At 38.9% G+C, this 140887-nt stretch overlaps 1 protein-coding gene across 3 annotated transcripts; it reads right to left on the bottom strand.

Annotated features, from left to right (window-relative positions):
- Nucleotides 1-41504: 41504 nt before the first annotated feature.
- PDR2 (phosphate deficiency response 2) lies at nt 41505-126213 on the bottom strand. Of its 3 annotated transcripts, none has more exons than XM_088978554.1 (23): nt 125929-126210; nt 125541-125800; nt 120464-120556; nt 119567-119772; nt 116205-116277; nt 115911-116083; nt 115656-115827; nt 105999-106103; nt 105764-105874; nt 105590-105676; nt 99718-99900; nt 97818-97868; nt 97608-97733; nt 77381-77460; nt 76462-76570; nt 75211-75339; nt 63893-63958; nt 63484-63504; nt 63100-63171; nt 57430-57581; nt 57076-57187; nt 56873-56989; nt 41505-42916 (listed from the first exon to the last, which is right to left on the bottom strand). In XM_088978554.1, exons 2-23 carry the CDS (start codon nt 125787-125789, stop codon nt 41816-41818), a joined length of 3588 nt encoding a protein of 1195 aa, XP_088834680.1. In that variant the 5' UTR covers nt 125790-125800; nt 125929-126210; the 3' UTR covers nt 41505-41815. The 3 variants fall into 3 exon arrangements, with proteins under 3 accessions (XP_088834680.1, XP_088834681.1, XP_088834682.1); XM_088978555.1 differs by having other exon boundaries at nt 125541-125807; nt 125929-126208; XM_088978556.1 differs by lacking the exon at nt 63484-63504 and having other exon boundaries at nt 125929-126213.
- Between the last annotated feature and the right edge of the window lie 14674 nt (nt 126214-140887).

Here is a 140887-nt window from a genome sequence, read left to right as displayed (position 1 = left end):
TTAGATTGGTAACGCTGTTCATTGTTTTTTGAAACTGACTTTCTGTGTTTTCAGTTCTTAAATATTCTCCATGTTAGATTATGAAAATGCAAGATTAGATATGGATTCAAAAGTTATCAGAACCCATAGAACTTGTTAGATTGGTAAGATCCACATTTTGATTCCAAGATTTTTTTTTTTTTTTTTGTGTTATTGTCTAATATTTCCCAAGGCCCAATTTGGAAGGAGTACAAATACAAATATGTAGAGTCCAATGTCTTGTATTTTGTATTATTTTATATGTATTTGCACTGTACATATTTCCTTTTGTACTCCTCCCAAACTGAGCATAAGGTGATTTTGTATATTTTGGAGTTGAGTACTTTGAGTTTTCTAGTTTCATTATTGATTTAAATTGATCTGTTAAGGTGCTTTTTATGTGTTGGTAGGGGTGGATTCGAGTTGAGCTGAGCCGAATACTTGGCTATTCAAGTTCGACTCACTAACTATATTAGAGCTCAAGCTCGAGCTCGGTTCGATTCAAAGCTTGCAAGTTCGTGCTCAACTCGGCTCGGTTCACAGCTTGCAAGTTCATGCTTGGCTCGGCTCGAGCCAAGTTTTTTCTAAAAAATAAAAATTATACATATAAAAATATTTAGTATTTTCCATACAAAAAATAAGATTTATAAAAAATATTTATTATTTATACATATAACAAATATACATACAAAAAATGTTTTATTTTACATACAGAAAATAAGAATTATAAAAATTATTTATTATTATACATAAAAATAAAAATATTATCATATATATAATAAAAATTATTTACTACATATATTTTTTTATGTATGTATATGTATATGTATGTGTGTGTATGTATTTATATAATAAAAAAATTATTATATACTAGGTTCACAGGCCTCCACGAGCCGAGCTTCATTAGGCTCAAGCTTGGCTCGAAGCTCAGTTTAAACCGAGTGAAGTCAAGAATAGCTTGTGAAAAGCTCGACTCGTGGCCACTCCTATGTGTGGGTAAAAGGTTAAGGATATGAAAGGGGAATTTTCTATAGAAAAAAAAAAAGTGCAATAGAATTATCCATTCCCATAAAAGAGAAGATAGCCGATGAAAACAACAAAGTGGGTGTGATTTTTCTCTATTATTATGCCTTTGATGTTTTGGAGATAGATGGGCAAAACTATAAAGTAACACATAACCCCCATACTTGATTATGGTACTACACTAGGTGTTGGACTAAGCTATCCTTGATATACCAATAAGTGAGATCCATCAAGAGTTAAATACCTAGGTATGTTCGGGTAGTAGATAACAAAAAAAATGTATGTTTGAATAGTTTAAGAATTCACATGAGTGGTTGATCATAGTGATAGGATCGACCAATTTGCTGGACAAAGTGAATATAAGGTTTACGCTATTTTTGATGGAAACCTAAATTGTTGGCAATAAATTTCAAATGTATTTGAAATACAGTTTTGCAAAATGTATTTATACACTATATACTACTATTTTATAAAAAATGTTTACAAAATATTTTAATCTCGGGATTTATTTGAGTAGAGAGTGTGGCAGTGCACCTTGCAGCTAGGGGAGAGGTCATTCCCTATCGTGTAGTATTTTGATAATTATGGGTCAAGAATTAGGCCTAACCTCTTTTAAAAGTGGGCTCAAACCCTTGTGCACTTGTGTGAGACCTTTGTGGGTTCCCACACCATACAATATCAGGCCCAAAGTGGCCATGGAACACATGGGGGCGTGAGCCTTTAAGAAAAATGAGCCTAAGGCCCATTACTAACAAGATTAGTTAAGCTATCACATTTGGATCAAAACTGGGCATAGTTCTAAGTATGGAGCATCTATACTCTTAAGAGGATAATGCTTATCTCTTAAAAGAGTCCAAACCCAAATCAGATTTGGATAGTCTCCTAATTAGATTAGGAGAATGCTTCATGTAAGGGGGGTTGAGAGGAAGAGGGCAAATAGAATTTGTTCTCCTTAGTCTAGTGCTCTCTCATTTTCTCCCTTCTCTCCTTGAAACCCCACTCATCACAACTTGGCCTTTTCAAGAATTGATTTTTGCCAGTTTTTCCTTTGAGTTTTTGTAAGAAAAACATTAGGGAAATTAAGTTCACACATCTCATTAGTTCTAAGCAAGTTGAATAGCAGTCTTGCTGAAAACAATGTTGTTGATCCGGCTTCTCCTATACACTACGCCATCTTCAATTGGAGGCTAGTTTTGGGACTGATTTTGGGTGTGAAATACCACTCTAGGAGCTACGATTTGTGGGCTTTGTATTAGTTATAATCTCCCTTCTCTTTGGTTTCAAATCTAGTATGGTTTAATGCAAGAATGATCCTGAAATAATTTACTTGGAAATTGGTTCCTAGAAAGTTCAGAAATTTTTTTTGAAATTTTGACCAACCATCTGGATTGGTTCGGCCATCCATTTGATGGATTCTAACTTTACTCTAACACCACAGAAACCATCCTTTTCGGCTAAAGACATCGCTGCACCTACACCTCTCACAATTGAAGCACTTGAGGGAGAAATCGAGTGGAGACACCTCCCACTCTCTTCATCAAAGTCATTGAGTGAATAGGAATGACAACCCTGATAGAAACAACATATTCCCTCACATGCCCTGCTGTGTTCGTCCTCTATTTCTTCGTAGAAGGAGGCTGACTGCTCTCCCCCACTTCCTCAAGGGGCCACTTACCCTTGTCATTGGCAACCAAGGGCCGCCCTTCGTTAGCATGAGCATCAGGCGCCATCACTGTTGCAACTCGCCAACTATGGGTGTTGCGGGGACTTTCCTTAGGTTGTTCTGCCGCATGACCAGGTGCCTTGACATGCCTTGGATGGGGCTCAATCACCAAGAATAACAAAAATCCGTTGAACAAAGAACAAAGATACCCACAACGGAGAGTTCTGCACACCTCTACGCATTTGTATCTGGCCAATGGGAAACGTGTGACGCTTGTGAAGGCGAGACCATTGTGATGTTGCCTCGTCTTCGATGTCGGAGTGCAAAAATTGGGACCCTAGTCTGTCATAACCAAACTAATGGAGAAGGTGATCGGGACAGTACACACACGATTGAGCTTCCCCCATCTTGTTCAAATATCTAATAACACCAGGCCACAGGACAAGGCATGCAACACCCACCATTGTGTTATCAATGCCAATAACACACTATTGTTCACCTTCCTCAAGGGCATTCATGTCAATACGAAAAGGCATGGAATGGGCAACATTCTCTGCATATGGATGGGGAAAGAAACCATCTATACAAATGAACTAGGCCTTTATTTCATAAATGTCAATACTCTTACCATTCCTGGAATTTAGCCAATGCTTTCCTGTACATACATCTAATGTGACGTCCTATGAGTCCAAACCATCCAAAGTAGACATATGAACACCCAATGGAGAAAGTTCCCATGGAATTACATCTAAGTCGAACCGTTCGCAGATGAACATTAAGAGGAACGAAGTGAAAATGTAAGAGGACTGCTGCTTGCAACTAGGATCCATCACTTGGTGAATTGTATCATCCATTTGCTCGTACAATTAGATCAAGAACATCAAAGATAATGGAAGTTAATGCCCACTTTCTATAAGAACGGCAAGCGGTGCCAATATTATCTAGAGGCTGTAATCATGGCTGTCAAGGAGTAGGAATCGCGATGCGATATAGAGAATGGATGTGACTAAGTGACATTGGTTGTTCACCTTCCTAACCATGACATCCATCACATTTTTATGCTCAAACCAATGTTTAATCCATCCATCTAGAGGCATCTTCCCATAGGTTGATGTGGCATACACCTTGGCCTTGAATCGATCCACTTCGTTCACCAACATTGTATAGATACTTGAAAACACACTAGGGATAGACTTGACATACTATAGGTGATGAATCGAGACAATCCCAACCAAAGGGAGATAGTAGGGCAAAAGCATCTTCCACTATAACCTTAAACTCACCAAAAGCACCAAGGGAGGTGTGGGTATGACAACACCAATGCGCCAAAACCAGTTCCATAAAGTCCACATTGTCTCCACTAGGGAAGTGCATGAAACGATCGATTAACCTCAGAAGCCCAACATTGTGCAAAATCCTACAATACATGGGGTTCTCCAAAACATAGAGTGCCTAAGACATAAAACTGGTGAAACCTTTCGAACCATTAGTCTTTGGCTCAAAACACCTATATACCACACTCCGCTTTTGCTAACCATACAAACATAAAAGCTCGTTACCTTCTACAGCATTGTAGGTGTCATCTTTTCTCTTTGACACATGCATAGGGGCCCAAAAACCCTTGACAAGGATCATACGCTTTGGCCATTTCATAATCGGAAAGAAGCTTTGCTATATCAACTTAATGCATAAAATTCATAAATGGGCATACGTCCCACATCTTCTTTTGCTTCTAAGGAACCATTTGAACCAGATCAGTAAAGAACCCTATAAATGCTCTAGTGAAAGATACCTGCAATTGAGAGCAAGAATCGCAAACAACAATGAGTAATGAAGGGAGATCTTTGATGGTCAAAGGAAATCTAGAGTAAAGGAAGCTTAGAGAGGAAGAAGGACTTCCCCCCTCGCATGTCCTTTTAAATAGGATCTCGCATGTGCCAGGGATTGTGGCCATATTGCACGATTGCTGACATGACAAATCGATCACTCTCCACCAATTGAGTGGGAGTCTAAACATCACATAATTATGATAATACCCTTAAAAAGGGTAGGACACTTTTAAAGACAAGCTAAATAAAGCCGTCATGCCCCAAAAATCATTGGAGTGATTAACCACTATCCTACGCATGACCCAATGTGCCAGTCTCATGACGACTTGAACTATCACTGGCATGTTCAAATCATAGGGGGGCTGCACGTTTCGTCTACCAAGCCTCACTTGTCCCTAATAGAACTCCTCCTACCAAAACACAGGGGGCTGCAATAGATTGTGGGCCATAAACCCCATAGAGAATGTTTCTTGATCGAAGACATTCTATCAAGACACAAAAGGGCTGAAAATTAAATGACCCATGTTTCTTGACAGGAGGGCCATAAACCACACGCACCACACATGTTTCTTGACACAATGTTGCCTTCTACTAAGAAATAGGGGGCTACAATAGAGGAAATATCGAACTGTATCCCCCTCGTCTGATGCACCATTAAACAAAGGCGTTGTTGACAAAACCTCTTCCTCATAGCTATTGCCCACAATCCTTTATTACCCAAGCTCCATTAGACAGATCAACCCTCACCACCATCATCAAAACCCAAAAATCCAACGTAACAAAAATTTTGTGCTTTCACAATAGACAACAAAACAGGGACACCGGGAAATAAGAACTAAGACGCAACATTGAGGATAAATGTTGCAAGATGACATTGGTTGTCCCCCTTTTGAACCATGATGTCATCCAAACCCTTGCTCTCGTACTAGTATGCGTTCCATGCCTCCAGTGACATCTTCCCACAAGCATATGTGCCAAAAGTCATTTGCTTCCTTTCAAGACATATGGTGAAACCCTAGGGAACACCCCTAGGGAACCCTGTCCTTGAGATATCTCATAAGACACACGACAAAACCCTAGGGGTGTTCCCTATAACTAACACCGAATCCAAGATTCCCTTCCCTAGTGGGAATCAAACACTTTTATCTCCTTCCTTTCAAGACCTCGGGATCTCTCTCTATAAATAGGAGTCCAACTCATAAAGAGGATATCATTCTATCACTCTATTCACCCTAGCCTTTAGCCTACCCTTTGTCTTCAGCTTTCGTCTTTCAAGGAGATCCCCGCACATAGCCTTACCTCCGTACTCACACATTGTTAATTATTTCAAATGATTTATTTGATGCTTCATATTTCTTGAATTATTCCATGGATTTTTCTAAATATTTGTTATTCAATTTGGATATGTTTTAGCTACTATTGTTAAATGTGCTATTGAGACCCATGTGTGTGGATTATTGTATCTGCCTACATTTTGAAATTGACTACTCTCTAGACCATGATATTGGGGATGAATACGATGGCATCATAGACTAGTCTATTTTGGGCACCATAGGGCATATATGTGGCTCTGGACCTTGCCACTAGGGTTATACGTTCCATGTTATGTGTTTCTCACAATTTTTCCCAATATGTAAGTTCTATTTTGAAACTATTTGAGTTGTTATTTCTTTTAATAAAAATGTATACTAATTTATGTGAGTTTTTTGATAAAAGATTTTCTACTAGATATTAATTATTGTATAGTGTTTTTTAATACATGCTTAATCTGATTGGTGGGATGGATTGTCAATTAGTGAATTGTGCACTCATACAATTTTTCCATATTTTCAAATACTGAGGAATAGGTTTTGCAGTTTGCTTGGGTGGGGGGAAGAGTAGAGAGTTTATTTAGTTAGCACGTTAGACTTGGAATCAGGATTTAGATCTCACCAGTTATCTACTTAGTTACTTTCTCTTTTTTTTTCCTTCACATTTTAAAGGAATTTTCTTTGAAGTTAATCATCAGTTCAATAAGATTTTTTATACCACTTTTTAACATGAGGTTTACTTGGTATATTTGATGTGAGAATTATTTAGTAAGTTCAAATATCTTTATTTTTTAGGTATTTAACATTATTCTTAATCTCCCATTTTGATTTTAAACAGGATAGCCTTGCATGTTCTTTGAACATGTGGCATTGTCATGCCTTGACTTAGGTTTGGGGTGTGACAAATACAATTGCCAAATTTTTGTTGTTAACTCGATAATTTTTCCTGGTTTCTCATTTCCATTTCGAGCTGTTATTTGACATTTAGTCAGGAACTATTGTTCCCCTTCGTACCAACAAAATTGAAAATTCTGCACACGCGTGTGTGGGAGGACACATGATGGGCTTTCAGTTTGTGGGACATTTTTAGGGTGCTAGGCCATGCGACACAAATTCAAACTCCAAAACACAGAGAGAAAGAGAGAGAGAGAGAGAGAGAGAGAGAGAGAGAGAGAGAGAGAGAGAGAGAGAGTTTCCTGACTAACACCATATGCATAGTTGTAGTAAGAATATCTCCTTATTGGCTCTACCGTACAAGAGGACTCTAGCTTAAATCTTTGCTTAGTCAAGGAGAACATGAAGTATGATGATTCCAAGTTTAGATTGGTTTTGGTCGAGAACAGGATCCATTGACTGCGCTTGCTATGGCAAATGAACAAAGAAGCTTCCAACATCCTATAGTGGAGAGCAGAAAATATGGTGATTTAGAGAAGGTTGTTGATACAAAACCTACACCTAGTAGTCAAATTGATTGTGAGATAATCGAAAATCGTCAACTAGATATAGTGGCAAAGCTAAAAAAGTGTAGTGAGCGCTGCAAGCTTCCAATGCCAAGTGAGAAGGACAATGCATCAAACAATAATACAAGGAGTTAAGTGTCACCTTTGATCCAGAGTGAGACTATAGCAGATGTAGAGATCAAACAAGAGTAGTCAACTCAAAAATGAAAGTGGAATATGGCAACCAAGGGAAATGAGATTTTCATGAGCTATTTTGGCTCTTGTGTCTCTTATTAATGTCAACATTGAACTGCGTGATTCTTCGACAAAGAATTCCAGGGATCCAATTTTCCCTTGTAAGAGAACTTGTTACACCATTATTCTTGGACTTGGACTCTTTGAATTGGATTTGGATTGCATCTTTTTGTCTGTAACTCCCCTTGTTATCCTTCTCATTCTTATCCCTTGGTGTAAGTGTAAATATTTTAGACTCTCTCATTATAAATACATTGAGTTCGGATGGTCCCAACCACCGAACAAACTTGTTACCCAATTCCTTGCCTCTATGCTATTTTCTTATCTGCCCTCATTTTTAGATGCTTTCTAGGCATTTGGCAATTATAATGGCGACATTTCAACGCTGTGCTTCAGCTAGCTGTGAAGCTGAATGATGGTTTACTAAGTGTAATATTAAATGGATAATAAGACAGTGACCATAGAAAAATATATTTTAAAAAAGGTGTAGATGGTGCATATGATGGGGTTGTGTTTTATTTTTCAATCGCTGGATTATTTTTAATCTAATGATGGGTGTGGTGGTTCCTCTTTAGGTTAAAGAGGGTTTTACATTAAAAGAAAGAACAGATGTACAAGGGTTCTCTTGGTTTTGTTCAAGGGTCAAGTTTTTTAGAGTGAAAGGTAAAGAGAAAGAGAGTGCTCTTGGTGTAAGAGTGGAGTATTTTCTCTTGGTTTTGTTCTTTAGGTTGAGAGAGGAAAGAGAGAACGGGTGTATAAGGGTTAAGTGTTGGTTTGGATTGCAAGCCACAAGGTATTTGTATTGTTTCTCATTTTCTTTCACTATGAAGAACAATTTTCATCTCTCTCGTGGAAGTAGGCAGTAACAAGGTTCAAAGTATCAACCCATATTGGGCCCGTATTGGCCGATACGTATCATTTTGGCTCCCCATCGATACGCCCCTACAGTGGGTGTATCGGTGGTCTGACCGGTTCAGGGTGTAGCAAAGACCTAAACCGGCTCCCTTGAACCAGTTGGCGAAAAATAAAAAAATACCACCAAAAGGAGTATCAATTTTCCTGATACGCTCATACTAGTGTGTCAGGCGTATCGATATTTTGAACCTTGGGCAATAAGGCCATACCACATAAATCCTTTGTGTTCTTAGTGGTGCTTGTTTTTATTTGTCTTTGCTTGGACTTGGTTATTTTGTTGATATTGGATTAATATTAGTTGTTATTTTTCAAATAATTTGTGGTTTTATTCTATGGGTGATTATTGTGAGGCCCCAACAATATGGTATTAGAGCTCCAAGGTTGGTGATCACAAGGTGTTCGTGAAATTGCTTGAGAAATAATGGTAAAAAATGTACAAACTCTCTGTTATAAATTGAGAGGTTTGATGGCAAAGGCGGCTTTACCTTATGGAAAAGGAGGGTAAGGACATCTTGGTTCAATAAGGATTGGTTGGAACAATGAAAAAAAAGGATAAGAAACTAGAAGATATGAAGGATGTAGGTTGGGAGGACTTTGAGTCAAGGTGTGTTAGTACGATTTGATTGCTCTTAGATGATAATATTATGTTTAATGTAATGGAGGAAGATTTTACACCAAAATTGTGGGACAAGCTGGAGAAACTTTATTTGGAGAAAAGCTTAACCACAAAGTTATATCTAGAGGGGTAGTTGTACGGGTTGAAGATGGCAGAAGGTGAGAATCTCTTGGAATACCTAAATGTGTTCAACAATATCTTGCATCAACCAGGGAAAATTGATGTCAAAGTGGAGGAAGAAGACATGGCCCTTTTTCTTCTTACATTGCCTCCTGATTCGTATGAAAATTCGATGACAACATTGTTGTGTAGGAAAGATAGTAAAATTAGAAGAAGCTCCCATTGTTAGACATATTTGTATTCCCTTAGCTTCAATAAGTTTTGATGTACTTTTGATATTTAATATAAATAAATAAAGTACACGTTTGATTCATGTTGTGTGGTATACTTCTGTGTAAGACCCTAAAACTGGACACTTAATGAGACTTGTGTTGGTTTTAAATGTTCACAGCCATTAGATAAATCTGGGGAGATTTATCCTACCAAGGCTAACACTGGTGTGCTGCCAATTGTTGGGGTGGCTTGTCTCAGCCGCCAGGGTGAGACCCAAGGCACACGCAGTGTAGGATTACTTGAACCCTTGAACCGGACCAGATTTACAGTATTGCCCTGGACCTTAGAGATTGATGGGCAAAACTAGAAAGTTACACCTGACCCCTAGACCCGATTATGATACTGCACTAGATGTCGGATCGGGCTGTCTTTGATATGCCAATCAGTGAGATCCTTAGCGAGGGTCAAAACCTATGTATGTTGGGACAGTCTGAGAATTCATATGAGTGGGTGATCATAGCGACGAGATCAGCCCCTTTGTCGGACAAAGGTAATGATCGGGGATGCACTCTCTCTAATGGAAACCAAACTGCCGGCAGTTGATTTCAATCGTTGGACTTTTGTTTTACAAAATTTATATATATGATATATACTTACATATGGTTTCAAAATGTTTGCAAATGGTTTTAATTCTCGGGATCCATGTGAGTAGAGAGTGCAACCCTGTTCCTTGCAGCCAAGGGAGAGGTCCTCTCTTGTCGAGCAATGCTTGATCATTACGGGCTGAGAGGTTAAGTGTAAGGCCATTTAGGATAATACCTGATGGGCTAATTTTGCATCTGCTCACAGTCTCTGGGTTTTTATAAGATGGCCTGGCCCAGGGACCACTTAATGTAAGTGTTGGGCCCATGGGGTCCATGTGATGGGCTCAGGGTTCACTGGGCTTTCTAGTGAATTCGGCTAGGCCTTGTAATAGAGGCTAGGCCGAACCCATGTGGCTAATGTGTAGATCAATGCTTGAGTCCCATGCTATACAAAGAAACCCAACTGGGAAATAGTTTGGAAGACTATTGAGCACTTAATACATATTGGGCCTAAAGCCCATTTCGATCTTGGCTGATTTGATCAGTCACTTAAGGGGGCGGATCTAAGATTAGGTTAAGCTCAAAAGTTGATCTAATCTACAGATAAGATTAAGAGGAGTCCTAATCCAAATACAGATTTGGATAAGGGCAACTCCTAATATGATTAGGAAGTTTCTTAATCACTAAGAAAGAGGAGGAAAATCATAATTTTGAATTACTTGAATTCGAACCGTAGGTGTTTTCTGAGACAACTTTGCATTCTTGAGATAGAATCTCAGATAACCATAGAGAAGAAAATAGCAGTTCGCCATCTTCTTCTCCAGCATTCTCCTCCAGCAGCCGCCACCCTTCTTGCCAGTTCGAGTTCTCAGTTAGAGAAAATCAAGAAAGGTTATTGATTGTTTGTGTGGTGCTCACAGTTTTCCATCGAGTTCTTCAGAAGAGCCCGGTTCATGGGACGAACACTGCTGGTTCGGCTCCATCATCACTGTGTCATCTTTAGTGGGAGATGATCTTAGGATCTTCTTTGGGTGTGAACACCAACTTTGGAAGATACTACTTCTCTAGATCATGTATAATCCCTCCATTCTCTTTTGGTTCAAATCTGATGTGGTTTAGTTCAAGCAGGATCCTTGAATTTTTATTCTAAAATCAGGGAATACGATTCCCAGTTGGAAGGAAGGTAGGAAATTTTTGAAATTCGCCCACCCATTCCGCAACAGTTTTGGCGTCCATACGATGGATCCCATCATTCCTTTCACCCACATCTCTTCTATCTAATGAGGTTAAGAGGAAACCCAAGTATAAGAATGGGCAGGATTTTGCATTGGCTACACAAGGAATGAATTGGAAAGGAAGGTCATTTAATAGGGGATCTAAGAGCAGCATGTCTAGATCCAAGGCCAGAGAAAAGTGCAAAGTATAGTGTTATAGATGCAAGGAATTTAGTTACATGAAGAGAAATTGTCCTATACGAAAAAGGAGTGGGGATGAATATGGAAGCATGGCAATTGAATTAGATGATGATGGAAACGCTCTCACAGTTTTCGAAGGTATGTGCAATTTTCTCCAAATGAGTGGATTTTAAATTTTGGATGTCTATGCATGTTTATTGCAGGAAGGAATATTGTGATACGTTCCACGAGAAAAAGACATGTGTTGTCTCCTTGGTTGATGGATCTATGTGTGGCATCGCAGGTATTGGAACAATGAAAATCAAAATGTTTGATGGAGCGGATCGCACTTTGGGTGGTGTGTCATGTGTCCCAAAAATGTGTAGTGTAGTATCATCGAACCGGTTGGAATCAAAGGGTTGTGAGGTGTTTGTTGTAAGTGGAGTCATGAAAATTACACGTGACAATATAGTCCTAATGAAGGGAGAAAAATGCAAGGGTTTGTATCATCTGGTTGGAAGTACAGTAGTTCCCATAACCTCAACGGAATGTTGGAAATAAAGTGTGCAAGGTAGTGTGGTTACATGGAGAGCCTCTTTCATAGGTAGGGCGAAGACAAGTGTTGCAAGTTTCTACGGTACAGATAATGGTGAGAGGAATATTTCCTATTAGGAGAGAGGAAGGATTGAGGTCCCTTTTTGGAGTTAACTAGGATTGTTAGCTCGAGTACATTTGCCATTTTGTTTGAATTTGGTGGAGTCTGGATCAAGTGGTTCAAGTTATGTGTAACTGGTCGTATTTTACAAGGACAAGGCCAATAGAGGTTTGCTGTATTTGCGAACAGATGGAGGCATAAATGGTAGATCTCCAAGTTGGTTGGAAAATAGGCCAAGGTGGAGATTATTATGATTGTGTCTTATTTTTTAATTGTTGGATTATTTTTAATCTAACGATGGGTGTGGTCCCTGTTTAGGTTGAAGAGGGTTTTACATATAAAAGACTTTCTTTTGTATGTAGGTTCAGGTTTTTGAAAGAGTGAGAGTGGGGTTTTTTTCATGTTTGTTCTTTGATTTGAGAGAAGAAAGGGAGAATAGGTGTATAAGGGTTAAGGGTTGGTTTGGGTTGTAAGCTACAAGATAGTTGTACTGTTTCTTATTTTGTTTAATAGTGAAGAAAAGTTTTCATCTCTTCTATAGACATAGGCGATAAGGCCAAACCATGAAAATCCTTTGTATTCTTGGTGGTGCTTATTGTCTTTGCTTGGATTTCATTATTTTGTTGCTATTGAATTATTCCTGATTGCTAATTTTCAAAAACTTTGTGGTTTTATTCTATGAGTGATTGTTGTGAGGCACCAAAAACATATATGGATCTCCAACAACATGTTCTATGGATATGAAACTCAAGCCTTTCTCATCTTTTTTTTTTTCATAGTTTTGCTGTTTAAAGCGAGAACATTGGTTAGAAAATGAGAGTTGATTGTCCTAAACTCTTTTAAAACTCTTTTAGGATGGAATTTTTTATTTCCAAGGCCAACTGCTACTTTCAATATGTTATTTCATTTGCTAGATAAAGTATATTTGGATTTTTTTAATAAAAAAAAAAAAGAAAATTGAGAGATTGAAATTTATTGCATATTCGCAGCTGCTGTGTAAAGTGCCTTATCTCCAAATCCCCTATCTAAAGCTGATAACCACTCAATAAGACAATAAGCGTTTAGAGCTTGAAATCCATTGCAGATTCACAATTGTTGTGTGAAATGCTTTATTTCCGGATCTTCTACCAACATCCCATCTCTAGGTAGATAAAATATATTTTTCAAAACAAGCCGAACTTCATTGTAGTTGGGCTATCCTACCATGATCTGAATTCTGAATTGGTTGCAATGACGGGGGAATTATTGTTGGGTTTTATATTTTAAAAATTCAGAAAATAATGAAAATAGACTAAAAAGGAATAGTTTTAAAATTAGGAAAAATTAAATTCTGAATTGGTTGCAATGACGGGGGAATTATTGTTGGGTTTTATATTTTGAAAATTCAAAAATTAATGAAAATATGCTAAAAAAGAATAGTTTTAAAATTAGGAAAAATTATATAAGTCATATGACATCACAATGAACAGGTTATAACGATAAAGTTGGGGAGGATTTGTCAATTGTCAAAAAAAAAAAAAATTAAAGGTATAAGGTTAGTTTTAATCCATTTGCTTAAAGATAGTGATAATTTAAGTATTTTACCCAAATTATTGTTAACAAATCTTGTTTTAGGGGAAGATGAAGGTGAAGGAGTGAGAGAGAGCTAGCATTTGTTGTGTGGTTGAGAAAAAGGGAAAGTTGTGTAGTACTGTAGTGCAACTGGACCCATATGCATTTGTGCACCCAGTACCGAGACCAAATCAGCCCCCCACAAGATTGTTCTCCACAATGTTCCACAGCACATTCCTGCCGTGTATTAATGATGACATAATTATTTTTGATATTATTATCGGGAGATGTTCCTAATAAACAGCTGAGATGTGCCGTGAAAAGTTGTAGGGGGCAATCTTGTAGGGGGCTGATTTGGCTTCCCCAGCACCACCTCTCGATCTGGTGGTTCATTTGTTAAACCATTTGACTGGTTTAGACTGAAAAAGATAGTGCTTGTTTTTATGTCATCCTTCCATGTGGCAAGTTTCAGCCAAATAATTCTTTGGAAACCGATAAATTAAGGGTTCGTTTTGTTTACATGAATAGGGATCTCGTATTTCAACCATTTGGTTGAGCGGATTTGGAATCCAATTATCATGACTGGTGAAAAATGGCATTTCCTCATTTGAGATAATGAGAGTCCCACTCCAACCCAATTCCTATTATTGTTTAAATCAAACAAGTTAGAGGAATAAACCATTCTGATTCCAATTCTAATGGATTTCAATTCTCCAACATACCCTAAATATTTCATTTAAAAAATTAGGAGCATAATTAAAGAATATATTAATTGAAAATTAAGTATGAGGTTATAAAAATTTAAGGTTTTGTTTGGATAAGGTTTTAGTTTGTAGCTTTGCGTTGTGAAAAAATAAATTTGAGGCAATAAAGTGCTTCAAGCGTTCTTAAAATTTGATTTTAAAAGATTATAATCTGAAGTGAAAATATTATGAAACCTACCTAAAATTGGGGATTTGCGGTTTTAGGATTTTGAATAACAAATTCAATCTTATCCAAATGCAATATAAATAGATGCTTGGCTTTAATTTGGTCAAATACGTGATTTGGATCTATCCTGCCAATTCTCATGATGGCAGAAAGAAAGAAAGCAACATACCTTACAAGCTAAAATTTGAAAAATGCATTTTCTTTAAGTCGATTTTCAGCTGTTTGTTCTGGTTGATGGTTTAGCAGGGTTGTTTTACTTGGCCAATCCTAATGATGAACTTTTCCCGTTCCCGATAACAATTTGGAGTCCGGCTTGGATCAGTGGAAAGCCCCCTATTGCCACTTTAGTCCTCAAACTTTAAAATGCGATAATTCATTTTTCGAACTTTCAAGATGTTTCAATCTAATACCTATCATTAATCAAATGTTAACTATCACTAAGCGACATTTGAAAAAGACACAAATGCCCTTCAAATGTCATTTAATTTTTTTTATCAACCATCTAAACATTGACAAAATATTAATAGTCCCAAATCCTTACCTCTTCCATTCAAGAAAGTTGAGACCACGCTTAAGTGGGTTTTTGGTGACCCCAACTTTCTTAAATAGAAGAGGCAATGATTTGACACTGTTAATTTTTTGTCAATGTTTGGATGGTTGATAAAGAAAATTAGATGATATTCAAAGGGCATTTGTGTTTTTCAAATGCCACTTAACGGCTGGTTAACAGCTAGTTAACGATAAGTATTGGATTGCCATGTTTTAAAAGTTCGGGTATTGAATTGTCACATTTTAAAGTTCAGGGACCAAAATTTTATAAGGAGATATTCTTAATGCAAGGTTGCAAGAATTTGTTCGAATGGTGTGAGCATGGACACCAAGCTAAACCTTTCCTTATTTTATTTTCCTCATCATTTTTTCTTAAACTCTAATTGAACAAAAATCCTTCCATTTCTCTAAATGAAACCAACTAAAATAACAATAATCATTTCACTAGCATGGAAAAAAAAGTTTTTCTATATTCTTGATTCAAGCCCTGTTTGGTTTGTAGGAATAGGGATTTGGAATCAGAATCGGAATGGGCTATTCCAATTCCAACTGTTTGGTTGGGCAGAATCGGAATCCCATTCCCATTCCTATTAGAATGGCATTCCCCCATTTGAAGGAATGGCCATTCCCTACCCCTCCCTTAGGAATGAAATCTCATTCTTGTTGATTTTAATTCTCATTCCCATTCCTGTTTAAATCAAACAGATTATGTGAGTGAACCGTTTTGATTCCGACTACGAACCAAGCAGACCCTCATTTCATTAACATGAAGTCTTGTTCCATCTTAGTCCACTCATTTCTCTAATAAATCAATAATAAAAACAAACAAAGCCATAGATTTATCTCTATTAGAAAGAAACCTCTATAATTTCATTTGAATATTGAATCCTGCAAAAAATCTTGGAGGATCTATTGGAGCAATTGAGAGGACTTCATTGTTATAATTAAAAAAAGGGTTAATTAAATCATAAATCACTCAAATAAATAAAAAAATGATAGTTTAGGGGTTTAAAAAATTTTAAATAACTAAATGAGAATATTTTTAGAATTTAATTGGCAGAATTCTAAAGAAAGGGGTATTTATTGTAAAGAGAAAGGATCTTTATCACTAACAAAAGTTCAGGGTATTTGTCACTGACCCATATTAGGGGTCTTTGTAATTTATCCAACATAATGTATGTGTTTGGTATAGCTTTCGTTTATTAAATAAATATTTTTATTTGATTTATCTTAAAAAATGAAAAAAGTACTTGATAAACCATTTATTGACAATTAGACACTACATCAACGGTTGAATGAATATATGTTCAATGTTGGTGTGCATATAAATCAAAATCCATTTTTTTAAAAAAGTACTGATTTGACAATGATATAATAGTATTTTGATAAATGTGTATCATAAAACACCCACAGAACAAAATACATGATTGGACAAATCATATGTTCTATTGCGACAATGACCATGAAAAATGGTACACTCAAATGATCTTAACCATGAGACATGGTACAAACTTCAACAAATGGAGATTAACAAGGTGTAGACCATAATTTGTACTTCATTTAACTCTCATCCAAATCCAAAGCAATTAAAATATTTGGGCCTTAAACATCAGATTGACACTCCTTGATATTTGCCTTGAGTTGAACAAGCTGTTCGTTACAATATCATTTGTATCGCGAGGCTGACAGATTGGCTTTCTCATTAAGCTCAACCTATCGGTCAAGGTTTTGTATTTCTTAACCTTTGTAATCTTCTCGGTCTTTAGCTTTATCTATTTTTGTAATTAATAATGAGAGCTTCCTCTTTTGGATTTATCAAAAAAAACAAAATAAAATAATTGGACTCATTAAAAATAAGTTAATCATTACCGATGCACATATGAAAGTAAATACATTCAAGACGTTAATTAATTTGTGGGGCCATTTGTGGAGACCCACTCAACAAGAATCCGCCTACCAGCTACAAAATCATTAAGTTGGGTCACATGGTGCAACAACTAATACAAAGGTGGTCCAACTCCAAAGCACTTACCTTTGCTGTGATATTATTAAATTGGAGACAATTTGATGGCAATCTGTCTATCTCTTTTCATTTTCACCTGCAGTTCATGATCCATGACCATTTCATGACCCATGATCATGGAGCCTTTTTTATTAACATGATTTAAAGTATCATTTTGGACCATGGCTTTTAAAACCGACCCGGTGATTGAACTTGTGCAAAACCATTCGAATGGTTAATCGTTCGGTTCAACGGTTCATTGATCAAAATCAATGGTTTTAGAGGAAAATCTGTTTTTTAAGGAAAACGGAATTGGTCACTTGACCGGTTCCCGGTTTTTCCGGTTCGACCGTCCGAAAGGACATAGTGGATTGGATTAATCCGATCTAAAATATTTATTAGATTGGACTGGACCTGACCTGGTTTATTTGTAATAAATCTATATTGAATTTGGTTGGATTAAGCCAATATCCGATTCATTGATTTAAGATAAGAATATAGGTGTCAGTGGACCGAATTTGGGTTGAAACCAATCTAAATTAAAATGAATTTGAACAAATAAGACGGTCCAAATATTGAATTGAATCGACCTAAACTAGTCCAAATTATTCATTGAATTGAATTGGACCTGGTCCATTTGTAACGGACTCACATTGGATTAGATTGGATTGAACCGAATCCAGTCCAGTCGACACCCCTAAGTATCCATATGCCCGATACATATGAACAGGCGTATCGGGTGTTTCAATGCTTTATAATTTTTTTTTTCAAAAATATTTTAAAGGGTTGGTTTTAGGCTTATCTACCCCTTCAAAATCCCAAAATTCTGAGACACCTCTTATTTGAGGTTTTGGAAAGCTAACGAAATGATACGATATCGAAATTTCAAACCTTAATTACTTATTAATACCATTATTTTAAAATTTGGACCGGACCCATGGACCGGTATGTTGGTCGGTGGATTGTTCATGATCCATGATAATGATTCATGCCCCATTTCTTATTAACACCATTATTTTAAAACTTGGACCGGACCAACGGACAGGTATGTCGGCCAGTCGATCCATGATTTCCGATTCAAAGTCTGAATGCATAAAAGTAAAGATTAGAGAGTTAGGCCGAACCACTTAACCGGGCATTTCGAGTTGGTGGTAATGTTTTGAAAATGAAACCAGGCCGGTTGATTGAATCCACTTCAACCGGAAACAGAAACCATTGGTTTTGGTCAGAACCCAATTGAACCGCTGTCGAATTAAGGATTGAAATATCATTGAACCAGTTTAATGATGGTTGAATCGAGAATCTTTGCATTTTTTTGTTTTGTTTTGTATGTGTTTCAAGCCCAAAGGTTAAATTCAATGCAAACTCAGAATTCATCGGTACAGAGGATTAAGGTATGCCATGAGTCTTGTGTATCAGTACGATATACTTCCGTATTGGGCCATATCGCACCGTATTAGTGGATACGGTTCGAAACACATCGATATGGAGGCGTATCCGTGTCTAGTTTGACAAAATTGTACATTGAGTACTTTGGATTCTTTTTCATCTTTAATACAAGCTAAAAAATAGTACTATGAAAACTGAAATAAATAATTTAAGATTTATTTATTTTTTAAATTAATAAAAACTAAAAATTATAAAAATAATATATATTTGTTTTCCATTAATTATGAAAATAATAAAAACTAAAAATTTAATAACCTTAGATGATTTATATATTTTATTTTACACATAATTATATGTTAAAAATGAAAATATAGTTACTATATAAAAATACTAAATACTAAATAAATAGTTATTATTTGAGAAAATAGTTACTATATAAAAATACTAAATAGATAAATTTTCCCAACAAAATTAATGGAAAACAGAAAACTATAATTATAAAAGCTGAAACGAATAATTTAAGATTTAGTTTTCCCAAAAAAATTAATAAAAACTGAAAATTAAATATAATTTATTTTATCTACCTTAAATGATTTATTTGTTTTATTTTACAATTATGTGTAAAATAAAAACTTTATATGTTAAAAATGAAAACATATTTACTATTTAAAAAATAGTTGTTATTTAAATAAAATGATAAATTAATAAGTATTCCAAAAAATTAATAAAAATAAAAAATTACAATTATAAAATTGAAGGAATGATAATTATTATACAATGTTTGAATATTCTAGAGTCCCGGTATTGTTTATTGTAATATTTCTCTTCATATAACCTATTGAAGTATGCATTTCTCATGTCTTTATATCTTATTCATAGATAGTATTATTAATGTATTTATGTGATTTGTATGCATTTCACTAGCGTATCCAAGTGTTTTTATACCTTTCGTTCATATCCATGCATTTTTAAAGCGTATCTGTATCCGTATCCATATTTAACTTATCCGATATGATACCCGATACTGATACTTTGATCTTGTAAAGATAATAAAAGGCGAGGAATAGTCAACATGGTTTACTGCAATTAAACCAATTGGACCATGAAACATAAGAGCTGCTAATGGATCAGGTCTGGTTTGGTACAGGGTGGACTAATTCTAAATTAGTTGTTAGTTGGTCCTACAAGATAGACTCAAAGTGAATAAATTAATTAGGATAATTAATTATTAGGGTGGATTAATTCATTGTTGTAGCATGATCCCACCCTAAATCCTTGCAGAGAACAACTTGAACAACAGGGTGCTGAGGTTGGCAAATCGGATCTATGGAATAGCAAATGATTAGAGTACTTGGGAGTTTAGATCCGGGCTGAGCATTCCGACACTTAAGTTAGCTGAATTGTGTGGGGTAGCTAAGAGAGCACAGAGCACAAAAAGAGAGTGAGAGCAAGAGAGCTAGTTTTGCACTTAATTGTGCTTAATTTGTGAAGGCGTGGAGGTGTCCTTTTATAGGCCTCAGGGTCCAAGAGCCGTGTCCAAGGTATTCAGGAGTGATAGGCCTTATCGGCTTGTGATCCTTGGGGCACATTCTATGGCATTGGTGATGATCCACATCTGGTCCCTTTGAAGCGTGCGGGGACCAGGGTCATCCCTTCCAAGTAGGCGATGTGCCGCCATCCGATTCAAAACCGATAGGTGTGCTAAGCGGATGAGGACAGCCTGCTACGTAGGTTGGTACCCCTGAGGTTGGCTGGCTACTCAAGTCGTTGGCTGCCCAGGTTGGGGATGTCAAGTCGGCATTTGAAGTCATTGGCTTGTTCTCCCAAAATCATATGCTCCGCTCTATCATGGAGCAACCCGTTGGTCTTCCTTCGTTCAAGGTGTAGGTTGGTCTAGTCGGTTTAGGCCATTCTGTCTAAGTGTGACCTGTCCTCACTTGGCCCCAAGGTGTCATTAGACGGTTCATATTCGCCACATGTCTCTTCAGGATTAGCTAGCCAGATTACCTCCTCACCAATTGCCCCCACTCCCGAGCCCAAGGTGCCAATCTCGACAAAGGGAGTAGCTCAATCTAGGGTGATCACATCCTAACACCTAGCATCAGTTCTTCATTGAGTTGCGGTTCAAGATTGAATTGGTTCTTTATCGACAACCCAAAACTCGCATGGAGTTCAGCCCAATTGAATTAACTATTGAGGATATACTTCACCTAGCTGCTCATTATAGGATCCCCAACTAGTTCAGTCTTAACCTTCCCGTCCACAAGCAAATGCTCTAGGACCATGAGAAAGATGAGCACTGTGTCTTCAAAGAGGCTTTGAAGGCTGGGCTCAGGTTCCCTCTTCACCCCTTCATCTTCGAGGTCATGAACTATTACAACATCAATTTGGCTCAGCTTCACCCTAATTCCATCAGAACCCTGGTTGGCATCATCTCATTCTGCCACCGTTTTGAGTTCCCTTTGACCATTCAGAACATTGCTGGCTTGTGCCAATTAAAACAGAACCCTAGTGAGGATTTCATCTTTTACTTGTCCTATCAACCTCACTATAAACAACTAGGGTGGCTTCCCCTCCAAGGTTTCAACCTAGAAGACGAGGTATTTCTTCCTTCCCATGGGAGACGTGTGGCCCTTCACCTTAGAGTGGAAGGTGGCCATCAAGGACATTGAGGATGACTCATCCTTGAGTGAGCACTTGCAGGAAAGGGTGTAGGTCCTAGTTGTTAGAAAGTTGCTAGTCAATGTCAAGGAGACATTGGTCCGAGCCGAGCTAAGTCCTCCAGGTAGGTTTCTCCTTTTTGTACTTGGTGGTTTTGCAATGTTTGGTTTACCACTTCAGCAGCTCGGTTTCTTTACTTCTTTTTATCTATGCAAGAAGCATGTTGGGATCAAAGATTCAATGCCACCAAGATGTTTGATTGCATGAAGAGCAACACCAAGAAGAGGAAGATGAGCCCTAGGGGGGGATAATGTAGAGTCTGAGGACGTTTGGGCAATCGAGGTGCGTTGTCCCAAACCTAGCATGGAGGAGGTCGGTACCTCAAAGGCCGACACTTAGGGGGAAGCGCACCGTTCTTGACCCAAAGACTACCCTACAACTGAGAAAGTCCACCATATTCCCCGAGGAGGTGGAGGAGCACAACCACCAAAGTCATGCTGCCCTTGACGATAAACTACTCTAGTACCTCATCGTGATGAGTATTTGTCGTCTTATGCCCATTCGTTTTATCTTTTTGTGGCTAAGTACTATCTAGGAGCTTCTTTTCTTTCAGAGTCTAACATTGATGCATGCCTTGATGGGCCAAAAGTAGGCTGAGAAGGAAAGTCTGGCCAAGAAGGTTGACCACCTCACCAGTGAATTGCAGAATAAGAGGCTAAGCTTGCTCAGTGGAGGTCGAAGTTTATCGAGGAGTTGCATCAGGCCAAGGCTTGTGGTATCAAGAATTACCTTACCTCGACAAAGTGCCAAAAAGCCAAGGAGGACTATGCCACCATTGCCTTCCACCAAGGCTTCAAGCTATGTCACCCCCTTGTCTCTTTGGTTTTCCTAGAGCTTAACATGACGAAGTCCAAGAGCTCGGATGTTACAAAGGAGATGACCGAGCAGGCTAAGAGGGAGTTTGACTTTAAAGGGAAAGTTGAGGGCGACGACATCGAGGGAGGACAAGCTGTCGGCCGGCTAGGACTAATGATTTTGCCTCTTTTCTCGGACCTCCCATACATATGATGTATTTCAAACCTCCATGCTCGTTTTTTTTGCTTTTGTTGTTTTACCTTCTTTTTCTTCTTTTTTTTTTCTGTAGTAGTGATGTACTTTTTCCTTTTTTGCTAGGTAACGAAATTTTGTTTTTTCTACTCAATGTGCTGAAGTGCCTTTCCTTTCTTGCACCTTTGATTTTTCTATGTTTGAAAAACGTTTCACAAATTTGGCTAAGTAAAAACAATGCTGAGGTGCTTGCACATTGACATGAATATGAGAGGCCAACTTTAGGATTTGTAGGTCAATGTGCTTAGAGTGGATTGGCATTCGCTTTTAATGAACTGAAGTGCATAAAGTGGGCCGGTTGAACCAAATCACGTGAGCAGGTAGTCGCATAGGTTAGAGCTCAAGATCGCCGAGCTGTTGCTTACAACACTCAATGAAAAATCCCAAGTTTTAAGTTGGGAGATCGAAACTTCAAATATAATACCTTCTTAGGTTGTTGACATTCCATGTATGGGGGACCTGCCTCCCCTCGAGAGTTTCAAGCTCATAAGTCCTTGGTCCTAGTACCTTAGTCACCTTGTAGGGACCTTCCTAGTTAGGGTTGAGCTTTCCCGAGTTCGGATCAAGTACCATGACCTTGCTCAACATGAGGTTTCCAGGTCAGGAGCAACACCTTTTGACTTTGGCATTGTGGTATCGATTTACCCTCTATTGGTAGGTAGTCGTTTGGATCTGAGACAGGTTGTGTACTTGTTCAATTAAGTTGAGGTTAGTCCTCAGCTCGTCGTCATTCTCCTTCTTGTTGTACGCCTCTAATTGTAAGGTCGGCACCTTGATTTTGGTAGGGATAACAACCTTAGTTCCAAATGTCAAGTTGAACATTGTTTCACACATTGCCATTCTGTTCATTGTTTGATACACCCATAAGACACTAGAGAGCTTGTTGACTCACAAACCCTTGGCTTGGGCTAATCAAGCTTTTAGGGCTTGCAAGATGGCCCTATTCGTGACCTCGGCTAGTCGGCTTGCCCGCTCACCTAGGGGTGAGCGACCGACGTGAAGTGTTGTTTGATACCCAGTTTGACACGCTAGTCTTGGAAATTGATATCTTCGAATTGATTTCTATTGTTTGAAATCAATACGTGAGGCATCCCATATCAACAAACTATACATTTTCAAAAGAAGTTCTGTGCGTTTCGGGATGTGATGGTCGCTAGTGGTTCGACCTCAACCCACTTAGTAAAATAATCCCTATCCATGACCAAAACCCTCCTCTATGTGGTCGCTAGTGGGACGAGGATATATATCCCCCATTGGGCAAAAGACCATGGGTTGGTGAGGTGTTGTAGGTCAGCGGCCGACTGTTAGGGTATGTTGGCATGGCGCAAGCACTGATTACAGTGTTGCATGAACTGGACTGTGTTGGCCTTCATTGTCGACCAGTATTATCCAAGTCAGAGGGCAACCCCCCCCCACCCCCCCAAGTGTTCACCATAGAGTCCTTCATGGATCTCGTGGGGACATACTCAGCCTCACAAGGTTGGAGACATCACAAGTAAGGAAGGGTGAACGACTTCTTGTACAACTATTAGCCAATTATGACATAGTGAGCTAACTTGTGTTCAATCCTCTAAGCTGCATTTTGATCTGAGGGCAACACCCCGTAGCATAGGTACTTGAAAAGCAAATCCATCCAGCTTGGTTCTATGACCTACATGAGAGCAAGATCCTCTTCTGCCGCCTTCTCTATGCTAGGGCACGCCAGGTCTTCTTTATAGATCATTCTCCTAGTGTTGTTCGTAGAGCCGACCAACTTTAAAAGAACATTAGACTGGGCATTCTCGGACCTCAGTATTTGATGAATAGAAAAGGAGTCAAATTATCTAATTAGCTCGTGCACTTTTTCCAAGTATTTAATCATCGTAGTCAAAAAAATTCAAAGTGTTCATTCACCTGGTTCACCGTGAGCTGGGAGTCACTGCATGCCTCTAAGTTCCTTGCACTGACCTCCTTGGTTGGATGAGCCATCCACATGGTGGATCCATGGCTCTTTATCTCAGTAGGGGGGATGGTTCTGTGTTGGTAGATGCCTCTGAGGTGGATGTCGTCTCATCCGTTTCCAAGTTTGGCAAGCTAAAGGTGCACTTTGCCACGAAGTTTGTCAAGACTTGTGCCTTGATTGCTAGGCTGGACTCGAACCGGATGTCTTATTTGCTGAGTTCGTTGGCCCACTTTGTTAATCTTCCCGAGACCTTTGGCTTCTACAACACTTGGTAAAGGGGTCTATAGGTGATATGATGAGTGCAAAGGTGAGCTTCTCCATGTCCGAGTATCTAGTCTTGGCTACATGTAAGACCTTGCTTATGTAGTAAACATGTTGTTGCACTTTGTCTACGTTCCGGACCAGTACCAAGCTGACTACTTTGTTACTCGTAGAGAGGTACAATTGGAGTCCGTGTTAGATAGTGTATGCCCTTAGCTCCAATCATAATGATGTACGTTATGACATTTAATATAAATGAATAAAGTACATATTTGATTCATGTTATTATGGTTTGTTTCTGTGTAATACCCTTAAACTGGACGCAAATGAGACTCGTGTTAGTTTAGAATCTTCATAGCCATCGGATAAATCTGGGGAGATTTATCCTGCCAAGGCTGACATTGATGTGCCGCCAAGTTGGTTGGGGTGGCTTGTCTCAACTGCCAGGGTGAGACTTGAGGTACATGCAGTGTGGGTTTTCTTGAAACCTTGAACCGGACTAGAATTCCAGTATTGCTCTGGACCTTGGGGATAGATGGGCAAAACTGGAATGTTACACTTGACCTCTATACTCGATTATGATACTGCACTAGGTGTTGGATTGGGCTGTCTTGGATATGCCAATCAGTGAGATCCTTAGAGGGGTTCAAAACCTAGGTATGTTGGGATAGTCCGATAATTCATCTGAGTGGGTGAACATAGTGACAGGGTCAGCCCCTTTGTCAAACAAAGTGAATGATCGGGGATGCACTCTCTCTGATGGAAACCAAAACTGTCGGCAATCGATTTCAACCGTTGAAATTTGTTTTGCAAAATATATTTATATAGAGATATACATATATATTATGGTTTCAAAATGTTTGCAAAATGTTTTAATTCCCGAGATCCATGTGAGTAGAGAGTGCAACATTGTACCTTGCAGTCGAGGGAGAGGTCCTCTCTTGTCGGGCAGTGCTTGATCATTATGGGCTGAGAGGTTAATTGTAAGACCATTGAGGGTAATACCTGATGGGCTAATCTTGCATTTGCCCACAGTCCTTGGGTTTTTATAAGGAGGCTTGACGTAAGGGCCATTTAATGTAAATGTTGGGCCCATTAAGAGCCTATGGTGATGGACTCAGGGGTTCACTGTCTCCTACAGTGAATTTGGCCATGCCTTGTAACAGAGGCTAGGCTGAACCCATGTGACTGATGCGTAAATTAATATTTGGGTCCCATGCCATACAAGGATATCCAACTGGCCCATTAGATGGACATAATGGGCCTAAAGCCCAATTCGAACTGGCTTAATGAGATTAATTAGAAGGGGCGGTTTTGGGATTTAGATCAGCAGATAGGATAAGGGATTGTCCCTATCCACTCAGAGAGTCTAGATCTAAATAAAGATTTGGATCAGGAAACTCCTAATTTGATTAGGAAGGCTGATCTTTATCTATAGATAAGATAAGGGATTATCCTTATCTCTTAAAGAGAGTCTGTATCCAAATAAAAGATTTGGATTAGGAAACTCCTAATGGGATTAGGAGATGCTCTCTTTAAAGGCTATAAATAGAAGAGTAGGGAGAACCTCCAATTTTACAATTCTTAATTCAGAGATTACAAAGAGAGAAGAACCTGTAGTTTGACTGCTCCTATCTTCTACTCTTTCCTGCTCCTGTCGCCATACCAGTTCGATCTCCACCTGTGGGAGAGATCAAGAAGTGTTCTTGATATTACCTTTTGGTGGAAAAGGTAATCAGAAGTTGTGCTCACTAGCCCTTCATCAGATTCTTGTTGAAGAATCAGGTTCTTGCTGAAGAGCCATCTTGCTGATTTTGCTTCATTTTGCATTGTGTTATCTTTGGTGGAAGCAGTCTTTGGATCTTTCCTTGGACGTGAACACCTTCATTGGATGTTATTGTTACTTCGTATCAGGTATAACCCTCCACTCCCTTTTGGTTTCAGATCTGGTCCGGTTTAGGTTTAAGATTGATCCTTTAAAATGTAGTTTTCTAAAATAGGGAATGTGATTCCCACGTGGGAGAGAGAGAAATTTTTGAAAATTTTCCCAACCTTCCTATAGAGTTCGGCCATCCATATGATGAATCTCTCATCCTTTCAATTCGTCCCTAGGCTTTGGCCTTGTCAATAATGGTGGTGAGATGAGGTACTGCTTGAGCTCGTTGAAAGCAAGCTGACACTCCTCGGTCCACTCAAAATCCTTAGCCTTTTTATGGCTTGGAAAAATGGAACGCACCACCTTATTGACCTTGACATGAAATGACTGAGGGTAGTGATCTGTCCTGCTAGCCTTTGGACTCTTTTATTCGACATCAGAGGTTACATATCTAATATTGCCTTAATTTACTCGGGGTTGGTTTCGATGCCACATTGGGCGACTCTGTAGTTGAGTAACTTACCTAATGTGACACAAAAGGCGCACTTGTTCAGGTTGAGTTTCAGGTTATATTTTCTTAAGGCAACAAACACATCAGTTAAATTAGCGATAGGAGAATTAGAATTTTTACTTTTTGCAACGGTATCGTCTACATAAACTTCTACTTTTTTTCCAAATAAGTCTAAAAAAAATTCTATTCACAAGACACTAGTAGGCTACCCCTACATTCTTTAGGTAAAAAGGCATGACCTTATAACAATACAACCCAATTTCAGTTACAAAAGTTGTTTTCTCTTGGTCTACTAGATCCATCAGGATCTGGTTGTAACCGGAATAGGCGTCCATGAAACTTAGCAGCCTGAACCTCGGTGTGACATCTACCAGTTTGCCTATCCTTAGGAGTGGGAAGCTATCCTTCTGGCAGGCTCGGTTCAAGTTGGTATATTTGATGCACATACACCACTTCTTGTATGTCTTTTTGATGAGCACCACATTCGCTATCCAGCTCGGGCACTCTACTTCTCTAATGAAGTCGACACTAAGGATCTTCCCGACCTCCTTGTCAATGGTCCTCCACTGCTCTGGGACAAAGTTCCCTATCCTCTGCTTTATAGGTTTAACCAAGGGATCTACATTAAAGTCTATGATTAATAACAGAGGGATCTATATAGGGCATATTGATAGCCTGATTGGCGACCAAGCACATACATCTATATTTGAACGTAAAATACTTACCAGTTTAGAGCGTTGAGGTTCTTCGAGTCAAGATTTGATTTGGACCATTTTCTTGAGCTCAATGTCTGAGATCGACACCAGGATGACATTTTCCACTGGGTGAGCTCTATCCTCGTTGGGAGCGATTCTAGGTTGACCGCTAGTGACTGTTTTGTCTTGCCTATCAAGGCCACTACGTAAAACTTCCAAGACTCTAACTGGTCCTTGTGCACTACCTCAATTCCGTTCTCAGTGGGGGTGTTTTCATGGTTAAATGGTATGTGGATACCGTGGCTTGGAGTGCGTGCAAGATGGGGCAGCCAATAATGGCATTGTAAGGTGATTGTGTATCAATGACCAAAGAATGTAATCCTATTCAACGCGGTCCCCGCTGTAAAGGACATGCTAATCCTTCCTAGAGGTCGGATGACCTTGTGCTGAAATCGATTAGTAGTAAGTCAGTAGGGACAAGGTCCTTCCTCTGCAATTGCATATTCTCGAAGGCCTCCACAAAAAGAATATCCATTGAGTTGCTACTATCGATCAAGATGCACTTTACCTCATATTTGTGAATGATCAACTTAACCATGAGGGCGTCATCATAGGGGTAGTGTACCCCTCGCATATCATCTTTGGTAAAATAAATCACCGCCTTTGTTTTTGACCTCTTGGGGGGCGGGTTCTCCTTGTCAGTGCTCAGGTCACGCATCGATTTCTTTCTAGCGAATGACCTACAACTTATTGTTATCGACCCACTGGTGATCATGTTGATCACCCGGGCAAGTGGCTGTTCATTTTGCTAGTGCTAGTCCCCCATTGGTTTGACAACTCAGTCTTCCTTCTTGATAAACTTATTCAGGTACCCTCACCAGATGATTTCCTCGATCTCGTCGATCAGGTTCCAGTAGTTCTCAACGTCATGCTCCTACTTTTTTCGGAAGTAGAAGTATCGATCCTAGATTTTGAAGGCTGGATTTCCCTTTAGGAGAGGTGGCCACTTTAGGTAGTCAGCCGACTTGATCTCCATCAAGATCTCTCTCCTCCTCGTGTTCAACAGAGTATAGTTCTTGCACTTTACAAGGGGAGTCTTGGAGCGTCATGCCGATGACCTAGATCGACAGTTTGATGACCTATTGTTTCTCTGGCTGTGCTTCCTACTACTCTTGCCTCAATTGTCGTCACTCTCTTTTCTCTTTCTAGCTTCGACAAGCTCCTTGTATGAGTGAAGCGTCTCGTTGACGTTCATATAAAATTGGGCCCTCTTGAGGAACTTCCCCATGTCCTCTAGTGGGTTCTTCACAAGTGACCTTTTTAGGAAGGGGTCTTGGATGTCGTGGATCACTACGATCATCTATAGTGTAGGGTCGAGGTTTTGGATTTGGGTGACGTCTGCTAGTGGTGAAGTGGGTTGTGAAAAGGTTGATGAATTGGTCCCAGGTTTGGTAGAGCCCAGGGCCAAGCCCAAGTACCACATCTGAGAAGCCTGGTGGAATGTTGTCGAGAAGGCAAGCTTGCCTCATTTGTTTTGTGTAGCTAAATCACGACCTGGAAGATTTTGACATGGTCGATTGTGTCTGTCGTTCCATCATAGATATCTAGGTTTAAGGCCTTAAAGTCCTTGGGTCGAGGCTCCGAAAGGATCTCGTCTGATAAGGGCAAAGCCTAGGTGAATTGGGGTGCGATTGAAGTATTTGACCAGCTGGCCTCTTGGTCTTTAGTCGGAATCGTTTGACAATCCTCTACTTTGGGACTGAGCTGGTTCTTAACAGGCTCACGCCTGGGGCACCGCCTCCTATGCTTGTTCCTCCTAGACCTCGATGCTAAATCTTTGCTGTCTGACCTGACCGAGGTGGTCACCTTGCTAGTCTCCTTGTCAAGGACGTAAGTGGTGTCCCAAGCTTTAGAGGTTTAGGTCCTCACGGAGTTTTTCGAGATGTCGAGAGGTCGACGCTTGTCCTCTGGTGGGGTCACTGACATGTTGACATTTTGGTTTGGATTCTAGTTCTAAAGCAGCGACTACGTCTACATCACCTGCGGCGGCACTGACCCGAGAGAAACAAAGCGTTGTTCCCAGGACTGCATGCGCAAGTCCATGCTCTAGGCATATTGCACCAGCTCTTGGAACTGGCGATGGTCCGCTTTGGTAGAAACCATTGAGGGCTCAACTCCCTGTGTTTTCCCCCTAGTAGAGGTTCCTTTCATTCTGGTTGTTCCTTAGGGGTGGTGAAAACATCTTGAAATTGTTAGACAATTTATGCCCTTAGCTGCAATCAGATTGATGTATTGATACATTTATTGTAAATGATTAAAAGTACATAATTGTTTCATGTTATGATTGGTGTGTTTCTATGTAATTATCCCTTAAACTGTACAGTCATGAGATTCGTGTTAGTTTAGAATTTTCTCAGCCATTGGATAGACTTGGGGAGTTTATCTTGCTAAGGCTGGCACTAATGTGCTACCAAAAAGGTTGGGGCAGCCTGTCTCAACTAGAAGGTTTAGATTTGAAGCACATGTAGTGTGTGTTTGTTTAAAACAGTGAACCTGGACTAATTTCCAGTTATGCTTTGGACCTTGGAGACTGGTGGGTAGAACTAGAAAGTTACACATAACCCCAAGACTCAATTATGGTACTGCACTAAGTGCCAAATCAGACTGTCTTTGATATGCCAATCAGTAAGATATTTTGGGGGTCAAAACCTGGGTATGTTGGGGCAACCTGAGAATTCACTTGAGTGGGTAATCATAGTGACAGGATCAACCCCTTTGTCAGACAAAGTGATTGATTGTGACTGCACTCTCTTTGATGGAAACCGAAATTGATGGCAGTCAATTTCAATCGTGCTTGAGATTTGTTTTGCAATATATATTTATATGGTAATATATATTATGTTTTTAAGAAAAAGGTTTGCAAAATGTTTTAATTCCTAGGACCCATCTGAGCAGAGATTGCAACACTACACCTTGCAGCTAGGGGAGAGGTCCTTCCCTGTTAGGCAGTGTTTGATCATTATGGACTGAGAGGTTGAGTGTAAGAGACCATTGATGGCTATTTACCTGATGGGTTATATCTTACTTAAGTCCATTGTCCTTGAGCCTTCATAAGATCGCTGGACTCAATGATCATTTAATGTAAATGTTGGGCCCATTAAGAGCCCATACTGATGGACTCAGGGGTTCAGTGTGCTAGATAGTGAATTCGGCTAGGCTTTTTCACAGAGGCTGGGCCAAACCCATGTGGGCTTATGTAAGGTCATTGTTGGAGTACCACACCATACAAAATGAACCTAAAAGGGCCAGAAACTACATAGGGACGTGAGCCACTTGCTTAATGGGCCTAAAGCCCATGATTAGTTGGATTAATTAGAGTGTCACATGATACCTTAAGCAGTCATATGACTTGGGCGAATCTGGGTTTGGATAAGGGTATGGAGCACCCATTAGGATAGGAAGATAAATCTTATCCACTTAGAGAGTTCAAATCCAAATAAAGATTTGGATTAAGAACCTCCTAATTTGATTAGGAGTAGTGCTCCTTAAGGCTTATAAAAAGGGAAGAGGCGAATTGCTCTAGATCATCTGTTGCTTTCATTTCTCCCTCTCTGCTCTTGTCGTCCTAGAAACCCTAGTTTGTTCTCCATCTTGTGGCTGATCTTGATCAGTCTTGATCTCTGATTTTTGCAAAAAAATATCAGAATAATTTCATGCTCACCTCCCTTGTACGATCCAAGGTGTTGGATTGCAGTTTTGCTGAAAACTGCGTTGCTGAACTGGCTTCATTTTAAGTTGTGCCATTTTCAGTGGAAGTTGGTTTTGGGATTCAGTTTGGGCGTGAACTGCCACTTTGGGAGCTACATTTGTACAATCTGTATCAGGTATACTTTTCCCTTCCTTTGGTTTCAGAATTTGTCTGGTTTTGATTCAAGAACGATCTTGAAAAATGCAGTTTTTATAAAATTGGGAATACGATTCCCAGAAGGTTGCAAGAAAATTTTTGAAATTTCACCTGGCTATCTAATATGGTTCAGCCATCCATTTGATAGATCTCACCTTCCTTCAAAAATCTGAGAGAAAGTAGTAAGAGTCTGAACTGGCCTTTCGTTCAGGTTGCCATAGACGACAACAATTGTTGTAGCACGATCCCACCCTAAATCCCTGTTGGGGAACAAATCGGGTGACAGGATACTGAGGTCAACAAATCAGATCTATGAAACAACAAATGATCAGTGTACCGAGGGTTTTGACCCGGGCTGAGCACTTCGAGCTTAAGTTAGCTTAGATGTGTGGGGTAGCTAAGAGAACAGAGAGCAAAGAAAGAGAGTGAGAGCAAGAGAGCTGGTTTTGTAATTAATCGCAAGTGAAGGCATGGAGGTGCCCTTTTATAGGCCTTGGGGTCCAAGAGCCGTGTTTGAGATATTCGGGAGTGATAGGCCATATCGACTCGTGATCAGGGCACGTTCTACATGCGTTGGCGATGATCCACATCCAGTCCCTCCAAAGTGTATGGGGATCAGGGTCATCTCTACTAGGTAGGCGACACGCCGTCGTTCGATTCAGAACCAATAGGCGTGCTAAGAGGATGATGATAGCCTACCACATAGGTCGGTACCCCAGAGGTTGGTTAGTTACTCAAATCGTTAGCTGCCCAGGTCGAGGAGGTCAAGTTGGCATATAAAGTCATTGACTTGTTCTCCCAAAGTCATATGCTCTACTTTGTCATGGAGCGACTCGCTAGTCTTGTTTCGGTCAAGATGTAGGTCAAGCTAATCGGTTTAGGCCATCCTGGTCGAGTGTGGTCTGTGTGGCCCCGAGGTGTCATTAGACGGTTTGGATTCACCACGTGTCTCTTCATGATTGGACGGAAAAATTACCCCCATCAATTTTTTGATGATATAATTCTAATAAACAATGACAATAAAATGGTAAATTTTTTATATGCTGATTAAACGACATTTTAACCAAAATTATCTTATATAATATCTATAAAATTTATCATTTTAGACAAGAGATAAAAAAATACAGAAAACCCCTATATATTATAAACTATATAATCGGTTTGGAACAACCACCACCGCTCCTAGCCCAATTATTAATTAGCCAGAACACAAACTACAAAACTAAAACCAACATATTCAATTCTGTACAGGGTTGTAATGGGTCGGTTTTATCTGACAGTCCAAACCTAACCGAACCCATTATATTGATTTTGGTTATGTTATTTTGTCCCAACATATAATTGCTCAGTTCTGATTCTTGCTTGTTTGGAACCTGCTATTTTGTCCCACTTAATAATTTCTCAGTTCTGATTCTTGATTGTTTCGAACCGACTTGAACAAATTATTTTGTTCTAGTTTTTTTTTTTTTATTATTATATTTTATGCTTAAAATGGTAAATTTGATAAACTATATATAAGATAGTTTTGATTAAAAACACTTGATTTATTAATATAATAATTTATTATTGGGCAAAGACTTAAACCTCATTGAGTTTTCATATAAATACTGAAACCTCCACTCTCTTTACAAATGGACTAAAACCTTCCCTGTTAGTTGATGTCATTGGAGAAAGACCTCCCCTCGGTTAGTAATTTGTTAAAATTTTCTTACCTGTGATATTATTCTTTTTTTCAAATCCCATTTCCTTAATATTTCCAATGGATGTTGAAACCGTTGCAAGATTTGATGATGCAAACACGATTCAATCTGTAGAACCTTGCAAAGTTAGAATTTGGGTGTTTTGCAAAAGGATCTTTAAACTTATAAAGATTAGCTTGCAAAATCTAATATTATAGCGTTTCATATGAACATAATAAAACAAATATTAGATTGTTAATGCTGAACATGCCATCCATCAACAGATTGTGAAAATCAATTGAAAGAGCACTTGACAATCTGAGCTCAACGATTTAAAGCCCAATTGAGCTATACCCAGACTAAAAACCCCAGTTGAGTTTACTGAACATTAATTACCTATCTTTTATATTTCTCAAGGAAGTGGGGGAGCCAAACTTTTTCTAACAAAAAATTTCAGAAACCAGGATAAACTTGTAATAAGTGCAGAAACAAAGTAGATGGATAGGGTTGCCCGGTTTCAATTATTATAGCTAGAAATAGGATGGAAATTTGAAGTAGAAGGGACACTTTGTATTTCTTGTTTTCAAACTATTCCATTGTTTTAAAATTTTAATGATTTAATAAGGACAAAATAGATTTTTTATTTTAATGATTTCATTGGATATAACTAAGACAAGGGATTTATTAGTCCATTTCAAAAAATAAGAGGAGGTTTCAGTAGAAGAAATTTGAAAGGAGGTTTAAGTTTTTTACCCTTTATTATTTTACAGTCATTTTTATTAACATTATATTATAGAACAATCATGTTTTAAATTATTATAGATGATAGTATAATCGGGTCATTATCCCAATCATTAATCGGGACTAATACAGTCTGTCCCAAAGCAGACCCGACCCGTTGACAGCCTACTTCTGTCGGGTAGATCCAACCAGCTCTATGAACCAGGCCTTTTTCTGGTTTGTCATTTTCTGATCCCCAAACTTGAATTAGACTGCTTTTTTCTATTGTATATATATATATATATTACTTATTATTTAAGCTGAAATAATGGAATTGAATGGACCAAGTAACCCAGCTGACCTGTCCAGATGACATTGACATTCCCTCTTGACCGGGTCGGCCTCTTCTTGGCTTCAAAACATTAATTAGCAGATAGAATTTCTCGAAGTGGTGATGTGAAAGCAACCCTAGGCATTCATTTGTTCTTCTAAACAAATGGAGACAGGGACGTCAACCAAATGAGGACATTTTCAGTTGAGGTAGATGAATTTAGGTTCCTTCCTCTCTCTCTCTCTCTAGTAGCTATCTTAGTTAATTAAGCGCTTTATTCTTCATTAAGTTGATGAACCATTTAAACAAACACTATATTAAATGCTTGGTTTTAGTTGAACTCTGGCTTTACAATTCTTTTCATTAATGCAATAATAGCTACCAAATGGGGCCTTGTCCTGCTTATCGGTCATCCATCCAGAGGAATTTCCAAACTAATTAATAAAGTGCAAGTGGGTCTGCAATTTCTTGTGGCCTCCGTGATCTATCTATATCCTCATGATATGATGAGCATATGAATAAGTCAAGATCTTATTCTTTTGTTTAAGTATAGCATATTAGATAGTTTTTGTATGTCCTTAGGTTCAATCCGATTTGATGTACTTTTGACTTTTAGTGTAAATAAATAAAATGCATGTTTGATTCATGTTGTTTGGTATAATTCTGTGTAAGACCCTAAAATTGGACACTTATAGAGACTCGTGTTAGTTTTAAATGTTTATAGCCATTGGATAAGTCTGGGGAGATTTATCCTGCCAAGGCTGATACTAGTGTGCCACTAAGTGTTGGGATTGCCTGTCTCAGCTACTAGGGTAAAACCCAAGGCACATGCGGTATGGGATTACTCGAATCCTTGAACCGGACCAGATTTCCAGTATTGCCCTAGACCTTGGAGACATATGGGCAAAACTGAAAAGTTACACCTGACCCCTAGATTCGATTATGACACTTCACTAGATGTCGGATTAGGCTATATTTGATATGCCAATCAGTGAGATCCTTAGATGGGGATCAAAACCTGGGTATGTTGGGACAATCTGAGAATTCATCTGAGTGGGTGATCATAATGACAGGATCAGCACCTTTGTCGGACAAAGTAATGATCGGGAAGGCACTCTCTCTGATGGAAACCAAACTGCCGGTAGTTGATTTCAATCGTTGGAATTTTGTTTTGCAATATATATATATATATATATATATATTTCAAAATGTTTGCAAACGGTTTTAATTCCTAGGATCCATGTGAGCAGAGAGTGCGGCACTGTTCCTTGCAGCCGAGGGAGAGGTCCTCTCTTGTCGGGCAGTGCTTGATCATTAAGGGCTGAGAGGTTAAGTGTAAGACCATTTAGGATAATACCTGATGGGCTAATCTTGCACCTGCCCACAGTCCCTGGGTTTTTATAAGATGGCTTGGCCCAGGGACCACTTAATGTAAGTGTTGGGCCCATATGGTCCATGTGATGGGCTCAGGGGTTCACTGAGCTTTTCAGTGAATTCGGCTGGGCCGAACCCATGTGGCCGGTGTGTAGATCAATGCTTGGGTCCCACACCATACAAAGAAGCCCAACTGGGCAGCAGATTGGAAACTAGTTAAGCACTGATCATTTAATGGGCCAAAAGCCCATTTCGAGCTGGGCTGATATGATCACCCATCTATGGGGTGGATATGAGATTAATGTTAGCAAAAGTATTGGGCCTTTAACCTTATCCACTCTAGGAGACCAAATTCAGATCAGATTTGAATCTGGTAAACTTCTGATAAGATTAGGAGTAAGCTAACTTAATCTGCAGATAGGATTAAGATCATCCCCTATCTAAATGTTGATTTGGATTGGGATAACTCCTAATTAGGAGGTTTCTTGATCAAGAAGAAAAGAGGAGAAACCCTAAGAGAGAAAAACATTAGATTTCGATCAAGGGGTTTTTGAGAAAGTAAGAAAGCATCCTGTGAATAGAGATTAGATCTCATTCACACTCCAGAGAGAAGAGAAGCAATTCAGCCATCTTCGTCCTTGGAGTTCTCCTCCAACCGCTGCCATTCCTTCTCGCGAGATTTGATCTTCGAAGAAGAAAGAAGTCAAGAAATCAGTTCTTGACATCAGTCTTGCAGAAAATACTGTAAAGGATTCGGTGTTCAGACTTCCAGAGGATTCTTGCGAAGGATCCAATGTGTATGACGCACTCTGCTGGTTCCGTTCCATCCACAACTGTGTCATTTTCAGCAGGAGCGGATCTTGGTGTCTTCTTTGGGCATGAACACCAACTTTGGGAGATACTGCTTCTCCGGATAAGGTAAATTCCTCCCTTTCCCTTTTGATTTAGATTTGGTTTGATTATGGTTCAAGTAGGATCATTGAATATTGTATTCTGAATTTAGGGAATATGATTCCTAGTTGGAAGAAGGTAGGAAAATTTTTGAAATTCGCTCACCCATTCCGCAACTTTTTTGGCGTCTATTAAATGGATCCTACCATTCTTTCACAACATTCTGAGGTTCCCCTTTAAGTATTAATTAGAATCGGTAGATTATTTTATTAATTGAAATAAATTTTAGATTGTTGTAACATATGTAAGCTACTCTTGCATCAAAATAAGAAAACTTTGTACCAAATTGTTACTCCTTTGTTTTAGAGATTATTGTAATCATTTTGCTAGGTTTTGACTTTTGATTCATAATTGATCTTCTTATCTTTGAAAAGGTTTTCTTCTAAGGCTTAATTAATTAGCTGGAAATCCTTTTTCCACTAATTTTCTTCTTATTAACCAAGGTAGAGGCTATTTTCCACCTCATTCCCACCTCTTGTTGACATGTTTTTAAATATGGTACCAATTCAATGTTTAGAATAGAAACTTAGAATTGATATTTGATAAGAACTCCGGCTGGTTTAGGTGAAGTTTATAAGGTCAACCTTAGCCCTATTTAATGTGTTAATTTCTCAACAATGACCAACTTGGGGTGATCCATTGAATGGACTGAAAATCATTAGTATGATGGCCAAACCAATTAGGGTTTATGGTCGAATTTCAAAAATTTTAGTCTGAACTTGAGAACCGAATTCTTTGAATTTGGAGAATCAAATTCTCCTAGGATCGATCTGGTATTGGATTGAATCAAATTTGATTCACAAAATAAGTATGAGCATACTTGATATGGAGTTGACAAATTGCAACTTCCAGAGTGGTGGTTCATGCCCAATACTTAGAACCAAATCGGCCTCTCAATTGATGATAGTGCAATTGATGTTGGAGATCAATCATGTAACAAGTCTTTAGCGAATTTACTTCTCCAACAAGATTGGATTTGTGCAGTTGCAAAACCACTTCAATTCTGATGTGTTACACTAGAAAACACACCAAAAATAATGACAGAACAAAGGTTCTAAAGGCTGGTTAAAATTAGGGCTTATGGAAAGCAAGAGAGAAGAGAAAGATGCAAGACTAGTATTGGTCGAATTCTTGCTCTTATATTTTTAAATAGATCTCAATCCTAATGTAATTAGGACATATCCAAACTGATTGGGTAAGTCTCTAATTACATTATATAACATGGAGATCCATACCTATATCTATACCCATAATCAATGCATTGCACATTAAAACTCATATGACTAGTCTAACTAGTCTTACTTGTTAATGGGCCAAGGCCCATTACTTTAAGTGGTTCACTAACATAACTGCTGCAAGCCTTATTGGACTTAAAAGAGGTATGGCATGGGACTCACAAAGGTCTTATATTAGTCCATATGGGTTCAACTCATGTTAGGAATCACATGGGTTGAATTTACTAAACGAAATCAGTGAACTCATAAACTAATCGAATTGGGCTCAGTATAGGTCCAACACTTAAGTCTAAGTGATCATTGATTTCAACCACTCTATAGGAACCCAAGGATAATGGATTGATATAGGATAAATCCATCAGGCAGCCTTGTAATGGTCTTTTGCTCTTAACATCTCAAACCTAAATGATCAAAACACTACTAACAAGGAAGGACCACTTCCTTTGTTGCTACACTCTCTACTTGGATGGATCCTGAGATTAAAACATTTTGCAAATCTTTTTCATAAAATACATCTTGCAAAGAGATTTCAGAAGCAGTTGAAATCCACTAACGATAGTTTAAAGTTTTCACCAGAGGGAATGTTTACCCTGATATTCACTTTGTCTGACAAAGGAATTGATCCTATTACAATGATCACCCACTCAGGTAATGTTCTGAACTTTTCCAACATACATGGGTATTTGACCTTTAAAAGGATCTCACTAGTTGGTCAGAGAACTAGATTGGTCATAGAACCAAAGAAGGAAGAGGTTTACGGGCCAGAAGTTCAATCGGAGTTAAATCAAAGGCCAAACCATGATGATGTGGCATATATGTATATATATATATATTATGGGTTATATAAATACCATATATAATATATTTTACAACGTTTAATAATTAAATATGGTGGATTGATGGCAAATTCCTTAATTTTTAAAGCAAGTGCTCAAGTCTATTAATTTACACTTTCTTCAAAATATGTGTGTAATAAAGTAATATATACAATAAAGAGTTATTGAGTAGCACAAGAGTTGGATTAGTGGTAATTAAGAAATATATGAAAATAAAAGGTCATGGGTTCAAGTCTTGTCATAGTCATTTTAGAATTTTAATTACTTAGTGACCTAAGCAGTTTCATGAAATCGATACCAGTTCATTGGGGGCATCCACAAGCACATGGGGGATCTACCTTGCAATGAGGGTCACGATGGTGTGAAATAAGATACTAAAACATTTGAGGTAAGCATTATGTCAATTAATAGCTTGATGGTCATAAGCCCCCACAAACCCTTTCGATGGTTGAAAACTACTTTAGAATAGTAAACACGAACCATTTGTACTTGTGATGGGCAAAATGCACCACCCACAACCAGTCAGAACTATAGTGGACGAAGCATGTCCCCCTGTTCTCTGTGATGGGTTGCGATGACTTGCTTTGTCATAATAGCCAAGCCATCCAGACATACCTTAAAAGATCTTAGTTCCCAGAACATGACCAAACTTTATCATGGCAGCCAAGCCACCCAGACACATCAACACCTTAAAAGATTGTGGAGGGATATATCCAAGATGTACCACATAAGAATCCTAAGGGAAGGGGAAATCTTAGTCCTAGAATATTGCCTTTGGACACATGGAAAAACCCCAACAGAGTTTACCCAACGAAGACTAAAGAATCGTGATACTCTTTCCTAATGAGAAAAGTCCTTATTTGGACGTTTTTCCCCTTATATCTTAAGGAGAGACTCGAGGGCCTACGAATGAGACTTGTCTCCAAATTCCCAGTTTCCTAACTTCCCAAGATCCCATGCTTCTTCCTCCTCTGTCAATTCCCTTTTTTCATACAATCCCCTCTCAACTCTACTGCCACTGATCCTTTGTCATCTTCGTCTTTCAAGGAGATCGCCCTTTGTTACCTCACTACCCTATTTACATTAGAATCTCTGGTTCTCCCTTGATTATGAAGATGGTTTCTAAAAGGACTAACCTCTCCTCAATCCCCGAAGAGCAACCTACTAATAACGAGGGGCATACCCAGAACATGAACCTTGAAGAATCGATTCTCCAAGAATCGTGTGACCGTGCGAATATTGAATTCCTCTCTCACAAGGTCTACGACTTCGAGGATCGCTTCGGCCACCTAGAATGGATGTAGGTTGAGCTGAGGGACACCCTTTAATTGTTCTTGTAGCACACGACCGCGCCAAAAAAGTCTCCCTTCACCCTAACCGATCCATTTACTCAGCCCTCTGTCCATCCTGGAGCCCTACACCCAAACTGTAATATCTTCAAGCATAGGAAATTATTGGTTTGGCTCCACTAGCAAGCATCATAACTAGAATACAACAACTTCTCGTTCCCTCTAACCCTACTCTGGTAATTGTAACCGGGGAACAGAGCACCACTTGTCTCGAAGCGCCTATCAACCTCCTAGAACTGTGAGAATATGTCCAAAGTCTCATAGAGGCTAGCCAAAACAAGGCCCATATGGTCTTCCTCCTGTAAAAGGATTATTTGAATAGGACCCTGCACAAACTTTAGCCAACTGACTATACACCACCATAGCAATAGCCTCTGCATGATGGACAGAGAAGTAGCCCTCAAGAACACATCAATAAGTTCGAAATCACCTACCTTAGATGGAGACCTTAAAGTCTATGAGTTCTCAAAATCGCTCACTTGACCGACCTACTCATGAGTTGTAAACCTTACACTTGGGAGCTTAGTTTCTTGGGGGGAACTCACTACTAAGTTCCTGTCCAAGCGGATCACCTTAGAGTGGAGACTCACCATGGCCGACCTCCACAATATCGAGCAGCATCTAGGAGAGGATCTCTTGGCTTATGTAATGAGGTTTCAGAAACTCATGCACATCATGTTCGACAAGCACACCATGGAAAAAGGCTTTGTTTAGAAATTAATCAACTATGCCGCAACACTGAAAGGACTGCAAGGACCACCACTGCACCACCGTCTTAGTAACCCGGTCCCAACTTGCCATTTCAACAATCACAACAGGAGTTCTACACAGTTGATTGAAAGTAGTGCTCTAGTCGAGGGACTAGCCACACCCCTTATTCGAGGCCCAACATCCAAGGACGGTGTGACAACGAACCTCCTCCACCCCTACCACTTCCATTCGGATGCAACAAGAATGAAGTAATTATGATCACAAATAAGTTAGTCGAAGACCGATTGATTAGCCTATCTCCTCCACCTCCCAATGTCAACCCGGAGAAAAATCGACACAGCCTCGAGTCTCACCTATTCAAAAACTGTGGTGAGGAGGTCGCTACGGTTGTGTCAAATTGCGCTGGGACCCCAATCTCTGTGCATCCCTATTTATTGAATTTAACCCACTCCGCTCCAACTAGTCAGAACAACAACTCAACTCATAATGGACATATAGATCTCAATGTTTGTAATCGAACTTTTCGTTATCTTCCTTTTTTTTCTTTTTTTTTTTCCCGATAGAAAAGAGAAATTCCAGTAACATTTATTATATTCTTCACCTCCTCCTTTTGGAAGACGTTGGAAATACCTTCTGTTGTAGTGGCATATATAAAGTAGTCAGATTTTAAAACACTTTATTTTTGTCAATTTAATCATATGGCGGAGGCGGGTTAATAGAATACAGTCCAAGTATGACATCAGATTTGAGATAAGATTCAGATCCAAGGATTTGGGTGCCAAACTATTTTTAGAATGATCCTCCAACCACCAAGGCTTCTACGATCTTTTTAAGACATGGGTCTTTCTCACTTCTTGTCTTTTATTGCCAAATGGAGACAAGCCACATTTTGGATGGACTTAAAAAGGTAGAAAAGCCGGAAAGGCCAAACCTGAAATCTTGAACAGGCACCCATTAATAGGTAGACACTTTTACTGTTAGCAGTACTTGCTGCCCCCTGAATGTACAGTTCTATGCTGAGACAACAAAAAAACAATGCAATAGATTTCTTACCAGAAAAAAGAAAAAAAAAACATTGATAATAAAAAGACGGCCCTGAACTTCAGCTATCAACTTGATTATCGTTGGCAAACCAAAACTGCAGCTGCCACTAACAACAGCTGTCATCATGTACCTTCATCATCGTTTCTGATAGCAGACTACTCTTGGTTTTTAAATCACAGATTCTTCCGTTGGCTGGCTATTGCCTGTTGCCGCCTTCTCCAGGTTGGCATTCGTCCAGGGAAAGCCCACCTCAAGAATCTCTCCCATATATAACAGCTTGAGAACATAAGAAAAGCCCAAGCCATAAGCTTTCCTCTTAGTGCCACTGGCAACGGTACCAGCTTCAGCCAGTCATTCAAGTCCCTGAATAGATCCGATGTAATGATAGTGAAAAACCCGACAGCAGCTAAAAGGGCGTACAAGAATGGCTTATTCTCTCTAATGCTTTGGTTGAATGGATGGCCCATGTAGTTTACAGCGAAGGTAGCCACCTGGATCATCATGTTCACCATGTATGACACAGTATTGACCAAGTTAGGGTGGAAATCGGAGTCTGGCTCAATACATTCCTCTGGCATGTACTTGCCAGCCTCATTGACAGAAGATATCAAGAAAAGGAGGTGGATTGCAAACTGTCCCAGGAGAGAGAGAAAGACATATGCACAGAAGATGTTTGGATGGGGCCTTGCAGAAGACAGGGTTGTCAGGGGTCGGGCATGGGAAATAAAGAGGAAAAAAGCAGCAGTGAAGATGCCACTTATTGTCGCTTGGACATCACCAAGCTTGACACCATCGAGATACATAACACTAAGGACATAAGCTGTTGCAAGGCAGTTGAGGCCAAGAATCTTGAACATCTGCAGAGTGGTTACCAGGGTGCTCCTGCCCTGCCGAATTATGTCCAACGTTGGGGAAACAGATGCATGTTTTGCAGTGAAGGGCGATGCCATAGATGCATCACCAAGCTTGACAATGGGTGCAGCACGACCATCACCCTCCTCATTCATCTCATCCATCAACTTCTTTAGTCTCTGCTGATTTCTTTCTGCAGCTGTCAGATGGCGCTTATTTCCCAAGGAACCATTTGATTCTAATCGGTTGACCAATCTTCCATCTTCATTCATACTAAGGGCACCACCTGAGTTTTGTGAATTACCTGGCTTCGATTTCTTGGGCTTGACTGACTTTGCTTGTGATTTGGATGTTTGTGAGGAATCGGAGTCTCCAGGTTGAGCCGGCAGAACTGCATTCAGCAAAGCAACTCCTACATGGGCCTGAGAAAAGAAACATTTTTCATCATTAAGCTTTCCGATTCAGGGATCAGGAATAGAAAGGAAAAAAAAAGAACTAGAATAATTTCTGGTTCATGTCATGTTATGTAAAGCACAAGACCAATAAAAATCTACTTGATATCAAAAGAAGCAGAGTATTAAGGTAGCCACACAGTAATAAAAGCAGTTCATTGTGATCTTCACATATCATGCTCCAAACAAGAAGGTTTCATTTAGGCTATCAAAAACAAAACTTATCAGCTTTTCTGAAACAAGTTTTTGAGCCAGTTGCAAGCCAATTGCCTTAACTGAAAAACTGCTCGTGTCATGCCTATTACTAGATATAGAGAAAATGCGATGAACCTAGGATCTACAACCTAGTGCCTCTATCTTTATACTGGAGATTGCCAACATGGTAGTTATCCAGAGTTTTCTAGGTCATAGCTCACTACTGGTCATTTACATCTTTTATAGTGGATAAATAGTTCCAGCATGAACCCTACAGGCAACTAGGGTGAATAATTGCAGGACGGGTTAGAGAATGCTCAGGTTATCTCCTGGATTCTGGGCTCTGTAATTGTTCATGTTGCTATTCCAATGAGAGGACAGAAGATTGCACATGACATGCTTGAATACCTTGGAAATGTTTATTAGCAGTTGAATATATCCTTACAATATGAGATTGAGCTGGACATCTTTTCTTCACAGGGTGAGAAAAGAATACAAGAATACTAACTGGCTTTGTGAATCTTTCGATTAAATATCAACTGGTTCATTTGGGGGGAGCTATCTTCTAACTGTGTGTGGAAGCAATGAAGAGTCACTTTGAAGAGCAAAGTTATGCACTTCTTGATGCATCTCTGATTTGATTATGAGATAAAGTTGTCTGAAACCAATGAGAAGAGAGGGGAAAAGGAAGAGTAGAGAGAAAAACGGGTGCAGAGAATCAGTCTTGTCTGCTGCCCTAGGTGCTATTTATATTATTAGTCTTATAATAAAAGAGGTACAATGACAGGAATACCCACCACTAGTTCAAACACTGTTTTTCTCAACCAATTTCATGCATGTGGCAGCATCTTTTTGGCTCTCCCACTCAATAGTTTCAAGATGATCAATAATGATTTCAAGGTCGAGAACTTACACAGGTTTCTCCCCCTGTTTAAGATTATTCACCTCATTTTTTAGTTCATAGGCTCTAGCAACATTAAGGGGCTGAGAATAGGTTTCTTTCATATTGTCCCGAATCGCTTTAATTGTATTTGCCCATAGATAGTTTCTATTGATATAAGGCTGCATGGAATTGCATAACCAAGTCATACCAGATTATTTTCTTGGACCCATTTAGCAAGAGAAGGATCCTCTTGAGCTGGTTTCTTGGGCCCATCATGGCCAATTGGGCCCATTCCAAATAGTTTGTTCCATCAAACTTGACTGTAGTAATCTGCAATGGATTGTTGTCAATAGCATTTCCAGCTCCTACAAGTCCGCCATACAATTTAGATTCAATTCCAGTAATTTCCATGTTGAAATGTTCAGTGAAGAGTCACTGAATGGAAGAAACAACACCATTCAACTTCCTTTTCAAAAAAAGGCCACTCCAAGTGCTGTCCAGCAGCACCCAGAATAAAAGGAAGTTCAAAGACCTCTCCACGAACCCAAGAGAAGCTGAAGTGAAAAGCTATCAACATCTCAGCCCAGAAACACAGTCCACAAAAAACCCTAAACTCGGCCCATGACAAGTCAGAAATCTGACAGCCGATCCTCCGAGAGGATTCCAAAAGACTTCAGATGCCTGTCAATCCAAAAACAAAAATGAAAACTACCCATAAAGAACTGGGCGCCACTCTCAATCTCTGATTTAGGCCCAAAATCAGAAACTGACTAGTTTTCTCTGATTCTTCTTGGTCACCGGGCAGATCTCCAAGATTTCTGAACCTTGGGCACCTCCTACAATCTCCAATGACCTCCAAGAAATCAGGCGATTCAAGCTGAAACTTCCAGCCCTAGAAAACTCTCATGTAGTCGGCTGGACTACATCTACATGAGAGCCCTAATCAGTCTAAGACCTGCTCTAGAAACAAGTTGTCTAAAACTGATGAGGTTCAAACCTGTTTAGCAAGAAGAAATCAGAAAAAAAAGAGGAAAAAACAGAGATGGAAAAGAAGAGAAGAGAGGAGAAAAGGAAGAAAAGAGAGAAAAAGGGGTGCAGAAAAATCAGTCTTCTACCACTCCAGGTGCTATTTATATTACTTAAAATAAAAGAGGTAGAATGCCAGAAATACCCGTCACTGGTAACAACAGTAAAACACATTCTAACAGCAATATAATCAGTAAAAAAAATCAAGAAATAATGAAAAAGAGGGACAGCAAGCTGATCAATCATTTTCTCTACAGATAACAAGGTCAAACATACTCAGTAGAGAAAAAATACCAAATTTGGATATAATACTTGGTGAGTTATTAAGAGAGGAAACTCGGCTCCTTACTCAGTCCTCTCTTGATAACAAGAAAGAACATGTCATAGATGCAATTCTTCTTGCTACCAAACAAAAGGGGAAGGACTTCTTGAAGGTACAATGTTATGAATGCTAAGATTTTGGGCATGTTTCATCTCATTGTAAGAAGAATAATTTTTTGCACCTATTGCAAGCAAGAAAGACATTATTGTCAAATGTCTGACTAGGCCACCTAAGAAAGGACAACACAAGGCTTTTCAAGTCTCAGCTGAATCGTCTGATACTCCCAAGACAGATTCTTAGGGTTCTCTAACATAAGGCTATTTCTTCCAACTTTGTTTTGGGGCTTTAGACAATCTCTTAAGCCTTACACCTCAGATAAGCACATTGTTACTAGCATATGAAATTCTTACCATTTATGGTTGTGATGATTTAGTTTTGTCTACTCCTCTCCTACTTCCTAGGTCTTTTTTTGTGTCTAACTTAACTACGAATTTAATCACTGTGGGACAAGTTGTTGTTGATGGTAACAATGTTCTATTTTCTCACGATGCCTGTTTTATCCAAGACCAAAGCATTGGGGATTTGAGGGGGAAGGGGCATAGACTTGGAAGGCTGTTTGATCTAGAATTTGAGGATAAGAGTTCTTCATCGGTTTCTTGTTTGTTTTCCACTGCTTCCAATGTTTCTTCTACTTGCAATAATGTGTGGCACTTATATGTTTGGTCATCTCAGTGATTTAATAGGCATGCCTATGCACACAGGCTAGGCACATTTTAGGGTAGGCGCCTCGCACAGGTCCTAGGCGCAGCACTTTCAAAAGGCGCACACCTGGTGTGCCTGATGCGCCTTGGCCCAGGTGTGCACCTTTTGAAAATTGCACAATTTTTTTGTTTTTTTTTAACCTAGCAGCCGCCCCCAGCCCCTTGACCACGCCCCTCAAGGCAAGTCCAAACTCCAAACAACATGTTCATTTGTTCTTAAAAGACAATTAAAATTATAAAATCATTATTTTTTGTATGAGAATTAAGAATTTAAGACCCTAACATGGAATTGTCTAAACTTGCCTCGAAGGGTGTGGCACAAAGGCGACTCGTAGAATCAGGAATGTAATATGTTTTACATCACATTAGCTCCTTGAAGTAATGCAATTGATGAAAAAAAGAGATTGTGGGCTTTACATGCTTGAAAATGTTTTATATGTTTGATTTTTTTTTTTCATTTAAATATATGCTTTGCATGTTATGTCATTCATCATGGCATTTCCCATCCTCTTGACCAGTATGGATTTCCCTCTAGTCATAGCTCTTTTTCTACTATTTTATCCTCTACAAACATTCCTCAGTCTTACCACAAGGTTGCAACTGTTACGCATTTGAAAAATGTCATGGATTTAGAAACTTAGGTCTTTTTATAAAGAATAACACTTGGGATCTTGTCTCCCCTCCTCCATATGCTTCCATTATAGGTAGTCATTGTGTCTATTCTATGAAACTTATATCGGATGGTACTCTGGATAGATAAAGCTCGCTTGGTTGCTCAAAGTTACAAGCAAGAATACAACATTGATAACAATGAGACTTTTGCCCCTGTTGCTAAGATGATAACTGTTGGTCTACTTCTGGCTATCACTATAGTTAAACAATGGATGATTCATTAGATGGATGCTAAAAATTCCATTCTCCATGGGCATTTACAGGAAACAGTGTACATGAGACCTCCTATATACTATGGCATTTACAGGAAACAAGCTTGGCTTGAACGTTTCCATACAGTTGTTGTATGATGGATTTTAGCACAGTATTTCAGATTACTCTCTTCACTCTCAAGCAGGCACAAGGATTGACAGTGGATGATTTGGATGGTATTGATAACTTGAAGCTTCTTCTCAACACTTCTTTTGCTCTACGTTGATGACATTGTCATCTCAGGCCAAGGTCTTGAAATTCAGCGATATCCTCAAGGATATTTTATTAATCAACAGAAGTATGCGTCAGATTTGGTATAAATGGCTTGCTTATCTGATTGCAAACAATTTGAGACTCCTCTTGAACTCAACCTTAAATTAAGTAAAGATGAGAGTGAGTTGCTTCCGGATGCTATGTTGTATAGGCAGCTTGTGGATATTAATCACTCATCTTCCATTCCTCTCTTTGCCGATAGCATGAATGCCATCAAGATTGCATCCAACTCTGTCTTCCATGAGCATACAAAACACATTAGGTTGACTTCTATTTCATTAGTGATCTTATTTTGCTGGTCACATCTCTCTCCCACATGTCAATTTTGATTTGCAGCACACTGATTTCTTCCCCTACATCAATTTGAGGGGGATATAGAGAAGAGGGGTAGTTTTGCCATTTTATCACTTCTTATATGTATATTATTGGGCCTGTACCAGTGTTTTAAAAGCACGAGGTGCAAAAATACAAAAAAATGTCAGAAAATTCAAAAAATGCCAAAAAAATCAAGAAATGCAAAAAAAAAAAACATAATATTAATAAAAATATAAACTTAAGTTTTAAAATAATTGTTTTAAAAAAATATTAAACTCTGCAACCCTAGCCTCAATCCCTTCCAGCCTCACCACCATACTTACACTACAAGCTGCTTTTGTGCCATGACCCTCAAGGCAAGCCCAAACAAGTCTATGTTAGGGTCTTAAATTCTATGTTTTCACACAAAAATAATGATTTTATAATTTTAACTGCTTTTTAAGAAGATATTTTATTAGGATGAATGAATGAACATTAGCAAATAGGGGGTTCTTAGAATTAAGAATTTAAGACCCTAACATAGACTTGTTTGGGCTTACCTCAAGGGGCGTGGAATGGGGGTCCAAAGGCGGAGCCCTCGGCCCAGCCGCTAGGTTCAAAAAAACAAAAAAGCGTGGAATTTTCAAAAGGTGCATGCCTGGACCGAGGCGCAAGGTGCATCAGGTGCACACCTAGGCTCACTAGGCGAGTGCCTTTTGAAAGGGCTACACCTAGGACCTAGGCGAGGCACATACCCTAAAATGCACCTCACCTAGGCGCTTTTTAAATCACTGGCATGTACTCTATAGTTTTGAATTGTACAGTTTTGTACTTTATCTCTTTTATAAGGACAATTTTTTCAGTTTTCTTTTTTATTGATCTTAAAGAAAAAAAGGGAGAGAGATGTCCTTGACCCATATAGAGGGGAAAAATAGAGAAGCATTGACCTTTCCTAGAGAGTAAAGAAAGGAGTCTACCTTAGTAAGGAGGAACAACATCTCTGTTCATATAGAGTCGTGAAGAAAAGAATATGTTATCACTCCACCAGCCTTATTCACAATTCATCTAAATCCCAAGGAAAGATTAAGAATTCAGAAGCAATACTGAAATTCAACCTAAATTTTGACCAACAAAGCGGTAGGCTTAAAGTTCCTTTACTTAAGTTGCAATCTCTTTTAAAATTACTTTTTAAAAGATATTACAACAGTCGACAAGGGATCACCCGAAAATCCTAAAATAAACCAGCCCACCCCAACTTTCAGACAAGCCCTCAAACAAATCAAAACCAATAAGCTCAAAATGCTACCACATACAAGAGCCAAATCAAATCCAGAACCTCTACCTAAAACTTAACTCCCATCTTTCCAAAACCAAACAGCTAGACACCCAACCAAATTCCTTCCCAACTACAGATCTCCCACCCTTCTTTCAAGACCTTCATCACTAGGAATCAGAACCTCTCTTTTTCTCTACATAGTTCTTCTTGCCTTCTTGACCCTTTTTATTTATACTACAATATCCAAATAGGTCACCCCTTAATCTAGCAAAAACCTTTGAAACTGTCACATTTTGGATGTTATTCTGGTACTTAAATCTGTTCACCGCATTAGGAAGGATCATATTGTTCTTCCTCTCCCTCCCCATTATCTAAAGAAGAGACAGAAAGATATGAAGAATGGGATATCTCATTATGCTTCTGTACATCGAAATTTATAGCTCTCTCTAGGAAACAAACTAGGTAACAAATCTCCCTAATTAAAGGATACAAACTAGGTAGCATATCTCCCTAATTAAAGGGAAGATAAAGCTGATTCCTAAAAAATTTGTACAGCTCACAAATCTCTCAACTACTTAAAATAGCACAAAATCAAATATAATACATAATTACAGAAATCTTCCAACACTCCCCCTCAAGCTGGCATGAATATATCACTCATGGCAAGCTTGCTAACTAAGTTCTCATACTGTGCCCTAGGAAGCCCTTTGGTGAGAATGTCTGTTACTTGGCTCGTGGGGGGTATGTAGGACATGCATATCACACCACTATCTATCTTCTCCTTGATGAAATGTTTATCCACTTCTACATGCTTTGTTCTATCATGTAGAACTGGATTATGAGCTATGGAAATAGCTGCCTTGCTATCACAATAGACTTTAATAGGTGTTGGTGTAGGAACCTTCAATTCTTCTAGGAGCCTTTTGATCCATAACATTTCACAAAAGCCATGTACAACAAAGCGGAATTCTACCTCTACACTACTCCTTGCTACAACACTCTGTTTTTTGCTTCTCTAGGTGACCAAATTCCCTCCTACCAAAGTGCAGTAACCTGAAGTAGATCTTCTATCATTTATATCACCTGCCCAATCTGCATCTGTGTAGGCTTTGACTTGGAGATGAACCCTATTTTTGAACAAGAGTCCTTTCCCTGGAGTTCCTTTCAGATATCTCAAAATCCTGAACACAACTTCAAAGTGAGTAGGTCCAAGTGAATGCATAAACTGACTTACTACACTTACTGCAAAGGCTATGTCAGGTCTTGTGTGCGACAAATAGATTAGTCTTCCAACTAATCTTTGATAACGTTCTCGATCAATCACCTCATTTACTGTTACTGCTTTTAACTTCATATTTGGGTCCATTGGAGTTTCTGCGGCTTTACAACCTGTCATCCCTGTCTCCTTAAGCAAATCAAGAATGTATTTGCGTTGGTTGATAAAGATTCCCTCCTTAGACCTTGCAAACTCCATTCCGAGAAAATATTTAAGTTTTCCCAGGTCTTTAATGTCAAATTCAGCCTCAAGCTTATTCTTCAACTTGTTGATTTCAAATAAATCATCCCCAGTCATGATAATATAGTCTACATACACTATCAAAATAGCTATTTTACCTTCGGTGGAGTGCTTGAAAAATAAAGTATGATCAGCTTGACTTTGTGAGAAGTCGTGCCGCCTTATTGCATTCCCAAATCGTTCAAACCAAGCTCTTGGTGATTGCTTTAGCCCATATAGGGATTTTTTTAACCTGCAAACTTTGCCTCTTCCAAGACTTTCTTCAAAACCTGGTGGTAGGTCCATATATACTTCTTCCTTTAGGTCTCCATTCAAGAATGCATTCTTGACATCGAACTGACGAAGTGGCCAGTTAAAATTAACTGCAAGGGAAAGAAGTATTCTGATAGAGTTAATTTTAGCAACAGGAGCAAAAGTCTCTTGGTAGTCTATACCATGAGTTTGGGTAAATCCTTTTGCTACGAGTCTTGCTTTGTATCTCTCCACACTTCCATCAGCCTTGCACTTTACTGTAAACACCCATTTGCATCCAACTGTCTTCTTGTCATGGGGTAGATCAGTAATACTCCATGTATTACTCTTTCTAAGAGCATTCATCTCTTCCATCACAGCTAACCTCCATTTCGGATCATCTAATGCTTCCTGAACAGTTCTTGGCACATATAGATTAGAAATCATAGACACAAATGCTTTATGAGTATGTGATAATTTCTCATATGACAAGTATTTTGCAATAGGATGTTTTGTGCAAGTTCGGGTACCTTTTCTTAATGCAAATGGAATGCCAAGATCTGAAGAAGACAGATTAGGCAAATCATTAGATAAAGATGGAATAGGGGTAGAAGAAGGATTACTCTGAGTTGTAGGATCTTCAATCGGCAAATTGGATTGGACTTCTGCTGTAGGAACAACTGGAACAGTAGTACTTTTGTGAAACTTCTTCCTGGTATAAAACTGAAGCTTAGGATGAGGATTGTGATCCGTTTGAAGTACTTCTCCCCCTGCCTCTGATAACGTAGTATCTGGCAAATTTGGATTAAGAGTACCATCACTAGGTTCCATTCTTTCAACAATTGTTTCCGAACCTTGCTTATCAGAATTAATCAAAGGTATAAATTCTTCTAGAATAGGTAAAGTTTCCCAAAAATTATCTTCCTTATGTTCTCCCCCTAAAGAGAATTTTTTTGAAAGAAAGGTCGGTCCTCAACAAAGTGTACATCCATACTCTCAAAAAAATTTCTTTGTAACTGGATTAAAGCATTTGTACCGTTTTCTATTAGATGCATAACCAAGAAACACACATTTTTCAGCTTTTGGATCCAGTTTTGATCGAAAAACATTTGGTATATACACATAATAGACACAACCAAACACTTTTGAAGGAAGATCCGTAGTTATTCGAGATGTGGGAAAACAATTTTTTAGATTCTGTAAAGGAGTTTCATATTTTAAAACTCGAGATGGCATTCTATTTATCAGATAACATGCAGTTAGGAGAGCATTTCCCCAAAGATATTTAGGTACATTCATAGAAAACATGATGGCTCTAGCTACCTCAAGAAGATGCCTATTTTTTCTTTCATCAATTCCATTCTGTTGTGGTGTCACGACAAGTTGATTGATGGATAATACCTTTTTCGGTTAGAAATGCTCCTAAGTATTTGTTGAAGTATTCAGCCCCATTATCTGATCTTAGAATACCAATTTTGGTTTGAAATTGATTTTCAATCATTAGGAAAAATTCTTTAAATCTTTGTTCAACCTCTGATTTCCTTTCCAACAAGTAAACCCAACATACCCTTGTATGGTCATCAATAAAAGTCACAAACCATTTTTTTCCAGAAAGTGTGTTAACCTTAGATGGGCCCCAAACATCACTATGTAACAAATAAAATGGTTTTAAGCAGAATAAGGTTTTATTGGAAATAAAGCACGATGATCTTTAGCCAAATGACAAGACTCACAATGAAGTTTTGACCAATCAACTCCTTTAAACTATGATGTCCTAATCTTCTATGTCATAATATAACTTGATCACAGATAGGGATTGAACTCGTACTACTTAAACCATGAATTTTTTTATTACCAGTAGAGGTTTCATCAAAGTAGTAGAGTCCATTTATCTCTCTAGCAGTTCCAATCGTCTTCCCCGAGTTCTGGTCCTGAAAAACACAAGTGAAAGGAAGAAAAAGAATGAAGCTGTTAGTATCTTTCGACAATCTGTTGACAGAAAGAAGATTGCAGGCAAGTTTTGGAACATGTAAAACAGATTTCAGAGTAATTTTTTCTGAAATTTTAATGTTTCCTTTGCATGCAATAGATGAAAGACTACCATCAGCTATTCTCACTTTTTCAAAACCAGAACAAGGATAATAGGAACTAAATAGGTTAGAGCAACTTGTCATATGATCGGAGGCCCCTGAATCTATGATCCGAGGGCCGGATTTTCCTAGCATTGAGAATGCCAAAGAATTGTTACTTGTTTGTGCCATTGACCCGACAAGAGTATTAGGTGACGAATAAGATTTTAGAAGTTTAAGTAGATGATCTATTTGCTCTTTGCTGAATGGGGATGATTCAACCTCGTTTGTTGTAGGTATATTCTGTCCACCAAGTTTGTTCACCCTCCAATTGGGTGGTCTCTCGTGCAGTTTGTAGCAATTCTCTCGAGTATGGCGAGGTTTCCCACAGTAGTCACAGCGTAGGTTATTCTTGTCTCCAACCCGCTGATTTTGGGCTGACTTTCGACTAACTTGGGGCTCGAAAATAATCAGGGCTGACTCTTCCACAGGTCCGATTGTACCTACAGCCTTCTTTCCAAGCATCACTTGTCTCCGGCTTTCTTCTCTACGTACTTCTGCAAATACTTCACCATTTGGGGGCAGAAGGTTTCTTCCAATAATTCGGCCACGAACCTCATCGAATTCAACGTTTAAACCTACAAGAAACTTGAAGACTCGACCAACATTCACCATCTTCTTGTGATAATTGCAGTCATCGGGTGACTTCCACTCGTAATCGTTGAATAAGTCCAGGTCCTGCCAAATTCTCTTAAGAGAATTAAAATACTTAGTCACAGAATTCTCACCTTGGCGAATATCTCCGAGTTGTAGAGATAATTCGTACACTTGGGATTGATTCTCCAAATCAGAGTACATCTGTGAGACATTGTCCCATAATTCCTTGGCTGTAGAATAGCAGAGATAATTTGCACCTTACTCTTCAATCATGGAGTTAACCAACCAAGTCATCACCATGGAATTTTCAGCATCCCAAACAGCATAGGCTGGATCCTTCACATCAAGCTTCTTCGTGTCTCCTGTGAGATACATGCAAACAGATTGTGACCACCGGAGAAAGTTGTCACCATTTAGTCGGATTGTAGTGATCTGAATATAGTGATTTTCAGGCAGATTCCGAACAATATGGGGCTCAGGCTGAGAACTGGATGTGACTTCAGACATTTTTAGGGACAGAAATGCAGAAACAAACCCTAGGTCTTTTCTGCTCTGATACCATAAAGAAGAGACAGAAAGATATGAAGAATGGGATATCTCATTATGCTTCTGTACATCAAAATTTATAGCTCTCTCTAGGAAACAAACTAGGTAACAAATCTCCCTAATTAAAGGATACAAACTAGGTAACAAATCTCCCTAATTAAAGGATACAAACTAGGTAACATATCTCCCTAATTAAAGGGAAGATAAAGCTGATTCCTAAAAAAATTGTACAGCTCACAAATCTCTCAACTACTTAAAATAGCACAAAATCAAATATAATACATAATTACAGAAAGCTTCCAACATTATCATTAATCACATTTCTCAAAACTTGTTCCGTTGTCAAGTCCTCTTCTTTCTCCACTTCATATGCAGAACCACAGGCCTCAGAAATTGGAAAATCCTTCTCCTCAATAAAACTCCATTCATCACATCTACAACTTCCTTTTAAGGCATACCTTGCAAATTCCTCTCTATCTAAGAAAAATAGTCCCAACATTTCAATCTCATGTGTTTTGTCCATCAGAATCTTGCCTTCCACTTCCTCACATTTTTTCTCAAGAGGTTTTGTTCTGTGGGCTCTTTTTCTTTGGAAAATCTTCGTTTCCTTAGACCCAAGCTAATTCATTTCCACCCTATCATTCACCTCTTCATAAACCCCCTCGTTTCCTACATCTTCTCAAACCAATCCTTCCCCTCATCTTTGCCATATCCCTTAAATTTATCACCCCTTCTTCCCTCTTCTTTCCTTCCAAACTCTCCAAGTTGATTACCATTCCATCTGCAACAATCTCCCCTTTTTTCCTACTATCCTCGACAACCAGTTGCCGGTCGTTGCCAACACCAGGTGATTGATCCCCATCCAACTCCTTTTCTGCAATCTCCTTAGATCCAGTACCCTCCTCTTCTTGAACACCGATTCAAACAACTCCAGTAATGTTATTCTCCAAGTTCATCTTCCAGACAGACATTAAAATAGAAAATGATGGACCAACACCATCGTTCATCGGCTTCCCAATCTTTTTCAAAGTTTGCACTCGATCCACGTAACCACTTATACAATCACGTGGACCACCTTCCCCCAATCGACCAAGCTCCTGCCTTGGTTCAACCCCCTGGTTTTTACTCCCTTAATCTGGTTCATCTGTATTAATTATCCGCTACAACTTTTCTTGTTGTGGACCCTACCTTTTATGTGAAAAAACACCCTTTTTTACACTCTGTGAAAGTCTTAAAACCTGTCCCTCCCTCTCTGTTTAAATGGCATAAATTGTTTTTCTTTTCCAATGGAAACTCACCATCTTCACTCGTTGAAAACGTTTTACCTTCCTTGACCTCGACCCTCAACAATCTACCTTTCTGCAATCTCTCTCAATGTGTTCCCCTTTCCTCCAAGACTCCATCGTCTTCTACCTTGGAGCAACACTTCCATAAGACCGCTTCAACATCCAATAGAATGCAAACCTTAAACCAAAGACCATCTACAATGTAGTTCCAAGATCGAGGAACATCATCAGGTTTTACTCCTGCAATCAAAACTCTCACAACATGGAAATCTTGAAGATTAAAGGAAACCAGAACTCCCCCCAATATCTGTAATTCTGTACCAATCTCTCAAAAACGATTCCATTCCAAAGGTTGAAAGGAAGCCCAACCAGTAGAACAAAGCTTCCAACAAATAAAAAAAAAAACTTCCGGTTGCAGGACATATGCCATGCTTCCAACATCACCGAAACCCTCTATCATCTCTATTGTAGATAATTTGAGATTATCTTTTCGAAGAACCACGACTGCTTCCACCAAGCATCTTTCTCGACTTCAATCATCAACTTTTGGTTTCGCCCAAGCATCTTCCTCCCCCACTATTTTAATTTTCACAATCTTTTATCTGCAAATTCTCCTTCACTAGTTTAAGTTCCCCTGTTTTTTTTTTTTTTCCATCTGCTATCAACTTCCAACAAGAACAACTTCTACCTTCTGGGAAGCATGTTGCAGAATAAGTGTTATTTTCTTCCTCAGTGGAGGCCTTCAGTTGGTCTGTCTCTCCGAATGAAAGGCTCCTACTATAAATCCTTTGAACCTGAGGATTAAGTTCCTTTCAACAGTACTGTTGCCCTCAAGATTTCAATAATTTTGAGAACTGGTCCTCTTCTTGTTATCGTTTCCTCCAAGACAGATGATCTGGCCTCAGTTTGATTCTTTCTCCTCCATCAAGCTGCCTGCATGAACCTTTCACAAGAATCTTCCGTGCACTCTTTAAAAATTACATCATGTTGTTAGTTCTGAAATAGAACAGGATTCATGTAGTTGACCCCATACAGTTGGGATAAGGCTTAAATGATATCTTGTTAGGTCGGTTTCTTCATCATCATAATCCAAGCTTTGTCCCGACCATGTGGGGCTACAAGAATCCTGTTTTGTCATTCCATTCTCTTCAATCCTTGTTCTTTCCAGTATACTCCAAGATCTCCTAGCTCCTTCAACATGTAACAGATCACTTCTTAAGGGTGCAATAGATCTACACATGACCAAACCATCTTAGTCTTTCATTTTATCACCTACTGGAGCTACTCTAGGTAATTTTGAATGACAATTTCTGACTCTGTCCTTTGTAGTTTTTCCTCTTGTCCATTTCAATATTTGCATTTTATCACCTACTTTGTCTACTAATTTTCCAAAAAATAGTTTTAAAAGTCTATTTGTTCCAGTTTTCAAAAGAACCTCTAAAAACTGGGAGTCTATTTTCCAACTTAAATAAATGGATGTTTTCAGTTATCAAGTGTCATTAAGAAAACATAATTTGCTACAAAAAAGATGGATATTCATAACAAAACCTTAAAATGATGAAGCAGAGAAAACCTATGAACCCATATATACATCCAAGTCATAATCTAAGATGTAGGTTGTCCTGGTTTATGTGTGTATGTGCGTGTGTGTGAGAGAGAGAGAGGACCTGCTTCAGAGCACCAACATCATTTGTTCCATCTCCACACATCAATGTTGTCCTTCCCACTGTCTTAAAGGTGGTCATAATAAGTTCCTTCTGATCGGGAGCAACCCTCGCAAAAACCTGAATTGATCATTGAGCTATCTTTAATTAAAACAAAAAAAATAACAAGTAAATTCAAGTTTGAAATAGAAAATATGGACTACAACCTTTATATAAGGAAAGACTATAAGAACGGCAGAAGTCTTCTGTAACATTTCAAAGCAGTCTCCTCCAATACATAGATCATAGGACTCAGACAAAGTATTCACTTCTTCCTGACTGAAATCAAAATCATCTTAGGTAAAATACAGTGGAAAAAATCCTAGAGCAAATTTGCAATTCTATCAGTCCATCTCCACAAAAGAAATTTAATAAAAAGGCTGGAATGTTGAGGTTGAAGAAGTAGTGTACAATGTAAAGCATGAATCAGAAGAAATAAGGCATAGATATAAACAAAACCGAAAAAAAAAAACAAAAACTCTACTAAAAAGACTCGTCAAAGAAAACAATTAGAACTTTACCCATAACTAATGCTCTCAATTTCATCTGGTGAAATCCATTCGAAACCTTCACCACATCTTGCTGGAATTAGAATCAATGCAGGCTTTGAAATAATATGAACTTGACCAGCAACATGGCAAGCTGTTAAAGCTTGGTCACCAGTAATCATTACCTGATATTAAGGATCCATGTCTGTTAAAACATTTAAGAAATTAAAAATTTATTTATTTAATTAGTGTGATATCTGGAAGCAATAGCAGAAAAGACACAAGCAAAAGATAATAATAACCAACAAAAAAAGAAGAACCAACTTCTCTTCACAAAGGATTCAACTATAGGTTATCTTACTGACAATCGCCTGGTATCAATCAAATGCTCTAATCAGAAGCACTCTTCACATCCTCACCCTTGTTCTCTACTCCTATTAGCGGTTTTGGTTCTCAATGTTTTGTCTAAAATTTCTCTTTTTTCTAGTAAGTTGGATCCTCAGTCTAATTCCATATAAATGTTATGATCCTATGTCCAAAAAATGTATATCTCCATGGACATAAGAAAGGATAATTTGTTCTCATTTTGGCATCAATAGAATCAAGGTATCCAGCTAAATTTTCTCAACAATGAAACACCGAAAACAAAATTGTCCGTCCCCACAACACAAACATAACATTTTAGGAGATGATATGGAATAGTAATGGCCTAAACTTGCCATGTGGTATTGTTTATCATGGTGATGCAACAAAATAAAAAAAAAAGTCACGAAAAAAAAAAAAATCATGGCCGATCAGACCTATTAACAACATAAATATACAAATACAAAACACAAATTATAAAAGCTCTTATTGTTATCTATTCTCAGCGTTGGGACCACAAAATATATGATAGATAGCCGATCAAAATAAAAAATCCAATCGTTGATATCTATTCAGAAACATTAGTTTTAGCAATAATAAAATATACAAATACAAAATCCAATCAGACCTGTTAATATCTCAATAACTCTTCTTTGTTGTCTATTCTTAGCTTTGAGACCACAATATACATGATAGATAGCTGAACAAAAACTCTCATTTCCATGGTTTTAAAACCATTGTTGACCCAGATGGTCAAACAGCCCGGAAAACGGCCAGAGTACTGATTCTGCTTTATTGCTGAACCTTCGTTTTGCCAAACACCACTGAATTGATCAGCGAACTGTTGACCCGAACGGTCTGACCACTGAACCATTAGACATGGATAACAGTTTGTGGTTTAATAGGACTTATTTAAAACTTTCAAAAATAAAATAACCAAAAATAGAGGGAAAAGAGATTGATTCTAAGAGATCTCAAATCTCTAAGATATGAGAGATATCAGACTCAGATATACGAGAGAGAGATCCGAGAATCTGAGATCTCATATTCAGAGATCTGTGAGAGAGAAATCCAAGACTACCGTCATTGTCACCATTGCCATCACCCCTACAGGACACCATTGTAGTTCATTTTCATCGTCACCGCTGCAGGTCACCCTCACCTCTGCCAACAGAGCCACCTTCTCATAACACAAATTCATCTTACCCTAATATTACAATCCAAGGATAGGATGAGATATAATTGGGTTTTAACTATTGAAACATTTGAACTATTTGACCCAGAAACTGGTTGCCAAAGCGGTTCCGTTCATTGATTAACATGAGAAATAAGAGAAGAAATCATCAAAAATATATGACAGATAGCTAATCATAACAGGGGGAGGTTAGAACAACATCATTTGATTTTGTAAGCAACAACCAAAACATGTATTAGGAATAAACATATAGCTGGTCACCGAAAAAATCAAAGAAACCAAATCTGAGGTAAAATCAGACATATTTTCCATGCATAACAAAAATACTCAAGTATTTTTCAAGATTATATATTCATTTTCAGTCCTACCTACAGAAAAATCAAACATGCTTGAAACTGTGAGATCTATGTTTCAAGAAATAGATCTGCAAAATCAATGCCCAAATATGCTGATTTCAATGGCATCCAAGGCTGGCGGCCTAGAGGCAACAAATGCAGAGGAAAAGGAGAATTGGTATTGGAAGGAATATGATCATCTTCTCTAAAGGTACAATGTTACGAGTTCAAGGAATATGGTCATGTTGTCTCACATTGCCAAAAGAACACTTATACCTATTGCAAGCAACATAGGCATATAATATTTGAATGCCCCACTCGGCCATCTAAGGCAAACACTTCAGTCTATAGAAAAAATCAGTACAGAGCTTGTTAGACAACCATGAACAATTTGGATTGTGGTACAATTTCTTCCCCTCATGCACCTTCAGTCAAAGGTGAGTCTTCTAGAGTTATTACTGATGAAAAGTTGTGGCAACAGATGCCTCCAGCCATCTCTTCTGCTTTCTCTACTAATGGCCTGCCTAGTGAGTAGCCTTTATTTTTCTTCTCCCAGTCATCTTTGGGTAATTGACTTTGGTGTCTCCCATCATACGACGGGGGCATATTCTAGTTAGTATCTTAAACCTAAATCCTTGAATAAACATATCATTACAGCCAATAGTGAAAAACTTGAGATTCTTGGTTATAATGGCATGACTTTGCATACCTCTTCTTCACAATTTCATCTTCCTAAAATGCTTCTTATCCCAAAACTTTCTACTAATTTAATTTCTGTTGGTAAGTTCGTAGAGGATGGTAACATTTTATCCTTTTTCTCGTGATGGATGTTTGATTCACCAACTTCTTCATGCTTAGTTTCTACTACCACTAGTACTGAACTTGTCTACGACAATAATGAGTCGTGGCATCTTTAACACAAACACTTTGGCTACCCTTATGTTACGAAACTTGAATTTTTATTTCTTCTACATCTACTTTTGCTCATATTAATAAATCTTGCATTTCGTGTGGTTTGACTAAAGGTCACATTTTACTCTTTCCATCTACTATAGCGCATTCTTCTATTCCTTTTAAATTGATACACAGTGATATTTAGTTGTCTCCTATACCCTCAAGGTTAGGATACTGATACTTTGCTATCTTTGTGGATGATTGCACACGGTATACCTGGATATATCTTTCAAGACAGAAGTCGGAAGTTTTTTATACTTTTAAACTGTTTAAGGCTCTTGTTAAAAATCAGTTTGATGCCACTATTGGTGTTTTTCACACAAACACAGGAGGGAAAAATTCGATGGAGACTTTCAGACCGACATGAGGGAGTAGGGAAATCAATCGCGAAGATCATGCCTTAGGACCCCAAAACAAAATGGGTTGGCAGGGTGGAAGAATGGACAAATATTGAGCGTGGTGAGAACCTTGTTGCAAGACTCCCATGCACCTACTTACTTTTGAGCATGGTGAGAACCTTTTTTTTTCTTCTTTTCTTTTTTTGTCTTTTTATATAAGATGTGCATGAGGCGCATGAGGCGTACGCCTCTAGCAAGCCTCACCTTAGGCATACACCTCAAAGGTATCAGCACCTCTGGCATACCCCTCAGGGCGTTTTGGGAGCGCCTGCACCTCCAGGCATATGCCTCCCACGCCTTTTAAAACAATGGTTTTCAGTTGTGCTTACTTTGTTCATCTTCTGCCTCATGAATGCACGAAGCTCACTCCTCAATTGGTTTTGTGTGTTTTCATGGGATATAATTATGATCATAAGGGGTTTCTTTGCTATGAGAATCGAACTAGGAGGATTCAAATTTTCTATAAATGTTGTCTTCCTTGAGAATCTTTCTTTCTTTGCTCACATTGTTAAACTTCCTGCTCCTTCTATTTCTATTCTACATTCATTTGAATATACAGGTACTATGAACTCCAACTCTACCCTCTTAGAGTCTCTTCGCTAGTATGAACGGAAGCAAAATCTGCCCCCTTCTCACCAGCTCATGGCTCCCATCTTTCTCTAGATGTTGTAAGTACTACTTTAGACCCTTCTCCTTCTACACCTATTCATCCTCTTCCATGATGTCCTCTTGTATCTCTAGGTCCCTTGACCATTATGGTTTTCCACCAACCATAGCTCATTTTCTATTGTCCTGACATCTACAAATATTCCAAAGACTCATTAGTAGTCTATGGCAGCTCCACACTCGAAAATGATACTTTGGATCCTGTTCATGCACCCTTAGATGCCTCTATCATTGGTAGTAGATAAGTATATTCTGTCAAACTAAAGTTAGATGGTGGCCTTGATAGATATAAGGCTAGCTTAGTCGCAAAAGGATACAAAGCAGAAGTATGGAATTGATTATGAGGATACCATTGCACCAGTTGCAAAGATGACTACAATCCAATTGGTTTTGGATATCCCAACAATTAAACAATGGGACATCAATCAAATGAATGTCGAGAATGCTTTCCTTCATGGTTACCTCAAAGAAAAAGTGTTTATGAAACCCCCTCCTAGATGTTGTAAAGATCCAACTATGGTTTGTCGCCTCAAGAAATCTATTTGTGGATTCTTAACAAGCACCTCAGGCTTGGTTTGAAAGATTTTGTTCTGTCATTACAAATAATGGGTTCATAAGAGCCCTTCTTACTATTCTCCCTTCAACCTAAAGCAGGCTCAAGGAATCACTCTTCTTTTAAGTCAATCATTCAAGATGAAAGATCTTGGTCCCCTAACCTAACTTCTAGGACTAGAAATGACTTGTTCCCATCAAGGGTATTTCGTAAACCAGCAAAAGTAAGCTAATGGATTGGTTCACCTAGCTTGCCACATTGGTCATAAGCAGTTGGATACTCCTCTTGAAGTGAAACTCAAATTATCTAAGGATTATGGTGAATTACTTCATGATGCTGAATCGATGACAGATGCCAGCCTAAAACAAGGATCAACTACTGCGTGGGATTGCTAGGGCAGAAAATGCAACTAGAAAAATATAGGATTTGATGAAAGATGCCAGCCTAGAACAGGGATACCTGACATCATTGTATACAAACCACTTTGTATTAACATTTAATCTAAAAAAGTGAACAGTTACCATGAAATGACTTGGTTACATGTAGTAATACCACTCCTCTACTAAGAAGAGAGTCAAAAAGAGAGGCAAAGAAAGGTGAAGATAAATGCGTGCTTAATATAAGTGTGTGTGAGAGACTAGAGAGGATAATTTGCATTTGACAAAACAGTGGCATGGCTATATATTGGGGTTATATAACACAGTGCAATTCTTTTGAAGATGTAGAGAGATTGGGCCAAATGGGGCTTGCTTTAGTTCAGCTGTTTATTTTTTACTTCTGCTGTAATGGGCTGTCTTTATGGGCCCTTAACACATTAATTCTTATGTTTATTGGGTCAGCTGCCTAACCAGGAGCACCTATGTAATTTTTTCTTTAAATAAATCCAGCACATATATAAAGAGACCAAGGGAGTGAGAGAGGGACGTTTCTTTCTCTTCTCTTCTCTTGCTCTTTTCTTCCAACTTCTTTCTCTTGAACACTCTTTCTCTCTTCTTCTTATTTTTCTTGTTATACAAGTAGGAAATTCTTGGACTGGTTTTGTCTGAAGATGTCTACATGCAGTTTTATCTTCTCTGAACTGCAATTTGAATATCTCAAGGATGGAACGATGGCCTGATCATCCAGACAACATTAGAATCAAGTTCTAATTCAGTGGTCCTCGGCATTTCATCACAACATTAAGTTTAATAGGATAATATTTCAATCATGAGAAACTAGACTCCAAGATGTGTAACTTACCAAGTCATGCGAAGATCCTTTTAGCTCAGATAAAATAGAAGCTGAATCTCTGCGAATAGGACAATTAAAAACCTGAAGAATAAAAATAAGCAATTATTGACAAAAAAACATATAAGCCAACAAACCTCAATACATTGAATTTATACTAAAAGGAGAATAAAAGCATATATCAATGTTTTAAAATGCAGAGGTGTGACGCAAGGAATTCCACTGCCTAGAGGTGTAGTTCAGAATGTAAGAGGTGTAAGACTCCCGAACAAAAGGAGGCGTAAGCCTACTTAAGAGGAGGGGGGATGAGGAGGAAGGAGGAGGGAGAAGAGGAAGGAAGATCTCATTTTTCTTTATTTTCAATAAAAATCTTTTATATTAAGATTGTTCGCTCGCCTCCACTTCGACAAGACCCCCCTATAACACACAAAAAAAACAAAACAAAACAAATTGAGCTGCATCAGAAAGGGAGCTGGGGAGTTTGGGGGGTTTCTTTTTTCTTTGTTTTTTCTATCTTTTTACATGAGGTGTGCAGGAGGCGCATGAGTTATATGCCTCTAGCATGTCTCATGAAAAAAGCGTATGAGGCGTATGCCTCTTGCACCTGAGGCATACGCCTCAGAGGTGTCAGTGCCTCTAGCAAATGCCTCAATGCATTTTGGGGGCACCCCACCTGGAGGTGTGCCTCCAGGCAAATGCCTCCCACACCTTTTAAAACACTGGCATATATACATATTCTCTAAGTAATGGAAGTGATATATCTGAGATAATTACTGTGAAGGCCTAAAAAAAAAAGGATAATTACCGCAAAGCCAGCAAAAGTAAGGCCACTCTCCACTAAGTCTCTATCCAAGCTTCTAGCTTCAGAAACCTGTCAAGTAATGAAAATTGGGATTTAAAAAATGCAGAGACAGAGACATACAGGCCCATGATAGTTAATGAAACTATAAAAGAGAGGTTAACAATTGAATATGATGTTTCCAGCTTAATCTAACAAGCACAAAAATCAGAACAGAAAAGCTCCCAGAAATAATAAAATTAATATTAGGTATGCCAATGGGGCAGGTAACATATCTCCACTAACATCAGGTTGCTTACACTAGCCAGTTCCAAGCCTGGATAAATGAGCATTCTGTACTCAATCTGAAAACAAGCATAAAAAACTTGAGCTAATCTAATTTGAATATGAATTTTGGATCATTTTGTGCAATTCTGGGAAGTGACAAATGAGCAAGGGTTCCCTACTAGGATCATCTCCATAAAACTGCAACACCACCTAGTTGTATCAACAAGTGAGCAAAACCTACTACACCTTTATGGAGAAGCATAGGTGAAGACATTAGTCAAAGAGATGAATATGCATTGAGAAATAAGGAACCTCAAGACATTAAATAGTAAGAGCATGAAACTACTAGATACAATGAAAAGAAGAAAAATTGATATACAATCTTTACAATTTAGAGACTGAATATTTCAGTCTTGTATATTTTCTTTCAATTTTCGGCTTTTTGGAGCACCTTTTTATACTGTAACATATGTACACTGTATAATGATCTTTTCTCAGCCTTATATGGAAAACATATATAAGATATCTCTCTTTGGGCGTGTGGACCATAGAACATGCCCTTTCATATTCTGCTTCTCTCTGGTTCAAACTGAGTTGACATGGTATCAGAGCAGGCCATTCAAATCTGTCTTTGATTGAGACCTGATTCTTGAGTTTGTAATAGAGATAGAAGAACTTTTGGATCGACTTACCTACATCAGTTTAGGATCTTTCTGATGGTCCTCTTGATCAGCACAAGTTTTCACTTCTTTTCTGGAAAATTGCATTCAACCCTAAGGTTTCACTTCGTTCTCTTGATTGACAGCATCAATCAGCTTGAAAATTTAAACCAGAAGTCACCCAGGTCAGATCTTTTCATTCATATTTTTTTTTTATTGTTTATATTGGATTTGAGGGGTGTTCTCCTCACTTCTTTGTTCAACAGTCCTGTGAACTTGCCTTTTTAGGAATGTCACCTGTCATCACCTTTGATCTGACTGTTTTCTTGTTTATACCTGTTTGGTAGAGCGGCTGCCTCGTTCTCTCGTATTTCTTTGGATTAACTTGAATCTATCTGCTGAAATTGCTTTGTAGAACAGAGACATTTTGCCTGTGAAGTTTGACGGAACTAATAACTATGCATTCTGAAAGTTGCATTTTCAGTTCCTTGTTGAAGGGAATGGTCTTTGGGGGTATGTTGATGGCACAACCGAGAAACCTGATGAATCTGATTTAAGGGCCTGAAACAATGGAAGATTGATTGACAATGACAAAGTTGTATCTTGGCCTCTTGGTTCCACCGGCATTGTTATTCCTATAAGAAACTTCCGGAATGCCCTAAGAAGAATAAGCATAAAGATTTCCAGGGCTCCTACAAAAGAGAAAATGCAACTGCTGGTATCTTCAACCATTTCCTCTATGTTTTCAGCCATAGGCCTCTCTAGTGAGTAATCCTATTATTGTTCTTCCCCTAGTCACCTATGGATCATTGACTCCAGTGCCTCTAACCATATGATAGGGGCATATGCTGGTCAGTCTTTTAAACCCTAGTCCTTAAATAAACATATTGTTACTGGTAATGGAGAAAAATTGGATATTATTGGATGTAAACTTCTACTAATTCCCATTTTCATTTTCCTAAGACCTTGTGTGTTCCTAAGCTTACAACGAACTTGACTTCTGTTGGCCAATTGGTTGAAGATGGCAACATTGTACCGGTTACTCCTAATGGGTGTTGGATACAGGACTGGCAAACTGAGATGGTGAAGGGGCATAGACTAGGCCCAGTATTTTCTTTGGAATCTGAAAAGACATCAATGTCATCATCTACATCTTATTTGCTTGCTACTACCCCTAGTTCTGAAGCTGTTTGCAGAAATAATTTATGGCATTTTGGCATAGGCGGTGCCTTTGTCATCCCTACACATATAAACTAGAGCCTTTATTTCATAATGGATGTCTGCCTTCTAAAACTACTTCTTTTGCTAATGTTAATAAAGCTTGCATTTCTTAATACTTGAGTAAGAGTCATGTTCTTCCTTTTGCTTCCTGTGTTGAACATGCATTCGTTCCCTTTAAACTGGTATGTAGTGATGTATGGTCGTCCCCTGTAATTTCAAGATTAGGATACATGTATTTTCTTACATTAATTGATGATTGCACACACTCTACCTGGATATATTTTATGAGAAATATATCTGATGTTTTTCCCACTTTTAAATCCTTATTGGCAGAGATCAAAAATCAATTTGATGCTAGTATTGGCATCCTAGACTCAGACTCGGGGGCTGAATACTTTGATGGAGACTTTAAAGCCTTCTTGAGAGACAATGGAATTCAGTCATAAAGATCTTGTCCTGGCACTCCACAACAAAATGACGTGGCAGACATAGTTTTCAAGGTGCCAAGGCGAGGCTAGGCAACAGGGGGGCGCCTAGGCGATGGATTTTTTTCAAGTAAAAACATGTATCCTAGGGTAGTTCCCTAGGTTCCATAATCACACTTTCTTAATAAATATCCATAATTTTCCTAAGAAAAGTATAAACTTCATGTTGAAGTAGAAAATCAACATATTCCAACATATTCATGAGAAGAAAAAGAGAGAAAAAAAATTCAAAAAATATAGGGGCTGAACCCCTATTTCTGTTATAGGAAAAGAAGAAAAGAAAAGGTGGAAGAAGAAGAAATTAGTATATAAAAACACATAATTAGTAAAGAAAAAAAAAGAAAATGTGTTGATTGGACAACATTTTATGTTCTTTCTTACTTATTGGTTCAGGTTTTGAAGTCTTTGAGGGTTCAGACAGCATTTAGCAATGTTTGTGCTGATTAAACCCTAACAAATAAGAAAATAACAAAAAGAAATTAGTATAAACACACAAAATGAGCATTTTAGTTTAAAATTTTCTATTTTATAATTATAACCTCAAAAAATTAAGAATACAAAAGTTTGTTATAACACGCTATAGAAAACTGCTTGATGATTAGGCAAGGCAAGACTCCAATGGCGCCTTGTCGCCTAGGCATCGCCTTGACAACTATGGTGGCAGAGCACAAGAACAAACACTTTATTCCATTGCTCACCTTACTTCTTTGTCCATGTTTTTGGTTGTGTGCTTTGTGCACCTCCCACCTAACGAGTGCACAAAAACTCACTCCACAGTGCACAAAACTCCCACCTGTTCATAAGGGTTTTCTCTGTTATGACACCCACTCCTCTTGAGATGAATCTGAAGCTCTCCAAGGATGATAGGGAAATTCTAGTTGATGCTATTCTTTATCAACAGCTTGTAGGTAGTCTTATCTACCTTACCATGATGCGCCCAGATATTTCCTATGTCACAGAAGCTAGTAAATTTGTTTCATCCCTCGGCAACCTCATATGACTGCAGTTCTCCATATTATCAGATATGTTCGTGGAACTCTGTCACATGGTCTATTCTCTCCAGCATCCATATCTCGTAGCCTATCGTTCTATGCAAATGCTGATTGGACAGGATGGGGAGACAATAGATGCTCTACTACTAGTTGGTGTGTTTTTTTGGAGACTCCATCATTTCTTGGAAACGTAAGAAGCTATGTCAGTCTACAATGAGATTATATGGCTCAGAGCCCTCCTTGATGAGGCTAAGTATAGAGCTATGTCAGTCTGCAACGACATCATATGGCTTAGGGCCCTTCTTGATGACCTTGGCTTTCCATTATCCTCTCCAATTCCTATTTATGCAAACAATGTTAGTGCAATCAAGATTGCCTCTAACCCTGTTTTTCATGAATGCACCAAAAAGGTAGGCATCGGCTATCCTCTCCAATGTGTGTTTCTCTATGCTTCGAACTGAGTTGACATACAAGAGATGAAATGCATAGGGAAAAAAATCAGGAGACAGTTTGATACACAAGAGAGATTATGAATAAAATGACCTAGGATAGTAATAGACAATGATTTAAAAGATGAAGTTGTAAATGTTAAAAAATGATACAATTATATAAATCATAGTTATAAAATTAAAAAGCAAGACTATGCAACAGGATAGTGCACTGTTACCTAAGGATTAAGATGGTCACCACCTAGTCACCTGTAAGAGAATATATACACTATTGCTACAACATCACAAAGAACATTGAACTTCCTTTGCAATCAGTCTCTGACACCCGTGATGTTCTCCAAGTCTGTGAACTATCAAATCCAATAAAGGGATTCACTGGAGCTCTTTTGTGATGTTCATTGAACCCATGAAATCATAGCAGTTTCTACATGAAAGTGATAGAAGTGTGGATCCTGCCATATGGTGAGATTGAAGAGAAGACAAGGAAAACCATGTAGGTTGGTACCTAGTCCCCTCTGGACATGCATTTTCACACGAAGTCCTAGATCCATAGTCACAAATAACAACCGCCTTAGAATATTCTAGAATGTTGATGGCATAGTTTTCAAGGCACCAAGGCAAGGCTAGGCGACTGGGGGGTGCCTAGTCGCCTAGGCAGGCGCCTAAGCAATGGATTTTTTATGTTAAAAGCATAGATCCTAGGGTAGTTCCCTAAGTACCATAACCATATTTCTTTAAAAATTATTCATAAGAAAAGTATAAATTTCATATTAAAGTATAGAAAATCAACATATTCATGAGAAGAAAAGGAAGAAGGAAAATAAAATTCAAAATATATACGGGGCTGAACCCTTATTTTTGTTATAGGAAAAGAAGAAAATAAGAACTATTGGTAGTTGTAGTAGTAGTAGAAGAAGAAGTAGAAGAACATATGGAAGAGGAAAATGTGCTGATTAGAGAAAATCTTTACTTCTTCCTTACTTATTGGTTCAGGTTTTTAAGTCTTTGAGGGTTCAATACAGCATTTAGCAATGTTTGTGTAGATTAAACCCTAATAAATAAGAAAATAATAAAAAGAAAATAGTATATAAACACAGAAAATTATTATTTTAGTTTAATAATGTCTATTTTATAATTACAATCTCAAAAAAGAATGAATAAAAAAGTTTTTTATAGTAGGAAGTAGAAAACTGTTAGGCGATTAGGCGAAGCGAGCCTCAAAGGGCACCTTGTCGCCCAGGCGTTGCCTTGACAACTATGGTTGATGGGTTATGAACTTTTGCATGAACTGCTTTCCCTATAAATAAGGGATTTGATCCCTAAGGACACATTCTCATTCACTTGATCCTCTGCAACCTTTACCACTGCCATATTATCTTCAGCATTAGAACCCAACTTTTAAAACCAGATAGAATATCCTGATCCAATCCTCTTACAACAAAAAACTAGTAGGGCGATCTTTCATACTCTAGCACCACCCACAAATTTCCAGGCTCGAACCTAGGTTCCATATCTAGATTTAACCCAAGCCTGTTGGATTTCTACACAACTCAGACACTACTTCGATAGAGTGTAGTGGTTCAAGAAAATGAATCGAACTCAAGGTAAACCTCTGATTCCTCAGCTCACTTATTTATACTAGTACATTGACAGTGGTAGTGGTTTAAGAATCAAGATCAAGAATTCAAGAACCTGCTTAGTTAGTTTGTTGTTCAACAGATTTAAACCAACATTTTTTTCTTGTGTGGCTGACCTTAGCTCATCCAAGAGTTCCTCAATTAAGGGAACTGGACACCTGTCCTTCACTGTTATGTTATTGAGGGCTCTATAATCAATGCAAAAGCGCCAGGTACCATCCGTTTGTTGGATACGCATGCAAATCGGATAAAAACTAAGATACACATAGATACACTTAGAAACACTATAAACACATTAATTAATCATAAAAAAACATCAATAACACTAAATATAAGACCTCAATGAGGTGTATATACATTAAATTAATAGATTCTAATGGTTTTATGAAGAAATATATTGTAGTTAATTATAATTTCATTAAAAATCCTATGCTTAAGTATAACTTATCAATTATAATTCTTAAGTTTTAATGTTTTATGGGATGGGAAAAACCCAAATCTCCTATCCAACCATAAAGCATGCATTGGCACAACTTCTAAGTGAAAATATGATTAATAATTATTTATTTCCAAAAATTATAATATATTCAATACTTGTGGTCAAATGATAAAATATAATTAATTATTATTGTTTTCAATTGCTCTACGGATATGATGATAAATCCATAGATATAAAACATATTTAGTCCTTATAGACAGAGGAAAAAATTACATTTTCAAATTTTTTGTTAATTTATTTTCCCCAAATATCTTCATGAAATCTCCATAAATCTACTGATAACACAAAAAATTGTGATTTTGAATGTAAGAAGTGTAGATCAACATAAATTTAAACATTCAAGAAAAAAAATCACAAGATATTATAAAAATTTGAAAAAACATAACTATTTTTGCCATATTTTTTCAAAATTTGGAAAATCTTAAAAAAAAATAATGATTCGCACTTGTGTCTTGCAAATCTAGCACTCTAGGAATGAGGTTTGGAGTTTGAGTCGTTTAGGAGAGAAAGAAGGCTTATTTTATGTAAAAGAAACTTATTTCCCCCCATGTTTTCAATTTTTGGTCGTATCTTTTTCGTCGATACACTACCAACATGCCCCAATACACCCCCAATACGCCCCGATATAGTCCGATACGCATAAAAAAAGACGAGACACTCAATTTCCATGCATATCCCTTATCTATTTTTCAAAGATACGATACGATATGCCCCGTATCGGGCGTATCGTATCAAAATTTTACCTTGGTGATGACCTTGTTGTTTGAAACTTTTGATCATGGACTGAAGCCTTCGGGTTTGAATTCCCATAGATTGGGCGCCTTGTAAATGGTAGTCCACACCATCCACCAAGAAGTCCATTGTCATCCTACTCTAATAACACACTACAAGCGCTAATTGGACAAGCCAATGAATGCCCAATACAATGTCACCCTTGAAAATGGCAATGGATGTAAGTCAGTTCAGAGCAAATAACCATGGACTTCGATGATTACCTCCTTGCATATTCTTGAACAAGGGATGCTTTGTCCATTTGCAACCCAAACTCTGAAGGTATGGGTCTATTGTATAATTAGACTCAACTGCTTGGAGAGGTCTTCAGATATAAAGTTTAGCGCATTGCCACTATTGATCAATACCGATACTATTCTACTTGGCATCGTGCCTTCCACCCTCATTGTTTAGTTAGACAATGTATGCCCTTAGCTCCAATCAGCTTGATGTACATTATGACATTTATTGCAAATGAATAAAGTATATATTTGATTCATGTTATATTGGTGTGTTTCTGTGTAACACCCTTAAACTTGACACTTATGAGACTCATGTTAGTTTAGAATCTTCACAGCTGTTGGATAGATCTTGGGAGATTTATCTTGCCAAGGCTTACACTGATGTGCCGCGTGCTGCCAAGTTGGTTGGGGTGGCTTGTCTCAACTGCCAGGGTGAGACCTGAGGTACATGTAGTGTGGGTTTTCTTGTAACCCTAAACTGGACCAAATTCCAGTGAGATCCTTAGAGGGGGTTGAAACCTGGGTATGTTAGGGCAGTCCGAGAATTGAGTGGGTGATCATAGTGACAAGATCAACCCCTTTGTCAGACAAAGTGAATGATCGGGGAATGCACTCTCTCTGATGGAAACCTAAACTGTAGGCATTTGATTTCAAATTGTTGAGATTTGTTTTTACAAAATATATTTATATAGAGATATACATATATATTATGGTTTCACAAAATGTTTGCAAAAAGGTTTTAATTCCCGAGATCCATGTGAGTAGAGAGAGCAACACTATACCTTACAGCCGAGGGAGAGGTCCTCTCTTGTCGAGCAGTGTATGATCATTAAAGGCTGAGAGGCTAAGTGTAAGACCATTTAGGGATAATAAACCTGATGGGCTAACCTCACACCTGCCCACAATCCTTGGGCTTTCATAAGATGACTGAACCCAATGACCATTTAGTGTAAATGTTGGGCCCATTAAGAGACCATAGTGATGGACTCAGGGGTTCACTGTACTCAACAGTGAATTCGGCCATGCCTTGTAACAGAGGCTAGGCTGAACCGATGTGGCTTATGTGGAGATCAATGACAGGGTCCCACGCCATAGCCAAGCTAACCAACATTAAAGGAAGTGAGCCTGAAAGCTTAATGGGCCTAAAGCCCATTTCAAACTGGGTTAATTGGATTAATTAAATAAGGGGCGAATCTGGGTATGGATCAACAAATAAGGATAAGAGGATAACTCTTATCCACTTAAAGATTCCAGATCCAAATAAAGATTTGGATTAGGAGACTTCTATATGGATTAGGAGAAGTTGATCCTGATCTGCAGATAAGATAAGGGATAAGCCTTATCACTTAAAGAGTCCAGATCCAAATAAAGATTTGGATCAAGAAACTCTAATCAGATTAGGAGATCAACTCTTTAAGGTCTATATAAAGGAGGAGGGAGAACTGGAATAAGACACAGTTTGACTGACCTTTTTGCATTCAGTTCTCTCTCTGTTCTTGCCGCCCTACCCTGTTCGATCTCCACCTCTTGGAGTGATCAAGATTGGATCTTGATATTGTTTCTTGGTGGAAGAAACAATCTTGAAGTTGTGCTCACATCCCTACACAATTCTTGCTGAAGAATCCACTTGCTGATCCTACCTCACCCAAAGTTGTGTCATCTTCAATGGAGGAAGGATTTGGTACCCTCTTTGGGCGTGAACACTTACATTGGGAGGAGCTTTTCGCATGGATTCCATATCAGGTATTCCTCTCCCTAATCTTGGTTTCAAATTTTGTCCGGTTTGTTTCAAGAACGAACCTTGAAAAATGCAGTTTTTCTAAATTAGGGAATAGGATTCCCAGATGGGAAAAAGAAATTTTTGAAATTTCGCCCAGCCACCCTGCACGTTTCGACCATCCATATGATGGATCTCCCATCCCTTCATATTCATGGTGAGTTGGTTCCACTAAGCGCATTTAGTAAAATTTCCAACAAGGCAGGACACGTTTCCAAAACTTGGCTCTCCATAGTTCCCTCATCATCCATTTGTAGTAAATAGGCTTGTTGAGCTTTACATTTATGGCCAGGCCCAAATTTCTCATTGCAGTTATAGGAGAAGCCTTGTTCCTGATGATTTGCATTTCAGTCCAAGAGAGTTTCTTGAAGGGCACCAATGCTTAGGAAAGTGCGCTGAAGTCTTGGATTTGTGATATTATTGACCTAGACTATATCGGCTCAATCTTGGGAGGGTTTTTTATTGGAGGACCAAACCATCCTATTTTCCTCAATTGATTTATCTTCTCCTATATCTCTACAAGTCTGGTGGTAGCCATAATAGAGGAGGGCTGCATGCTTTTCATCTCTACAAGTCTGATGGCCGCCGAGGAAGCATCCAAGCAGGAATGTTTCTAGCCAACTGTGTACTTGGTTTGCTAGTTTTTCAAAATTCTTGTTGGTATTTCCGGAAAGTAATCCATTTGTAGTGCTTGGGCAGGGCTTCGTCATGATTCTCAAACCCTGTTGGACCAAATCACACACACAGAACTTTGGTGGAGTCTGCCCACGAGACCTGATGCTTGAACCATTGAAACCAGGTTACAGCCTCGCCTTCCAAGTGGAATGAAGCAACTAGGACGCACTGGTGGCTTGGGTCTCGTGAAATTCAAAGTACCACTCGGCCTTAAAAATCTAGGAAATTGGATTGTCCCCTGCGTATCTAGGAAAATTGAGTTTTCCAAATCAAAGAATGGGTTGTTTGTGTTCTCGACCGGTGATTTCCTGATCTCCTTCCAAGTTGTTGTCTATGGTGCTTCTTCCTATCTGAGCTAATATAGCATTCAGGGATTCTTTGATGTTTTGGAGATCGTTGGTAACTTTGTGCAGGCCAATTTCCATATGATCAAACCTGTCTTCCATGGTATTTGACCAAGTGCGTGGCATTAGCTCCGATACCAAATGTTGGGCTTCTGCCCAACTCAGACACTACTTCGAGAAAGTGTCATCTCCTGAAATCGAGAGAGAGAGAGAGAGAGAGAGAGGGAGGGAGCAGAAAATGAATCGAACTCAAGGTAAGCCTTTTATTCCTCAACTAACTTATTTAGTTTTGTACACTGACAGCTGTAGTGGCTCAAGAATCAAGATCAAGACCCACTTAGTTAGTTTGCTGTTCAACAGATTTAAACCCACGTTTTTCCTTTCTTGTGTAGACCATCTGAATAATGAGTTTGCTCTGTTTTTTGGTTTCTAGCAAAGCCACAATACATCAAGTCAGACATGGAACATGATCCATGTTGGAATTTACTATATTTTCAATTTCTTATGAATTGAATTGACTACAAGAAAACCAAATAACAGTGAATATTGCATATAAACATGCATTACATTACTAATTTCAGAATACTATTACTTTCAATCATAACCAATAAAAGATATCACTTTTAAACTGAATCATCAACACTCTATCATCATCATCATCATCATCATCATCTTATTCCTCAACTAACTTATTTAGTTTTGTACACTGACAGCTGTAGTGGTTCAAGAATCAAGATCAAGACCCACTTAGTTAGTTTGCTGTTCAACAGATTTAAACCCACGTTTTTCCTTTCTTGTGTAGACCATCTGAATAATGAGTTTGCTCTGTTTTTTGGTTTCTAGCAAAGCCACAATACATCAAGTCAGGCCTGGAACATGATCCATGTTGGAATTTACTATATTTTCAATTTCTTATGAATTGAATTGACTACAAGAAAACCAAATAACAGTGAATATTGCATATAAACATGCATTACATTACTAATTTCAGAATACTATTACTTTCAATCATAACCAATAAAAGATATCACTTTTAAACTGAATCATCAACACTCTATCATCATCATCATCATCATCTAATTCCCATCCAACACTATGGGGTCAGCTACATGAATGCACATAATCACTCTATGTTTTACTTTCTGACTGCTTTTTGCATAACAAAAGAAAAGGGAAAGGCTTCACAAAGAAATAATTGATCCAGTAATACATTCTGAAGAAATAAGTGATCCGTTACAAAGAAAAAAGGAAAAAGGGAAAATATCCAGCAGCTTGAAACATGATTTACAACATAAAAGAGTTTTACCGTCATTTCAGCAAGACGCTTGTATGCAAGGGCCAAAACTCGAGACCCTTGACGTGTATATTTCTTGTATGTCTGGACATACGTGAAAGGCAAATCAATCAGCCGATCCTGAATGGTTTCTGGTGCACCCTGAAACAATAGAAACATCTTGAAAACAAATAGAGTTTGCTCCAGTATAAGAAGAGTTGATGACATTATTTTCCATTTAAAAATGACCACTATATCATTCCTCCTATTTCCAACAGAAAACGAAATCCTACTAAAATGCAGTAAAAACACATATAAAGAATATAAATTAGACTGGGCTTTCTTCTAACTAGTCAACAACATAAGATTTTTCAGACTTTTATTTGAATTAAGTATGTCACAATTACAAGTGTAGTGTTAGGAGTATTTTGTAGATATCTGTAATGTATTGCTGATTTTCAACTCCCCCCAATCTTTAAGCAACAAATGCACATGTTCTTCTAGCCAAGAATGCTCATTTTTACCAAGTATCCCTGTTCGATCTGAAACTAACAAATCCTTAATGGGACAATGGATAATGCATCTTTAGATTGTGAAGGTCAATTGTGCAAGAGCTATTTCTTGTGGATTACATATTTTCTGCCCAATTTGGAGTAAAAATTCTAAGCTTGAAAGAATGGCCCATGGAAACAATTAACCCTCTGCATGACCATAGAAGCTTAATAGAATATATTAGTTTTTATTGATGTAAACTTGGAAGTCATGAACAAATAGACCAGCATAAATTTCAAGTATCAATGATTTTTGTCCATGTTCTTCCTTGTTTTAACAGTCATAATCAGTTTTTAGAAAACCAGACCGGACAAGCTGGTTGGACAGGTTAACCAACCAGTATAACTGGAGAACCAATCCCGGTTTTATAAAACTGTTCTGGTCACTAAATAAATGGAAATTTAAAAATGTTAACGGCAAGATTTGAACCAATGAACCTTCCTTTATTTGTATTTTTTGTTACAATTAATCCATTTATTTATTTTCGTTCATATATGCCTCAAACATATTTTAAAGAAAATGTGAGTTGAGAGGCTTGAACCCTCCCTGATCATTTGCTTTAAAAGGTAAAGAAGTAACAATTTATTTATCCCCCGCATTCTTCTTTTCAATGTTCAACCTCTAATTTGAACGTTGGTCATAATACTAGATGGTAATTGGCACATCTTTATATCTAAATACCTCTGTTAACAATGCACAGCCTGCACATGAAATTAAAATTAACCAACAAACCTTCACAAAAGCAAAAAATTCCTCCTGAACACGAACAACCACTGCCATTCTCTTTAAGTAAGATGCAAAATGATATCTATGTACAATCTGCACAGCATGGCCACCTCCCCTACAAATGCAAAGCAGATAAAAAATGTTATGGAGGGAAATAGTTGACGAATACAAAGGCAGAGGTCTCATATGCCCTTTTTCCCTTGTTTCTATAACATTTTCATTATAAATAGCAGCACTAGTATTAGAAAAAGTAGCAAGTTAAGTGACCAGGTAGTTCACATAAACCTAATTCACAGAGCCCCTTCTTTTCTTTTTCTTTTGATTTTTTTTATGTTCTTTTACTTAGGTTTTTTTTTCTAAAAATGAAAATTTGAAGAGGAAAACCATCAACCTGGACGACAAAGATTCAATTGCAACAATGCAATCAAGATATAGAAGATCAAACCAAGTCACAGCTAGGAACCCATGGCATTTCAAATCTCTATGACTCAGAAGAGCCTTCAAAATTTCCAATCACTGTTATGCACAGATAGATGCAGGGAAAATCTTAAATTTATTTCTGATACAAGATGGAGTTTCTTAAGTTAAATAACTGGGTAAATTTGGAATTAATTACATTGCTTTCCAATCATGCCATGGTTGTTGAACTGAAAACGAGAACAAATACAACTAACATATAGGAAATATATATATATATATATACACACACACACACACAGTAAGAAAATAGACCAACTATAGAAACTACATATGGTAGGCACAAAATATAAATGGCAATTAATATAGCCCCAAAACCTTTCTAATGTGTACTGGTGCATGCACTTACCACCATAACCATATATCATCATGCTAAATTGCTAATACAATTCAAATGTACCAACTACAGAACTACTGATCAAGGAAGGAAATTAATAATACAGCTTACCTCTTAGGCATCAACTTCTCATCAGAAGTATAAATCCAATCTATAGCTTTAAGTGCAGCCTTTTCAAGAGGATCGCCAACCTATAATTCAACAGTGGATTTTGAGAAAATTATAGAATTCTAAATTAGGAAACCATGACATGATTCTTTTCCATATTCAACCATATCTAGTGGATTTTCCATATTCTTTTCCACAAAAAAAAAAAAACAATTTGGCTCTTAGGGTTAAGCAATCAAGAATACTCTCAGTCAGGATCTACCTTGAGGTGCAACAAAACAATACTATCTTATAATACTATGCTTCAGTTTTTCTAGGCAATCAGTTTAGCACATTGATAGGTCAGCCCTTTACAATTTTACAAATCAGGTACATAACTGTAGAAAATAAAACAAAAATGTTTATTTTTAGATAGTAGAGTAGCATCCAAATCAATAGCATTGGACTGGTTGCAATGTTGGTCAACTAATTACTGCCTATCCCACTTAAGGAACAAGGACAAGGGTGGGATTCATTGGATTAAGAGATTTGGAGAAAGCTTAGGTTTACTCCTAGGGTATAGCCATCAATCTTACAAGAAACTTGGGGCTTGTGAACCCAGAGCTCCAACTAAATTAGGAGATGGTGATATTTTTGGGTGTTGAATCAGTTTCACATGATAGTAGCATGTTTTATCCTATGAATGAAGGAATTAACCTAATATATTTCATAATTAATAAAATTGAAAGATCAGCAGAGAGATTAAGAATAAGGAAAGGAAAGATGACAATGAATGAAAGAATAAGAAGTTGGTGCTTCTCAGACATGTTCTTTCAAGCTTGCCTATCCGCCTTCTTGCCGCCACCAATGTTCCCAAAGGTGTCATTAGACGGATTGAAGCTATTATGGCTAATTTTCTTTGGCCAGATTCTAATCTGGAGGGTAAGCATCATTGGATCATTTGGAGTAAGATTTTCCACCCCCTAATTGAAGGCGGCTCCATATTCGAAGCCTAGAAGCTTCAAATTGTTTCAGATTAAAATCTCTTTGGCGCTGCTTCACTCAACCGTCTCTTTGGGCCTCCTTTTTTAATGCCAAATATTTCCAGAACAACCATGTCCACCTAGCAAAGCTGCCTATTCGAAGTTCCTATACTGGTAGAGCTTCTTAATGTGGTTGATGACCATGATTCAGTTGATATCTCTCTCCAGATTTGTGATGTGCTTAACACTGATGGCAGTTGGGATCTTAGTAGGGTGGACGACTGTCTATCTATAGAGCTCATAACCAAATCCAATCTAGTGGAACTCGGACTTCTAATCAAGACAGGTTTGTTTGGTTGCAGAATTCAGATGGTGCTTTTACCACAGCTTGGGAATTTATAAGAGGAAGGAATCCCTCCATGGATGTATTTCGGTGGATTTGGAACGATAAGGTTCCTTTGAAAATAACTTCTGCCGGAAGCTCTATAAACGTAAGGTTGCAGTTGATGCTGAAATTCAACAAATTGGAATTCCTTTGCTGTCAAAATGTTCTTGCTGTAAGTCTCTCTCAATTAATCTCTTGACCACCTTTTCTATTCATGGTGCTTCAGCAAGAAAGGTTTAGACTTTCTTCAGTATAACCTTGGGGTAGAAATCTTTGATTCCAATTCTATTAACTCAAGGCTGCTACTTGCCCACTTATCATAATATCATTTGCAAGGAAATTTGGAAAGAACGGAATAGAAGAAGTCAAGAAGATGGGATGGGAAATTTTCTTGCTCTGAATTTGTTATTTACCAAGTTAAAAAGTGGCTTCCAGAGATTTTCAGACCCTAAGTTGTATATCTATCATCCGGACTTCTTGTGTATATCTATGATCCAGACCCTAAGTTGTATAGATTTTCAGAGGGGTAAGGTTTTTATGCCCCCACCCCCTCATAGGTTCTTTTTTTGGAATTAATAAACCAACCCTCCACTGGGAGTAAATTTTTGGGATTAAAAAAAACTAATGAGAAGGAAACAAAGAATATGATGCCTATTTATATGGACAAAACAAATTAAAATGGGAATACTGCCCCTGCTGACAATATTAGAATAAAAACATAACAGCAGATAATGAAGAGAAAATCATTAACATAATTAGGGTGGATACACCTCAAGTGGGTTTAGAAGAAAATATTGGGGAAACTTAGAAGGATTAATCCAAGAAAATCCAAATTGCAAAGTTATTCTAGGGGAAATCTTCACCAAACAACATAGATAAGTGATGGTAGAAGTGTGTATTACAAATGGAGGAGAAATAAAGAAGAAAATAGACAACCAATAATTAGGTGGAAATAACTAAAACAAAAACTAGCATATTTTAAAGGCAAGCTAATAGAAGAAGGAAAATGGAATTTTGATGGGAAGACTAATCCTATGTGACACCAAATGGCTAATAACATAAAGAAAGTAGCAATGGGCATTTTACTATTACTTGGTGTAATGCTAAAATCTTAAGCTGTCAAGCGTGACAACAAGGATTCGAGTCTAAGAGCAGCCACTTTGTGGTGAAATGATAAACTATGCACTAAAGAGAAAGAAAATGGAATTTATAAACTAGCAAAGATAAGAGATAGTAAAGATAGAGATTTAAACCATTTTAAGTACGCTAAATTGGAATATCAAAGAATCTTGGTAAAAGATGGGAAAATCAAGGAAAGATGGAAAAACTATTTTGAAAAATCAGTAAACGAAGAACATTTAGTGGGTGCTAACACTAACAGTGTTAAAAATAACATGTACCATCGTAGAAATAGAATTACTTTAGTGAAGCATGTTCCAAATAAAATGAAGGAAAAGGCATTGAGATTTGTAGGAACGTAATAAAGTGTGGAACTGTAAGAGCCAGTTAGGTTTATTATGGATGACTAAACTATTTACTAAGATAATGAAGGAAAAGATGCTCAATGAATGGAGAAATAGCACTATGGTTCCTATATTTAAAAACAAATTTAATACATAATGTTCTAATAACTATTACAGGATTAAACTCATGAGCTATACTGTGAAACTTTGGGAGAAAATAATTGATCAAATGTTACAACATCAGCAAATCTCAGAGAACAATTTTCAATTTATGCTAGGGGCAACAATGGAAGCAGTCTTATGAGATGATTTGTAGAAATTTTAAGAGAAATGAAGAGAGATCTTCATATGATGGATGTTCAAAACGAAAGGAGTGCCAATTAGGTATGTGGACCTAATCAAGGTTATGTGTGAGAGTGTAAAAATCAATGTTAGAACACTTGTATGAGAGACAGACATTAAATACATTTACAATGGGTCTTCACAAAGGTTCAGCCTTTATCTCTTATTTATTTGCACAAGTCAAAGATAGATGAACTAAACATATTAAGGAGGAAGCCCCATGGTGGTGTTGTTTACTGATGACATTTTTAATTGGTGAAGCTAATCTTGGATTAAATGTAAATATAGTTTTATGGACTAATATCTTTTATTGGAGGCCAATATATAACTTAATAGGGGTGAAAATCAAGGTACACTTATTGAAGTTAAATATATAACTTAATTTGACCTTTTTTGGCAAGGTTTAGAATGTTGGTGTCCATGGAAATGACAGTCATCAAAATCTAGGACAAACAACCAAAATGTCAAAAATGTTGAATAGAAATGTTGTAAAAAGTATAGACAGTGTGAAAAATATTGTGAAATATGTGAAGAGATGCAATGATATTGTGTAAAGTGATAAAATAAGCATTGATATACCCTTGTAGACAATTATCTTATTAAAAACCATCACACAAAGTGAAGAAGTAAACTTCAAGAGTTCACAGTTAACACCCAAAACAGCATTATTTTTTTTGTTAAGAATTATAATTTGCAATCATTATTAAAATTTCTCTTAATTTTATTTTAGACATTCTATGTCAATTTTTTTGGTAATCCTATTTACCATTTTATGGAGTATGGAGTATGGAGTATGGAGTATGGAGTATGGACAAGTTTACCTATTTATAATTGAAAATAAAATTATATCTTATCAATAATGTAGGGTCTGCTTGGTTCACAGTCAGAATTAAAATCTGAATGGTCTATTACTTGTATGGTTCAGACAGGAATCAGAATCAGAATTGAAATCATCTGGAATAGGATCTATTCCCAAGGGGGCAAAGGGAATGACCTTTCTCTCAAATGAGGGAATAAATTCCACAAGAAATGGGAATGGGATTCTGATTCTACCCAACCAAACAGTTGGAATCAGCATTTACCATTTCGATTCTGATCCAGAGCCCTATTCCCGTGAACCAAATAGGCCATTAATATCTCATTTGTATGAAATAAAACTTCATGTATGCATCTCATTTTATTCTAGTAAAAGACTAGTTTATTCCTTAATATTCTTTGTTTATTTGTATCTTAAGTATTATGTTTAAACTAAGAATTGTCCTGTTTACAAGTTTATCATTTTTTGCTTAAATTCAATTCTAATTTGTTATAAATTTTAATTTTATACTAAAATAACAGAATTAAATTACATAAATTTAAATTGAAAACAAGAATTAAAACATATAAACTATTAAATATAATTTTATTATTCTGAAAAAATATAAACATTTATTAATTTTATTATGCGAAAATTTTGTATTTATAAAATTAGTCTTACTCTAAAAAGCAATTAATGTAATTCTTTGTTTTTATTTTTGTTATTTCTTTTTATGGATATTTTATCTCAAATATTACGTTTAAATTACTGCTTTCTTGTTATTTGTTCATTTTTTCCATTTTCTTTTGTAATGATGGTCTATAAAATTTTTGTAGAACTTCATGTATTAATGCATGAGCTCATAGTTTTCAAGGAACCAAGGCGAGGCTGGGCGTTTTCAAGGAACCAAGGCGAGGCTGGGCGACAGGGGGGCGCCTTGTTGCCTACTCGCCTAGGCAGGCACCTAGGCGTTGCATAGGCAATGGATTTTTTTAAGTGAAAAATACATATCCAAGGTAGTTCCCTAGGTTCCATAACCATCTTTCCTTAATAACTATCCATAATTTTCATAAGAAAATTATAAACTTCATGTTTATGCCTAGAGAACCAACATATTTATGAGAAGAAAACTAAGAAAGAAAAGAAATTTCAATAAATATGGGGACTGAACCCCTATTTTTGTTATAGGAAAAGACGAAAAGAAATGATGGAAGATGTGGAGGAAGAAATGTGTTGATTAGACATAACTTTAAGGTTTTCCCTTATTGGTTCAAATTCAGAAGTCTTTGAGGGTTCATTACAGCAGTTAGCAATGTTTGTGTTGATTAAACCCTAACAAATAAGAAAATAATAAAAAGAAATTAGTTTAAAAACACAAAAAAATGAATATTTTTGTTTAATAATGTCTATTTTATAATTATAATCTCAAAAATTTAGCAATATAAAAGTATTTTATAAGACAGTATACAAAACTGCTAGGCGACTGGGTGAGGCGAGCCTCCAAGGGCGCCTTGTCGCCTAGGCGTCGTGACTAGACCTATTCATGGGCCGGGCTCGAGTCGGGATTTTTTGACAAATCCCGAGCCCGGCCTGAAACACAGTCGAGCTTGCTGTTTTGGGCCCGAGGTCAGGCCCGCAGGCCTAATTACATGTCCAAGCCCGACCGGGATGCGGGCCGGGCCATCGCGCTACCCGGCCCATGAACAAGACTAGTCGTGACAACTCTGCATGAGCTTTTATTATAAATTATTAAGGATTCTATTTTAATGTTTTATTCTGACAATCTCCAATATTACCATAGAACTTCAAGTACAGTAACATGTTTATAGATCATCTAGGCTTTCATACACCATCATGTATGGTAGCTGGGCTTGCAGCTACCATAAACGAAAGTTAAACATGAAGACGAAGCATCCAGCAATGCCCATAAACGGTAAAAAAATACAAAAAAAAAAACAAAGAGAAAGAGAAGTTGCAGCTACCAAGATGTAGCTACTATTCTTGTGTAACAAGCAGGATTAAATAGTGTCACTGCAGTACTTTTCACCAAGCAGTCCGTAAAACACTAGAGGCAGTGTTCTAGCAATATCAAAACCACTAGGGTCTAAACTGAGATCCTCTGGTTTTTGTGTAAACCAGGGAAGAGCAGGAGAAAGAACTAAGCTGCCTTTATTAATTCCAAAAGAAACTGCCATAAAATATGTTCTACCTGTCTTAAAATAAACCTTATTGTACTTAGATTTGAAAAATAACTCTAAGTTGAACTAACAGTGATGCTTTATGGCTGGTATCGCCTCTTTGAGAAAGCACTTTAGCCATCTTGGAGTGGTCCTATTGTTTAAAGAATCGACTTCTGGCCAGCTCAGGGTCTGATGGAGATTGGATGGGCTGCATTTTATTATTTTGGGGTAGCAAGGATTGATGCTTTGCATCACTCACCCCCCCCCCCACCTTGAAAAGAACTCCTCCGTGAGTTCAGTGTGTTATGCTCACCATAACAGAGTGAGAAAGATGCTGCACATTGAAAGTATCGGTAATTAGTACGATTAGCCAACTCAACAAGATCTGCTGCATATTTATGTTGGTTAACAAAGTAACCACGAGAGTTAAGAGTCACTTTGAAGCCCAAAAAGTAAGTCAACAAGATCTGCTGCATATTAATAATCCCTGCCTAATCATTCCATGTGATGATAATATCAACATATGGTAGAAGCACTGCCAACTTCCATAATGACAGTGAATCTCTCAAACCAGGTTCTGCTTAAGACCATATAAGGATCACTTGAGACGACAAACAAGTTAAGGGTTGCCACAATACTCAGGACAAGGCTCCATATACAAAATTTCCTACCACTCCCCATGAAAAAAGGCATTCTTCACATTTATCCTATGAATCTCTCATTGTTTAACTACAGAAATAGCGCGGAGTAATCAAAAAGCAGTCATCTTTGCAAGCAGAGCAAATATTTCATCATAATCTATTCCATACTCCTGCATATAACCTTGGGCAACAAGATGCCTTTATACCTATTAGGCTCGCATTATCCAACCTTGCCAAATAAACCCATTGGCTATACCAATGATAAAAGCATTAGGAGGCAAGACAAGCTCCCAAGAGTCATTTTTTAGAAGAACCTAAAGTTCTGTGTCCAAGGCATTTTCTTAATGAGGGATGGCTGCAATTTGCTGGTGAGACTTGGGAATATTTTTAGAAGACAACACAGCAGAAAAGTAAATCTGGTTTAAAAGAAAACAATAGTAGCCAAGAGGTCAAGATACTCTAACACTGTGTTTGGTTTGAAGGAAATGTAGGGAAAGGAAGGGAAAGGTAGGGAAACATTTACAAAACTTGTATAGGTTACCACCCTACATTTCCCTTCTTTTCCCTACTTTTTCATTCAAACCAAACACAGCCTAAAGGAATAACATAAGGTAAGAGAAAAAGATGCAGTAGACATAGATGGAGGTATAAAGGAACTTAAAGGAGTCAATAAATTAGGATAACCACAGTCTAGTGATGAAGAAGAGGCTTAGGTGCTAAAGCAAGCAGTCACTTATGTAAGAAGGTCAAAAAAGGCTTCAAAATAGATGTAGATGCTTCTGAAGAATCTAAATAGTCAAAGCTATATAACAACTAAAGAAGGAACAGATAACATAACAATATGTTTTTACTGATAAAAAAAATAACATAACAATATGTTCAAAGAAAGAGATATTCTCAAGAAAGATAACATTGCAAGAATAGACAAATGCAACGAAATTTAGGATCATAACAAAGAAAAACCCTTGTGATCAAGACTATAGCCCACAAAAGAACACAAAGAAGCTTGAGCAATTAGCTTAGTGTGTTCTTGTCAAGGAAGGACAAAAAAGACACAACCAAATACATGAAGTATTGATGAGTGTAAATGACAACTGAAAAGAACTTGAAAAGGAGAAGAATTATCCAAAATTGATGAGGAAAGTAGGTTTATAAAGTAAAAAACAATGGTGTCCGCCTCCACCCAAAACCAAAAGGTACAAGAAAATCTTGCAAAAGGGCTCTCACAACACTCAAGATATGCTTATTCTTTCATTCTACCATTCCATTTTGTTGTTGAGTACTAAGAGAAGATTTTTTTGATTGAAGGCCTTATTGCTTAAGTAGTTTTGGAAGTCTTCATCAAAATATTCTCAATCTGAATCAGAGCATGGGATGCATATATTGGTTTTGAAATGAGTAGAAACCCGAGCAAGAAAAAGTTAAGAGGTGGAAAAAACTCCTGGGTTCTTGTAGAGAAAGTAAATCCAAGTGAAGTGGCGACAAACATCAATAAAACTCTCAAAGTATTTGTAACCCAATCTAGAGACAACTAAAGACAACCAAATATCACTATACATTAACTAAAATGGTATAGTTGCATGCTCATTACAAGAAGGAAATAGTAAAACATGGCTCTTAGGCGAGCAACATGTAATGCAAGCTTTATTAGTATCTTTAAAAAAAAATGAAGATGACAATTACCAAAACAAACAACTATGCCTATTAGAGGAGTTGGGTTTAAGAGACTGACCAACAAAAGCCCTTGTCAGATGATTTGAGGCACCAGAGTCAATAAAGAAAGATAATTAGGTCAAGAACAAAGAACCAAAAATTACGAGATTTACTGAACAAGCCAATAGTTGAGAAAATAAAAGAAAAAGCCAAGGACATGAAGTAACCACCTTCACCAACAATGAAGCAATAGTGGATGAGCCAAATGAACCCTCTATAAGAGTTTGATATAACTTATGTGAGCCCTCCTTTTGACTGCACCCACCCCTCTTAGGGCTCGCTAGGACAGTCTATAATGATATGCCCTTACTACTTGTAGTAAGTTTAGGGATTCTTCTTCTTACAATGTAAAACTGCATGCCTGAATTCCTTGCATTCCTAACACTATACCCAAGAAAAACCTTTCTTGCCCTTGGATCTAGTTACATGAGAAACAACATCAAAATTAGGATTCCTCTTCCCATCAAATGTAGTTTGAGTAACCAACCTGGTTTCATCTCCCAAAAGCTTTCCCAAGAAAAGTATCCAGGTCTAGTAGAGTCTCCATATTGAGTGTATTAGACCTAACAAATTCATACATCAGCCTAAAATGCATTAGAAAATACATAATCTTTCTTTTATCAAAATGTATCATCATAAACAACACACAACGAGCTGAAAGATCATCTCCCATGTGCACTAATTCATATTCAGTCCATAAGTCAAATCTTCCTCTCCTTGATGATATGAGAATATATCAACTTCTATTTCGCACTATCACAAAGTATTAAATTGTTGGTAAACCTTCTGAGGAAACTAATACGACTCATAAGCAGTCCTATACTCACACACAAGGTTTAAAATTTCAACACGATATGCCTGATAATGGGTGTATCATATCGTATCTTTGAAGCTTTGATACATGGTACAGTGGGAAATAGGTGGTATCGTACCCAAGCATCAAAATTTCGACACATATTAGGCCATATCAGTCAATACATATCGTATCAGGAGGCCACTGATATGCCTCTACAGGGAGTGTTTCAGGGTGTGACCTTGTTCAATGGTTAGACAGGCCTTAAACCAATCCCTCTAAACCAGATTAAAAAATCTACAAAATATAAAAGCGATAAAAGATACGGACCGATACGCCCTAACCGGTGTATCAGCCTGAATCAATATTTTGAACCTTAGTCATACCCGTATTGTTGGCATATTGGGCAAACTGGTCAATACACTACGAAAAAGATACAAATATTAAATTAAAAAAAATCCAAATTAAAAATTCTTTCACCAGATGGTGACTCTAGGCATGAAACCCTAGGTGATCTTAATCTTCTCCAATGACATCCTCTGCAGGTTATCAACCTCCTCTCTCAAAGCCGTCTTTTTCTTCCGCTCTCTCATCTCTCTCCTCTTACAAAACCATCTGTGGATGTTCCTATGGTTCTGCCTAGTCTGAAACAAAGTGAACCAGCAATCTTCTTCCCTGATGAAGTTCTAGAAAAGTCTTTTTTTTTATCAATAACTAGAATTCATTAGATTAAAAGAATTTAGTTACAGCGCTCCAAAAAGAGATAAACAAGCTTAACTCTCTCCGGGAAGATAACAAAGAAGAAAAATTTACAGAACAACCCAAAACATTTGATCCCTTCCCACCCCCTGCTTTGCTGTTCTCATGACACACTGAAACTTGATTTCCATTCCTCTAGTTAGCCACTTTATCTCCCTCCTCTCATTAGCATATTTCCAAAGTCCACTACCTTCTTGTAACCAACTTAAGACCAGCTTTGAATCCCCTTCAACGACTAACTTTTGTATATTCAGTTCCTTAGACTTCCTTATACCCTCCAGTACGGCATAGACCTCAACTTAGAGAGTCTCCAAACCCAATGGAACCTGAATACAAAGCGAGCACCTTCTGATCCTCATCTCTGAAAACCCCTCCTACACCTGATGGACCTAGATTTTTCCTTCACTACTTCCATCGAAGTTTAGCTTTATAAGTCCACTTCCTGGTGGTGACCTCACAGGACAAACTAAAGAACGAGCAGGAGCAGATTTCAGCCAGCTATTCAGCAACATTTCCGTAGAAATATCAACAAACAGGTCCAAGGATTTCGGCCAATGTACCACCCTCATTGTTACTACTTCAATAAGGCATTCTTTAGTTCTTTCAATTTCAGAGAAAATTCTGGTGTTCCTTTCCTCCCAAAGAGTCCAACAAACAGCAGCCCTCACACATCTCCACATTATCCTTCCCTTTTTGTTTGGCCAACCAAAGAAGAGGGCCTAAACAAACTTTGAATGTTTGGCAGTGGGGTCCACTTGCAACCAAAAGAGGAAAGAAACCATTGCCAATGATCAGTAGCAAAGGAGCAAGAAACTAATAAGTGGTAGAAGCTTTCACCATTAGCCTTGCGAAGAATGCACCAATTCGGAGACAAGCACCAAAAAGGCCTTTTTTTTTGGAGTACGTCACATGTATTACATCTTCCGAGGAAGGCTTCCCAATAAAAGGCTCCAATCCTTGGAGGAATCAGCTCACCCCAAACATCCTTAACTGGAAAGTTTTGTGCAAATGGATTGGATGAAGGCAGTAGGGACTTGAAGAAGGAAGCACGAGAAGGTTCTAGAGGGAGTTAGGGTCCACGGTCTCTTATCCCTCTCAAAGGGGTCCAACACCACCCGGTCTAAGATCTGAACCAGACTCATGGCATTTTCAAGCTATACATCCACTTTCCCGATTTAAAAGCAAGGTTGTGTCCATTTTTTAGTTCCTTCTCAGTCTAATTTTGGGTTTGATTGGGATCTGGGGCTTAGAAAAGGCTTAAGGGATACAAGGAAGGGAATTGGTCTTTCAAAGGTATCTCACCCACCCAAATGTGCTCCCAAAACTTTACCTGATTCCCAGAGCAGAGATCATATCTGATGTGCTGCGAAAAGGAAGGAAGAATGGCATGCATAAACTTCCAAGGAGAGGCACCAACAGACCTTGCTAAAGTCCCAGTGTCCAAACCATCATCTACCTGACCATGAATAAGAATTACCCTTGTCCATAGTTTATCCCTCTCACCTCCCAATCTCCATAGCCATTTCCCCAACAAGGCTTCATTTTTCCTCCGAATGTTACCTAAACCTAACCCTCCGTCAGCTCCACTCCTAGAGATTAGTTCCCAATTCACCCTGTGATCCTTCCTCCTCACCCCTATTTCCCACAAGAAGTCTCATTAACTTCTCCAAAATCCTACTTATCTTCACTGGGATCCTAAAAACGGATTAGTAATACACAAGCAAGCTAGCTAGTGTAGACTTGATCAAAGTAATTCTACCACCCAGAGATAAATAGTTCTTCTTCCAAGAGGCTAGCTTCTTAGCAAATCTATCAATTACAAGGCTCCAAAAGCTCTCTTTCCTCAGGTTATCCCCTAAGGGCATCCCCAAATAGTTTAGCAGCCATTGAGACACTATACAACCCAAAGCTTCAGCCCTCTCCAATATAGCTCTTTCTTCCATATTGATCCCCACCACACAGCTCTTATCAAAGTTCACCTTCATATTTGACATTTGTTCAAACACTTGAATCACCAACTTCAAGTTTTTGGCCCATCTCACTTCCTCCCCCTCACAAAATAGAATTGTATTATCAGCAAACTGTAAGTGGGTGATAGGAATGTTGTCTTGTCCAACTCTCCATCCCCTCACAAGACTTTTGCTTTCTCAATTAGCCTCCCCAACAATTCAGCGATCGAGGTGAAAAGAAATGGAGAGAGGGGGTCCCCTTGTCTAATTCCCCTAATAGTCGGGAAGTAATCCACTACCTTTCCATTTACCAAGATGGAGTAATGGCAAGTCTCTATACAGCCCAGGATCCATTTACAGCATTTCTCCCCAAAACCAAAGACATCCAACACTTGCATCAGAAAAGATCAATCAACCGTATCATAAGCCTTCTCTAAATCCAACTTGCACACAATCCCTTTCCTCCATGTTCTCTGCATATCCTCCACACACTCATTGGCAATTAGAATTTGATCCACAGTCTGCATATTTCCAACAAAAGCCCCTTGATTCTGTGAGATTAGCTCCGGAAGCACCTCTCTAATTCTTCTAGACAAGACCTTCGCACTGATTTTATACAAGCTATTAACCAAACTAATGGGTCTAAAGTCTCTTGGATGACTTGCTCCCACTTTCTTTGGGACCAAAGCAATAAAAGTTGAGTTCGATCCCGGATTTATTACTCCCCTCTAGGAAAATTCTAAAAACACTTCAAAAATATCCTCCTTTAATATCTCCCAATAATCTTGGCAAAAATCCATGGTAAAGCCATTCCGTCCTGGTGCTTTAGCTCAATCCATTGAAAAAAACGCTTCCCTTATTTCCTCCAACTCAAAATTTCTTTCAAGCCACATCTTTTCCTTGAACAATTTTGGCCAATCTAACCCTTCCACAAAGATTCTCTAGTTTAAAGGCCTTCTAAATAAAAACTTAAAATGCTCCACAAAGGCCCTAGCAATCTCATCTTGTTGAGATACTGACACCCCATCTATCTCCAATTTAGAAATCAGATTTTTCCTTCTTCTACCATTGGCCATTGCATGAAAAAAATTGGGTGTTTCTATCACCTTCTTTCACCCACTTATGTCTAGACTTTTGCCTCCATCTGACTTCCTCTTTGAATAGGATGTCTTCTAGTTGCTTCCTGAGCTTCCATCTTTCTTGTTTGTCTCTCACTTCAAAATTGCCTCCCCTTTCTTTGGCATCTAACTCCTCAATCTGATTGATCACTTCATGTTTTCTCTCTTCAATACTTCCAAACTGTAGAATATTCCACTCCTTAATCTTCCTTTTTAATTCCTTCAACTTCCAATGAAATTTCATCCCCTCCCAAATAGCACTTGGGTTAGTGTCATTCCACCAATTTTCCACTAACTCAATAAACCCAAGGTGAGATAGCCACATGTTCTCAAATCTGAAAGAAGTGGGCCCTCTAGTACCGAGATCCTCTCTCATTAAGGTAATAGGCCAATGATCTGATGTTGCCCTAGACAATGCTCTCTCTATAACCAGTTAGACCATAGACATTAGTTGTTACCCACTCAAATCCATCTACCTTGTGTCTTAACTTGATAGAAACAGTAAACTTCCCAATCAGCTTCTCCACTCCCTCAAAAACCTCTTCTTTCCACATCGTCACTAAGCCCCCTAACCTTCCCCACAAAGGACAAAAAGCTCAATTGATGCCTCTTACTTGTCACACTGATCTAGCCCATCTCCTATCAAACTCCATCAGCTTAGGGTCCTGAATCAGCACCAAATCTAGATCCTCTCTTCTTATTACTTCTTTTATTAAAGGCCTTTTCCTAACCCCCTAACATTCCAATTGAGAATCTTCATCACCACTTTCTAAAAAAACCCTTACCTGTCCTCTTTTCAATTGGTCCCTCTTCTTCTACCCTTTCTCTCACTGAACTCCTTATCTTCTTCTACATCTCGCCTTAGCCTTTCTGACCCACTCAACTTCCTCTTCCTTGGTTTTCTCTCTACCTTTCCTTTCCTCAAAAAATACCTCCAACTCATTTGGAACCTTTATTTTACAGCCCATTTGTTCTACAAATTGTGCAACTGAATCCTCCTTATCAGTTTCATTTGGTCCTCCTCCCTCTTCTTCCTCATTACTCACCTCTTTCTCTACCTCCCATGTCTACACATTTCCAATTGCTCTCTCATCCTCTAGAATCTTACCCCAACTTCTTGTTTCAGCTTCTCTCCTTTTCATTTTTTCCAGAAAAGTTTCTATCAGCTTCCAAACTTTCTCTCCCAGCTCCTCTTCTTCCTGTGAAACTATTTTCCTTCCATTATTCACCCCTTCAATAGGATGCGGAAGTGGCAATATGGTTGGCTAGGAGTCTAGGACAGAGACAAAAGACAAGGATTTAGTACCAAAATGGAAAGTCACGGCCACACCTTGGGTGGAAGCCATGACAAGATCGGTGAAAGAGAAGGGTTTCCCTCTCAGCTAAGAGACTAGGACTCTAGGTAAACCGAATTCCACAATGGGAACTACAGGTTGAAAAGCTCTTCCTGCCAAAGAATACTCTTTCGACAAATTCCTAAGGCTCTGTAGCTTGTCTCTAAGTTGGTCCTCAAAGACTGGTTGGTAGTGACCATCTCCTACCAGCTCACCAAAATCTTGCTCTTTGTCCATCACTTGGTTAGGTTGTTCCCCATTTGATTCCATAATAACAACCCTACCGACCAAACCACTCTCAACAGTTTTTAACTTCTCCAATTCCTTAGATAGCATCAAATCAGGGGTTGTATCTGACTCTCTTTGTACGTGGTATCAGCCACTTCGTTTTCAAGGTCTGCTACTGTATTTAGAATGACTCCCTCACCCGAAAGAAGTGAACCAAGCCCGGTTCCTGAAGTCACTGTAAACTTCTCGTAGTCCCCTTTGACATCACCACCTCCTATCGAGTCCTCTTCTAAGAATAGAAGTTCTGTATTGAAGCTTTCCTCTTCCCACATGTTCACTTTTACTTGCAGATTTAAGTTGGCCAGACTTTCTGTATCACTCCCATCTGAGTTTTCACTGATCTCTTCATCGGACTATCCTTCTTCCCCAAGTTCCAGAAGACTTCTCTTCACAGATCTGGGATTCTGCCTACGGCCTATCCGGTGAAACCCTATTTAAAACCTTAGCCAGCACCCATTGCAGCAAGCTATTTCTGGCTAAAGCTGCTACAGAATTGCAGCACCCAACAGAACAGCTCGATGAAAAAGGTGATAGACATTCTTCTTGTCTATAGAGTCTCCCAACTGTTCAACCATGTGACCTTTTAAAGAGTCGCATGACTTACTTAAGTCTAAGCCATTCACTTGGGCCACTTTAATTCCCAACTGTTCAACCATGTGACCTTTTAAAGAGTCACGTGACTTAAGTCTAAGCTACTCACTCGGGCCACTTTATTTCCCAATTATTCAACCATGTGACTTTTTAAAGTGTCACATGACTTACTTAAGCCTAAGCCACTTACTTGGGCCAATTTACCATTCAACCAACTTGATAAGTCTTGGGCAGTGGGCTTTTTCATATGCCCCTCTTTGGACACCTATAAGCCCTCTTTACTAGGCACATTCTGGTTTAGGCCTACAACTGGCCCAACTGCTTTGGACTTTACCTGGGCCAACCCCTCCCATATTTTAAATCCTGTTTGGGTTGGCGCCTGAAACCACCTGTGCATAGGTCCAGCTACCTGTCATCTTGTTGCCTTCAACTACACGCTTAAGAAAGCCCTCCTATTCCTCTGTCTTTTGGTCTCCCCAGCTCTTTAGCTTCCATTTTGGTACAAGGTCCATTTACATTTGAATCCACCAATCCTCTAGTGCCACACAGAGCTTCTTCCTCAACTTTCTCATCTCCCTATTTGCGTGCCTCTCTCCAAAGCCGAGCTTCAATGGCTGATACTAGCCAAACTGAGACAACCTTCCCTTCCACCCTCAGCTCCACCTTCCGCGGTATCTCCTCTGGTTTTACTCCACTTAGACTGATAGCTGCAAAGTGGAAATCTCCCCAGTAAGCACCACCAAGGGTTGCACCACACAAATTTGCAACCGATACGGCAATTTCTTGCCTCCACAGGTGAAAAGGCAGGCCCAACAGTCTCACTAGAACCCCATCTTCTACAAAAATGTCTCTCAAGTTTGATCCTGGACACCAGCTTGGGATTGTGAAATTTCCAATATTGGACTAGATGTTTAAGGCCATGACTTCCACTCTATCTTCAAGCAAATCCAGCACTGCCTTACATTTCTCAAAGGTTGTTAAAATGAAGGTTTTCTTCAACTTCAGCCTTACTATTAACAGATCTGCAACTGCCTTCCAATCCTTTACCCAGGAGCTAGCTACAATTATAAGTTTCTTTTCCCAATCTTCTTTCTCTAGATTTACTCTTATAATTTGTCTCCTTGCACTATTCGCCACTACAAGAAACTCCTGCTTGTCCATCTTGACTTGTATAAGAGTATCTGTTTCTCTCTCTGTTTTTCCCTCCTTTGTTGTACCTCCTTGTTTTCCTATCTTCCATTTCAGTATTTCTCCCAAAGCCCCACTTATCTCCTTCCATCCAAGACTCTGCCTTCCCTCTGGGAAGCAGACAATCTGCTTTTTTTCCTTACCAAAGTACTCTGCTAGTGATATGAAAGACCCTTTAGAGTTTACCTTGCTTTCTATCACATATTTTCTTCCATCTTCAGAGAGATATTGTTTGCAGTTGGTTTGCTTGCCCTTGTAACTTGCTTGCTCCACAAACTCCTTGACCCATTGAATCGCTTCTAACTCTGCTAGCATCACCATCCCTTTCTTAGCTTCCCTAATCTTCAAACCCTGCAACCCTTTCAGCCTCATCTCTTCGAGCAGAAATGACTTTGCTTCTACCTTAAAAACCTTTTTCCAAAGACCTACAACCTGGAACCTCCCTTTCAGCCTCATTTTCTTTCCCTTGTAGTCTTATGAAGTTCTCAAATGGGCACTGGTTGGAAAGTGTATGCATGGCCATCCTCCTCTGCCTGACATCAAAGATTTTCTTTACAAAACATTTTGCCTACAGAATGAGGTATGGGCTACTACCCTAGACTCAAAGCATGTATTAAATAGATTTTCTGATGATGAAAGTGACTTCCAAAATCTGTGGATGTGTGATTTTTTTAGAATTAAATCCTTTTTCTTTTAGATTATTCATGTGGGTTCAGGATTTTGAACTAGGCTGGAAACCTTTAGTTGTCCTAGTCTGGATTTCGTTTCCTTTCCTTCTAGTTAAATGTTTATGTGGAGAACTTGCTTTGTTCAATAGCCATGGTGGTACGTCCTATTATCAACTTCAATCAGACCACTGGTACTCTCTCAAGAACTTCTACAGATAGGGTTTGCATCGAACTTGATTTATTGAAGTAGCACCCTTCTAGGGTTTGGATTTGCTCCAAATGTTAAGGTTTTTGGTAGGAAATAGTCTACAAAAACTTTCCTTCTTACTGTAACAACTGCTATAAAATTGGCCACTCTTTTGAAACCTCAAAGATAAATAATACTAGTGGAGAACTGGCAGAGCAATATGTTCCAATTACCAAACCTTCTGGTGGAGATGATTCCTCCTCTGGCAAAAAAGAAAATGATGGTGTTTCACTTGAAGTTGCTGAAACTGAAAATGAAAAGCAGAAAGAATCAAACAACAGTCTGGGTGATCATCAAACCATCATGGTCAACACAGATATTTATAATCCAAGCATAGTTAATATAGCTTCCCCGGTCACAGACACAGTTGTTCAACTCTGTGAAGCCATGCATCCCAGTTTCCAAATATGACATCACCGTGAGACTGGAAAAAGCCGACACTTTTAGTGGCATGTCTGACAGACTCACTCAATCTGAACCTAGGAAAGGCGATCATCTGCTTCTCTCGCAAAATCTGAAAGGTTTCCATGATAGAATTGGTGACAAGGTGTCAGCCATGAAAAAACCATCAGATCATGAAGGGTCAAACGCTCCCCGAGATGGCTGTCAAAATTGGGGACATAACTTCGGTTCCAGATCTTGTACCTGCAGACATTCAAGAGTCTCAACCAACTGAGGTAAGAATAGTTGATGAATCTGCTTTTCAACAAGACAAGCAGAAAGGAAGGAAAAAAAAAAAGGACTATAGCGTTCCCCCATTTGAGAAAAGGGTAACTAGATCCCAAGCGAGTCAAGGTGTGTCATTCTCTTCTCTTGAATGATGAATATTTTATTTTGGAATACTAGGGGTCTGGGTAACAGCCTCACTATTCATCATTGAAAAAAAAAAAGAAAAAAAAAAAAAAAACTGAAGAACTTATAATAATGTGGGACTGTTACCTCTGGTCAAACCTAAGGTTCCCACATCTAAAATGTCTTCCCTCATGCAGGGAATGAACTTTAGAGGTTTTCTAGTAAATAGTGAAGATGACTTCCGGGTGGTAGTGATGTGGCACCGTCAATTTTAGTTGCTTCTGATTTTACTACTGATTCAATTATTTGTTGCTTAGTAGAGATTCCGGATTTAGACCCCTCTGTGCTTTTGTTGTCCATGATAGATGTTCTGTGCAGGAACGTCAACAGCTGTGGATGACTCTTAGTTATGCGTTGAATAATAACACCTTGCCTTTCCTTCTCCTGTGAGATTTCAATGCTATCCTGGACCCTTCTAAAAAACTTGGGGGCATCAGTCCTAATTTGGAGTCAATGAGAAATTTCCAGGATTTTATTTTCTCAGTCGGTTTGCATGACCTCGGCTTTGAAGGCAATACTTTTACTTGGTGCAATGGGAGAGAAGATCAAGCTCATTTATGGGCTCAACTAGGTCATGGTTTGGAAAACAAAACTTGGCTCTCCAATTTTCTCTCTTTTCCGGTCAATCACTTGAACAGTTTATATTCAGACAACTGCCCTCTTTGCAAAGTTCTAGATGATTCTGAAGTAGGCCCTTCCATGTTCAGATTTCAGCAGATGTGGCTGAATCGTGATTCCTTTCTTCCTACTGTAACTATGAATTGGAGCTTACATGCTCCGGGTTCTACTCTTCGAAAGCTTGTCTTCATGTTGAAACGGTTGAAAGGCTGTCTCAGATCCTGGAACAAAAATGTCCTTGGTGATCTCTTTCAAAATATCAAATTTGCAGGAGATATGTTCTCAGAAAGGATGTGTTTCATGCTAAAAATAACACATTTGAAAGTCTCACCAGCCTTAAAGAAGCTAAGCAAAATCTGCATCACTGGCTTCTACAAGAAGAAATCTATTGGAAGCAGAAATCAAGAGTGAAATGGCTTACACAGGGAGACTGCAACACAAAATTTTTCCATGCCACTGTGAAAGCTAATCAGCATACTTCTTTGATGAAGGAGATTTTTCTACAGGATGGTTTTTCTATCACAAACCAGAATCAAATTATTTCAGAGGGCATTCATTATTTTGAAAATATTCTTTCGGCTGAACAATGTCATATCGTCCTGCTGGATATTATTCCTTACCATATTACTGAAGCTGATAATATGCAGTTAGCTCTCCCTCCTACAGTGGAGGAAATTAAAACTGCAGTTTTTTTCTCTCTTTCACACCCGGACTGGACAGGCGCTCAGAGATTAGATTGTAAAAGTTAGGACACCATCACTTACTATTAAGTGGTGTGCCACTCTTTGCTTAATCACTAACATCATGTTATAATTGTCTCTCTGAAAAGGGAAAATTTATTTAAGGTGTACCATGTACGTGGAAAGCCTAGTAGAATACCACCTTATCTTAAGAGTAGGGGTAGAATTTGCAGAAATGCACATAACATACAATGACAATATTGGCCCTACCAACAATATAAGAATAAAAAATATAACGGCAGCTATTAGAAACTTAGATGTTGCAAAATAAAATACATAAACAGCACATAATAAATAGGAAACATCATCAACTCAACAAGTGAGAAACCTAGAACTTCAATAAAAAGAATCATCCTAGGTGCATCAAACAATAAGTCAACATAAAGAGCTCTTTTACAACACTACAACCTATTGACACTCTTAAGAAGCAGAAACAAATATTTCTAGTTCAGAGAAATCAACCACATTAGTGAAACAGATTGCCACTGTATATAGATTCTTCCCCTGTTTTCAGCATCACCCACTAACCCTAAGGACAAGAAAAATATAAAAGAAAAATGAAAGAGAAAAGAAATAATTACATATCTCAGATTTCATACTAACCAGCTTGTTGTCCACAAACACCAAAGCATGACAAGAAGCAAGAATTTCTAATGTGTGAATAGGCACTTTAGCCATATCTGACTGTAAATCCAGACTGTCAGATAAGCCTACCACTCCACGGAACTCCTGAAAAAGATTTGTCAGAATCAAATCAAAATAAGGGCAGCAACCAACAACCAAGCATAAAAGCGAATTCGCCTACTCCCATACCATGTCATCTGAAGTAAGAGTTCCTGTCTTGTCAAAACAGCATATGTCAACCTGCAGAGATAAGGGAGTTACAATATAAGAGTAATGAATTGTGTGTAGATTTTTGTTATGCAAATGTGAAAATGTTGTACAGCAGAGCTACAATGAAGTTCAAACCAGAAAAGAAAGAGAGGAGAAAAGAGAGAAGGGAGAATGGAGAAAACTGCCAATCTGTTATAGAAAAGGATTAGACTCCATAATCCTCTCTAAGCAGTCAGCCCACCCTTATATTAATAATAAAAAGATGCTGAATTACAGGTACGCCCCTGTTTATCATAAATAGAGGACAGGAGTGTCCAAAACATAAAATAAAAAGACTTCTCTATCCTGCTGCCCAATACACCCAGAAAGATTATTCTTTTAACAGTAAACAATCTCTCTTTCCCTGTATTACGCCTTTTTTAGTATCAAACATTCTATATCCATCTAAAAGCATAAAACAAGTCAGACTTGAGCAGTAAATCGGATGACCTATCAAGAAGATTTAGAAAATTTAAAAAAAAAATAGATGATTGTTGTGTTGATCAAAAAAAAGATAGGTGATTCTTGAGATGTCATACTAGTACAATTTATTGGCTATGTTTAGACGTGGCAATTTTTCACCCAACCCGCCCATTTACTTGGCAGGTTGGAAATGGGTTGATCACCCATTGGGTCAATTTAAATGGGTTGGGTCGGGTTGGGTTGTGGATAGCCATTGAGTTAACCACTAAAGATACAAGTATTAATTCCTTAGCTTCTTTTTAATTCTCTTCATTTGAATGAAATAACTCATAATTAATGCATTAATTTTCTATTAGTTTTGTCTAAATCGACATAAAGAAAAAAAAAATTAGTTTTGTCTCGAATCAACACACTTCACCCAAATCGACATAAATCCAAATCTTGACCCGAGTTTGGACCAGCTCAACTTGGTCTAAATATGAACAGACCTGATTACCTCGATTCGGTTCGTTTGGGTCAGTCAGCCCAGTCCGAGCCCAAACCAACCCAACCCAGGGGTAGGCCTGTTTGGGTCAACCCAAATCCAAAGCAAGGCAAGACAAGATGGTTCAGTTCGGACCCTGGTCCAGTTAAGCCCAACATCTGCCCTGCTTGCTTTGACACGGGTTGAACTGTCTGGTCCAACTCGTATCTATACAACCCAACCCGAATCCGGGTGGGGCCGATTTACTTCCATTGACCCATTTCGGGCCAATCGATTTGGTCCCAAATCCATGCGCAAACCTGATATGGGCTGGTCCAAGTCAATCTACCATTCACTGAACAGATCTGGTTTGGTCCGACCAGACTAATATGAATCCAAACAGTTCAACCACTTGATGTGATTAGCTCGAAAACAATCCAGTTAGATAGTTCAAGTTGGTCTGACTGGTTTCAACATAAGTGGTTTGGTCAAACACAAAACCCGAACATAGTCAAATGGCTTCACCACTTGTGTAAAAATAACATGCATGTAATGTGACTTGAACCTTCACCACTTGTGCAAATAACAACTACTAATACCACCAAGCTATGATCAACTTATTTGTCAAGTGGGAGTAAGTTCTTTGTTTTAAGTACATAAATATAAGTTTAATGGGTTTGGGCGGGTTGGATTGGGTCAAAGCGGGTTTGGGTTGAACCCAACCCATTTAATTTTATATAACTAGGTCAGTAATGGGTTGGCGGGTTAGATGGGTTGGTTGAAGCTTTAGCCCAAACCAAACCCAACCCAACCCAACCCAACCCACCCAATTGCCACCGCTAGCTATGTTGCATCTTAATTGTGGAACAACAATAATATTGAATAAGCAATTTGAGACTATGTGCAGAAGTTATTACAAAATAAGAAGAAAATTTTCAAGTTAAAACTACCAACCTTCCCAGCAAAGGGAATTCGAAATGGTTCTGTGCAGAATATCCCACGCCGTGCTAATGCAATTAGGGATGTATTAACAGCTATTGATAGCTCCATTGGCAGCTCTGGGGGGATCACTGAAGTAATAATCAGAGAACAACTCAAGAAAAGCTTGTATTTGCTCCTTGTTGGATCTTCTAATCCCTGCATCATATATATCCATGTTATATAGATAAGAAAAAATGGGTACAAGGAAAAAAGAAAATAAGAAGACAAGAAAAAAGGACTTATTTTGTGCAACTTCTAGAGATAGAATAGCAGAGAGAAAGCGGAGAGTAAAAGAAAAGAAATGGGAGAAGAATAGCATACGTACATACATGTATAAGGCAACCACACACCTTGTCAGACATATAAATAATAACAACTAAAAAGACAAAAAATCAATATCAAATAAATAAACACAAACAGAATACAAGTATCTCACCCTCAAGCTGAGCAGTAGATACATATCATATGCAGCTTACCTAAACGGCTAAACTATTATCCAACTTAAACTTTATGACCCCTGACTCCATATTAGTTGTAACAAATGGAAGTCAAACTAACTCCAAAGATCATGTGTTACTAAAGAAAGTGTCAATTAACCTTGTTAGAAGTGCCGGTACTGTTAATCATATAGGCAGCAAGGTATTATTCACATTTTATATTTTTTATCCTCAGGAGGGCACTCCTGTCATTGTATAATATTTACATAATATAAACTTGATAGGCTGGTGAGGAAGATTAGGTTTTTCTCCCCATCACCACTCTTTGTTTCCTTGGTTACTTAAATGGTATCAGAACATTGTCGGCGACATTGGATCAGCTTCGATTCTCTATGTTTTTCCCATTCTTCTTTGCATATAATACTGCAGCAAGGTTGTGAGAAGATTCTGACTGAAATGAAACACACTTGTATGTCTTTGTCCATTTGTGGTGAGTATCTTGTGGTGGGTTGTTGACACCCCCAGAGGCCTACACACCCTCTGGCGAGGGATCAGGCCACTGTAGTTTCCCAGTGTTGGAATTCCGATGGGACGGAAATGACACAATAAAAGGGAGGTCTGGGAGGTTGAGAGAGGTTGCAGAAGGGATTTCAGATCTAGAATCTGAGACCTGAGAGAATCTCTCAATCAAGAAAGGAAGCTCTGAAGTAAGAAAGGAAGCTCACACAGGCTAGGAGTATGTACATGTTGTGAATCCACTCGAGGAACCCCTATGTAGATTTCCTTAGAGGTTTCTCTTTCTGGATAGTTTCCTTTTAGGTCTGTGACAAAGTTGTTCGATTTGCACCACTTGGATTAGTTGTGGTCTTGCCACGTGTTTATGCAGTTACATCAGTACTTAGGCCCCCACCCTTTCCTGACGTACATAGCTGAGGGCATGGTGCAGCCAAGCTCTGGCTGGGTTTCAAAAAGTTGAGAGATCGCAAAGTTAGTTTGAGTGATCTCACGGTTGAACTTCTGATCTCACAGTATTTGTGATTCAGAGAGCGAGCAAGGCTACGATAAGGCAATTGGTGATCTCACAAATGAGCTTGCTATTTCATGGGTTGCATCAGGATCTGAGTTGCTACAGCCCTTCCTAGGTCCTTAAGGAGAACACAGTGAGACACTGAGACGCGATGGAGTTAAGTGTCAATTTACGTATATGCAATGGGCGTAGTGGAACACTGCTTTATCAAAAGGCTACCCCGGTAGTATGATGCAACCAGTGGTTCTCATCACATCCTAACCTATGAACTGCAATAGGTTGTGTTCATGTTACAGCACAATTGTCCCGTCACAAAGCTATCAATGTGATGGCTAATCACAGAGTCTTACACCAAGTATATTGGGGAAAAGAAGCCTGAAACAACCTCCGCAAGATATATTGAGCGGAAGCAAAAGAAAAGCCCAAATCATGACCTAGTTATGGAACAGCATGAAACAAAGAATTAGTGTGAACTTTATGTTCCTAGATACAACCAAGGATATAATAGATCATGCTAAGAGGTTATATTTTGGACAGAAAACATACCAAGGATTTTTAAGTTGTAAAAGAAACTTTTATCTCCAAGGTGATAAAATTGTTGAGTATTATTTCTGTACACTCTAAAATTTGAGAAAGGAGTGAACACATATAGCCTTTATCTATAGACTTGAAAGTCCAGCAGCAATACCAGGAGCATTTGGATGTTGCAAAATTTTTACCTGGGTGGCAATACGAGTATGAACCAGCTAGAGCTCAAATTCTAGATAGTGATATTCCTAACCTCTCAGAGGTGTTTTCTAGTGTTAGGAGAGTTTCTAGCCAAGGAGCAAGTAAAGGAGAGGGCAGGGAAGAAGTGAAAATGTGACGGATGGTCGATGGTGGTTGTGGGACCAAAGGTGGACGTTGTGGTATACAGATAGCTGGTGTGGGTCATTGTGATTGTGATAGTGGTGGTAGAGATGTTGGAAGACTTCATGGTAGAGGTGGCACTGGACATGGGGTCCCATATATGTGCACTTACTGTGAACTTGAAGGATATATAGTTAATTTTTGCTTTGATTTGCATGGACCCCCCAGATGGGCTAACCATGCATTATTTTCTAACCAATAAACAAATGGACACTATAGGAGGTAAAAAGCCGATGTCAATTACTCAAGAAGAGTATGATGAACTACATTAATTGTCTACTTCCAGTAACACAGACACTCTTGCAAAAGCAAGTATAGCTTGTCTTGCTCCTAGTTCTAAAACCAATACCTGAGTCATATATTCTGGACCTCAGATCACATGACTGGGAAGTCTTTACATCTTTGTCTTCCCCTTCACATTTCCAAACCGTTACCCTATCCAATGGCACCACCTCCTTGATATCAATACTAACGATGTTTCTCTTGGTTCCAATCTTAATTTGCCTTCAATTTTGTATGTATATAAAGCTCCTTTTAGCATCATGTCTGCAAATAAACTCACTAAATCCTTAACTGCTTTGTCTCATTCTATCCTTATTGTGTCTCTCAAGATCTTAAGACCAGGAGGATGATTGGTGGAGGGCATGAGACGGGAGGGATTATACAACCTACATGTTGGTGGTTTCAGGAAGGCTTTACATTACTCATACACCTCACCAGTGGCTTTTCCATTTGGGTTATCTGTCTCATACAGTGTTGAAGTATCCAGTCCCGTCATTGCGTTCACTTACTCAATTGGATTATGAGTTGTGTCAATTAAGCAAATATCATAGAGTTTATTTTATTCCTATAGTCAATAATAGAGTTAGTAGTCCTTCTGGTCTTGTTTATTCAGATGTTTGGGGACTATGTTGTGTCACATCTTGTAATTAATATAAGTACTTTGTAAACTCTACTGATAATTATTCAAGGATAACTTGGATTTATTTAATGAAAGATTGTTCTAAGTTCTTTTCTATTTTTCAATCATTTATGCTGAAATTACAAATTAGTTTGGCATATTTATTTAAGAATTTCAGACCTGATAATCCCTTGAATATTTTCAAGGGTTTCAAGCTTATTTTGGCAATCATGGGATAATTCACCAATCTTAATGTTCACACATACCACAACAAAATGTTGTGGCAGACATGTCCAGGAGCCCTTTAAGTAGCGCAGCACCCTAATCCTGGGTCCTAGCTTCCCAATGGTCAATTTTAAGACTCTGCATGAACTGACTCAAAATTCTCACATTAAATGATAAATTGGGCCTTGTGATAATTCGCTAATTCAGCTTACCCACCAACCTATGATATCTACCTGGATCACTTAAAGGCTCCCATTTATTTGCCTTCGGCTTCACATAGGGTCCTTATTGGCTTTGCACCCAACATCATGTTCTCCTCCAATAAATCAAGAATATATATACCCCATATTCAGCATCTTCTTCTATGCGCTCCTTAATTTTTTTTCCAGTTATGTAACACCAGAACCTCAGACTGTAATAAGTAAGTTAGCTGAAATGGACCACTCTATAAAATTGTACTCATCAAGCTTCACACTCATAATTTGTAGCTTGTGTATGTTAGGATTCTTCAAATTGATGGCATTCCCAATAGATTTTTTGTATTAAGATGACACCCTCTCATGAAACCAAAGATATCTCCACTTCCTAATCATAAGAATTACTCAACCGATTGAAATAACAAGGGATGTATAATGCTGTAATCAGGAAACTGAGGCTGTAACCTTCACTAACTGCTTCCAACCTCCAGAAAATACTCTCTCAAGAGTTGTTATCTTCAACCAGCAGCAATAAACCCACAAACTAGGGTTTTATCTAGAGTTCATGTATGTTGTCTTGCTTCTAGATCTGATCGAGATTAGATCTCCCTAGTGGGCAAATGGCTACTCACTGCAACTGAAATCTAGTAGGCATAGACAGCTGCTGAGGTCCTCCCTTTTTTACAGGTCCTACACCCAAAGGATAAACCCTAGGTGTAAATCCTTAAGGTACGATAGATAGGTTTAGGAAGGAGAAATCGGCAGAGTGAAAAGAGAGACAGAGAGAGAGAGAAGCAAAATAGGTGATGAGAGAAAGAAAGAAAAGAATTGGACAAGAAGAAAGGTCCCTTTTTAATGCTCTGAAAGAGAATAAGAAAAGAACATAAAACTGGAAGAATGGGCTGCAGAATGAGAACGATCTATCCGGCCCTAACAATTGTATTTAGGGGTGCTCACAGTTCAGTTACCATGGGCCAATATTTGAAACCAAACTGAATCAATCAATGAGCCAGTTGATCAGTTAACCAGATGATCAGTCCAGTTTCTTCAGTTTTTTGGTTTACTTTATTTATGTACATATAATATTATTAACAAGTTACAAACTGAACATTCTCAGTGTCCATGGAAGATGAAACATTGAACAATAGGAGGCTTCAGGAGAGAAATCTGAATACCGAAGGTTCAAGTCAAGAAAAGACAGATTGCTGAAGACTCACCGGAGAGGAAAAACCAAGTGTGCAAAAGTCCTCACTGCAGTCACTGGCCCACCGCAATTGGAAGAGAGTAGGGTCAAAAAAAATCTTTCTTCCTTGGCCAGTTGGCCTGTTGATTCCTTTATGGCTCTCAGGCTCTGCGCTTCTGAGGGTTACCGTGGTAGATGAAAGAATAACGAGGGTCAATGGTGGTTGAGCAAAGGGGAGAGACATGAGGCTCAGGGCCTAAGCCTGAGGGTCGTCTTTATGTCTTTTCATAAAAAGATTAAAAAAATAAAGAAAAAGACAGGACAAGACATATTTCGAAGAATAGTTTTTCATTCAAAAGATTTAAAAATATATTAAAAAAGGCATAGAAAAGAGATCCAAATTGGTCTTGCTTCAAAATTGATTTCAAATAAGTAAAATACGTAAAAAGTGACAGAGAAAAGAGCTCCTTACTTCATTTGAAAATTTGATTTTTACTTCATAGAGACTACTCCTAGGCATCAAAACACCCATAACTAATCTACATAATTCTTCAAAAACTAGATGATTCAAGTTTCATAAATCAGACCTTTCAAAACTCATGTAGTCTGCTGATCATAGAACTACATAAGTTTCACTTCAATGAACAATAGAAACTCCATGCTGTAGCATCAACTTGTCTTTGTGTAATGAATAAGGGCATGGATAACAGAGCATATAGAGATAGATTACAGCGTAAAAAAAGACAAACAAGAGAGAGAATAATATAGATGGGCATGGAGCCCAATCCCAACAATACATGAAATGACAAGGATACATACACCTAGCCAACCATCATAAGAAACACACCAATAACAACTAAATAAAAAACATAAGTAAAGAATGCAATATCTCAACAGAAAACAAAAATTAAAGGCCCACTACATGGGCATAAAAAACATCACAAAGAAAGTGAATTACATTATTACCTTCTTAAGTACATAACCAGCAGCAATGATAGCAAACACAACCAAGAATAAAATGAACAACCCACTTTCCCAGCTGTTGGCAGTAACCTGAAATACATAGAAGATCAAAAAAAGAATAGGAAAGCAACTAAAGGAAATCATCAATAAATGCACCAGTGGCCAATTCTCTTTTACCCTCTCAGTGGAAAATAAAATCGTCCTCATCAGTTTTCCTTGACTTGTTTCAAACCCAGTTCGTAAGACAACAGCCAAGCATCCACCATTAGGTGTTTTCAAATGAAAAGACTGATAACAGTGGAGATACAGATAGGTAAGCATTTGTAATTCAGATAACCAAATTCACATGGTAGTGATGATGGTGGTCATAGTGATAGCAATTATAACAAAAACAATAATAAAAATGGTGTACCTTATCTGGAGTATGCTGCAATATCTTTGTTCCACCAAACAAAACATGGCCTTTATCCCTCTTAATGGATAATTCCTCATCAACTCCTCTACCTGCAACTGAAACCTGAAGAAACAAACCAACAAAAATTATGTTTTGCATCCCAGACATGAATCAAATAGCAAAACCTTGTCCTTATCAATGAATTAGACATCTTTGGCCAACATTAGTTTGCAGAGAAGAGCTATGAGGAAGAGGCCCGGCTCCATTTAGATTCAAAAATATGTGGTTGTGTCACCCGGGATTTGTAGAGAAAGTTGAGTAGTGGACAATGAGTAATCTAGGAGTTAACTGGGAGGGTATGAAATTTCATCAAAAACTGAAGGAGCTAAAAGCCAAAACAAAAGATTGGAATATTCATCAGTTTGGTAGATTAGAAGAAAGAAAGCAAGTATTGATGAACCAAATTGAGGCTTTGGATACCAAGGAAGGTGAGGGCAATTTTGAGGAAAATGATATGGCTGAGAGGTGGTCACTAAGGAAGCAGTTGGAGAATACTCTTGAAGGGATAGGAAATCCATCATATGGACGCCCAAGATTGCGAAATAAAGGGAGCGAATTTCAAAATTTTTTTCTTTCCCTTCAACTGGGAATCGAATTCCCTATTTAGAAAATCATATTTTCAATTATCATTCTTGAACCATAAACTGAACCAGATCTGAACCAAAAGGAGGAGAGAGAGATAATACCTGATACAGAGAAAATAATATCTCTCAATGGAAGTGTTCACGCCCAAGGTAGAAACCAAAATCTGCTCCCACTGAAGATGGCGCAGTGCAAAGTGGAGCAGAATCAGTAGTGTCCTTCCTAAGAACTTGATTCTTCCCAAAAATCACCTGGACGGCTTGTGAATACAACTCCTACCAATCTTTTTCTCCAAAAGATTGGAATCAAGATCCAATCTTGATTTCTCCCAAGCAATGGAGATCGAACAGATATAGGTGGCGGCTACAGGGAGGCGGCTAGAGAGAATTTGCAGGGTGCAGAATTATCTCCTCTGTGATCTCAGCTCTGAAGACAAGACTGTTGGTTGTCTGTTGTGTTGGATGTTGTTGTGGATGTCTAAAGGCTGTCGCCCCCTTTTCCTTTTATAATCTCAAAGGGATCAGCTCCTAATCCCATTAGGAGTTGCTAACCGAAATCATATATGGATTAGAAGTCCCTTTAAGATAAGGGATAATCCTTATCTTATCTGTAGATTAGATCAACCAGTTCCTAATCTAATTAGGAAGTTTCCAAATCTAAATCTCATTTAGATCTTAGACTCTCTGAGTGGATAGGGTGTGGGCCCAATCCTATCAGCTGATCTTATCTCAGAAATCGCCCCTTAAAGATTAATCAAATTAGCCCAGTTCAAAATGGACTTAAGGCCCATTTAGGGTTATGTCATTTAACCTTCCAAACTGCTGCCCAGTTGGGCTTCCTTGTATGGCGTGGGACCCAAACATTGATCTACACATCAGCCACATGGGTTTAGCCCAGCCTCTGTTACAAGGCCTGGGCGAATACACTGTTATGGACAGTGCACCCACTGAAACCCATCAGATGGGCTCTATGGGCCCAACACTTACCCTAAGTGGTCCCTGGGCCAAGCCACCTTGTAACACCCAGGGACTGTGGGCAGATGCAAGATTAGCCCATCAGGTATTATCCTCAATGGTCTTACACTTAACCTCTCAGCCCATAATGATCATACACTGCCCGACAAGAGAGGACCTCTCCCTCAGCTGCAAGGAACAGTGTTGCACTCTCTCAAATATGGATCCCGAGAATTAAAACCTATTTGCAAACATTTCGAAACCATAATATATATACTTTTATATCTCATATAAAATATATTTTGCAAAACAAATTTCAACGATTGAAATCGGCTGCCGGCAGTCTTGGTTTCCATCAGTGAGAGTGCATCCCCGATCATTACCTTTGTCCGACAAAGAGGCTGATCCTGTCACTATGATCACCCACTCAGATGAATTCTCAAACTGTCCCAACATACCCAGGTTTTGACCCCCGCTAAGGATCTCACTGATTGGTACATCATAGACAGCCTAATCCGACACCTAGTGCAGTATCATAATCAAGTCTAGGGGTCGGGTGTAACTTTCCAGTTTTGCCCATCAATCTCCAAGGTACAGGGCAATACTAGAAATCTGGTCCAATTCAAATATTCAATTAATCCCACACTGTATGTGCCTAGGGTCTCACCCTAGTAGCTGAGACAAGCCACCCCAACCGACTTGGTGGCACCACAGTGTCAGTCTTGTCATGATAGGTCTCCCCAGACCAACCCACTGGCTGTGAACATTCTAAACTAACACGAGTCTCATTAAGTGTCCAGTTTAAGGGTATTACACAGAAACATACCAAGGGAACATGAATCAAATATGCACTTTTATTCATTTACAATAAACTCATAAAGTACATCATTTTGATTGAAACTAAGGGAATACAAAAACTTGTTAGACAGTTTTGTATGCCCTTAGCTTCAATCTGATTTGATGTACTTTTGTTATTTAGTGGAAATAAATAAAGTGCATGTTTGATTCATGTTGTTTGGTTTAATTCTGTGTAAAACCCTAAAACTGGACATTTATAGAGACTCATGTTAGTTTTAAATGTTCACAGCCGTTGGATAAGTCTGGGGAGATTTAACGTGCCAAGGCTGATACTGGTGTGCCACCAAGTGTTGTGATGGCCGATCTCAGCCATCAGGGTAAGACCCGAGGCACATGCAGTATGGGATTACTTCAATCCTTGAACCGGACCAGATTTCCAGTATTGCCCTGGACCTTGGAGATAGATGGGCAAAACTGGAAAGTTACACCTGACCCCTAGACTCGATTATGACATTTCACTAGGTGTTGGATCAGGCTGCCTTTGATATGCCAATCAGTGAGATCCTTAGCGGGGATCAAAACCTGGGTATGTTGGGGCAGTTTGAGAATTCATCTGAGTGGGTGATCATAGTGACAGAATCAGCCACTTTGTCAGACAAAGGGTAATGATAGGGAATGCACTCTCTCTGATGGAAACCAAACTACCGGCAGTTGATTTCAATCGTTGGAATTTTGTTTTGCAAAATTAATATATTTATATATATATGTACGGTTTCGAATTGTTTGCAAATGGTTTTAATTCCCGGGATCCATGTGAGAGGAGAGTGCAGCACTGTTCCTTGCAGCCGAGGGAGAGGTCCTCTCTTGTCGGGCAGTGCTTGATCATTAAGGGCTGAGAGGTTAAGTGTAAGACCATTGAGGATAATACCTGATGGGCTAATCTTGCACCTGCCCACAGTCCCTGGGTTTTTATAAGATGGCTTGGCCCAGGGACCACTTAATGTAAGTGTTGGGCCCATAGGGTCCATATGATGGACTCAAGGGGTTCATTGAGTTTTTCAGTGAATTCGGCTGGGCCTTGTTTTAGAAGTTGGGCCGAACCCATGTGGCTGGTGTGTAGATCAATGCTTGGGTCCCACACCATACAAAGAAGCCCAACTGGGCAGCAGATTGGAAAGTAATTAGACACTAAACACTTAATGGGCCAAAAGCCCATTTCGAGGTGGGCTGATATGATCACCCATCCATGGGGCGAATTTGAGATTAAAGTTAGTAAAAGGATTGGGCCTTTAGCCTTATCCACTCTTAGAGACCAAATTCAAATTAGATTTGAATCTGGTAACCTCCTGATAAGATCAGGAGTAAGTTAACTCTATCTGCAGAAAGGATTAAGGTTATCCCCTATCCAAATACTGATTTGGATTGGGATAACTCCTAATAAGGAGGTTTCTTAATCAAGAAGAAAGGAGGAGATTTAGAACCAAGAAAAAATCGCAAGATAGGAAATCTCCTGCGAATTGAGATCAGATCTCATACTCTCCAGAAAAAGAGAAAAAGCAGTTCGGCCTTTTTCGTTTTGGAGATCTCCTCCAACCGTCGCCATCTGCCATTGCAAGATTAGATCTTTGTAGAAAAGAAAATCAAGAAATCTATTCTTGACATCAGTCTTGCAAGAAAGACTGAAAAAGATTCAGTGTTTAGTACTTCCAGAGGATTCTTGTGAAGGATCGAGTGTGTAGGACGCACCCTGCTGGTTCTGTTCCATTCACAGCTGTGTCATCTTCAGCAGGAACGGATCTTGGAGCATTCTTTGGGCGTGAACACCAACTTTGGGAGATACTGCTTCTCCGGATCAGGTATATTCCTCCAATTTATCTTTTGGTACAGATCTGGTTTGATTATGGTTCAAGTAGGATCCTTGAATATTGTATTCTAAATTTAGGGAAAATGATTCCCAGTTGGGAGAAGGTAGGAAATTTTTTTGAAATTCGCCCACCCATTCCGCAACCTTTATGACGTCCATTAGATCGATCCTACCATTCTTTCAAAACTGTCTAACAACTCTTTGTAAAGAAGAAATTAGTTTGAGACAAAAGGCAAGACACGTGTGGGTAAACGAGATAGGAACACACAATTCTTTCATGCGGTGGCAAGGGGAAAGAGGTCAAGAAATTTTATCTCCAAGCTAAAGGTGAACAAGGAAAAAATTACACAACATAATGAAATAGCCAAGGCCTTTGTTCAACATTTTAATTATATCATTAGAAGGCCCTTGAATGAGAGGCTAAGATTTTATAGGTTGGTGGGGACAAGGTTTTCTGAGTAGAAAGGAGATTCGATTTGAATGAAATAAAGGGAGCAACATTTTCTTTGGATAGAGCTAAAGCACTAGGGCCAAATGGGTTCATAATGGCCTTCCAATAGGATTGCTGGGAAATATTGAAGGTTGATTTTCAAAAGGTCTTCAATGTTTTCTTCGGGGAGGAGTGATCAACTATGGGCTGAAACTCCACTTACATTGATCTAATCCCTAAGAAGCCAGATGCAAATCATCCCCGTGAGTTTAGACCCATCAATTTGATGAATAGTCTCTTTAAGATAATTGCTAAGGTGCTTTCTAGGAGGATCAGAATAGTTCCTTCCATAATCTCTTCTAACCAAGGGGAATTTGTAGGGAATAAGAAAATCATTTATCAAATTCTTATTGCCAATGAAAGTGTTGAGGATTTGAAATGAAATGGAAAAAAGGGTGAAGTGTGCAACCTTAATCTGGAAAAGGCGTATGACTTGGTAGATTGGTCCTTTACGTTGGAGGTGTTGAGGAATTTTGGGTTTGGAAAAAAGTGTACATGGATTAAGGGTTGCCTCAAGACTTGCTGCTATTCAATTTTGATGAATGGAATAGTAGTTGATCACTTTCTTGCCCTTGAGGAATAAGACAAGGTGATGCCCTCTCCCCTTTCATGTTTGCCTTTGTTGTAGAGGTGCTTGGAAAGCTAATTCATAGAGCTGATTCAAGAGATTTGGTGAGAGGCTGGGAGTTGGTAGGGACAGGGTCTCAATCACACTTGAGTTTTCAAATGACACCATTTTGTTTTGTGAAACAGATGATCTGAGATGGGTAAGAAATTTGAAGTTGTAACTCTTTGAGAGGGCATCAAATTTGAAAAACAATTTTAACAAAAGCTATGGGGTGGGTTGAATATGAATGAAAGGGAACTACAGGATTGTGCTTCTATATTGGACTATGAAGTCTCTCAATGGCCAATGAATTATTTGGGGCTTCCCTTGGGAGACTGTTGAGACACAAATAAAGGGAATACAAGTATACAAGAAAGGGCCACGCCAGCCTTTAAAGAATGTAACTAATAGCCAACCACTAGAACAAACTAACTAACAAACCGGACAAGTGGAGAGGCGAGCAATAACAGAATTGTAACAGCAGTATATAAATAAGGAAAGGAAGCTAGGAGGGGATTTATCGATTTGGGAATACAATCTCTCTCTCTCTCTGTTTCTCTCTCTCTCTCTCTGGAGGCATGCTCCCCCGAAAGAGTCCCTGAGTTAGGCAATACCTAACAATTTGGTATCAGAGCCAAGATGCCATGCACAAGGTCATCCGCAATGGAGAACAGAGTCGACAACATGGAAGGAGAAATGCAAAGAATATCAGCTAACGTCAAAGAAATCAAAGAAAGCTTCGCATCCTTGCTTGAACGACTGGCACAGGCACCACCTGCGCCGAATCAGGAAGAGCGCAGTTACACCAGTCATCAAAGCGGATCAATAACAACAAGAATCGAGTTTCCCATCTTCGCAGGGGGAGACCCCACATCCTAGCTTCTGCAAACAGAAAGATGCTTCGATTACCACGACACACAGGGACCTGATTGTGTCCCATTAGCTTCTGCACACCTGGAAGGAGAGGCGATCTTCTGGTACCAGTGGTACCGGCGACGGCACCCAAGAGCCACATGGGTACTTCACCGACGCCTTAACTATGCGATTTGGAGTCTCGGCCTTTGAGAACTATGATGAAAGCCTCGCTAAGCTACGACAGACCGGCTCCGTCCAAGATTATCAGATGGCGTTTGAAAGATTAGCTATGTGCGTGCAAGGCTGGCCAAAAAACGTGCTTGTCGGCAATTTTGTTGGTGGACTCGGGGAAGAATTGCGATTGGAGGTAAAAGCCATGCAGCCCACCACCATTCTTGAAGCAGCGGCATTAGCTCGACTACATAAAAACAAACTGAATCGGGCAAGAAGGATTAAACAACCTCTGGGAGCTGCAACCATACCAAGTATACCGAACCCAGAACCAGGTATCTTGGGTAAACCAAAGCCCAGATCAGGAGTAGGAATCACATGCAAGGACGCCAACTCTGGTTCAGGCCCTGGCTCAGCCAAGAGGTTAACCTGGGCTGAGATGCAAACCCGATGGGAAAAGGGCCTTTGTCATGCATGTGGAGACAAATTCAGGTTGGGCCATTGCTGTAAGATCCCTCAAGTTTTCTTCCTTCAACCTGAAACCGAATATGTCGAGCAATCAACAGACACTGAAGAGCCAATGGACAACCAAGAATGGGGGCAATGGACAAAGGAATACCCAGAAGTAGCCCTACAAGCCTTGACCAGTCTTGCTTCTTCTCAAACTATTTGAGTAACCGAACTGGTACAAGGGTGCCATGTGTCGGTTCTGATAGAAAGTGGCAGCAATCTCAATTTCATTGCCCAAACATTGGTTAGACAATTAGGTATTCCAGTCCAACCATGTACAGCCTTCCGGGTGCACATAGCTAATGGGAGCAACCTGGTGTGCGACAGTACGTGCACAGAATTAAAGATGAAGATACAAGGACATGAGTTCGAGGTAGATCTATACCCCCTGGAAATCAGTGGAGCAGATGTAGTTCTCAGAGTCCAATAGTTAAGGCAACTAGGGCCGGTGATATGTGATTGGGCCCGCCTCACCATGGATTTTCAAGTGGGCAGCTCACATGTGCATATTCAAGGGCAGCTGCCCAAGGGTCCAGGACCCATTAGTCTCACCTCCCTAAGGAAACAGGTAGCAGACCCAACCCACATCATATTAATGCAGATAGACTCCCATAGGAATGGCCCCATTCTAGCCCAAGGAAGCAGATCCGAAGAAGGCCGCACACAACTACAGCAGCTACTTCAGAAGTTCACAATGATCTTCCAAGAACCTAAGGAACAGATTTCATGTGGATATGCAAAGGGAATCACATCGAGCCAGAGGCATTGGTGGTATGGTCAGGTCTCCCAATTGAGGATGCAACTTGGGAACCTTACTTGGATTTACAGAGTCAATTTCCACATCTTGACCTTGAGGGCAAGGTCGCTTTCAAGGGAGGAGGGACTGTTGAGACACAAATAAAGGGAATACAAGTGTACAAGAAAAGGCCACGCCATCCTTTAAAGAATGTAACTAACAACCAACCACTAGAACAAACTAACTAACAAACTGGACAAGTGGAGAGCGGGTATAACAGAACTGTAACAGCAGTATATAAATAAGGAAAGGAAGCTAGGAAGGGATTTATCGATTTGGAAATACAATCTCTCTTTCTCTCTCTCTCTCTCATTCAAGAGGCAGGCTCCCTCGGAAAAGTCCCTGAGTTAGGCAGTACCTAACAGAGACAACCTAGAAACAATAGCTTTTGGAACCATGTGAGTGACAGATTCACTAAGAGATTAGTCACTTGGAAGAAAAATTATTTTTGGGAGAGAGAGTCACTTTGATCATGTCAACTATGGAAAATCTGCCTCTGTACTTCCTATATGTTTTCAAAGTCCCAGTGGGTGTAAGCAAAAGGTTAGAAAAAATTTATAAAAGATTTCTTGTGGGAACCTAGGGAGGAGAAGAAGGATCATAGGCTTAGTTAGAAAATAGTCTGCAGGAGTAGAAGTGGTGGTGGTGGTTTAGGCTTAGAGAATCTTCAAAAGAGAAATTTGGCTCTCCTAGGGAAGTGGTTGTAGGCAAAAGCAATCCTTAGCATTCATGGGTTGTTCACTGAGGGCTGGGATGCTGGAGTGCTAGCTCGGGCTACAAATGCTTCTGCTTGGAGGTCAATACATGCCATCCTACCTCTCTTCTCACCTTTCATCAGGTACAACATACAGATTGTGCTCAAGGGGCCTTGTTATGTTTTGGGAACATATTTGAGTAGGTGAGTTACCATTAAAAGTCCAATTTCCCTCCTTGTTTACTATTTCATGTTTTAGGATGAGCATTTATCTTTCTCTTAGTTCCTTCTAATTCAGTCTTAGGGTTTGACTAGGATTTGGATTCTAGGTGGGGTCTTACAAGGGGTTTTCTTGGACCCTCTAAAAATCTTGGGTTGCCTTTTCCTATAAAAAGAAGTGTGGGGAAAGTCAGTTTCGCCAAGAATAGGGGATTTTTGTAGGGAATTTTTTCTTGGGAAGATTAATACATGTGATTACTTGAAATGAAAAGAACCTCTTGGTGTCTGTCCCCTAACTGGTACGTTCTTTGTATGGCTAATGGTGAGACCTGGTGCGACTTATTAATCTCCTACCCCTTGTTCTTTCTATTTGTAATTGATTCGTTTCTTTTTCGGTTGTAGGTGTACTCTTTCCCAGACGTACAAGGCTTGTTTGTTTCCTCGGCTATCAATAGTGTTTTAAAAGCACAGGGCACAAAAAAAGCACAAGGGCCACTTGCGCCTGAGGAAACAGCCTCTTGGATTTCAATGCTTTGACCCTTACCTACAAGTTTTAATTTAGCTTTAGCTGAAAAAGGGCAGGATGATCACTAATGAGAACCTGTAACATCACATACCACTTGAATCCGGTCAAGATATGTTGGTGAATAAGTACTCAGAATTCAACCCGGATAGAAACTCAAATACCCTAATGTACTCCACCAGCATTCTATGATTTGCAACATCTCTAGGACTTTCCCCACTCTATTGGCACCTACTCCAACTAGAGTAAATAGAAAAAGAGAACCACTTTACGGTCAAAAAGTCCAACAACCAGGCTAAGCAAGGTTTCAAGACACTGATTACAAGTCTTAGCCCATTTTAGGGTCTATTGGTAGTTATTTAAATTCATCATGGACCTCTGAGCAAGTAACAATTGATAACAACTACCATGCAAAACGATCAAAGTAAGAAGAAAGAGATGATCACCCTCCATAGCAATAAAAAACAAAGACCTTACACCCTAATCCTAACTTGAAACAAGTAGTGAAAAATAATACGCAAGAAATATCAGAGTAAATAGATAAGAGAACCACCTTCCACTGAGGAGTAGACTCGCCTGTGAGAATAGCTTCATTAGCAATTGCACTTCCGGCCAATATAAGCATGTCTGCTGGAACAGACTTATCTTCTCCATTTGGACCAGAGGACCGGCCAATGGAGACAACATCCCCAGGAAGAAGATCCGTCCCAGGGATTTCCATCCACCTGAAAATAAAAACTTTCAGCACAAAATTGTTGCATACTTGATTGAAAAGGAAACAGATTTATTTGCAATTTCAATAATATACCTCCCACAACGATGTACCATTAGTGTCTGGCTGTCCACTCTTACACGTCTAAGCTCAGTTAGTGTTTTCAACCGACTTTTAGCCATCGTTGACTCAAACACAAATAGCATGACAAGGGTGAAGAGACTATAGTACCAATACTCATCCAAGCACCAGAGACCAACACAGAAAACCTAAAGTTTAAACCACCATTTCACAAATTAAAAGAAGAAGAAAAAGAAAAAGAACCAATGAAAGAAATGCAGCATAAAACTACAGATCTTAGAAGGGAATAACTTTCTAACAAAGACAAACCTGGAAAACAAAAAATGGCTCCATGCAATGCTCTTTCATCAACTTCTGGAATGTAGGTTGTGGGTATTCAAATCTGCAAAACCAACAAGGTTCCATCAAGCAACAAAACAACATCATTGAGATAATTGTAGAAAGCCAATGGGCTTACAATGGTAATTATTTAAGAGGGATTTTTGTCATTGTACTTGTACAGTCACATTATGAAAGTTATTCATCTGGGTAGAAAAACCCGAGGCTTTGTTTTATGTTCCAATTTTCTTTTTCTTTTTTTTTTTAAGGATAAAAGGAAACTTCAGTAGAACTGAAAAAAAAAAGCAGTACATCTCAGAAAAATAGTTGTCTAGTTGACAAACCAACTACTGAACAAAATTACACCTGTAAAAGACTCAAAATTACAGGGGTTCAACTCTAGAGCACACCAGAAATTCTCTATCAGATCTGACTTGTTCACTTGGTCAAACTCTGGAAGACTGAAAACCCAGGCTGCAATTGAGTTGCACACCCCTGCTAACAAGTATTTGGCAATCTTTGCCTTGTCTTCAAAGATCCTTCTATTTCTCTCTTTCCAGATGAAGCAACATACAGCAAAAGGAATACAGCTCCATAGAATTTTGGCTTTTTTGCTTCCTCTGATTTTCGGCCAATTAGAAAATAACTCAGCTGGAACCAAAGGGTGAAAAGACATTCACTCCAAACAGAAAGGAGAAAAACTTCCACATGAAGTTTGCCATACTGCAAGAGAAGAATAAATGGATGACTGTCTCTTCCTCCTGATTACACATAAAACAGTAATTTGATAACTGCAAGCCTCTGGATTTCAAGTGATCATAGGTTAAAATACTGCACCAGCCAAGAAAAGGCTTCCATCCTTGGGGGTACTAAGTTACCCCACACTCCTTTTACCTGATCTGAACTCCTGCTATCTCTCAGTAAGATCTTGTAGAAGGATTTTACTGAGAACCTTCCTTCTCTGCACTCTTTTCACCATAAGCCATCTGCTATACCTCTAGGGATGTTTGTCTCTTCTAACTTCTCCAATAGCAGAACGCATTCTTCTACTTCTTGATCCAACAAAGGTCTTCTGAACTTTGGGTTCCAAATCACTCGATCCCTCTCCACTCATGGCACTGCTCGATGGATACTTGATGATCTGTCAACTTGTAAAGTCTAGGACACACCTCACACAATTTTCCCACCCCAAATCACTCATTTCCCAAAACCATACCTTAATTCCTTCCCCCACTTTAAACTTCACTAAACCTTTGAACTCTTCGTTAAAACTCATTATTCCCTTCCACACACTTACCCCATAGGAACTTCTTACCTCCCTTGATTCCCACCCAAACCTCACAACTCCATATTTTCCTACCACCACCCTCCTCCATAATGCTTCCCTCTCTTTGCCCAAATCTCCACAGCCATTTCCCTAAGAGTGCTTTTCTTAATTAATTTCACCCTCCTTTACTCTACAAACATTTTCCCCATTTGACCAAATCAAATTTTTTAATAAGGAGAGATAGTATGTTGGTATGCAAGAAAGAACACTCTTTATGAGTGTGATTCTCCCACCCAAGGATAAGTACTTGGCTTTCCATCTATCTAGCCTCCTCTCCACCCTTTCTATTAAAGGTATCCAAATACTGCTAGCTGTTGTTTCTGCTCCCACCAGTAGTCCAAGATAAGTAAAAGGTAGCTCACCTACCTCACATTCCAGCACCTCTACATATTGCCCCACTTCCTCCACACTTAGGTTCCCGACTCCTATCAGTAAACTTTTTTCTAGATTCACCTTCAGACCCGTCAACATCTCAAAGTTGGCTAAAATAGCCCTAAGACTCAGCACTTTATTTGCTGATGCGTCTAGGAACATTAGTGTATCATCAACATATTGTAGGTGAATGATACACAGGCCTTCAATTTCAATTTTGAAGCCTTCTAAAACAAACTCATGGAAACGCTTTACAAGTTTCAGCACTTCAGCATGAGAATTCATAAAACAAGTCTAGGTATAATGAGAGAAAATATCAATAAACAAAATAAAGCATTTATAGAACTTGACTCCTACACTCCTCACTGCTAACCAAGGCATAAGCTTGAGAAAAGGTCACCTCATAAGCGGGAAAAATGAGACGAGGGCGGAGCTCAGTCAACTGGTAGGTTGCGCCTTAAGGCCTCATTTTGGGTTGAGATTCAAGAGGATTCTTCTCAAGGAGGGAGGAGTTCTCCGTCTTCTCAAGCTGTTGTAACGCTAGAAGAGGGGAAGGAGAAAGAGGTCATAGGTATAGGAGAAATAGTGGTGGAAGGGGTGAAGGAGGAAGGGAATGTTAAAGAAAGAGAGAATGTTAAGGCACTCTGTGAAAGATTTGCAGAGAGAAATTCATCAAGAAAAAAGGTTTGCAGAGAGAAGCTCGGGAGATAGCTCTGGTCTTAAAGGTGATAAAAGAGATGGAGTGCAGTTGTGGGAAGACTAGGATTTGATTTGGGTAGGAAAAGGAAGTTTGTGAATCCTGGTAATTATGCGAGGGAGGAGGCAATGTTTTAAAAGGTGCTCTTGGCACATAGGCGAGGCGCATTTTGGGGTATGCACCTCGCCCAGGTCCTAAGTGCACCCCTTTCAAAAGGCGTGCACCTGATGCGCCTTGCGCCTCGGCCCAAACGTACGCCTTTTTAAAATTTTGCAATTTTTGCTTTTCTTTCTTTTAGTCTAACGGCTGGGCCGGAGGCTCCGCCCCCAGACCCTCGACCACGCCCCCCGAGAACCCCCATTTCCTAATGTTGTTCATTCATTCATTGCAATAAAATATCTTCTTAAAAGGCAATGAAAGTTATAAAATCATTATTTTTTGTGAGAAATAAGAATTTAAGACCCTAACATAGACTTGTCTGGACTTGCCTTAAGGGACGTGGTACAAAGGCAACTTATAGAATCAAGAATGCAATATGTTTTACATCACATTACTACAATGAAGCAATGCAATTAAGAAAAAAAAAGAAATTGTGGGTTTTACATGCTTGAAAACGCTTTATATGTTTGCTTTTATTTTTAAATTTTCATTTGAATACGCTTTACATGTTATGCTTATGTATTTTAATTTTAGATAATATGTTTTTTAAAACATTTATTTTAAAACTTAAGTTTATATTTTTTATTTTTTAAATTTTTTAAATTTTTTGGCTTTTTCTGTATTTTCTGACTTTTTTATTTTTTTAGCTTTTTTTTGTAATTTTGCGCCTTGCTTAAAAGGGTGAACACCTCGCCTTGCACCTTGCACCTCAGGTGCAAGTTGGCCCTTGCACTTTTAAAACACTGGGAGGAGGGGAAGAAAATATATACATGGTTCACAATGAGAAATAATACTTACGCATTCCGGCCCCACTTCTTGGTGGCAGCAACAACTTTAGCTTCTGAACCATGGCCTGTATTTCTGAGATAGTATCCAAATGTTTCTTTTGTAGGGTAAGGGAGCTTGCAAAAAGTCTTCTCCTCATTTGAAAAGATGAACCGTTGCTTTCTAAAATCAAAATATATTTCTTCTGCATCCACCAGAGGTGGTACTGGTGCTACAAGCTGTATAAATGCAGAATAGTTTATTCAGCGGGTCATAAAACAACTAATATGGTACATTTATTAAAGAAAATTTGAACTAAAAATAATAGGTTGCTTGTGAGTTTTAAACATTAAAAAGAAATAAAGAACTAAAATACTCCAGATTCTTGAAAAAAAGAAGGGATTAATGAGAAGTTGATTAAAAAGGATTAGACATCTGCTAGACCTTGGAATAAGACAACTACTTTTGGGAGAACAAAAATAGGAAAATCCAGGAGAAAGAAACAGTCAATCAATTGCAGAAACAAAATCCAACATTTACAAAAAATTGCATGGATTAAGATCCAAAAAAATCTTGAGCAGCATCTGATGAAACAAATCAGAAGATAGGATTTTCTAATGAAGCCAGATTCAGATATGGCTGAATCCAATCCAAATACAACCCAATTACAGCTGAATTATAGGCAATGTTGATCTTTTAAAAAAAATAATTAGCAACATGGCTTATGAGAAATATAATGAATTATTTGTACATGAGACACAGTTGGATAAAAGGAAAAAATTCAAATCCTTCCAATACATTGTGTGAACCATGAAGCTTTAATTCCCCCAGGACAAGGAAAATTCCAATTCTTGTTTATGTTACTCCTACAATGATCCTTGGAAATATATGAAGCATGATAATGGAATCAAAATGAAAATGGTAACTTACAGATCCACGAAAATGAAGTGGAACAACTTCCTTAGAACCAGAAAATCTTGCAGGAATTACTTTGCATGCATCTGCACAATGAATATCTCTAACCTGCAAAACCAAAACAAGCATTAACCAAACATCACAAAGTCATGGCTGGAAGTTGGTCAAAAGGTTTACATGCATGATATCAAAAGACAACAAATGACCAAAGAATAGCCTATTGTTCCGCTTGGTGAAAATATAAGTGATCTACTAGGATGCTTACCAACTCCAAAGCCAAACAATCAGCTTTTTTTTTTATAAATGAAGGTAGTTTTATTAAATCAAATAACGAAAATACAATCAGCCTAGGAGGAGGCACGAGATGTTACCCCCCTAGGACTGGACCATATACACCAAAACTGCCCAAGCCTGGGACACAATTATAAAGTAGCCCAAAATAGATCTCCCCTTACCCCTTGCTTGGCCAGAGAATCAGCCATTGCATTTGCTGATCTACTGACCCACTGAAACCTGACAGTCATATTCCTTGTCAACCATTTAACTTCTTTAACAAATCCCTGTAGCCCCAACAAGCGGTTGCTGGGGTAAAATTATCCAGCCTACTACTACCTTGGAATCCCCTTATACTAGCAGATTGGTCACTCCAATTTGACTAGCCATCTGTATACCTTGTATCGCTGCTAGTAGCTCTGCCCTTACTGAATCACCTTTACCCACTGGTCCTGAAAATAGAGACAAACATATTGCTGCCTTTGTCTCTCAAAATCCCACCAATTCCCGATGACCCTGGGTTACCTTGGCAACTTCCATCAAAATTCAATTTTACCACACCATCCGGTGGGGGAATCCATTCAGCTTGTGATTTGATCTTGGTGGAGACTGTAGCAGACACTGCAGCCCAATTTCTCCTTAGGTCATCAAAGGAGTAATCTGCAACAAGTGTGAAGAATTTAACCATGAGATAGTCCTTGTCAATATGCATTCCTTCATTTCAGCAAGACTTCTTTCCTATTCTTGAAATATTCTAGCATTTCTCTCCTCCCATATAGTCCACAACATAGCTGCTCTGATACATTTCCACATTAGCTTCCCTCTTTTTGTCGATCTCCCAAACGCAGCTAGAGTGAACAGAAACTTCACTTAAGAGGGCAAATTCCACCTGCACCCAAATAATGAAACAACCCAGTTCCAAATATTGGTAGCAAAGGAGCATGATATCAGCAAATGGTTATATTCCTCACCCTTCACTTTACACAGAGAGCACCAATTAGGGAACAAACACATAAAAGGTTTCTTCTTTTGCAAGTTTTCCACAGTATTTATCTTACAATGATAGGCTTCCCAATAGAACATTGCTATTTTGGGGGGAATTGGTCTTGACCATACCTCTTTAACGGGGAAGACCTGAGAGGAGGGGTTGGAGCAAAGGGCTTTAAAGAAAGAAGCACAAGTGAAAGAGCCAACTGGGTTTAGGGACCAGACTCTTTTATCCGAGTTAGGGGGGTCCAAACACACCGAATCTAGAAGTAACAACAGCTCTGAAACGCAAAGAGATTATTCATCCCTTAACCCTCTTCAAAACCCAAAATCTCAAATTAAGGCCACCAAAGGGAAAACCGGGGGAGGGGAGGGGAAAGAACCAAGAAATGGGTTTCTTTTTAAAGAGGGAGATGGAATAGAGAGAAGGGAAACGGTCTTTTAGGGGTTGAGAGCTCACCTAAGTATCTTCCCAAAAAAGAATGGAGTTTCCAGAGCAAGCATTGTACCTTACAAAACTGAGGAACTTAGGGAGAATACGAGAGATAGCCTTCCAAGGTGTTGTGAGCAAAGCCCTTCGAGATACTCCCACATCCCAACCTGATTCGGAACAGCCATGGATACTTTTCAGTACTTCATGCCACAACCTCTCCCTCTCCAGGGGCCACCTCCAAAGCCACTTACCTAAAAGAGCCTCATTCTTGCTCACCACGTTCCCTAATCCTAGGCCTCCTTCTTCCTTACTCCAACACGCTACCTCCCACCTAATCAAGTGATCTTTTTTTCTCTTCACCAGGTCCCATAAGAAATCCCTCATTAGTTTTTCCAACCTCTTTGCCTCCCTTTTAGGAATTCTAAAGACTGACAAGAAGTATAAAGGCAAGTTGGCTAAAGTTGCTTTAACAAAGTAACTCTAGCCCCCGTTGGAAATATAGTTTCTCTTCCAAGCTGCCAATCTCTTTTCGAATTTTTTCACCATCGGGTTCCAGAACCTACTTTCCTTTGGATTTGCACATAATGAAAGTCCTAGGTAGAATAGAGGCCACTGAGAGCAGGTGCATTCTAGCAAGGCTGCTATAGATTCCAACTCCTCTCTGTTCAAGTGAACTCCCACAGCACAACTCTTCTCAAAATTTACCTTTAAATTTGATGCCCTCTCAAAGTGAATTAATAAATCCTTCAGATTCCTTACCTCCATCAAATCACAACCTTCACAAAAGATTATTATGTCATCTACAAATTGGAGGTGGGTTACTGAAACTCTATCTCTACCTATTCTCCACCCTCTTAGAGATCTGGCACTATTTGCTTCTGAGAGGAGTCTACTAAAAGCATTGGTGAATAAAGTGAAAATGAACGGTGACATAGGACCACCTTGTCTCAGACCCCTACTAGCTGGGAAAAAATCATTAACTACCCCGTTGACTAGGATGGAATAATGGCAGTTGGACAGGCAACCATTTATCCCCAAACCCACACTTCCTTAGAACAAGTAGTAAAAACTCCCAATCCACCAAGTCATAGGCCTTTTCAAGATCAAGTTTGCAAACAAAACCTTGACGCCCTAATCTCCTTATCTCCTCCACACATTCATTTGCTATTAGAATCTGATCTACAATTTATCTCCCCTGAACAAAAGCTCCTTGCGCTTGGCTGAAAAGACAAGGAAGCACCTTTTTTATCCTCAAAGATAAGACCTTAGCCACAATCTTGTAAACAATAGTCACCAAACTAATAGGTCTAAAATCCATTGGATGCTTGGCCTCTTTCTTCTTGGGAATTAAGGATAAAAAAGTAGCACTAATTCCATGACTCATCACTGGATTATCCTCAATTTCCTTAAAGACCTCAATTAAATCTTCTTTGACTATGTCCCAACAGTCTTGGAAGAAAGCCATTGTAATCCCATTTGGCCCTGGTGCTTTTGACCTGTCCATTGAAAAAAACGGCTTTTCTGATTTCTTCCTCCCCAAAATTCCTTTCCAGCTAGCTTCTACTCTCTTCTGGAAGCCTCTGCTAGATAACGCTTTCCAACTCCATACTAGGTCTTAAGGGTCTCCTCAAGATGGATTTGAAGTGGTCAACAAAACAATTGGCTATCCTCTCTTGGGTATCAAAGACTATTCCATCCACTTCCAATTTGGACACCAAGTTTTTCCTTCTCCTTCCATTGGCTAGGTTATGAAAGAATTTAGTGTTCCCATCTCCTCCCTTAATCCATTTACATCCAAACTTCTACCTCCAAGAAACTTCTTCTCTCAAAACAACTTCATCTAACTCTCTTTTTTAGTTCCCATCTCCGATCTCTCTCTTGAGGGCTTATGGTTCTTTGGGATTCCTTCGCATCCAGTTCCTCTATTTGGGTCATCAGAGAGGAGGATTTCATTTCTTCTACTCTCCCAAAATGCTCCCTATTCCACTCCTTCACATGTGCTCTCAATCTTTTAAGTCTTTTGTGAAATCTTACCCCTTTCCGCTTCACCCCCCTTAGGTCTTCTCTCCACTATTCCTCAACCTTCTTCACGAAGCCCGAGTGAGTCAACCACATGTTCTCAAACCTAAAAGGTTGGGGTCCTTGCCTAAAAGGTTCATGTTCTAGGCAAATGGGGTAGTGGTCAGAAGCGACTCTCGGTAGAAACCTAGTTATCAAGTCCGTCCACTTATTTTCCCAGCTTTCATTGAAAATGAATCTATCTAATTTGAAGCAGGTTGGTGTCTCCTGAAAGTTGGGCCAAGTATAGAGGGCTTGCAACATTGGGAGTTCTTTTAATTCATAGTTATTAATAAAATCATTGAATATCCGCATGCTGGTTGTAATCAGCATATGTTGTCCTCATGTATAAATACATAGTTTCATTTATCCATCTCTTACACAGACATGTGTACATATACCAATCCAAAAAACAAATATGTATGCATTGGCATTTTCATGGTGAGGGTATTCTAACAGGTCTAATTAGATTTCTTGATGGTGTCTCCCTTCACCAACATGGAGGGATGACACAGCTAATCCAAACAGTCCATAAATAAGGGCATCCTCTTGACTAACCTTGTTTACTCTATCCCCGACCATGTTGGACCTTTTCCTAAATGATGCTGGAAAGGTTGCTAGGCTGAAAGTTGCCACTTGAATGGATGGTAAGGTAAAACAAATAGATCAACTTAGCCATCACAGATACACATGGAAAACTTTAAGTCATCCAAGTCTTTGCCTAAAGACCACCTATCCCCCCACACAAGGATGAAGCATGAAGCATTGCCTTCCCTAACTATTTTTACATGGCAACTTCCTGATATCAGACACCCAAATAGGTCACTGGGTGGGGTACCCCTTTAAGAAAGTAAGACCACAAACTCTTGTTTGTGGTTCAATGCCCTTTAAATTACACTCAACTTCGAATATGAAAAGAAAGGAATGTAGGGACGGAAAATAAGGTGGCAGGCTTAGGCATGAACAGCATTGATGCCCAAAACCATATGATTAAGAAACTATCACATCAAAAGAAATTATTAATCCGGTAACTGCAGGTAGATCAAATAGCACAAGGAAAAATAAATCACTGAAATCTAAAGAAATAAAAAAGGGGGTTTTATTGTTCACTCCACCTCAGAATTCATAATACAATCGCAGTACAATCGTACAGTTAGGGTCAATATCATGGGGGAAAGATGCCAAATTCACGGGGGGATGGTGTTTATAGGGGGAGCTGGGCATAAATAAAAATTTGACCTATTCTGAGGTGGACTGAACTGTAAAAATCCCTAAAAACATATATATATCAAACGAGATATAAGTTTTCTATCAGGATTCAGGACTTGTATCCATAAGTACCTTGCTGTACTGGACAAAACACTTGAAGTCCACTGACCAAGCCGTGAAAAGCAGAATCAGAACGTGAAGAGCAACTAGACCACCAAAAACTATCAGAGCGTCAACCAAGTCTATGCTAGCCACAATGGTAATAAGCCAAATAGCATAAAGGATGGCAAACGGCCAGACGTCCAATCGCCATGACCAGCGTCTCTTCTTCAGCAAGTCGACTGCTTCCACTACTTTCCCATCAACAAGAAACCTCGACATTTCCCCCTACCCTGTGAACTAAAAATAAATTGAGTATAGCAGAAAACATGCTTCAAGGGCCCCTTTTTTGCTAACAAGTTAAAACATGGCAAAAAATAATTAACATAGATAAGATGGGAGAAGAGGAACGAGAAAAAACCTGAGCCTGAGGAATCAACTTCGTCTATGGTGACGACTGGTCAGGAATGGGGATGTGAGAAGATTGTTGAGCAAAGCGATGAAAATAGAGCCTCAATTGCGAGAAACAGTGGTGTTCAATCCTGCTATAACGGTGGAACTGGGAAAAAAATAGCTAACCCTAATGTCCCCAACAGCTTCAATGGAAACTGGCGGAATAGAGAACAGACGAAAGAGTCAGAGAGAAAAGCCTTCGTCGACCCTCCACTCGACCCAGACCATTTACGATCCAAATGGTACCCTCGATCCAATCCACCCATTAGTCACTTTATATACATCAACCGACCCGTTATTGCAATGGGTGGATATGGTCGGGTTTTAATCGGTTTGGGTCAAAATCGTCAGTCCCATCACCCATGTTAAAACTTAGGGTAAAATACAAAAGTCACCCCTGAAACTTCTAACAATCATAAAAACCTCCCTTATAGTTTCATTGTAACAAATAGCTCCCCTAAACTTTTGAAAAACTCAACAAGAACTTTCCTTTCGTCACTGATTTGGACATAAAAAGTTAACTGATAAATATTTTTTTTAAATACCAATTTTACCCTTTTTGTTACTGACCATGAAAAACATCACTGACCACCCATGTGGCAATGGCATTGGTGGCATTGCTTTTGTCAAGATCAAGGCAGATCTATGCGTTATTCCTTCTCCTTGGCCATGTCAAACTTAAACCTAGATATGTTTCTTCCTTGTCGAACCAATTGGAAAACCCAACCATTTCCTTGTCAGCTTGTCCAAGCCCAAAAAGATAAAGCTTGCCTGCCATCTCTCTGCCATTATAAACGCTATCAATGACCACAAGCTTCCTCTTGAACTCCGTTGTCAAGAGAACAAATCTACATCCTCATTTCCTCTACCATGTCAACACTACCCTGTTTCTCTTTGCATTTGTTTTATTCTCCTGGGTTGAGTAAACACAGGAACCAATGTCTCACCCAATGGCTAACTAGTTGAATCCATACTCACCCATACTTTATTACAATAATGCCAAGGAATGAGAGAAATATGTGGAACACGGACTTCACATGTTCCTTTGTATGCATCTACCTAAGGTCATGCCCGCCATAAATGGTTTCTTCTCTTCTACACACTAAATAGACTAAAACAGTAAAGCACAATAACAATTTGATAGTTCATATGAATCAATTTGTGTTTTTATTGACTTAAAAGTAATGGCCCTGTATTATTATTGTTTTTCCAACTCTAAAAGATAATGGAGTAAGGAAGACGCTAAAACTGCAACTATGCTTCGAAGTCCAAACCATATCATTCTTTCCTAGCCACTATCTCATTTCCTTTGAACACTAAAGAAAATTTTGAATGTTTATACAACACCTGGGTAAGCAATTTCCTAGGGTCCAAACAGTTTATACAACTACATCATATTCATTGTTTGGTGAGTATTGGCCTCTTTGTTCCTTATACAAGTTTTAGATTTGAAGTCCAGAGTAAAGATAATGCTTTTGTTATAACTTTGTCATGTGATCTCTAACAAGAGATAGAGAGTCATCTTCTAGTTTGTCAAGTCACCATTTTACTAAGGATATACACCATATCTTGTCTATTTTTTGGGTTCTTTGCTCATAAAATCTCCTTTGCACAACAAACTAGTCAAATTAGCCATTGGGTTTAGTATTGATTACAATGACTAACTGATCAGCTCCCATTAACTTTATCAATTATCATCAAAGCCCTATAATCGCCTTGTAGCGGTTAGCCCTGAAGAAAACACAGGCTAACAGATTAAATGGAGATGATGCCAAATGGATTGAAGATTCTAAAATTCTGAAAGTGCAGATACATGACATCAATGATAAAGGTGTTCCAAAATACTTTTTGAACGACAAATGTTTGGGCTTAAATGGGAGAAATAATTAATTATAATGAAAATAAATGAATTCAACTGAGGACCCCCTCTTTCATTAGAATGAGAGTGGTTTAATGGCCATGGTTGTAGCTAGCTCGTGCTTAATCATTAGCGAAAAATGAGGGAATTGGGAGGTGTTGCTCAGGGCAAATATGGTATTTTATGACTTCTTTAAATGACGTCTTAGGGGTAATTTTATAAATGTATATGTTTTCCATTTATGTCAATGACGGAAATGAGGTTTTTGTTGAGTTTCTCAAAAGTTTAGGGGGTATTTATTATAATGAAACTATAGGGGAGGTTTTTATGATTGTCAAAAACTTTAGGGGAGGTTTTTGTATTTTACCCTAGATCTTATATTAATTAACTATATTAAAAATATGTGTGATAAAGGACAATTATTTTTATTAATGTAGAAATAAAATAGAAAAGTAGGAGGCATAGCAAAGCTGGTTGGTTGGTAAGGTCTCCTATTGTAGGAGACCTTTGGGTTGGGGGATGGGCTACCCCTAATGTGTAGCCCTTCAAATGAAATAAAAAAATATACAAATAAAATACAATCTTAAAAACAACCCAAAAAGGTATTTATTTTCCTATTTGGTGGCAAGTTAACAATTTAACATTTTAATAAATGATAATCAAAATTTTAAAATGTGAAAATATATGAAAGTGTAAAAAATAGAAAAACAATTGTAGAAAATATTTGGACACATAACTAATATTATATATTTATCATATTAAACCAAACTAAGTGTAATAAATAAGAATAATTTTATAAATATAAAAATATAAAAAATTGTATAAATTTTTAGAAACATATTATTTACCATCATAATCACTACCATAAAAATTTGCCACATGTAAAGCACATACATACTTTACTAGTATTTGAAATGCATTATAGTTGACTTCTTGGGATGGTGAAGAAAAAGGGCTCTATTATTTGAAAAGGTATTGTTTCTTCTGGACGGACCCTCCAAGTTATCACATCCAAATCCTATTAGAAAATTGAAAATATTGACAAGTGAAGAAAAACAATTGTTCTATTCTTGAAGATGTATTTTGAAGGGGACAATAGGTCATCTATTAGAGAATGATTATGTAAGCACATGCAATTATTATGATGAGGATGTCAAAGGAAAATCACATGGAGAAATTCCAACCCATACACATTTGTAATGGCACAAAGACACTTTATCGAAATGATAAAAGACACACACTTGTGATGAAGACAAAGAGCCATCTAAGACTTCCGATGGGCATTAAATGTCTTATAAGACCTATGATGAGAACAAAAAACAACCAAAAACTTGTGATAAGCATAAAATGACATCGTCAATCTAAGAAAAATCCAATACACTATTACACCTTATGATGAACACGAAATGGTAGCCCACATTGTAATGAACGGTGAACAAACCCCATGACAAGCAAAGCCCACCTACAGGTAATTGATATTCCTTCTGGTAATAGCGAGCTACAATGAGGCACCTCGAAGGCGATCAAAGTGACACTGGTTGTTTGCCTTCCAAACCATTACATCCATCACACTTCTACACTCAAAGAAATGTATAATCCATGCATCCACGGGCATCTTACTGTGGGCTGATGTGGCATCTACCTTGGTCTTGAACTTCTCCACCTCCTTCACTAGTTCCCCATATATGCTAGAGAGTTCATGGGGATAGACTCCATGTATTGAAGATGATGGGCTGAAATGGCCCAACTAGGGGAAGTGCCAACAAAGTGGTGACATCTTCAACCATTACCCCTAACTCGCTAAAGGCACTAACAAAGGTATGGGTCCGACAATACCAATGAGCCAAGAGTGGCTCCATGGAATCCACACCATTGCACCCAACCAGGTGTATGAAACAATCAACCAGTCTAAGAAGAATAGTGTTGTGCAAAATTCTGTAATACATTGGGTTTTCTAGTATGTATAGTGCCTATGAAGTGAAACTAGGGGAGCTCATTATGATTTCGGTCTTTAGCTCTAGACACCTGTATGCCACGCTCCATTTTTGTCGATCGTATGAACAGAGGAGCTCGTTGCCCTCCATGGCATCATCGTAAGTGTCATCCTTGCCCAAAGATGTAATTGGTGAGTAACTTCATTGTATCAACTTCCCTTACGAAATCGATAAATGGGAAGTGTAGGTATATAGTAGTCGCTCAGACCATTAGAATACGGAGGATAACGAATTGGTATTCCACGACCCCTACGATAGGCTCACAATTCACCAGCTACTTGTGATGAGCTTACAATTCATCGGGCGACTGCGATGAATGCATAACTCATCGCACAATTGAGACAAACTCATACTTAAGATGAATCACGATGAACTTTGGTTAAAGAGAACCCGTGATAGACCTTAGATACGTGTGTTACTATGATAAACCTCGAATATGTGAAGTTCTGTGATGAAATTCAGGTACGCACATTCCTGCAATGATCCTGAGATCATTAGAAAACCGTGGGATCACTATTAACTAGAAATAAATATAGGCTACATGTGCAACTTCAAGTTATGCACGTGATAAAGCGCCATGTGGGTCAAATAAAAGTGCGCCTACTAATAAATGATGTCACTAATGCCACGTTGGTTAAATGAACCATGAAAGGAAGTAGCACACACGGATTATGAGAGTCCTCATATGAAAGGAAAATCAGTCCTCTCAGGGTCTCATAAGACACATGGCAAAACCCTACTAGTGTTCCTTAATAACCGACAATAAATCCAATATTCCCTTTTCTAATGAGAATCAAACACTTTTGACTCATTCCTTTCGAAACCTTAGGATCTCTCCTTATAAATGAAATACCATCCCATAATGAATTCATTCATTCGATCACTCCCTCACTCATTTGTCCTCATCACCTTACCATTTACCCTAGCCTTCAACCCTACTTCTTGCCTCGGGTCTTCCTTTGTCTTTCGAGGAGACCACCCACACGTAGCCTTGCCACCGCACTTACATTAGAATCTCTGGTTGATATCATGGAGGATGGCAGCTCGTAGGATCAATCTCTCACCCATTCTTGAAGAACATGACAACATCCCAAAAAATACCCATCCAGAGATAGGGAACCAGTATGAGATAGAAGCAACCGACCAAGTCGACATCGAAATCCTATTGAACAAGGTCTATGAATTCGAAGCTCAGTTCGACCGCATCAAGTAGATGCAATACGAAACGAGGAATGCCCTATAAATTCTTCTCCAACAATCTACCCAAACTAAATAATCCCCCTTTACCCCGACTGCTGCTCCTACGTCCATCCCTACCAGCCATCATGCCTCCAACCTTAACCCCCCATGCTGGAACAACTTGTCAAGGTTAATCCGATACCCGTGCAGGCTAGCCAGCCCACCATAGGGCAGTTCATAATCCCTCCCTATTTAGACCCAGTGATAGAAGTCATGCCTAGCCAGGAAAAACTGAAAGAGTACATTTAGGGGCTTGTGGTGGAATTTCAGAACCAATTTCAAACTTTGGTCATTTTGCAAAAGCCCTACTCCGATCGGATCTTGTATAAGCCTTACCCCATTAGCTACACTCCTCCTAGTAGTGGCCAAAGTATGACGGACAGAAAAGAAGCCCACAAAAGCACGTAAGTAAGTTTGAGGATGCCTTAGGATCCTTTGCTCTCTATGGGGATATGAAGGTTTGTGAGTTCTCTAAGTCCTTAACGGGGCCAGTATACACGTAGTTCGTCAACCTCACTGTAGGGAGCATTGGTTCATGGGCCGAGTGGCCAAGAAATTCCTGTCGAAGTGGTTCAACCTAGAGAGAAAGATGATGATGGCTGACCTATGCAAGATAGACTAGCGTGCAGGGGAAGATCTCCTAACCTACGTCATGAGGTTTCAAAAGTTGACCCATTCCGTCTTCGACGAGCATGCCATGGAGAAGAGCTTTGTCGAATAGTGCGTACAGGGGATGTAGTCTGCCTACAAGATAGGCATCGAAAATGTGGAGATTGATATATTTAGTCAGTTGTGGAGGTGCACAGAGAGAACAACATGCACAGTAAAAAATACTTCAGCCCAGTCTATGCTAGTTTTAGGGCAATATGAAAGGGATGAAGTTTATGCGATTGACCAGAAGCCCAATAACAATGGAGGGCCCAAAAAGGGGCCCTATTATCGTAACAACCCCCAAGGTAAGAGAAGTAATTTGTCGATCCCTCCTCCTTTTCCTTGCACTAGGGAGGAGGTAGTTATGATCATGAACAAGTTGGTTGAAGACAAAGTGATCAACTTGCCACCACCACCACTGGGAGTTGACCCATAAAAGGAAAGGAGTGGAGGAAGATGGTACAACTTCCACCAGTTGCCACATCATGATTTGATGAACTGCTTTTCCTTGAGGAGGTTATTTGTACAAAAGGTAAAATTAGATAACTTTGTAAAAAGGAACCCAACACAGGTAGAAATAGACCCCCTCTTGGCCCACACTCAGGGAGGAAGTATTATTGTAGTTGGAGCACTAGGCCAGTATCAACCTGACATGCTAATAAAAAGGTTTGAACAGAGTCTGAAGCTCCAACAATATTTTAGTAGGCAAGGAGCTAGCGCCTCAATGAGAAGATTGGCCATCAGAGCGTTGGCAGAAACGTTAAGAAGACCACTGGAGCCACACCATTCTGACTAGACCAACATAGTAGGATAACATGTTAGCCATGGACCCCCACCACAAACCGGCCTTTGTACATCACATCGAAGGTGGGGGTCTTTGAGATGAGAAGATCTATGGATGACCCATGGAGCTCTGTTAACTTGATACTCGTCCGCACTTAAAGTTGATGAAAACATACAAAAGAAGACGATGAAAGGTTTGCCCATGGAAGTGACAGATTTCAACGGTAACACATCTATCACAGAGGGATCTATCGAGCTACAAGTCACAATTGGACCATTCTCCATCATGCAGGAGTTCCAAGCCATCTTAGGGAGGACCGCTTATCATATTTTGTTAGGATGACCGCTAATACATGGTCTGGCCCCGGTGCCGTTAATGTACCACCAGTGCATAAAGGCCAAACACAAGGGATGTGTGATAAGGATTCTGGCATCCAAAGTGCCTTTTGACAAGTCAGAGACTCACTTGCGAGACGCAATCTATTATACAGAGCTAACCAATGAAGGAGAAACAAGAATGGCCAAAGTGGAAGGACTGTAACTGTTGAACCTCACACAGAGCGAACTTTCAGTGAGGCCAGAAGGGAAGAAGAGGACCAGGTGTGTGCGAATGACCAGCGATGACAAAAAGAGCTATTACACCATCATCATAAACTACGAGCACGACGAACCATCAGCGACCAAGAAGGCCATCCCTGAGGTATGATTGTATGATTAATCATAAGCTATGACTCATCCTCTGACATTTGCATTATGTTGTTAGAATAGAACATGACCTTATCGCAAGTTGTGATTGTTAATTACCAAGAAGCCTTGTCAATATATATATAATTCTTGCCATATGAATGTATCATCTTCAAAGCATGAGTTTTGAATAAAACAATTATAACCATGTTTGTAAATAATATTCCAACTAGAACTACTTCACTGGACCATTTTCACAAAAGGACATCACAGTGGTCTCATCACAGAAAGACACATCGCAACCTAAACAAGAACCATGAGCATCAAAGGTACAATTCTAGAATATGTTAAGCACATAAATAATCAAATTAGAAATATTAAGACCCTCCAAATGATAAGAGGGGCAAAAAGGCAAAAAATAATATGATGAGGTTCAACACCTCCCAAATGTATGCAAGATTACATCAATGCAGTGGAAGAACCACTTGAGGAGATCAACATGGCCGCATAAGGGACAGAAAAGAGGCCATTGTACATATTGACTAAATTAGGACCAAAGGATAGAGAAAACTTGGTCGCACTGTTGAAAGGTAAAAACCCTTTCCTTATAGCAAAACATTAGGACTTGTTTAAAGAAAATCAGACTAATTTGTGTGCATTTCCACAAAATTCCAAGACATCTTTGCTTGGTCGTAGGAGCAGATTCCAGGCTTAGACTCTCTATGTATAGGCCCAAAGTTCAAGACTGTAAAGCAACCTCAGAGGATTTTCAAGCCAGAAGTAGCCCCAAAAATTAAGGAAGATGTCAAACGACTTTAAAAGTAGGGTTCACTAAACCTATAGCACACCCGCAGTGGCTAGCCGACATAGTCACATTCAAAAAGAAGAACGAGCAACTTAGGTTAGTATTTAAAGTATAACTGCCTAGTTAATCTCTTAGAATAGTATTGTGAACTAACTCCACTCACCCTTGCCATAGGTGCTATGTTGACTTTAGGGACTTGAACTGGGCCTACCCCAAAGACAAGTTTCCCTTGCCAAACATGGAGATCTTGATAGATTCAGTAGTAGGGAATCAACTCTTCCCTTCCTAGATGCATACAACAGGTATAATCAGATCTTCATGGACCTTGCAGATGCACTCCATATGACTTTTAGGACACCTATTGGAAACTTCTGCTACAAGATGTTGCCTTTTGACCTAATGAATGTCAGAGCCACGTATCAGAGAGCAATGATGAGTGTTTTCCATGACATGATGCACAGGGAAATTGAATATTATGTGGACGACATAGTAGTCAAAGCGAAAAAGCAAGAAGATCACCCTGAGGTTATGAGAAAAGTGTTCAGCTAGTGCAAAGCTTTCAACCTGAGGCTTAACTGGAATCCATCCGGAGTATAATCTGGAAAGTTTCTAGGGTACAAAGTAAACCAAACAGGAATCCATTTGGATGAAGACAATGTAAAAGAAGTTCTAGATTTACCACCTCCAAGTAATGAGTGATAATTGAAAACCTTCCTAGGAAAATTTTTGTACCTTAGGAGGTTCATTCCTGGCCTTGCGCATGCGACGATGACGCTGATGAAGTTGACCAAGAAGTCTGTGAAGTTTAAATGGATGACAGAGCACCAAAAGGAGTTTGAACAGTTGAAAGGTACCCTAGCTAAGGTCCCGACAATGTCACTACCTAAAAACGGTCAGGAGTTTAAGGTGTACATCTACATCTCATTAAACTCTGAAACCGTAGGATGTTTGTTGACCCAAGATAATGTCGAAGGTGTTGAGTGATAACTTTGCATTTTGATACCTTAAGGGCACCAATTCAAGGGTATTTTCAGCCTTAGAGTAGTCAAATTGTGTCATTTTCCCAGTTAATTTCAATGCTGTCTCTGTGCAAATTTTGTGCAAAACTGTGAAGTTTTCATTGCTGAAATGTAGATTTTGGGAAGCTGGTGCGAAGTCCAATCGAGAGAGGGGGTGTTTTTGTGAAAAACTGAAAGTAGGAGGGTGCCTCCTACCTGCTAAACCCAGTTTGGTGCCCCTCCTACTATATTAGCACGCTCCCCACTCCTTAGCAAACCTTAGGGCGCCTTTTAACCCATTTTTTTCACTCTTAACAAAACCTAGACGCCCCTAACTGCTAAATCCTTACCTTCCATCCCTTCTAGTCTCCACCATCCATTCTAGGGCACTCTCTTTTTAGCAATCTAACCCTAAGAGCCACCTAACTTCTATTCTTCACCATTCAACCTTTAACCATTAAATCTCAGCCTTACATAATATTGGGTGCCTACTCATTTTTTTCTCAGCCTTGGGATCACCCTAAAACTGTCCTAACCCTTCATTCTAAACCCTAGGGCACCTGTATTTTTGCAAAAAACTAGTTGTCGCCCCCTTTTTCTCTAATCCTAGTTTTATCCACCATTCTCTATAAAAAGGACCCCAAGGACCCTATAGAAGGGGTTGGTCAATTCACCCAAGTAAGAAGGGAGGATGATATTGAGAAGTTCAGGGGTAGAGGAAGAGGAAGATGCCTAGGCAAGAGGAGGGGTTCCTACTTGCCGTTCACCAACACCACTACTGCCACCTTTGGAATCGGATCCCAACCAATCTCTTTAGTTTTAGTTTTAATTTCTTTCTTGCATTTCTAGTTCCATTTCTTTTTTTCTGCAATTTATTTTCATTCTGTTTGATCTTTGTTTTATTTTCTACAGATCTGGAATTCGTCTAGGTAAGACGAAAGGCCTAACTCGGGAAGTTCGAGGGTCGAAGGAGAGATCTAGAGACTGATACCTCTGATTGGATTCTCAGACATTTTTATTTCGTTCTAGTTATTTATTTATTCTTATGCAGTTGTTATTCTTAGTAATGTTCGAATGTGATGTTAATGAATTCCATTTTTAATTAATTAATTTTTTATTTTTGCAACTCCCACTTGTGTTATCTTCTCTCGGATCTATGTATATAATTATTTTTCCCTCGCTTCCCTGTGGATATGACCCGTTCTCATCACTTTACTACGTTAGTAGTTGTTTAAGAATCAGAATAAAATTATAAATGTTTAAACTGGTGTTTCGAAGTGTTTAATGACACGCTTCCAAACACACCATTGAGTGCTCGATTTATTATGCTAGTAGGACCCTGAAGCCAGGCAATAATAACTATTCCTATATGGAGCAACAATGCTTAGCCTTGGTGTTTGTCACATAGAAGTTCAGACACTACATCTTAGGTCAAAAGTTGAAGCTAATTGCGCAAAGCAATCCCATCAGGTTTTTCATAGACAGGCCTCCCTTCTTTGGAAGATTGGTCAAGTGGATGATGCAGCTCAGCAAATACACAATTGAGAATACCCAACCCAGGCCATCAAGTGTTAGGTGGTGGCAGATCTCTTAGCCGCCTTCCCCACCAATGATAGCTTCCCAATTTCTAAAGAAGTCCCGAAAAATATACCCATTATCGCAGTGGTCGAGGACGGAGAGTTGACACTAACCTTTAATGGGAGTAGCACTAGCACTTCAGAAGCTGAAGTTACATTGACTTTGCTCGCCGGTAACACCTCAACCTACTCATTTAAATTGCAACTCCCTTGCTCCCACAACATATTAGAGTACGAGGCCTTGGTACTAGGGTTGACCATAACAAGAGATTCTGGATCTAAAAGAGTCAAAGTGGTGTGGGATTCAAAGCTAGTGATCGGACAGATGGACAGTAGCACCACAGTCAAAGAATTAATAATTCTGCCATATAGGACCCTGATCCTGAGACTACCCAGCGACTTGGAGGTCATGTGTGCTGTTAGACAGTGTATGCTCTTAATTCGAATCAGTTTGATGTATATTATGACATTTATTGTAAATGAATAAAATACATATTTGATTCATGTTATATTGGTGTGTTTCTGTGTAATACCCTTAAACTAGATAATTACGAGACTCGTGTTAGTTTAGAATCTTCATAGCTGTTGGATAGATCTGGGGAGATTTATCCTGTCAAGGCTGATCCTGATGTGCTACCAAGTTGGTTGGGGTGGCTTGTCTCTGTTGCCAAGGTGAGACCTGAGATAAATGCAGGGTGTGTTTGCTTGAAACCGTGAACTAGACAAAATTCTAGTATTGCCCTGGACCTTGGAAATAGATGGGCAAAACTTGAATGCTACACCTAACCCCTAGACTCGATTATGGTATTGCACTAGGTGTCAGATTGGGCTGTCTTTGATATGCCAATCAATGAGATCCTTAAAGGGGGTCGAAACCTGGGTATGTTGGGGTAGTTTGAGAATTCACTTAAATGGGTGATCATGTTGACAGGATCAACCCCTTTGTCGGACAAAGTGAATGATCGGCTAATGGGCTAATCTCACATCTGCCTATAGTCCTTGGGCCTTTATAAGATGGCTAGACCCAATGACCATTTAGTGTAAATGTTGGGCTCATTAAGAGCCCATACTGCTAGACTTTGGGGTTCACTGTATTCAGTAGTGAATTCGACTAGGCCTTGTAACCGAGGGTAGGCTGAACCCATATGGCTGATGTGGATATAAATGATAGGGTTCCATACCATACAAAGAGAGCCAAGCTAGCCAACATTAAAAGGAAGTGAGCTTGAAAGCTTAATGGGCCTAAAACCCATTTTGAACTGGGTTAATTGGATTAATTGATTAGGGGGAGAATCAGGGTACTGATCAGCGGATAAGGATAAGAGGATCCAGTTAAAGAGTCCAGATCCAAATAGAGATTTGGATAAGTAAACTTCTAATTTGATTAGGAGTAGTTGATCTTGTTATGCCAATAAGATAAGGGATTATCCTTATCACTTAAAGAGTTCAGATCCAAATGAAGATTTGGATCAAGTAACTCTTAATCAAATTAGGAGATTGACTCTTTCCTGTTTGATTATTTTCTGCTTCCAGTTCTTTCTCTCTGCTCTTGCCACCCTAGTTTCTTTGATCTCCACCTCTTGGAGTGATCAAGATTCAATCTTGATAATGTTTCTCGGTAGAATAAACAATTCTGAAGCTGTGCTCCCTATCCCACTCGATTCTTGCTGAAGAATCTAAGGTTGTTGGTGAAGAACCACTTGCTGATCTTGCCTCATTCTAAGCTGTGTCATCTTTAGTGGAGAGAGGATTTGGTACTCCCTTTGGGCATGAACACCTACGTTGGGAGGAGCTTTTTGCATAGATTCAGTATCAAATATTCCTCTCCCTAATCTTGGTTTCAGATTTGGTTAGGTTTGTTTCAAGAACGAATCTTGAAAAATGCATTTTTTCTAAATCAAGGAATAGGATTCCCGGATGGGAGAATGAAATATTTGAAATTTCGCCCAACCACCCTTCATGGTTCGGCCATCTATATGATGGATTTCCCATCCCTTCAGTATGAATACCAGAATAGGGCCAAGAATAGATACACTGACGCACTAACCACCTTGGGGTTGAAAATCCAACCCAGTAAGGACCTAATTAACATCACCATACAGACACATTGTGAACCTTCAATTGATAGACTGGGCTACTGGGTGGAAAAGAAGGATAAAATCGCAATGGATGACTGGGGACATATCATAATACAAAAGCTGAGCAACCTGATGGTGGCAATACAAGACAGAAAGATAGTCTTAAGGTTTCAACTAGTGAACAGTGTACTATACCGTCGGCTAGATGATGGGGTTAGAACGAGGTGCTTAGGGCCTAAAGAAGCGTAAGTGGTGCTGGATGAGACTCACAGAACTTACTACGGGGATGTAATGGGCACATTATATAGAAGGGTACAGAGTTTGGGGTACTATGGGCTTGCGATGAAGTTAGACGCAACCACGATGCAAGGTGAGTGTGAGAAGTGTATTCCAGAAACGGATGGGGGTGAGTGCCTCACGGTAGGTGAGGCAGATTAAAGAAACCTGTACATAGACTGATTAGACAATAAAGTCATACCGGTCGACCCAACGATGAGAAGAAAACTTCTAGAGAGAGCCAAGAGATTTTACCTTCTGGACAGAGTATTATACAAGAAGTCCCACACTAGGAAACCTCTGCGATGCTTAGCTAGCGAGGAAATAAGTTCATCGCAAGCATTTGATGAGTTGTGAACTCATCGCAAGCATCCATGTGGTATCAATTCAGTATCCTCGGTAATTTGATGGTTTGAACGATCACTATGTACCTACATTAGCCCCCCTGCTTATCGGTAAGTGGAATCTTATTGATAAGCATATTGCCTTCAGGTTTGCGTTGGGTCTGGCAGCCATTCCTACTCTAATTGGATCTTTTGCAGATGAGGAAAAAATCATTTGGATTTGTTGTTAGCCCCCTACTTGTTGACAAGCTGTGAACCAATCAACAAACAATCTTATGTTTGGCATGTTGGCAACTTCAGATGGAAATTAAGTGGCGTTTTGGTTTGGCTTTTCATCCATTCTATGGTTCAGCCCCCCCTGTCTTTTGACAATTTACTTTTTGTCAATAGGCAATTTTGTGTTTGGTTTGTTAGCAACATTCTCAACCCCCTGCCTAATGGCAAGAAGTAAATTAACAAAAGGCAAGAGAGGACCATCAAAATATCGGCGTTCATTCCCCTATGTACAGTGAGGTTGTTTCGCTTGGTGGAGTTTCACATTCAATAACCATTGAAGGGATAGAAAGGTGTTATGCACCAATGACTTGGTAGTCATCATTAAGACTTTTTCCTAACCATCGTTTCTCCATAAATGTGATCTATTCATGTTCGTGGCTTGGATAAGAGATGTAACATTTAAAGTGGCAGTTGGTGATGTGGTGCCTCCTTTTAAATTAATGCATCATTTTGTCCCACCCTTCTGAGGGTATAGTCATAAATTTATGTTCCTTGCTTATCCATTAAGCATTGGTTGAGAGGTTGTAATCATGTTTGTTTGTCTTCCCCGGCATTGTTTGGCATTCCCGACATGAGGGTTTTATAAAAGGGCAATACACCCACTTTCAATATCTTTTGTGTTCTCTTGCTATTCTCGGTCGATTTACGCTCTCTATTTCATCTTCGCCTTTCCTACAACTGTTCTCAGTCTATTTCTTTTTTATCCTCTTACTTGTTCTTTGTCTGTCGATCCTGGCTCCTCGTCAGAATAAAACATAATGCTCGTTCATGAAATTCATTAGAGTCGTTGATACAACAGAGATGCTATCTAAGTGAGAGGCGGCCAGGGTGGCCGATGGTGGTAAGGGTTTCTAGCCTCCAATGTCAAAGGAAGAGGTGAGGATGGGGGTTTTGATGTCGTTGATGGTAGCGAATTGATGTGTCTTTATAGGCACTTAAAGTGGTCGGTATCATTCATGTGCTAGGAACCAAGGACCAATACCTCAAAGTCCTCAGTTAGCTATTTAGGTTGGGCAAAATACATTTTGGAAAATCTGATGTATTGTTGTAGGTACATAGTGCTGCAAAATCCTTCAAAGTACAGAAGATACCAAATCGATACCATATGGATGCTCGTGATGAGTCCGTAACTCATCGGTCGCCTGCGATGAACGTACGATTCATTGCACTTCTACGATGAACTCATACTCAACATGAGCCAAAATAGACTTTAGTTGATGAAAACCTGAGATGCATTTTATGTGCACACACTTCTGCGATGAACCTTGGACGTGCATAACCTTGCGATAAACCTTAGGTATGTGCGGTTTTGCGATGAACTTCAGAGATGCATGACCTTGTGATGAACACGAGGTCATTACAGA

This window comes from Nelumbo lutea, chromosome 3 (assembly GCF_056320005.1).
Source record: "Nelumbo lutea isolate HS-2025 chromosome 3, American lotus-T2T, whole genome shotgun sequence".
Taxonomy (NCBI): Eukaryota; Viridiplantae; Streptophyta; class Magnoliopsida; order Proteales; family Nelumbonaceae; genus Nelumbo; species Nelumbo lutea.
This window is presented reverse-complemented; position numbering and strand designations above follow the sequence as displayed.

What these genes read in the sequence shown, in the direction of transcription:
- PDR2 (XM_088978554.1), bottom strand. Translation starts at nt 125,789, where the DNA reads ATGTCGAGGTTTCTTGTTGATGGGAAAGTAGTGGAAGCAGTCGACTTG. An exon ending in AGCGTCTTGCTGAAATGACG is followed by an intron (nt 63,959 to 75,210) that starts GTAAAACTCTTT and finishes ATTACTTGACAG; the next exon opens with GTTTCTGAAGCTAGAAGCTT. An exon ending in TAGTCTTTCCTTATATAAAG is followed by an intron (nt 56,990 to 57,075) that starts GTTGTAGTCCAT and finishes TGATCAATTCAG; the next exon opens with GTTTTTGCGAGGGTTGCTCC.